At 42.3% G+C, this 144,179-nt stretch overlaps 2 protein-coding genes, 1 long non-coding RNA gene, 1 other non-coding gene and 2 pseudogenes across 6 annotated transcripts; 3 read left to right on the plus strand and 3 right to left on the minus strand.

The window, feature by feature from the left end:
• Positions 1-1,702: 1,702 nt before the first annotated feature.
• On the minus strand, positions 1,703-1,776 carry Trnan-guu (transfer RNA asparagine (anticodon GUU)). Its single transcript has one exon. It is a non-coding gene; the product is annotated as a tRNA-Asn (tRNA).
• Positions 1,777-5,243: 3,467 nt separating this feature from the next.
• On the minus strand, positions 5,244-5,865 carry LOC110564803 (ADP-ribosylation factor 1-like; annotated as a pseudogene).
• A 13,955-nt stretch (positions 5,866-19,820) lies between these two features.
• On the plus strand, positions 19,821-58,411 carry Cd84 (CD84 molecule). 3 transcript variants are annotated; one of them, XR_002477345.2, is made up of 8 exons: positions 19,821-19,930; positions 40,433-40,774; positions 48,362-48,613; positions 48,953-49,069; positions 53,510-53,601; positions 53,695-53,817; positions 54,510-54,572; positions 55,088-55,139. XR_002477345.2 is itself a non-coding variant. In XM_021662314.2 (7 exons), the coding sequence occupies exons 1-7, from the start codon at positions 19,885-19,887 to the stop codon at positions 55,148-55,150; spliced, it is 975 nt and encodes a 324-aa protein (XP_021517989.1). In that variant the 5' UTR covers positions 19,821-19,884; the 3' UTR covers positions 55,151-58,411. The 3 variants fall into 3 exon arrangements, 2 of the variants coding, with proteins under 2 accessions (XP_021517989.1, XP_021517991.1); XM_021662314.2 differs by lacking the exon at positions 53,695-53,817 and having other exon boundaries at positions 55,088-58,411; XM_021662316.2 differs by lacking the exons at positions 48,953-49,069; positions 53,695-53,817 and having other exon boundaries at positions 55,088-58,411.
• On the minus strand, positions 35,661-55,616 carry LOC132646400 (uncharacterized). Its single transcript, XR_009584646.1, has 3 exons — positions 55,571-55,616; positions 42,666-42,799; positions 35,661-36,510 (listed from the first exon to the last, which is right to left on the minus strand). It is a non-coding gene; the product is annotated as an uncharacterized LOC132646400 (long non-coding RNA).
• A 22,039-nt stretch (positions 58,412-80,450) lies between the features above and the next one.
• Slamf6 (SLAM family member 6) lies at positions 80,451-103,294 on the plus strand. The gene is made up of 8 exons (XM_060364690.1): positions 80,451-80,766; positions 95,644-95,994; positions 97,736-97,999; positions 98,506-98,613; positions 98,928-98,957; positions 99,855-99,928; positions 101,994-102,065; positions 102,963-103,294. The coding sequence occupies exons 1-8, from the start codon at positions 80,682-80,684 to the stop codon at positions 103,002-103,004; spliced, it is 1,026 nt and encodes a 341-aa protein (XP_060220673.1). The 5' UTR covers positions 80,451-80,681; the 3' UTR covers positions 103,005-103,294.
• A 32,824-nt stretch (positions 103,295-136,118) lies between these two features.
• LOC110564801 (large ribosomal subunit protein bL35m-like) lies at positions 136,119-136,749 on the plus strand (annotated as a pseudogene).
• The last annotated feature ends 7,430 nt before the right edge of the window (positions 136,750-144,179 follow it).

The raw sequence follows: 144,179 nt of genomic DNA on the forward strand, positions 1-144,179 counted from the left end.
GTGTTACACCCACTTCATGAGCCCCCAAAAGACCAACAGGAATTAACTCCATTGAAAACACACGAGAGTCTTTTATTACAAGCTCAAGCTGGATGGCCGCCCTTTACAAAGACAAAGAGGCAACTGACACCCCCCTCACCCCCCACCCCAGGAGAACAAGGTTTATAAAGGGACAAAACACAAGCGGAGATGGCGTTACAAGATTGGGTAAGAGGGTCTCTAGGGAATCTGACCTTTAAAATGATTGGTCTGTTTTTAGGTGCCAAGACCACAAATGGTCAGGCCTGGCTATCTGGAGGACATCTGACCTCTGGTACTGCCCTGTTACATGTAGGTTAGGCTGTAGAGGAAGCGGGGGAGGATCGCACATCCTCTGGGCTTTCTTAGGGGCTATGTGACTCCAGTCACACTCTGAGGTTTATCTGGGTGGCATACTGCTGCAGGCCCTCTGCTCTGAAAGGAATGTGATTTGGTGATTTTTTTTCTGAGCCCCAAGGATTAACTTTAAGTTTTTGAACTTCTCAATAGCTTTGCTAAATTATAAATAAATAAACAAATAAGGAGAGCAATGGAGACATCCTCAGATCAATATTCTTCTGGAAAAAGAAAGCAAGGGGAAACTTACATGTGTTCACATAGAAAAGATGCGCTGTCACATGTAGAGAGGTGTTTGGCCTTCTGAGAATACTCAGTGTGAGGTTAGAGAGCAAAGGATTTTGTTTTAAATGGGAGACACAAATGTCTCTGGCCATAGTACTCAGTGCTATATAATAACATGTAAAGTTTATGGGAGTGATTTTGTTACAAGCATGGATAAGTTACTTATTAGTCTATGCAGTAATAAGTAATAATCTATGAAGGCAGTAGTTGTTCCTTGTGGTCAGCGCTGTATCTCTGGATGGTGGTCAGCTGCTTTCTAGTCAGTCTGCCTCAGCTCAGGGAAAACTGCTGTCAGGGCAGAGCATGCAGGCTGCCTTCCACAGAGAAAAAGGGAACTGGTGAGTGTAGAGCAGGTCACAGAGCTAGGCTCGCTTCTGGGGCTACAACACCCCAACAGTATCCTGGTCACTTTGGAAATGCATAAGCCGATGAGAGAAATGAGCCAGGAAGCATGGATGGAAAACTGCTTCTATGTGGATGTATAATCACGTCGCAAAATCCTAATCTTCTTCTTCTTCTTCTTCTTCTTCTTCTTCTTCTTCTTCTTCTTTTCTTCTTCTTCTTCTTCTTCTTTTCTTCTTCTTCTTCTTCTTCTTCTTCTTCTTCTTCTTCTTCTTTTTCTTCTTCTTCTTTTTTTTTTTTTTTTTACGTTTTTCAAGACAGGATTTCTCTCTGTAGCCTTGTTGCTTTGTAGACCAGGCTGGCTTCAAACAGAGATCCACCAGCCTCTGCCTCTGCCTCTGCCTCTCTGCCTCTGCCTCTGCCTCCCCAAGCTCTGGGACTACAGGTGTGCACCACCAAGCCCCGGCTTTTTGTTTTGCTTGGTTTTATTTTGTTTTTGGGGGGCATGGTATTCACCTAATTAAAGTGCTCTGTGTTGGAGGAGGGGAACCAGTAACTCTTCTGAGATTAGGGGGGTGGGGTTGGGACTGCATGCTAGTGCTGCTCTTGAACAATTCCCAGTAGTCCATCTTTAAATTCTTTGGAAAAAAAGAAAAGTTGTTTTAGAAGAAAACCACTTTTTATTGTAAAAGCTGAGTACCGTCCCTGGGTAGGCTTGAACCACCAACCTTTCGGTTAACAGCCAAACGCACTAACCGATTGTGCCACAGAGACACTTTCTTTGAACATTTAAAAACATTATTCCTATTCTCAACATTTCTTTAATCATCATATTTTTGTTTATGATTAACAAATTCCTCCTCTTGGGATAAGAGGGTGCCGTAACTGCTTCACAGAGAGGTCAGGAGGGGGCAACGTGATTTTAAAATTCTAGGGGTTTTTTTGGTCTGCTCTTCTACCTCTGAGTGGAAACTTTTGACAACCTGCTTGAGAATTTCACTTACCGTGGCTTCTAAGGCTTTCTGGGTGTACTCTGCTGGCTGGCTTAAGAGCAGAACAACTCTTTATTGCCAACCTTGGAAGAGGAAAAAAACTACCTCAGGAATAAGCTGGTCTTGGAAAGAGTTAATTTTAGCCTAGATGAAGTTTACCTCAGCTGGGGTGAGGGTATCAAGACAGTCTTAATAGTTGGGTGTGTTGGCACATACCTTTAATCCTAGTACTGGATGCAGAGGCAGGCAGGTTTCTGTGAGTTTGAGGCCAGCTTGGTCTAATTAAGGAACAACAAGACGCACGGGGTTAAACAGTGAGACCCTGTCTGAGACAAAAAAAAAAAAAAAGAAGAAGAAGAAGAAGAAAGGTATTAACAAAGTGTTGAAGTAGGTAGAGAGGAATAAAGTACAAATGTGGGGGAGGGGCGGAGAGGAGGAGACAGAGACACAGGGAGAGAATATTATAGTCCACACTCGCCTTGAACTCAGTCTCCCTCCCTCAGGCTCCTGAGTGTGAAAGTATAAGCATGTACCACTATACCTGGCTTGAAAATATCTTAAGAAATACAGGTTCTGGAGAGTTCACTCAGTTTGCTTGCTGCATGAACATGAGGATCAGAGTTTTGACCCCTAGAGAATTCACGTGAACAGCTGGGTGGGCTTCCCTGTAATCCCAACACTGGGGAGAGAGACAGAATCCAGAATCCTCAGGGAAAGCCAAACAAATAGCTAAAGAAGGTCTGGTCTCAGTTAAAAAAAAAAAAAAAGTGATCACCAATCAAGGAAGAGACCAGATGTCAACTTCCGGCTTCTACACACTCAGCGTACATGCTTTTACACACACATACCCCCACACGCCTGCTTCACACACACACACAAGGACAGATAGCCTCAGGCACTCCAATAAGCAGTGGAAGCCTTAGCACAACCCTGACTTTACACAGGCATCTTTTACAATGTAGCCATGTCCTCTGTAGCGACTTCACTGGCTTCTCTCCCACTCTGCCCCTCACTTACTTCAAGCCAAGGGAAGAACCGCAGAGCATGTTTGGGAAGACAACTGGGCAAGCTCCACTCAGTCCTTCTGTGCTGTCTGCCTTAGAGCCACCTGTGTAGACTCTTGTCTACTTAGACTACTTACAAAGACTGGTTGTACCCTTATGTACCTTTCCTCTCCTAATTCTCCTCTCCATACTTCATCTTCTTTACTGCAATGATAATGATAGTCCATATTTACCTAGAGCGCTGTTCCTCAGCCTTCCTAATGCCGCCACTCTTTAATACAACTCATGTTGTGGTGACCCCAACCATAAAATTATTTTGTCGCTACCTCATACCCATAACATTGCTACTGTTATGACTTGTAATGTAAATATCTGATATGCAGGATATCTGATAAGCTGACGCCCGGAAAGAGTCATTCAACACTTAAAGGTGTCATGAGCCACAGGATGAGAAACACTGAGCTAGAGGCTTCTAAATGCCAGGCAACCACATAGCCCTTCAGCTAAAGTCTTATTTGTGTTGGGGTTTGGTCTGGTGCTATGTATTCTAATGTTAATTATTTTGCTCCTGAGATCTGTTTGCTGTCTTTTACAAGCAGATAACTCACATACCCAAAATGACGTTTGTAATTCTTGCCTCTCAAATTATCCATGATTGAATAACAAAATTGCTGACACAGGGCTGCGCAGGGAGAAGGAGGCAGGGCCAAGGTGGGTAGTTTGGGGGTGAGGGAGTCCAAAGAGAAAAGTCACAAGGAGAGAGATGTAGGAGGGAAGGAGAAATGACAGGTTCCAGAGAAGATAATAACTGCAAGTATTGGAGACTTTGAATGGGTGGAAGGTAAATTAATAGTACAGTAGTCAATTAGATTTTACTCTCAGCTCTGTAGTTAGCTTTTGAATAAATCATAGTCTTCATGTATGGCTATTTGGGAAAGCTGCTGATTAAGAAGCAATTAAGCTTTATTACTAATATGAATGACTATTAAAATTCATCAACATTTATTTTATTTAGTTATTTATTTACTTTACATCCTCACTCCAGCTTCCCCTCCCTCCTTTCCTCCTGGTCCCTTTCTCTCACCTTACCTCTCCTTCATCCTTCCTCCTCTTCTTCTCCTCAGAAAACGGGAGGCCTCCCATGGATATCAGTCTTGGCATATCAAGTTGCAGTAAGACTAGGCACACCTTCTTCTATTGTGGCTAGACAAGGCTGCCCAGTTGGAGGAAAGCGATCCAAAGGCAGGCAATGTAGTCGGAGACAGCCCATGCTCCTGCGTTAGGAGACCCACTGAAGAGCTACACAACTGTTACACATGTGCAGAGGGCCTAGGTCTGTCCCATCATGCTCTCTGGTTGACAGTTCAGACTCCATGATCCCCTATAGACCTAGGTTGATTGATTCTGTAGGTTTTCTTGCAGTGCTCTGGTTCCTTCCACTTCTTTCTTCCCTTCTTCCACAGGATTCCCCAAGTTCCACTTCATGTTTGGCAGCAGTCATTGCTAAACAAATGAACACGAATAAAGAGAAGCCTGGATCTCTGCACTAGACAGGATCCCCCTCATTGAAAGCTCCATAGTGGAAGAGTGAAAGCACATGGAGATGGGGGTGCCCCAGGATGTGGGTCTATAAGGGACCGTCCCTCCCAGCTTGCACACGCTCCTGCTGGTGGGATGTGGGCCTCCTATCAGCGCATCTAAGTGGGCCCAAGAGTAAGCTGGGTATGCAGGCTGCCATCTGGCTCGGCCACACACCAAGTACAAGCCGGGCCCTGCATCCCACAGTGGCCCCCAGCCCACCCGTAGGTGACCAAGTGAGCACAAGTACTGTAAATGCCGGTGAGCCGAACACAGGCAAGTCACGGGCGCCCTGCTGTGCCGGATGGTGGTTTGGTCGTCACTTTCTCTCCTGTTCCCACAGGGAAACAGGTGATCCGATGGACTAGCATTCAGGCCATAACTGCAAAACCTACCCTAGGCCTAGTCTCCGACACCAGTCTACAGCCCAATGGCTTCCGGAAGCCAGGTGCCCCTAACACCCAAATCCCTTCATAGTACTGACAGTGAGTTGATTCTCTTTTTACAATTAAAAAAAGCTAAGTAATATAGCAGAGGAGTGCCAGAAACTGCCTCCGCGGAAACACAAACTTTTTACACTAAATAAAAACCTGGATGCAGGCTTTTTGGTTATTGCATACTGTGACCAGCCCATGCAGACAGCTTCTAGCATTCAGGACCACAGAGTCGCACGTTTGCCACTTGAGAGGAAAGCGGAGGACGGAGAAGAGGAAGTGAGGGGGAGGGAGGGGTCTGGTTCACTTCTGGTTCCGGAACTGACTGGACAGCCAGTCTGGTCCTTCATAGAGCCCCTCCCCGCGGGTAGCACAGGTGGCCTAAATGTACCAGTTCCTGTGGCGTAGAGCGCAGCCCCAGCTCTTCTGTGATTTCAGCCACGTTCGTGGCATTGGGGAGGTCCTGCTTGTTGGCAAACACCAAGAGAACGGCATCCCGGAGCTCATCTTCAGCTAGCATCCTCATGAGCTCTTCTTCACTGGCCTCGTTCACAAGCTCTCTGTCATTGCTGTCCACTGCGAAGATCAAGCCTTGGGTGTTCTGGCAGTAGTGGCGCCACAGTGGCCGGATCTTGACCTGGCCGCCCACATCCCACACGACGAAGCTGATATTCTTGTATCCAACAGTCTCCACTCCACGTTGAAACCAGTGGTGGGAATGGTGGTCACGACTTCGCCCGGCTTCAGTTTGTGTAGAATTCTTGTCTTCCCTGCAGCACCCGTGCCCACCATGAGAATGCGCGTTTCTTTTCTGCCAAAAAGGCCCTTGAAGAGGTTTGCAAAGATACTCCCCATGCTTGTGGACAGGTGGAACTGATACTGGCCAGAGGCCTCCGCGGCAGCTACTCCCAGCCAGCCTTTGGTTTCACTCCCGCAAGATGGTAGCGCTGACCACATATACACGCACACGGGTTTTCTACTCTCCTATTGGAATAGTCTTAGTAGGCTATTTAATGCACTGTCTTTCACTAATCATGAGCCGAATTTGATTTAGGTATCTATTTTTACATTCTTATTTATGCTTTTGTAGATTTTTAGAAATGTTTTTTCCTCACCGCCAAGATGGTTGATGTATTCTTTTACATTGTCATCTGACCTCTGTCTTTCTTATTGAGGAAAAGTGCTGTGAGTTGATTCTAGGGTCTCAGGCATGTGAGACAGACGCTCTACCACTCACGTGCTCTCCAAGCCCTTGCTTTATCTCTTCATCCTCTTAATTACCAATAACATTTAAAATTTTTCATTACCGTATATTAATCCTACATGCTAAATGGGTTTCATTATGACATTTTGCCTGTGCACCTAATGTATTTTTATCATGTTTATTCCTCGTTACTTGTTCACGTCTCACTTGCTCTTCCCGACTGAATATCACTTCCACTGTCATGCCTTTTGTGTGTGTGGTCCTAAGAGTTTAATTAAGGTGTACGGGAGCATGTGTGGGAATTTGTTTCCAGTCCTATATGCACCGTACCAATGGTTACACCACTAAAGAAAATGTCTCTCCCTTCACCCTCAGCCATTAACTGCATAAAGGTCTTCAGAGAGAGTTGGAGCCCCAGGAACCCTTCCTACTTCTGTGACAGCATACTGGCAGGTATTGAAGTGGAAAATGGAATGCAAATAAGCATTGAGAGCATTCGCCATCTCCCTCCCTTCGTGTCTCCCATCAGAGACACGAAGACAAGAATTCTACACCACATACTTGATCGGCTAAAAATAAAACAAATCTCATGCAGGCAATCACGGTTGCTGGGAGTTCAAATATGTAACAGCCCTGACATTCTTCTCCCCTTACTCCTTCCAGTTCTCAGGGTCTTTCCACCCCTTCTTCTGCGATGTTTCATGAGCCTTGGAGGGAGTGATAAAGATACTTCATCTTAATGCTTAAGTCTCAGATTCTAAGAGGAATGACGACACTGATGGGAAATCAGTGTTTCATTTTCCTCATACAAATGAAAAAAAAAAAAAGGCGAATTTGTAGCTGACCAAGCATGCAACAGTCACTCTAAGCATAATCAGTCATATTTTGTCTGCATCGTATTTTTAAATTGAATGCATTATCTAGAGAGGAAGCCAGGACTTCCAGTTGTTCTATGTTCTAGCACACAACCTGCTTCCTTTTTTTTCCTTAGGAAGATGTGGTAAGAGGCTGATCACTTCCATGTACTTATGGATTCAGCTTCGTCAGGTTGGGTTTCAATTTAAGTAAAACTCAATAAACTTTTTTTTTTTTTTTTTTTTTTTTTTACCCAGTTCCTTAGGTGTGGCCCTCCTGAGCCCTTGATTAAGATGCCGGCAAACATCTGTTTTCTCCGATCTTAGATATATGGCAGAACTAGCTCTTCCTTTTCAGTTTCCCCATCTCATCACTTCAATCTGGTATTTCACACAACCTAGCAAATCAGTTAAGGGAGAGATAACCATGGAAGAGTCCCTCAGAACTACAGGACTGAGCAGTGACTTTACAATATAATACCGTTGATTGGGATTAATTTCCCAAACCAAGGCACAGACAGACCAAACTAGAAGTTAGAAATGGAGCCACTTATACCAAACTCACTAACAGACTAATTTTTTACCTGGTTTGAGAAATCAGAAGAGTGATAACAGCAACATTTTCAAAACAGGCCGGTTTTTGTTGTTTTGTATGGTAGCTCTTATTCTGAACTATTTGGTTTGGTGATGGTAGGGGCCAGACTCACTCATGCCAAGCAATCTCAGCCATTGAGCTATGGCCCAAGCCCTGACAAGCTAGGTTCAGCTGGCATGGTAATAAATATGTTTTCTTTAATACGTAGCAAAAAGGAAAAATAATAATGTGAAGTAACGTGATGCACAGCAGTTATTTTGCCGTGCCTCTGCTCCTGGTCCTAGCTTTCAGGGAAAGCAGCTTTGGAATCAAATCTGAGGAATAAATCTACTCCTGTTCTTTGCTTCTGTTTCCCTCAGGTGATGCTCTGTCCATAAAACCAGCTGTTTCTGCTCAGCCCATTGGAACACTTATTTCTATTTTCTGGAATAAAAGGTTACCAGAACCACAAATAAAGCCAATTAACACCTTTAAAAACTCACTTTGTCATAATTTGGCCTCAGTCTAGCCTCCTAGCCTCCCAGCTATTCCCATCCTGTGGAGAAAATTCAGTGTGTGTCAGAGGCTATTTTGTATTTCCAGCTTTCTCTCTATGCTTTACCACTTCAATTATTCTTTTATACCTCTCCCTTCTCAGCCTATGCATACACTCAGTCTTTGCTCTCCATGCCCAACAAAGTGGGGAAGTGGCTGGTAGTTGTTGGCTCGTGGAATTATAGATCATGATGTTCTGTTGTTTCCATCACTCTTGGGTGACTTTGAAAAAACAGAGCTCTAGCCCAGGTGCAGTGGCACACACCTGTAATCCCAGCACTCAGGGAGGCAAAGGAAGGTGGATCTCTGAGTTTGAGGCCAGCCTGGTCTACAAATTGAGTCCAGAACAGCCAAGGCTGCACAGAGAAATCCTGTCTGGAAACAACACCCCTCTCCCCCATACCTTAAAAAAAAAAATCACAGCTACAAATTTGCCTCTTTTTTTTCTTTGTTTGTATGAGAAAAATGAAACACTGATCTCCCATCAAGTGTTGTCCTTCCTCTCAGAATCTGAGACTGAAGCTATTCTGTATCTTTTGATATCTGTGAGCTATTCTGTATATTCTGATATCTGTGAAGAATTTATAAGGCAAAATCTTATATTCTCTAGCGATTAAATTAATGAAGCTTTCAATTTTGTGGCATTTAAGTTTGCCACGATTACCTAAAAATGATAATTAAGTAAAATTTATTTGATAAATGTTTCATCATGAAAATACCTGTAAAAGAAATGTATTTTAAGTGGAAGGATTAATATAGAATCCGAACTTATGGTTCACATGTTTTATACAGATTTGTAGAGTTCAGAAAGTTATGATCTGAATATTTGTGCTTCCTTAAAGTTGACATGTTGAACTTCTGACCTCCAAGATGATGGTATTGTGTAAGGCCTTTGGAAGGTCTTGAGAGGGAAGCAAATTAACAGTCTTTTGGGGTGGGGAGTTAAAAATAGTGTTTCTTTGTGTAGCCCTAGCTGTCTTGGAATTTCCTCTGTAGATCAGGCTGGCTTTGAACTCAGAGATCTACCTACCTCCCAAGTGGTTGGGTTAAAGTGGTAGGCCGTCACTGCCCAGTGCAAATTACCACTCTTAATTGAGACTTGTGCCCTTTTTAATAGACAGCCTGGAGGGGCTGGAGAGATGGTTAAGTGGTTAACTGGCTGGTACTTTTCCAGAGGACTCAGGTTCCATTCCCAGCAAGCAACCTTTTGTAACTCTACTGTCCATGGCTCCGACACCATTTTTTGGTGTCCATTGACACCAGACAGAAATGTGGTACACAGCCATACATTCAGACAAAACACCCATACACAAAAATAAATTAAAATGTGTGTGTCCAGGAGAGTTGTCTCTGCACTTCGGCCATGACTATTGCACAGTGATAGAGACCTATGAGGAAGAGACCTATGAGGCTCTCACCAGATCCCGAATAAACCAGAATCTTGTTCTTCGATTTTTCTGGTCTTGAAAAGTGTGACAGATATTGTTACTCTTTGGAAGTCACTCAGTTTATGATATTTCATTATAGGAGTACACTTTAGGAGAAACCAGAATAAGACACAAAGTATCTTCCATTTGTGGACTTTTGGTTCTTTAGTACCTTAGTCCTTACAAAGAGATTACTGTCTCAGAGAAAAATATCAAGATGACTCATTTAATTTTCCCAATGATTTTAAATACCATAAAATATGAACTTGAAAAAGTTATAGGAAATAAGTTTACAAGAGAATTAACTAAAATAAGATAAAATTATTTATTATTTAGATTAAATTTCAATGACTGGGTCCTAGAAATGACAGAAGTAAAACTCTGTGACTATGGACCAGAAGTTATTATTTTTGGCATCCAATAACCAACTGTCTAAATATAGTATAATATATTAATAGATGGACAGTAGTAAATAGAATTTTTATCTTGTTTTACCTAAGTAAAAACAGATATTGAGCTTGGGAGAGAGATCAGTAAAACATATGCCTTGCAAACATGAGGACCTGAGTTTGGATCCCCAGAAACACATGGAAAGCTGGGAGAAATGGCACCCACCTTTGATGGCAACAATGATGAAACAGAAGGCAGAGACAGAGGGTCACTGGAAGCTGATGGGCCAGGTGCTCTGGGCGACACAGTGAAGTTCCAGGTCAACTAGAATGTCTGTCTCAAGAGGTGAAGGCTCCTGAGGACCAACACTCAAACTTGTCTTCTGCCTTCTACATGTTAGAGGTCCAAAATTTGAAATTAAATTCCTGGGGCAACATGACTGTGGTCCTGGGTACAAGTTCAGACAAAGAAGTGGACAAGTTAAGACAGACCAGCTTGCCCAGCCTTGAGGGCCTTGAAAGATATCATTGCTTAGCAAACAGACCAGATGGCCATCAGTCTCCCACCCAGACAGTCCTGCCTAATGAGCATGTAACAGGACACTCCAGGTACTGCTTATGATCAGCTATCCGCCAGATGGCTGGGGCCAGACCACTGCGGCCTTGGCACCTAAAGCAGAACTATTATTTTAAAGGTCAACTTCCCTAAAGACCCTCTTACCCAATCCGGTAATGGCAAGGCCTTGGACTTTCCCACCTGCAATTTTTCTCTTTAAAAACCTTGTTCCCCTAGACTGCAAAGCGATATCCCTCTTCTGCTTCCACAGGAAGTTTGCGACCCATATTCAAACACATATACAATAAACCCTCATGCATTTGCTGTGGAGTCAATTCCTGGTGGTCTGTGGGGGTCTCATGAACTGGTCATAACACATGCCCATTGTACATGTACAAAGCCACACCCATACTTGCATACAAACAAGTTTATGCCTGCATACACATCACAAAGACAGATATATTGTAGGTTTGGTTTTAAGAGGTCTTAATTCCAGCCCACCCACCATCAGGCCAGTCTGACTACATGACAGACTTTAGTCTTAACTTTACCTGACTAGACTTGTATTTCAGTTTTGGTTTTGGTTTCTAAAACAACAAATACATACACACAGGGAAAGGGCAGCCAATCACTTTTAGCCCAATGTCCAGCGAGGTCAGACATAGTTACATCATAGCTACTTGGGATAGTTCCTAAGCTCCTGGCCAATCAGCAGCTCCTGGCCCCATACTCCTTGGCTGGCTGCCCACCAATCAAGGTAAAGGTCACCTACTCATCCCTGGAATTCCCCTAATGGACCATCTGCCCCACCATGCTGGAGTTGTGCAGAAAATAAACACTCTCTGCTGTTTGCATACCACGCGAGTCTGGGGCCATAACAGGTTTAGAAATAATTTTTAAAGATTTATTTTATTTGTGATTATGTGCATATAAACAGTTTGATGTTCAAGTTTGTGCACATAAAGATATTATCCACAGAAGCCTGAAGAGGGTGTCAGATGCCCTGAATCTGGAATTATAGTGATTGTAAGCTGTCTGACTTGGCTGTTGCACTGAAATCGAGTCCTCTGCAAGAGCAAACACACTCTTAATTGCTGAACCATCTCTCTAGTTCCTAGAGATAATTTTTTAATATATTTAATAAAACTAATTTGTCAGTTTGTCATTATAACAAAACTTGGCTTTTTGCCCAATATATCATCATTTCTAAACATCAAATATCGATAAACTTAGTGTCCCCTTTAATCACAACATCTCCTAGTGTTTTATTTCTCTAAATAAAATGTCTTAATCACTGTTCTTCTGCTGTGAAGAGATACCATGACCAACGCAAGTCTTAGAAAAGGAAGCATTTAATTGGAGTCTTCTTGCTTATAGTTTCAGAGGTTAAGTCCAGAAAACATGGGAAAAGCATGCCAGGCATGGTGTTGGAGAACTCTTTGAGAGCTGTATCTTGGTAACAGGCAGAGAGACAAACAGAGGGACTGTCATGGGTTTTTTTTTAAACCTTAATGCCCATCTCCAACTGACACACTTCCTCCAACAGGGCCACACCTTCTAATCCCTCTAATCCTATTAAAGAGTTCCACTCTCTGGTGATTTAAGCATTCAAATATAGAACCCTTCTTATTCAAGGCACCAAAATGGAGAGCTGACCAACAGAGCTCATAACATAGGGGTAAAGACTCTGAAGACTCAGGACCCTTACTGAAGAAGAATGAAATCAGAAAGTAAGGGAGCCAGGTATAGTGCTACTCCTGTGAACCCAGCACTGGGGAGACAGAGGCAGAAAGATTACATATTCTGGACCAGCCTGAGCTGTATAACAAGCTCATATCTCAAAAAGAGGGAGGAGACATAAATATAATGGACAATGTGCTAATTTTTCAATGCTTTCATTGTTCTTCTTTAAGATGGGTTTTTACTCTATAGCCCAGGTTGGCCTACAACTTCCTCTTGTAGCCTAAGCTGGCCTTAAGTTAATAGTATTTGATTTTAACAAAAGCAAAGACTATAAGATAGTATTTAGTGGTGCATGGAGGGTCAGGAGATAATATTTTCAGAATTTAGGTTGTAAAGTATAGATATGTGCTTGTGTTGTTACCTGATAATGAAGCAGAAGTTGGTGATGAAGTATAGGGAGGAAGGAACAAAGTCCAAAGAACAAAGGGAAGACTGACTTCTCATTCAGACCCATTTGTCCTTTGGGGCATGTATTTGCTTTATTCTGCTCAATTCCCGTGTTATTTTTCTTATTTGTTTGCGCTATTTCTCTTTTCTTTGATACATTGTGTGTGTCATTCTCTGTCTCGCTGTGTGTATGTACATGCGTGCATGCACCTTGTGTGTCTGTACACACATGCCTGTATGTGCAAGGACTCATCCTCCTGATTCTATCTCCAATTTATCCTTAGGAGAGAAGGTCATCCTTGATGGATGTTTCATACTTTTTAGTCAACAGTTGAAAATACAAGATTGAAAAAATAATTTCTTTTTTCTTGTTTATCAAGACGGAGTTTCTCTGTGTAGCCTTGGTTGTCCTGGACTCACTTTGTAGAGTAGGCTGGCCTTGAACTCACAGAAATCCACTTGCCTCTGCCTCCCCAAATGCTGGAATGAATGCCGACGAAGCACCCACCAGGCCTACATCTCACTGGATCTACCTTCCTCCAGACCTGTGTTGGCTTTGAGCCGACCAGACACGGGCTTTTGCCCTCACCTTTCATTAGCCATGCATCAGTTGATGGACATCTAGGCTGATTCCATTTCCCTGCTATTATAAACAGAGCATCAGTAAACATGGGTTACAAGTATCTCTACAGCAGAGCACTGAATTCTTTGCGTGTGTGTACAAGAGTGGTGTGCCAAGTGTACAGGTGTGCACCACTACACCTGACTAAAAAGAGCTTTTTAAATGTTTGTTTCTCATGACACTAAAATGGGTTTCTATGAACTGATATAAACAGTGACTAGTTCCTTCAGTTCAGTTTGCAAGCTAACATCAAAATTGTTCCAGGATTCCCCCTCCACTTATATTTATTATATAATTATATATATTATATATATCTCTCCTACTGTCCCCACAATTCTTGGTTTTCTGCTTTCCCTGCTGAATCCATTCCCCATAGATGCTCCCCTTTTGTATCCCATGTGTTCTGCTGTCCTCACAGCTCTTCGCTGAAAGTTATTCTTTCTCAACTCACAGGCACTAGTCTCTTGCCTTCTCTTCACCCTCCCACTTAAATACACAGATCTAACCTTTAGAAGTTAGATTAAGAAAGAGCATGTTATGTTTGTCTTTCTGAGCCTGTTACCTCATATAATGTTTTCTAGTTCTGTCCATGTCCTCACATTTTTTTAACCACTGAATAAATTCCACTGTGTACATACATTCCACTTTCATTAGCCATGCATCAGTTGATGGACATCTAGGCCAATTCCATTTCCCTGCTGTTGTAAATAGAGCATCAGTAAACATGGGTTACAAGTATCTCTGCAGCAGAGCACTGAATTCTTTGGGTGTGTGTGCAAGAGTGGTGTGCCAAGTCATCTGCTAGTTCTATGTAGACCTTTGTCTGGTGGTAGCCTGGGACACAGTTGTCAGCTTCTAGACAAAGAACAGAGGAAACCCGAAATCAAAGGTTCCATCTTGGGGTGGCTAGAGTGCTTTATGAAGAGGCCCATGTGCTAGGAAAGGCTCCCAGTCTCACCGTGGGAGGTGGAAATGAGTTTTCCACCAGGAGTTACAGTTAGTTCTCTTAAATGAGATTGCTGGTATCAGACGGCAGTGTATATTCAGGAGTTCCAGGAGGCTGTGATGATACTTAAGAGTTATAGCCCTTTGGCTAAGCCACCTTATTAACAGCAGAGGTGAGGGCAAATGCCTGTGCCTGGTCAGCTCAAAGCCAACACAGGTCTGGAGGAAGGTAGATCTGGTGAGATATAGACCTGGTGGGTGCTTCATCGGCATTCATCCCAGCACTTGGGGAGGCAGAGGCAAGTGGATTTCTGGGAGTTCAGTGGCAAATTTCCAGGGAGGAGATCTCCCTTTCCCAGAATAAATGATGAATCTCAGGCAGCCATGGTAGAGAAGTGGAGTGAAAGAGATTTACTTCATGAATCAAGGACTTAAAAGCCTTGGGCAGTGGGAGGAGTTCCAAGGTGAATGCATTGATTTGATGGGAATAGAGGTACTAAAGATACTTGATTTACATATAGTGGTATAGTATCTCATTTACATGCAGTAGCAGGGTCCTATCACAAAAAGAAGAATTCAGTACTTAATTATCCCATGGGAGGGGGAGAATCTCCAGGTACAGTCAGAGGCCATTGGTTGAAAGCCAAGCCAAGCCATGTTATTAGCATAGAGTGGCTAGCTCCAGGAATCCTCAAGTGTCTGCTGAGCAGGTTTCTTATCAGGAAAGGATTGGGCCGGTAATCTTCCCTGAAGGCTATATGATGCTCCTTATAGGATCTGGAGTTCCTATAAGGGTAAGAGAGAACCCCCCCTGAAAAGGGGAGTCCATCATGCTATACCAAGCTCAGAAGCTCTCTGGCAACACCAACACCAGTCTTAGACCTTACAAGCAGAGTCCCACAATCCTGTTTATCGATTTTTGAGAAATGCTCACACAAATTTTCTTAACGGTTGTGCCACTTACAGGCTCACCAGCAGTCAATAAGCATTCCTCCTGCCTCACATGCTCAACAGCACTTTTTAATCGTTGGTTTTCCAGTGATAGCAGATGACAGCCTTCTGACTGGAGTGAGACAGATGCTCAAGTGTGGTGTGTTCTTTAAGTTACTTTATTGGGTTCTTATATCTACCACCCTTCCAAACCTATTCCACCCTAGTCCCTTCCAACCCTGCAACACTAGGTAGGAGAGAAACAAAGTTATATGGGAAAGGAGACATAGACCTCTTTAGACTTTTTCCTGCTGATTAGGAGCATTGAGTTCCTCAGAGCAAGCTCAATCTTGGTAGTCGGGATATCTCCAACTTCTTGTCTCTTTGTTCACAACCACTTGACAAACTTCAACAACAACAATAACAACCAAGAGCAGCAGCCTCCACGGCCCTCTGAGGGCTCTCCCATTTATCCCAGAATTATCTCAAGAGTTCCCAGAATTAAACTATCTGCAGGTGGCAAAAAAACATGCCAAAGCACAAGACAAACACAGTTACCTGCTGTGGACATTATGAAGCAGCCCCATACCTGACACCTGTGTTGAAAACAAAACCATGTTCCGGTAATATGACTGTGATTTTAAAGAACCAAAATTCTCACTGCACTCCAGGTAATTCTAATTTCCATTTCTCTAATGGCTAAGGATATTGAACACTCCTTGAAACATTTATTGGCCATTTATACTTCTTTTGAGAACTGTCCAATTCATTTGCCCATTTATCAGGAGGCAAGGAATTGGTTTCATTGTTTAATTTTTAAAGTTCTTTTATACAGTCTGGATACCCATCCTTTGCATGAAGTGTAGCAAGCAAAGGTTCCCCCCGCCCCCAATCTGTAGGGTACTCACACTGTTGGTATTCCTGTTGCTGTGCAGAAGCTCTTTGATTTGATGCAATCGTACTGTCAATTAATTCTTAGGGCTAATTTCTGTGCTTCTGAGGTTCTACTCAGATTTTATCATGTGCCTATATCCCATAGCATTTTCCCTCAACAGGGAAATTCAGCATTTCCGGATTTAATTTCAGGTCTTCAATCATCAGAAACTGATTTTTGTGCAGGATGTGTGCAGTAATTTCCTTGGAATTGAAACATTCCCTCCTTGAGAGGGAAGCTCATGAAACTCCCGGAGTAAACAGCTTGCAAATCTCAAGGAGTTCTTAACCCTTATTAAAGATCCACAAGACCTTTCCTCGGACTTAAGGAAGTCATAAATGTCTGAAGAGGCAGACTCTGACCTGTAGAACTACATACAAATTAGGTAGGGAACTCCAGGAATGCAGCGTTCACATCATCACACAGGCTAGGGTGAGATTGCTGTAATCCAGCTGCCGCTCAGTCAGTCATCCATGCTCCTATAAGGAGCTCCTCACCCACTAAAAGGAAAGAGAGCACAAATCATATTTGTGATAAAGAGACCATCCTGGTACCCTTGGAACGTGTGGAAGGAGTCAGACGGTGGAGAGGATACACTGAGGTAAGTGATAAGAAGAACAAAACTACCGTGGTAGCAGTGGTGCATGCTGCTCAGTGTAGGACTGTTCACCAGAGCACTGAGAGGGGTGGTTCCCAGAGCCCATGGCACTAGAGTGGCACTTAGTAGCCTTGATGAGCTGCCATGTGGAACATGGATTTTATCAGCCAGGAAAGGTTTTGCTGGACTAAATGACTTAGACTGTCATATAAGTTAGGTAAAGTGCTAATCAACAGTGACTATAGAAGAAAAAAAGAAAAGAAAAGAAAAACCAACAGAGAAAGGGGTCTTTCCATGTCACCTGAAGACAAATGGGGAAGGTTTCTGTTGAACCCGAGTTCCTGCAGGGGAAAAAAAAATGATGTAAAAAGTTGTTCCAGGAGAAGGCATAAGAGTTAAAGCAATACAAAGGACTAAACTTGTAAGGGGACAGCTGGCCCCCTGAGTACATTAAATTGTGTATGTCTCTGTTCTGTAGCAAAAAAAGTATGCTGTGGATAGAAATTGTTTTCCCAGCCTAGAACTTTCCCAGAGGCCAGATGTGGCTGATAGAGAGAGGAAATGGGTGTGCCCGCAGCTACAGTTATGGCCAAACGCCTATCAGACCCACTCAGGCACAGCTGTGACAGGCGAACCCAACTGTCCTCCCTTAGCCCTGACCTAAACTGCTTGAACTGGCCCCACCAAGTCCATTAGTGTGGGGAAATGCATGGAAACCTGCATAGAGATTCTCCAGGATAAGGAAACCAGACAATTGAGGAAGAGATGACTCTTCATTCTGTATTGGAGCTTGATAATATTGTACCTTAGCTGCTAACTCATGATATCAATTGGTGATTCAGATGAACTGCTGTGGTGTTTTGGAAAACTTGTTCGCCCTTTGTTAAAAGGTATTTTTGCATGAGTGTGTTTGTTTTTTAATGCTAACCTCTGAGTGTCTGAAAAATTAGAGAAATAGCTATAAAAAAAAGTCATTCAAAACAATAGTTATTTTGTTCATTTAAAAGGTTTCCTATATTGTTTGGAAAGGTTTTTAAGTGAAAAGCCCATTTTCAATGCTGGGTTACCTCACCATGAGTGATTGGCCGGGTAGGCCTTAGAGACCTCTAAAGTGATAAATACTATTGCCACTGTGTCATAGTTAGGGCTCCTATTGTTGTGTTGAAACACCATAACTAAAAGCAAGTTTGGAAGGAAAGGGTTTATTTGGCTTAAACTTCCATAGCACTGTTCACCATCCAAGGAACTCAGGACAGAAACTCTATCAGGTTGGAACCTGGAGGCAGGAGGAACACGGAGAGGCCATGGAGGAGTGCTGCTTACTGGGTTGCTCACCATGGCTTGCTCAGCCTGCCCACAATGGGCTAGACCCTCTCCAATCAATCACTAATTTTTAAAAATGCCTTTCAGCCAGATCTTATAGAGGCATTTTTTAAACTAAGGTTCCCTCCTTTTAGATAATTCTAGCTTATGTCAAGTCGACATAAAACTAGCCAGTAAGAAAGGCAAATGGGACGGACGAAGAGGGAGAAAACGGGAGCCTATCACAGAGGGCCTCTGAAAGATTCAACCCAGCAGGGTATCAAAGCAGATGCTGAGACTCATAGCCAAATTTTGGGCAGAGTGCAGGGAACCTGATGAAAGAAGGGAGAGATAGAAAGACCTGGAGGGGACAGGAGCTCCATAAGGAGAGCGACAAAACCATATTTTCATTACCCATTCATAAGTCGATGGGCATCAAGGCTGATTCCGTTTTCTTGCAATTGTGAGTAGAGCAGCAATAAACAAGGATGAGTGAGATATCTGGTGAGATATAGAGTCCTTTGGATATATGTCTAAGAGTGGTAAAACTAGATTTCATAGAGATATCTGGTGAGATATAGAGTCCTTTGGATATATGTCTAAGAGTGGTAAAACTAGATTTCATAGTAGGTGTATCTATGGCTTTTAGAGGACTCTCCACAATGATTTTCATAGTGGCTCCACCAGTTTACACTCCCACCAACCATGAATAAGGATTCATTTCTCCATTTCCTAGCCAGCATTTGCTCTCATTTGAATTCTTAATTAGAGCCATTCTTATGTAATGTAAGGCATTCTAATTTGCATTTCCCTGATGGCTAAGAATGTTGAATACCTTTTTAAAACATTTATTGGGTTGTAAAGTGAATGAATAAATTAATAAAAAAAAGAGATTTTTTTTTTCCTTTACTGTTATCTTATAGGTATGATAGTTTTGCATGTAGAGCACTTTCAGTCTATGCAGTGCCTGGAGACTAAAAGACAGCGTTTGATCCCCTGAAATAGGAGTTACAGTTGGTTGTAGGTTCTGGGAATCAAAACCAGGTCCTCTGGCAGAGCAGGCAGGTGCTAACCACTGATCCATCTCTCCAGCATAAGACAAGTTATCTTAATTTTTCATGTTATTTTTGATTTTGCTCTGGAGCTTGCAGTTCAGGTGTCAGACTTAATTTGGCTTAGGTCACCTTTCTTGTTTCAGTGAGTGTTTGCAATGCTCCAGGGGGACTAAGCTGTGGTAAAATTGAAGTAATATTTCCCTCTGTGCTCAGGGTACTCAGCTCTGCCACTCTAATTCTACTCTGAGAGTAACAGTCACTAGCAGGAATAGACTCATTTGTTGCTGGATAATATCTGGCATCCCTCATGTTCTTTTCTTGGTTCCTAAAAACCTGTCTTGCTTCTTGGAATTCCTCTGTGGCTGACCATATCTTCCTGTTCTCTTTCAAGGTTAGCACCTTCCTGGACCAGCCCTGGGCTTGAATCTGGTTTACTCTCTGTCTGGGTCTCCTGCTCTGGGTCTTGTCTGGCTCTGACTTCAGATCCAGCTTTGGCTCTAAGTTTGGATATAAACCCCACAAAAGGAAGACAGTTGATTACTTTATTGCTGTTGGTATTATTAACATACATAATGTGACCGGCATATAGTAGGCACTTAATAAATGTTTGTGGGATCATTACTTAATTAATAATCAGCAGGCACTGCAGTCATATAATGGAAAACACTGCTAAGTAGGATAAGAAGTAACACTGCTTACTCAGCTCGCACTTCCTCTCTCAGGCTTCCGGAAGCACCAAAATTGAAACAGAGTCGGCTAGAACAGTTAGCGCTCCCCTGGGAGAAGGATCTGACTTGAGATGGCTCAGCACCACCTGTGGATCTGCTTCCTTTGCCTGCAAACCTGTGAGTTCGAACCTTGTTAGAATTCAACTCCTGCTTTCCAAAAAAAAAAAAAAATTTAGAAATTTTTTAGAAATTACACTTGGGGAGGCATTGACATGTCCCTTTGATCTATTTTCAGCAGAACTTCCTGGGCTTCTGTTTATATCGTTCTCAAAATATTGAACTAGAGGAAAAACTTAAGACCCAAACTACCCACTTTATTTCATTAAACCAATCATCTTTCACTGAAAATTCCAGTTCCTAACTATGCCTTCAATTCTTGTTCCAGTCTCCTCCCCAGGATCTATTTTGTTGGTGAGGCTTTCCACAGAACTTAATTATTTGACTTATTTGACTTAAGTCTTTAATTTTCAGCAACATTTCAATTTGTATTTCCATCTGTTTAATTCTCTCAGCTTAACTGGTCTTGTATCCATAATATGTCTGGGACATCGTAGGCACCAAATAAATGTTTGTTGGATAGTTAATTAATTTATTTATTAATTAATGCTAGTCACTAAAGTCATATAATGGAAAACACTAGCAAGTATAATAAAAACCAATGCTTCTTTTTACTTTCTTTTTTTTTTTTTGTTCATTTCATGAAAATAGAAACTTTTTTTCATACTACATGTCCTAATTACAATTTCCCTCCCTCAGTTCCTCCCATTTCCTCTCTACCTCCTCTACCCCCTGAATCTACTCCCTTTTCTGTCTCTCATTAGAAAGAAACAGGCTTCTAAAGATAAGAAACAAACATGACAAAATAAAATATAATACGATGAAACAAAAAACATCACACTGAGGCTGGACAACACAATCCAGCAGAAGGAAGAGTCCAAGAGAAGACGCAAGAATCAGACCCACTCCTTCACACTTAAAAATACTAAGCTGGAAGCTGTTATATGTATGCAAAAGACCTGGTGCAGACCCATGTAGACCTTGTGCTTGCTGCTTCAGCCTCTGTGAGCTCATAGTTGCCTCAGAGGGCCTGTTCTCTTGGTGTCCTCCATCACTCTGGCTCTTACACTCTTTCTGCCTCCTTCTTTGTAGGATTCCCTGAGCTCTGATGGAGACATCAGAGATGGTGGGATTTGATGGAGACATCCCATTTATAACTGTGTGTTTCAAAGACTCTCTCTCTCTCCATATAATCTCTGGTTGTGATCTCTGCATCTGTTCCCATCTGCTGCAGGAGGAAGCTTCTATGGTGATGACTGAGAAAGACCCTGATCTATGAGCATAGGAGACTGTCATTAGGAGTCATTTTATTGATACTTCTTTAGACCAGTATTGTCTGGTTTTACCCCAGGTCTCTGGGCTAACTAGTCTCTGGGTCACCCAAGCAGTGTCAGGCAGGGGTTCCATCTGATGGAACAGGCCTGAGTCCAATCAGACATTGGTTGGTTACTCTCACAAGTTCTATGTCACTGTAGCATAACTTGCATGTGAGGCAGATTGTAGATCAAAGGTTTTGTGTCTGGGTTGATGTTAACTTTCTTTTGGTAATATATAGTATAATATATTTCATATTGTATGTAATACTATATATTTACAGAGTATAATAAGTACTACAGAGTACTCTTCCACACCAGAGACACTAGAACAAAAGGGTAAAGGCTTCATGAAGGCACCAGCTCAACTACTCTATGTTTAATGAGTTGTGTGGGTGTTGTCCTTGGCAATGGGGTCCCACTGTCAGTTTGTGGAGAGCAACCCACTATCTTAGCAATAGCATAGGGCATTTGGGGATTTCCAATAGGGCATTTGGAGACTCCCTTGACCAACAACTCAATTAAGTGCAACACAGTCCCGCTACGGGAAGCCTCCGTTGGTGACAAGAGATGGTCAGTTGGGATTCTGTCTCCCCAGTTATTCGGAGACCTCATTAGGATTATCTTCATATAATTTAGGAAGTTTTCTCTGCACTAGGTTTCCGAATCATTCCACAAATGCCCCTCAATTCCAGGTGTTTCTCTCTACATTTCCTCACTCAACCCTATTTCTTATTCCCTTCCCCACCAGTACTCCCCTCCCATTTCTATCCCAACTGCCCCCAGTCCACCCATAAAATCTATTCTGTTTCTCTCTCCCAGGGAGATTCATGTACCTCCCTATGTGCTGGGATTACAGGCATGTGTCACCACACAGGGCTAATTGTGTTGGATTTTAAAGGGGCTTTTATTGACTTTGTAGAATGCTTTTGAGAGGATGGTAATTTTTTTTTTACTGTTAATCCTACTAATACATAAGCAAGGGAGAGCTTGCCATCTTTTGATATTTTCTTCTATTTCTTTCTTGAAAGACTTAAAGTATTTATCATACAAGTCTTTTACTTGCTTGGTTAGAGTTACCACAGATATTTTATATAATTTTAGCCTATTGTGAAAAGTGGAAAAAAAAAACCTGGATTTCTTCCTTAGTTTGTTTGTACAGTGCATATAGAGAGCTAATGATTTTTGTGAGTTAATTATGTACCCAGCTACATTGCTGAAAGTGTTTGTCAGTTGTTGTATTTTTCAGGTGGAACTTTTAGGATCAGTTATGCATACTATCATATCATCTGCAAATAAAGATACTTTGACTTCTTCCTTACCAATTTGGATCCCTTTGATCCCCTTCAGTTGTCTTGTTGCTCAGGTATGGGAAAAGTGAAGTTCTCTAGTTCCTGATTTTAGTGGAATTGGTTTGAGTTTCTCTACACTTAATTTGATGTTGGCTATGGGCTCGCTGTAAAATTGCTTTTATTATGTTGAGGTATGTCCCTTGTATTTTTAATCTCTCCAGGACTTTTATCATGAAGAGATGTTGGAGTTTGTCAAGGGTTCTTTATGTATCTAATGAGATGATCATGTGTGGGTTTTTTTGCATTCTTTTTGTTTATATGATAAATTACATGTATTGATTTTATATATATATTGAACTGTCTCTGCACTTCTAGGGTGAAGCCTACTTGTGGGGGGGGCATATATGTTAACAATTGCAATGTCCTCTTGATGGACTTTTTCCTTTGGTGAGTTTTATAGTGTATTTCCCTATCTCTTTTGATTAGCTTTGGTTTGAAGTCTGTTTTGTTAGATATTAAAATGGTTACCTCAGCTTGCTTCTTAGGTTCATTTGCTTGACTTTAACACTTTACTCTGAAGTAATGTCTATCTTTGATGCTGAGATATGTTTCTCAGATGCAGCAGAAGGATGGATCCTGTTTTCACATTCATCTGGTTAGTCTATGTCTTTTTGTTGGAGAACTGAGACCATTGATATTGAGATATATCAGTGACCAATAATTGTTGATTCCTGTTAACTTTGTTTATATTGTTGGTGTTATTATTGTTGGTGGTGGTAGTGGTGGTGTATCTGTGTGTATGTGAAAAAGTATTGCCACGTGTGGTGGTATGCACCTTTAATCCTAGCACTTAGGAGACAGAGGCAGGGGAATTCCAGATCATACTGGTCTACATAGTGATCCAGACCAGCCCTTCATACAGAGTGAAACACTGTCTTACAAATATATTAGCTCATCTTATTGCTGTTTTCACACTTGTATTTCATGCTTTATTAGGAATGGTCTTGGCTATGTTGTACAATTATCCTGGGAAGGACTTTGTTGTTTGTGTGATGATCCAAGTAAGCTAAACAGGCAGAAAAAAAATGGTAGCAGTTTGAACTTGAATACAGGCTATTGGGGTTCTAAAAAGGAAACTAGGGATGAGATATTCACTTTGTCAGGATCCTCAAAATGGGATGTGGGGCCTTGTTTTTAAAGAAGTCAGAAGGACCAGTCACTTAAGAGTACTTATGTTTCCCCTCCTAGAAGTTATTGCAGATATTTCCTAATGGTATGATATGATCTAGACTCTCCTGCTACTATTTCTGGTGGAGTGATCCCTTCTACTCAGTGCTAGGCATGGAGATCAACTGCTTTTCTGCCCCTCCCCAGCATTCAGAGCAGTGGAAGAGTCAACTAAGGAGAACTGCATGTAGAAATTTCTATTTTTCCCTGAAATCACTGATACCAGAGAAGTTGGATACAGTGAACTCATGACTTCTTTGTCCTGGAAAAGCTGTCTCAAAACCAAGACTTATAGTCTTATGCTCTGAGTCAGCTTTCTTGTGGTTTTGTGAACCCTGTGACTGGTTGTCCATGTGTCCTACAGCTAGATAGACTCCAGGGACAAAAGACAGATGAATCCACTATCTTGCTTCTTGCTCATTCTCTCTACAAGTCTTTTTTTATGTTCTTTTGATTATTTTCTTTTATACCCCTTTTTTGAATCTATTCAGCCTTCCCCTTTGATCTTTTTTCTTACCTTCCATCAATAAAAGCAAAAATTAACCATGCATGAAACAATCGCTATATGTCTGACATAATTCTAAGCCTTCCACTTTGTTCAATCCCATGATACTTTATAAGATGGATAGTATTAAAACACACATTTTCAGATGAAAAATGATACCTAGAGATCAAAGGAGGAGTTTTGTTTTATTCAAAGTTTAAGTATATGCTAATAGAAAAAACACTAGTAAAGCATGTCCTCACCTTTGAGATTTTGTGTTTGATTTAGGTTTTTAAAATATTGATTCAGAGTAACCTAAGTCTTAATGAAGATAACACAAAGTAAAAATATCTGGGGAAAAAGACGGTATACTGTTGTAGATGGCTGCAAGTTTCTAAAAACAAAGCAAAACAACTGTGATCCAGGAATTTCTATAATTATGGAGAATGACAGGATTTCTGCTACCCAGCCTTTTCCTTCCTCTTTGCTATCAAAATCTCTTGACTTGTTTTGACTAATTATAACTCTTCTTTCAGTATTGTGTATTCAAGTTAGCTCTACTCATCTTCCCAAGTTTAAATATGGAGGGAGCTTCTAGCCACATTCTTTTTTTTCAAATTATAAGTTTTTTTTTAATTTTTGTTTTTTTAATATTAATTACAGTTTGTTAACTTTGTATCCCTGCTGTATCCCCCTCCCTATTTCCCTCCCAATCCCACCCTCCCTCCCTCATCTCCTCCTTGCCTCTCTAGCCACACTCTTTAACTCTGAGAAAAAGAAAACAAAACAGTTTAGCCACTCACCATCAACCACAAAAAGAACAAGAACAAGAAATGCTTATTTAAAGAGTCATGAAGAAACAAATGGTAGCAGTGGGTAACAGTGGGTATTAAGCAACGCTTCCCTAGTTCCTCTCTCACTGTTACAACCCTCCCACCTCGCCCCAATGTCCCAATGCTTTTTTTTTCTTCAGAGTAATCTAAGGTATTATTTTTTAAGATGTGTGTATATATGTATGTATGAGTTCTCTATCTACATGTACACCTATATGCTAGAAGAGGGCATCAGATCACATTATAGGATGGTTGTGAGCCACCAAATGGTTGCCAGGAATTGAACTGAGAATCTCTGGAAGAGCAGATGCTCTTAACTGCTGAGCCATCTCTCCATCTCTAAGGTACTATTTTAGTCCCTTCAACAATAGTTGTTTGTTTGGGGATATTTATGATTGTGTGTTGTGGTGTGTGTGTGTGTTATATGGTTGTGTGTGCACCTCTATTAGGAGGTCAGAGGTCAACTTACAATGTGTTCCTTGATTGCTCTCTACCTTATTTTTTTAGACAGATTCTCCAATTGAACCTAAAGTTTACTGATTCAGCTAAGTTGGCTGGCCAGTGAGCTGTCAGGGATCTGCCCATCTTTTCCCAACTCAGCCCTCCCTTGTTGCTGGAGTTACAGATGTGTGCTAAAGATCTGAATTCAGGTCATCATGCTTACAAAGCAATTACTTTACAGACTGAGTCATCCCTCCAGCCTCTTATTTGTTTTCTATTTAAGAAACAGTATAGTGGTCAGGATATGCCACTCCACAGATATTAGCTTATTTATCTCTTACAACACTTTTATGAGGTCAGTGTTGTTTATCAGTGTTATTGTAAAGCTGAGGAGACTGAGGCACGAAGAGGTTGCCAGCTTTTCCTAGGACTGATAGCTAGTATCCCATTAAGCCAGGAGTCACATCCAGGAAGTCATGCTCTTAATCAGCAGGTCATGGTGACTTACAAAGAGACAGACCAAGGATGCTCCTCAAGGCAAGACTTTTTGAGGTTTTCTAAGTTCCTTTCCATTTAGTACACATCATCTAGTCCTCACAGTCCCTCGAAATGACAGGTCTGTTTGTTTAGTTTCATTCACCAGCTAGGACCGTGAGACTTGGCTGGTTCAAGACATTCTTGGATGTTTACCTAGTCAGCTTTACATCCCAATCATAGCTCCCTCCCTCCTCTCCTCCTGGTGCCACCCTCTCTTCCTCGCTCTTCCCCCATCTTCCCTCCTCTGTTCCTTAGAGAAGGGGAGCTCCTCTCTCTTACCAATCCACCCCAGCTTGTCATCAAGTCCTATCATGACTGACCATGTGTCCTCTTCCCCTATGGCCTGGCAAGGTACCTCCAACAGAAGAAAGTGATCAAAAAGCAGACAACAGAGTCCATGTCAGAATCATCTCCAATTCCTCCTACTAAAGGACCCATATGAATCTGGAACTGCCCATCAGCTACCTCTGGGTCCAGTCTATGCATAGTCCTTGGTTGCTGCTTCAGTCTCCTCAAGGCCCCTCTGGGCCCTGGTTAGTTAGTTCTGTTGGTCTTCTTGTGGAGCTCCTGGGACCTTCACATCCTTCTATTCTTAACCCTTCTTTTTCACAAGACTCCCTACACTTGGCTCAATGTTTGGCTTCATCATCTGTTTCAATCCGCCGCTGGGTGGATCCTCTCTGGAGTATGTTTCTTGATCTGCAGTTTGTGGCACTGTTGATATTTTGTGGGTCCTCATTCTACAGGTCTAAATGGATTTCTTTTTTGAACAGAGGAGGAAGAATGAAACTACAATTTGCTGATTGTCCCCTCATATTAATCATTTTAAAATCTGAGCAAGGCCCAGAGACCAGTAAAGAGTTTTCCATGGCTCCTTACCCTTGGATTTCCTACTTGTTTGCTTTATTTTATTATTCTGTTGCTCAATAGAGAATGAGTGTACCCATAGTAAGAAAAGGTATTTGTGTATGTTCTCCCCACCCCGACCTAGAATACTTAAAAACCATCCACTGGTTATAGGAGAAACATTAGTGACAGAAACAAAGACACTGCATTAAAGTAGGTTGTGTTCAGGGAAGGAGGGGCCATGATACATTAATTCACATATTTGAGACTTTAGTAGTGGTATCTGGCACAAAAAAAGAAGACACAATGAGCGGGTTACATCAGGTGTCAGGATGCGGTCCATGAATGAAGCTGTGTGAGAAATCTTAGTGCTTATGAGAGAACTCCAAGAAAACAGGACAGGAGTCTTGTGAGCTCAGCCCCCCAAAGCACAGGACCATCCTTGGAATGTGCATTCGTGCCCCTCACAGGAATAATAAAAGTAGGTTTGCTTCAGATTGCCCATTATGTTCCCCATTGTTACTCAACCCTGTTGACCTTGTCCTTGTGATCATATATAGACTGAACTCGTGTGAACTTAGCTTATATGAGGACCTTTCTTAACCCTCAGGACATAGATTATCTGAGTTTCTGAATAAAGTTGGCTATTATATGAGACTTTAGGCTCTGTTCTCCCAGGTCCCACTGCCTCTAGGGGCACTCAGGAAAGCCCTTTCAGATGGGAAGATGTTGGTGACAAGGCCTACATAAGGTAAAGGACTGTGGATAATCTGGTAAGAAGAGAGAAGAGAGCATACAAACGCTTGAAGGTGAAACACTCCTGACCTATATGGCTATCAGGGGGAGGGAAACGATAGGAAGTGAGTGACCAAGGTCTAACTGGCAGGACCTAGATGGTGGTGAAGTGTGTGAAAGGAGACTAAATAGCTTCAAAAGACCCAAGGAGACGTGTATGTTCTTCATAAATCTAGGAAGATCCACAAGAAATTTTTATCTATTCAGTTAATGCCATCTTAGCCCAGCAAATTTTCAAATTCAGGAGACTTTCTGACTCTTTTTGTTTGTTTATTCTTTTCAAATATCTTTTCTCACCACCTCTATTGTTTGTTTCCAGTAGCAGCTTTGGCAGCCACTTCTCTGAGGGATGTGCATTTGTAAAGTCTGCCTATATATACAGAATATATTTTCCAGTGAAATACATGTCACCATCTCATACATGGAATTATCTGATGCTCTGGAAGTTTTCCAGGCTAAAGAAAGAGAGGAAGGCTGCCTCTTACAAAGAGTCTGCCTACAGTGCTCAGTTCATGCTGGTGTCATCTTGCGATCTCTGTTTTAGATGCCCTTTTCCTCAGATCTACCTAAAGGATCGTTTCAACCAGACTTTTACTGAGTGTTGTAGTCAGAATAGGAAGTATCTTCCCCAGCCCCCAGTTCTTATATGATAAAGGCTTAGTTCTAATCTTATGAGCTTTGGGAAGTGAACTATTATTACAAGGGTTCTAACATCACCAGTGGGTTAATCCTTTGCTATATTTAAAATCTGATGACAGTATTGGGAAGTGATGGAAATTAGGAGATGGGATCTAATTAGGAGATATTGACTACTGAAAGTTTTGGCCTAGAAAGGCAGACCCTGTCTCCAGACTCTGGGTACCATGAGGAGAAAAGCTAGCCTCTGTTACCATTGTATTCCATCTTGCCTCAAGCTTACAGCAATGGAGCCAAGTGACCATGAACTAAAACCTGTGAACAAAATAAATATGTCCTCCTCTGGTTTATGTCATAGCTTCTGTCACAGCAATGGAGCCTGAACACATGTCATTCAAACCTGCATCAATGGTAGCCTTTTCTGACCATTGTTTCTCCTTTGCAAGCATGACCTGTCTTTCACTTTTCCATCTGTAGTCTGCTATACGGAAGTTGGGAAATATGACTGGTCAGCTGATGTTGTAACTGTGGGACACTTCTTCTTTACTTGGATCCCAAGATTCTGCAACTGTTTGGTCTGCATCATCCATCTCGTGTTGCCTTATAAGCCCATGCCTTTCTTTATTTACATCAAAATAATTAAAATTACCATTTATATGTACCATCCACACATTGTACTGAGTGCTATTTTGTCATACATTATTTGTTATTCGCAGTTAAAAATGAAGAGTTAAGGATCATTGGACTTCAGTATTCTTTTCAAGGTTATGCTGATAGGCTCAAATACACCTGAATTCAAAATATGTAGCCATCATTGTCATACTTCCTATGGAGTTTCATCCTGGTCATCTTATTCTCAGAGGCTGCCCTTGTCTTCCACATGACTGAAGAAGTGAAGGCCATCAGGAATGACTGTCTTTCACTTTATGCTTTTCTACACTAACTGCTCACTTTGTTTTAAGCACCTTCTTCACACTGTAATAAGAGTTCCGTGAAACAGATGTTTTTACAGTCCATACTGCAGCTGGCTTAAAGAAAGGGCTCATCAAATGAACACAGACCCACCTGACTCAAACCCATGTTTCTTTCATGGCCCCAAGCAGAATATTCTGGCTTCCTGATCGATTATCTCATAGGATCTCCAATCTCAAAGATCATCAATACCCCCCAAAATATAAATATAAATATAAATACATACATATATATCATTGTATCCCAGACAATCCCTTCTTGAGACTATAGTAGGTTCCTATTGATGATGCTTTTGTCACTTTGGTCTACTTGTTTGCTTTGTATGTTGTTTTGATAATTCTTCTATAACTGTGGACACTGCTCACAGGCTCAGCTCTGGACCTAAGCTTTACAGTTGCTGACTTCTATCACCCTCAATACTTGATTTTCTTGTTATGATTCCTAACATTTCTCAGGGGTCCAGCTACCACGGCAAAATAAAATGTAAAGAGAAAGAGATGGATACAGGAATTTTTTTTCTCTTCTAAAAGACATTGGAGGCATATATGGTACCTTTACTTATAATTCTGTCGGCCTGAACTTAGTGGCATTATGACACTTCACTAGCAGAAAGTAGGATAATGTAGTCTGTTCTGGTGGTCATCTGCCCTTTTAACCATCAATGGTTCTGTCACTATGATAAAGGTGAGAACAAATACTAGAAAATAGCTAGCAGGTTGTTGCCACTCTCTTTCATCTGACAATACTGCTAGACCATACTTTCTCCTATCATTCCTCTGACACTAATCTTGTCTTTTTCCTTTGACATCTTTCTTGCATATTTGTTTTCTACTATTCATTTTTTCACTGGTACAAAGCAGAAGCTAAAAACAAATAGCAAAACAAGTGAATTCTCAGTAGACTCCTGTCATACGTTCAATGCACATCCCATCTGTCTTTCTAAATGAGGATTGATCATCTTACTCCATGTCCACTCAATTGATTATCTTTTTTAGGTGTATAGATTTCATTATGTTTATCATATCTTATAGATCTATATAAGTGAGTATATCCCATGTTTGTCTTTCTCCTTCTGGGATATTTCACTCAGAATGATCTTTTCTAGATCCCACCATTTGCCTGCAAATTTCATGATTTCCTCCTTTTTGATTGCTGAGTAGTATTCCATTGTATAAAAATACCACAATTTCTGTACCCATTCCAGCGTTGATGGACATCTGGGTTGTTTCCAGGTTCTGGCTATTACAAATAGAGCTGCTATAAACATGATTGAGCAAGTGTCCTTTTTGTGTACTTGAACAAACTTTGGGTATATACCTAGCAGTGGTATAGCTGGGTCTGGAGGAAGCACTATTCCTATTTGTCTACTGAGCGCATCTGAAAGACTCTAACTAGCAGTGTTTTCAAAGCAAAGACTCATGACCAAACCTTTGGCAGAGTACAGGGAATCATAAGAAAGAAGGGGAGTTAGTCTGATGGGGAAAGGATAGGAGCTCCACAAGGACCAAATATATCTGGGCACAGGGTCTTTTCTGAGACTGACATTCAACCAAGGACCATGTATGGATATAACCTAGAACCTCCACTCAGATGTAGCCTGTGGTAGCTCAGTAACCAATTGGTTTCCCAAAGTGAGGGGAACAGGGACTATTTCTAACAGGAACTCAATGACTGGCTCTTTGGTCTCCCCACCCCCAAAGGGAGGAGCAGTCCTGTTAGGCCACAGAGGAGGGCTTTGCAGCCAGTCCTGAAGATATCTGATAAAACAGGATCAGATGAATGGGGAGGAGGTCCCCCCTATCAGTGGACTTGGAAAGGGGCACGATGGAGATGAGGGAGGGAGGGAGGGACTGGGAGGGAATGAGGGATCGGGACATGGCTGGGATACAGAGTTAATAAAATGTAACTGATAAAAATAAATAAATAAATTAAAAAAAAAAAAAACAAGTGAATTCTCTTAGGTTTCTATTTCTTCATTGCCCTTCCTTGCACTATCTCTCAAAATCAGCCTTTCTTTTTCATTCCTATTATATCTCCCTTGCTTCATACCCTGATGGCTACATTAGCCTCTTAAAGTTCACTTTAGTTTTCTTTACAACATATCTGTTTTCTCTACTACCAAAGAAAGAATATTTCTATATATAATTGTTACATTATTTTCATCTTAATCCAAAAACTTCAGTAGACCCGTCTACCTATAGGATAAACTCAAATTTAAGACTGCTCCAAATCCAAACCTAATTTATGTTCTCTCTCTCTTCCTCCCTCCTTCCCTCCTTTTGCACCTCCTCCATCATGAAAATCTAGACTCAATTAACATCAAAACTTGTGAACTTCTCCAGCTATACCACTCCCAGGCATGTATCCAAAAGATACTCAAGTACACAACAAAGACACTTGCTCAACTGTATTTGTGGCAGCTTTATTTGTAGCCAGAGCCTGGAAACAACCCAGATGTCCCTCAGTTGAGGAATGGATACAGAAATTGTGGTACTTTTATACAATGTAATACTACTCAGCAATTAAAATCGAGGAAATCATGAAATTTGCAGGGAAATGGTGGGACCTAGAAATGATCATCCTGAGTGAGGTATCCCAAAAGCAGAAAGACAGACATGGTATATACTCACTTATATAGACCTATAAGATAGGATAAATATATTGAAATCTATACACCTAAAGAAGATAAACAAGGAAGAGGACTCAAGGTAAGATGATCAATCCTCACTTAGAAAGACAAATGGGATGGACATTGGAAGTAGGAGAAAACAAGTAACAGGCTAGGAGCCTACCACAGAGGGCCTCTGAAAGATCTACCTAGCATGTATCAAAGCAGATACTGAGACTCATAACCAAACCTTCGGGAGAGTGCGGGGAATCATATGAAAGAAGGCGGAGTTAGTATGACCTGGAGAGGACAGGAGCTCCACAAGGACCAAATATATCTGGGTTTAGGGGTCTTTTATTAGACTGTATCTCCAACCAAGGACCATGTATGGATATAACCTAGAACCCTGTTCAGATGTAGCCCATGGTAGCTCAGTATCCAAGTGAGTTTCCCTAGTAAGGGGAACAGGGACTATTTTTGACAAGAACTCCATGGCTGGCTCTTTGATCTCTGCCCCACCCCCACCCCCAAGGGAGGCACAGCCTTGCTAGGCCACAGAGGAGGACATTGCAGCCAGTCCTGAAGATACCTGATAAGCTAGGATCAGATGGAAGAGGAGGAGGACCTCCCCTATCAGTGGACTTGGAAAGGGGCAGGAAGGAGATGAGGGAGGGAGGGTACAGTTGGGAGGGAATGAGGGAGGAGGCTACGGCTGGAATACAAAATAAATAACCTGTGATTAATATAAAAAAACTTGTGAACTTCAATTCAAAACCTAAGAATCTGAGATACCTTTCCTTCTCTTACATCTAGAGAATTCTCCGTTCTCCAGTAAGTTTTTTTTTAAACAGGCACAGTTCAAAGTACTCTTTCTCTTCTTTGAGTTTTACCTGAAATTACAATTGATGAATATCATTCATTTGCCTGAATTTGTCATTTCCCACTTCATATTGCAAATGAAAGTTATATACATGTGTCTTATTTTCCCAATTTGATATTACTTCCCCTGAGGCTAAAACTTGGGGCCTCATGCACGACATGCAAATCTCAGCTCCCTTTCAAGACATTTTTTTGTGCCACAAGCTCTCTACGAAATTGGATTTTGCCGAAGTTCCCTCCAGTGATAATATAGTATTTGAGTCTCTGCAGCATAGAGAGAAAAAAAATATTGGACTTGACTGACAGAGAGATTTTTTCAAAACCAATGCGTTTTCAAAAGTGGACTGAAATCCACTAAGCAGGGTACTTAAAAAGCACCCAGCTGATCTTTATTTGAATTATTCCATGAACTGTAAGTGGGGCCCAAGGTGGCCTCAGCATCATGCACCATGGGGAAGAGCCATACAATCTTTAAAATGCACGTTCCAATTGGTCATGATCAACACCAGAAATAATTCACATTAATTTTACTTTGAAGGTTAACAGAGCATCCCTGCTCATGTTACATTGTTTGCTGCTCACTGAGTCGGTGGGACCAATGTTATAACTACTATAGGCTGAGAAAGGTTTTGTAACTTTATTGAGTTTATCTAGTTTGTAAGTAGACGTCCAGTCGGGAGCCTGTCTCGTGTGTTTTGCAGCCACATGCTGTAGTCTCACAGGTATCCCCAAGAGCAGCTGTGAGCCTTTAAAAGCCACAGAAAATTCAGTTCACACCTATTCAAGCTCTGCTTGTTCTCAAGGAGTTCAGGGTTCTTTTTTTTTTTTCAACAATATCAGCAGTCACCCACTCATCACCCAGCTAGATTGCTCTTTGATAGTCCAGCATCATTTCCTGAATGACTTTGCCGTGGGGAGAGGCACATAGCTGTGACGCTGATAACACATCCAACAGCTTGTGGTTGCATGACTCTAATACCAAGAAGCTCTCAGCCTTAGCAAATGACCTCCACATTTGAGAAGTTAGTGACAGAGTATAGCCAGAGCTAGATGTTATGTGTCTGATTCATCTCATATTAGCTTAAATCCAAAGAGTAGAATAACAGTTGTGCTCTAGGACCTGAATTCAAAAAGCCTTGAGACATGTAGGAGATCTAAGACAGGGATTGGGAGTGAAACTTGAAGGACCCAGTGCAAAGTGAAAATTTGGAGGTCTCTGTTCAAAATCCATTAAGTATTTGAAAGCCACACAGCACCAGAAAAACCAAGTTCAGGATCCTCTGAGCTAAGCGTCTGTGTATGCTATAGCTGAGACACAGGTAGTACATTCCAAGTGCCCTCCATCAGCCCAGTAGGGCCATGCATATGGCAACAGTTGGTATTTGGGATTTCTGCAAAGTGTGGCTGCCAGAGGCAACATTAGTATAGCTTCTCTGTGTGTTTTCTTCCTGTTGTCCTTTCTGTTTGACACTCATTATGTTAGCTTTTGTACTTCATGCGCTCCTTGGGGCTATAGTGGTACCCTATTATCCCTGTGGTCCTAACATAGTATCTGACATGTAGTTAGCACTTAATAAATGCTATTGGTAGGTAAGTGTCCCTGCTATTCCCCTATATCCCACCTTTCCATGCTGTAGTGCCCTGAAACATGTTGACTTGGCTTTCCCATTCCAACTAAATCACCAGTATATTCCTGGTAAGCGCAAGCTTTCTGCTGACCTGAAAGAAAAGAGGTTCTTCTTAGCAGTCCTGGGATCCTGCTACTGAGCTGAAGGGTAAAGTGAGAGCACCGCTGGGTTAATAAATCCTTTCAATTTAGTGACTTTCAATTTCAAAAGACCCTCTGCATTAACTTTAGAGTTAGCCTGAACCCATTTAGGTTGAAAACATGGCTTGGCCTTTGGGGATTGCATATAGCTAGTTCACATCCAAACAGCCAACTAGTTGTTGGTGATTAACACCCTCTCTGACTGGTCAGTTCCCGTGTTATATTCATTATTGAATACTTCGTGTATCATCCATTCCAATCACAAACGCTATCCATCATTAAAGAATCTCAGTGACAGGGGGGAGGGGGCTACAGTGAGGATACAAAGTGAATAAATTGTAATGATTAATTAATTAATTAAAAAAGAATCTCATTGAGAGATATGATGTATCAAAACATGTTTGTCTAGATGCATAAATCCTGAAGTCTGGAAGGCATACATAGAATAGACAGGTCATAAACCTTCATTAGGTCCAAGATAGTGAATGTGTCCCTTTTCTTATCCTTCTGTCCAGTAGTGGAAGAGCTTGGGTTATGTTTCTGGAGTATGTGGGCTGACAAACTATTGGATCACTACTGTTTTGGTTTTGCTTTGGTTTTACTTTGATTTTATGGTCTACAAAAAGACATGTTACTTTTTTTTTTTCTTTTATCCTCACAAGATAAAGTCAAAGAGTTCTTCCAAGCTCTGGTGAAATTATCACCTGAATTGATGGGTTTGGGGGAATCTCTTCCGTTCACCTCTATCTTCCCAGCCTGCATAGAGTATCTGATACACAATGGGTTTTAACCATACATTGAGTGAGTTAAGTCTTGGCATTCACTCTGAGTTGTGTAGACTCTCTTGAAGCAGCTTACAAAATAGGCTAAGCACACGTCTTCATTCACTCATTTATGAAGGAATACATGTATGTATTCAGGGACAGTTTTGTTTCAGACCACATGGCAGGTGTTCAACCAAATTTTGGTTGTCATAGCACAGGAAACATAACCTAGAGTAAGCCAGGTGGTGGTGGCGCATGTTGGGATTGTGTAGAGAAGTTACACAGAGGATTCACAAATCATGCCATGTGACTGGTTCCATGTGGGAGGTTTATTAAAGGAAGGGGGGGTCACAGAGACCATCTCTGGGCAGGGTAGGAGAGAGAGAGAGAGAGAGAGAGAGAGAGAGAGAGAGAGAGAGAGAAAAGGGAGGTGGTGTGAGTTTTCTTGTAAGGTGACCCAGAGCATGTACAGGTGGTTTCAGGTGGTCCATAGCTGGCCTCACAGATGCCTGATATCTGGTTTGTCAGGTCCCTTGGGGCTGGCCATAGAGATGTCTGCTTACAGATCCCAATATTCCTCCCTTTTTGTTTTATTAAAAAGTGAGGAGCCAGGAAGGTGGTGATGGTAGGGAGGGCATAGGAGCAACCTTTGCTCTTCAGGCTACTTCCTGCTGATTAGGGGTGTTCTCATTCTTGGGGGATAGCTGGTCCCCACCATCAGGGTTGATTGGAAGGCCATTGTCATCTGGTTCTGTGAGCAGAGTTGGTAATCCTGTAAGAGTAACTGATTAATGGTTAGGTTGGAGAATTTTTGCATTTGTTGTTGGAGGAATGTAGAAAAGAATTTAATAAAGCAGGGTGCAAAAATCAAAAACAGAAAGTTGAGCAGAAAAGGAGTGAGGAAGGGCAGAATCTGTTTCCCTGTGGAGTTCTCAAAGGCCCAAGAGCTGTTCCCTTCACTTTTGTAGATTTGTCTAGAGTTGTTGGATTTTCTCTTTTGCTATACTGGATTGGTTGACATGAAAACAGCATTCCTCCTGGAGGAAGAGGCAAAGGCCACCTTCTTCAGCTGTGAGGAGATCCATCCTCCTGGAGGAAGATGCAAAGGCCACCTTCTTTAGCTGTGAGGAGATCCAATCCATATTGGTTTTGAAGTACTACTGCTGCCAGCGAGTCCATCTGTCCTTGGAGGGTTAGTATTGTCTGAGCTACTTGCTGGAGGTCCTGGATGAACTGGGAAGAAAGCTGATAATACAAAGTTAATGAAGTGGTTAGTCCTGCTGTCCCAGTCCTGACAGCTGTCATGATTCCTGCAATAGCCAAGAGGGGCAAGATCTGAATTGCCTTCCTATCCTGCTGGGTAGCTAATGAGTCCATGACTGGGATTGGTAGGGTCTTCTTTTTATTTATCACCCCCAGCCAGGGGAAGAGGAGCACTAGAGTACAAACTCCTGAGCAACCAGCAGGCAGACAATGGTAGACCTGAGTACCACAAAGAATCAAGATACTATTAGCAGTAGGGCATTGGGGTTGAGATGAGGTATCAAGGTTTATAGTTTTATTACAGTCTAAGGAACTTAGCATTCCTACAGAGTGTGTCCCAGATGCTTTGAAAGAGCTTGCCACACCAAAGAGGGTGATATGAGAAAGGTAAGGGGTTGTGGCAACAGTTCCTCTAAAGTTTCAATGCAAGAATGAGATGGGGCATAGTCAGAGTTAGGCCAAAGAAGAGGGTTTGAAATATTAAGAGGTGGTCATGGTTGGAAAGTAAGAGTAGGGTCTTCTGTTAGCACCCCCTGTAGGGAAAGAACTCTGGAGGGAGGTAGAGTTTATAAGCCTTAAAAAGTGAGACAGATTATGAGAAGACAGTAATAGGTGATCCAAAAGTTAGGCTTTTTGACTCTCGAATAAGGAGCTCCATAGCTTCACTAAGGCACAAATGCAGGGTGCCCATCCTTGGATTGTCAGGTCTAATTTCTTTCACAGGTGTGCTACAGATACAAAGGAGTGTCCCAGTTGGTGACCCAGGGCTCCAAGAGCATATTCCTCTTTTTTCTGTTACAAAGTGGGAGAAGGGACAGGTTAAGTCTGGGAAATGTAAGGCTGGGACCTAAAGAAGAGCCTGTTGGAGCCTCTGAAAGAGCTTAGTAATGAGCTTAAGAAAGTATTCATGCAAGGGACCTAAGGTTGCCTCATATAAGGGGTGGGCAAGAAGGGAAAAAGAAGGGACCCAGAACCGTAAGAAACTAGCCATTCCCAGAAACAATAAAATTTCTTCTTTAGTGGAGGGAAATTCCAGAGACTGTATTAGATCTTTTCTATCTGGGGTGATGCCCTTGTGGGTTGGGGTTATTGTTAGTGCCAGGTAGTGACCTCAGAGGTGGACAATTGGACCTTGGAGGATGAGACCCGATAACCCCTGCTGGATTTAGGGAGAGATAAGGGGAGTAGATCAGAGGCTAGGACTTGGCCAAACAGGTGTGGGCTGTCCTGGAATCCCTAGGGTAGGACAGTCCAGATAAGCTGAGTAGAAACAAGGGTGTCAGGGTCAGTCCAGGTGAAGGCAAAGATATTTTGTGACTGGGCCTCCAGGGGGATAGAGAAAAATGCATCCTTGAGATTCAAAACTGAGAAATGGGAGGTATCTAAAGGGATAGTGGAGAGGTGAGTATAGGGGTTAGCCACAACAAGGTGGAGGGGGACAGCTGCAGAACTGAGAAGCCGGAGGTCTTGAACCAGGTGATAGGTTCCATTGGGCTTTGTAACTGCAAGTATAGGGGTGTTAAAAGGGGAGGAAGTAGGGTGAAGGAGTTTGTTTGTTTGTTTGTTTGTTTGTTTGTTTAAGAAGGTCGGCTGTACTAGGCATAAGTCCCCTGAGGCTTTTAAGTGGAAGTGGGTATTGAGCTGCTGTGATATACCAGGTAGGATCCTGTAGCTGAATGACCACAGGAGAATGGTACCTAGCGACAGAGGGGTTTTAGACATCCCAGACTTGGGGGTCCACTTGAGAGGCTGGTAAAGGAAGCAACGTGTCACAACTGTAAGTAGGGTAGCTAAGAGAAGGAGGAGAGAGGACGCTGGCAAGCTTCGGGTTAGGTGAATGGGTGGAGTAAAGGAGATAGAGGCTCCCACTTTGGCTATAAGGTCCCTTCCCAGTAAGGAAACTGGAGAGTTTGGCATCACTTAAAAAGAATGAGTCAAGGGAACACCCCTGAAAATACAATTGAATGGTGGAGTCTGGCAGGGTTGCCCACTACCCTGATACCTAGGGAACTAGAAGGAGAGGTTGGTCCCCAATACTCTGTCAGGACTGAGTAAGTGGCTTTGGTGTCCACAAGGAAGGAGATGGGCCTCCCCAATACCATGATAATTACCCATGGCTCCCTGCTAGTGATGGCAGTGGTCAGGTCAAGGGAACCCAGCACCTTCAGTTGTCCGTAGCCAGACCGAGGGTATTGGCCGGAAAGCAATCCGGGAGTAATGCCCCCTAATCATGGGAGAAACAGTGGCAGTCAACACCCCAGTGTCCCTCCTGGTGGCATTTTGGACATGGCCCCAGTGCCTTGCAAGAGTTAGGAAGAAGCAGGCCCAGTGAACTTCTTGACCACATTTCAAACAGGGACCCTGTGGTCGTCCTGCCTTAGGAGGCAGGCAAGCCTGGGTAGTTGCTGAGGTTAGTCAGATGGCCTTGGCCAGCATTTGGTATTATTGCCTGCAGACTTTCTCACCTCTCCCATAGTATTTAAAGGCCAGCACCAAGACTCCTGTTTTTGGAGTCAGACGTCCTCTCTCCAAGCATTTAAGCTTAGCCCTTATGTCGGGGTAACTCTGGGAGAAAAAATTGGTCATCAAGGGTTGCCTACCTTTTGTTCTTTTCAGGGTCTAGATTAGTATGTTGTAAGAGGGCCTTTGTAAGGTGCTCTAGGAATTGAGAGGGATTTTCATTCTTGTTCTGCATGACCTCCTGAAGCTGCTCATAATTAACTATCTTGAGGGCAGTCTTGCAGAGACCAGCCAGGAGGCAGGTCATGAACTGATATCTAGATAAAATGCCTTCTGAGGTATTATAATCACATTGTGGATCCTGGTCAGGTAGCACCTCAGCCCCAACCAGGTGTATTGTGTTTGTTTGGTGAACCTCATCTGCATGCGTTCTAGCCTGTTCCCAAACTTGCCTGCTCTCCTCAGGTAATAGGTTATTGGTAAGAATCATACATATATATGTATATATGCATGTATATATGTAAGGTAAGACGAAGCAAAAAGGGTCAACCATGGCCAGTGAAGGCTTTGGTTGGGGTTCCTCTGTCTCAAAAAGTACCAGGAAGTTGCTGGATGCTCAATGGTCAGTCTTCCCGTACCAAGAGAGCCATTTATGCTGAACAATGAGGGGAACTCACCCACGCAGCCAGTGTTGCATGTAGGAGGTAGCGATCTGGTTGCCGGAAAGTGGGTTGCGGTCAGATTTGAAATGAAATAGTTTTCTAGCAGCTCTGGTGGCAGCGCTGGTGCTGAAAGCAACAACCACGCTTCGTGGGCCACTGAAAACGCCTATTCCTGGCCAACGCACCAGTGTTAGGATTGTGCATTAAAGTTACATGGCAGGTCCACAAATAATGTCACATGAGTGGTTCTACATGGGAGGTTTTATTAAGGGAAGGGAGAGGAGGTCACAGAGACTGCTCTGGGCAGGGTAGGGGAGAGAGAGAGAAAAGGCAGGTGGTACGAGTTCTCTTATAAGGTGACCCAGAGCATGCGCAGGTGGTTTCAAGCGGTCCATAGATGGCCTGTAGCTGGCCTCACAGATGCCTAATATCCAGTTTGTCAGGTCCCTTGGGGCTGGCTGTGGAGATGCCTGCTTACGGATCCCAACAGTGCACACTTTAATCCTATCACTTAAGAGGCAAAGGCAGGAGGATCTCCGTGAGTTTGAGGCCAGCCTGCTCTACAGAATGAGTTCCAGGACAGTCAGGCCTACACAAAGAAACCCTGTCTTGAACCCCTCTCTAGGAAAAAAAAAAAAAAAACAGCTAGAATGAAAAAAAGAAATCCCCAAGACACAGGATTAGCAGTGTCTGAGGAAGTTCCTCAGTGAGACTCAAGAAAGAAAAGGACCACAAAGCAGTTCAGCAGTCTGATGGTTACCGTTTTCTATTTATATCCTCAGGGTCTGAAGCGGCAGAAAGAGGAACAGATTCGTCGGTGGTGAATGGGATTCTTGGGGAGTCAGTTATTTTCCCCATAGTTATTAAAGAACCACAGAAAATTAATATCATTGCCTGGACGTGTGAATCATCTGTTGCTTTTGTAAAACCAGGAGTCAAAGGAGCACCACCTGACGTTACTGTGACCCATCTCAGTTATAAAGGACGAATAAAAGTCATAGATCAGAACTATAGTCTGGTCATTGGGGACCTGAGAATGGAAGATGCAGGAATTTACAAAGCAGACATAAATGAAGAGAACTCTGACCACACCATCACCAAGCGTTACCACCTTCAAATCTACCGTAAGTTCTGGGTAGTCAGAGGGCATAGATTTTACTTTGCTTTGGAGATTTGTGATCTAAAGCACGCTCATATTCCTGAAAACAGAGATTCCTAACTCTCTTCATACTTATAATTACGTAAGGACCTCAGTACTTATAAAGGTCTAACTTTGGTTCTGGTCTTGACAGGCTTTAATTGTATTCTGTTTTGTAGCAGAAATTGTCCTTTGATCCTTGTTTTCCTTTCTTATAAAATGTCAACAATCATTACTAATCAATTTGCAAGCATTAGTATGGCAATCTAGTATGATACCATATGCAATATGGTCTTTAAAAAGCTCCTCCTTTCAAAATAATTGCAGACTGCGTAGGAAAGTGCAAAGAACCATGAAAGGAGGAAGCTGTGTGCCCTTCACTTCGCCCCTCCTTCTTTTACTTTAGATCCAAGCCCCAAGTCTCATCCTCAGTGGTATATAGACCCTGGGGTGACCTTTCTTCCTTGCCTCTCCTGATTGCAGGGAGATAAAATAAGAAGATCCTGGTTGAACAGTCTCCTCCTAGTCCTATAAGTGTTAATACTTACAGAAATGCAGCTCAGTTTTCAAGTTCAGAAACAGAAAGTGGATGTTGGAGCAGTTTATAGAGTTTATAGAATGATCCAGCTGTGTCTGCACTTTTTCATGAATGGAATCACTTGTAGCCCTATAGAATGTAACCACATAGGTAGCACTGGATACCATAATCAAGGTAGTTAAGTTTACCATTCCAAAATCTTCTTGTCTCAATTTGGGAGGGTGGACATCTGTCAGCCCTGACTCTGGCTTTCCTTACCCAACAGCTTTGTGCAGATAACATCTCTGTTCTTACTGAGAAATGAAATGAGGTTGCAGTTTTTACCTCTGTGGCTGCACCAACACCCACCCCCAACACCACACACACACACACACACATACAAAGTCTCTCTGAAAATAGATAAATATGCATAGTTTTCACCACTATGGCTGCACCAGTATCTACCCCTAACACATACACAAACAACACACAGACACACACAAACACATAAAGTCTCTCTAAAAATAGGTAAATATGCATAGTTTTCACCACTATGGCCACACCAACACCCACTCCCCAACACACACACACCTCTGAAAATAGGTAAATATGATCCTTATCTTGTACCCCAGCCATTTTGGAATTGTGTGGTAAGGTAGCTAGGCTGCATTGGAAACATGTTGCCCTGGCTGTTATTGACTGTGTTATGCCAGCACCTAGGCATATGGGATTAGATTGATTATAAAGCTAGGTGCTGATTTTTGGGTTTGTCTTTGTTGGCCGGGTGTTTTGTTCCTTGGTTTCTGTTTCCTCTCTGGATTTTCAGAGAGTGTGATGGCTATATGTTATCTGATAGAAAGTTTTCTTTGAACCTGATAGTTGTGGCCACTGAGAGTTCCAGGTAGAAGGAGTTTCTGGATATTGGAAGCTGACACTTAGGACCTGGGATAAGCCAGGGGTCTAAAGGTGTTCATAGGAGAAGGGAGAGGAGTGTTCAACCAGAATCTGTTTATCTCCTTGGAATCAGGGAGACAGTGAAGAGAAGTCATGCCAGGGGATCTGCTGTAGGCACTGGGGTTGAGAGTGGGGTTGAATCTAAAGGAACAGAAGGAAAGGCAAAGATCTACTGACATCTACCTGCCCTCCAGGTGTCTGTGGGAGTGGCTGCTGGAGTTGGGGACCAGGATAAAGCAACAAGTGGGAGAGGAAGGGGAGGTGAGGAAGATCTCTCCATACGATATGTGGGTGGTGGGGTTAAAAGGAAGGCCACAGGAAGTGTTCTGTTGCAAAGCTAAGAACCAGACTGGGACATTGACTTTGGAGAAGAAGAGGGAGTGGTGAAGGTCTTCCATAAGCTTACCCATTTCTCTGGTCCACTCAGCTGATTATATTCCCAGGAAAACATCCAACATCATAAATAAAGAAAATAACATCTTCCATGATAAAGCCAAATGTAAACATAATCTGTATACAAATCCAGCCCTCCGGAAGATGCTATAAAAAAAAAAAAAAAAGGTTAACTACACCAATAAAAACACAAGGAATAAATAAGCTCAGAACAGCAAAATCAAAAGAAGGGAAGCACACGCACACACACACATACACACAGTACCACAACCACTAACAACAACAAAATCACAGAAATCAACAATCATTGGTAATTGACATATCTCAATATAAATGGTCTCAATTCCCCCCAATAAAAAGGCAAAGGATAATAGAATGGATATAAAAACATGATCCATCCTTTTGCTGCATCAAGGAACACACCTCAACATCAAAGATAGACATTACCTCAAAGTAAAGGGCTGGAAAAAGGTATTCCAAGCAAATGGACCTAGGAAACAAGCTGGTGTAGTCACTTTAATATCTAACAAAATAGACTTCAAACCAAAGCTAATCATAAGAGATAAGGAAAGACACTAAAAACTCATCAAAGGAAAAAAATCCACCAAGAGGACATTGCAATTGTTAACATCTATGCCACAAACAAAGGGTACCCAAGTTTGTAAAATAAACACTACTACAGCTAAAATCACATATTGACCTTAAACACAAGGAGACTTCAAATCCACACTGTTACTCAATCGGAGAAATGATAGACCTAAGATACATTATAAACCAAATGGACTTAACAGACATTTATAGAACAGTTCCCCCAAACACAACAGAATACACCTTCTTCTCTGCATCTCATGAAACTTTCTCCAAAACTGACCACATACTCCTACACAAAGCAAGTCTCAATAGATACAAGAAAATTGTAATAACTTCCTGCTTCTGTCAAATCACCACAGATTAAATTAAGCTGGATATCAACAACAACAGAAAGCTTATAAACTCATGGAAATTGAAGAACTCTCAATTGAATAAAAAATGTCAAGACAGAAATAAAGACATTGAAGACTTCCTAGTATTCATTGTATCCCAAACTTATGGGACACAATGAAAGTGGCTCTCAGAGGCAAGTTCATAGCACTAAGTGCCTATTTTAAAAAATTTAAAAATAAAATAGAAAATAAGTGGAGAGATATCATACTAGCAACTTAACAGCATACCTGAAAGAGCTAGCACACAAAGAAAATCACACCCAAGAGGAGTAGTTGGCAATAAATGATCAAACTCAGGGCAGAACTCAAAAAAATAGAAACAGAACAATACAAAAAGTGAAACAGAGTTGATTCTTTAGAAGATCAAAAAGATAGACAGGATTTATCCAAATAGACTAAAATGCACAGAGAGAATATCCAAATTAACAAAATCAGAAATGAAAAGGGGGACATAACAACAGAAACCAAGGAAATTCAGAGAAATATAAGTATATACTTTAAAAAAAAAACTGTACTTCACTAAATTAGAAAATCTAAATTAAATGGGTAATTTTCTTGATGGATAACCAATTACCAAAGTTAAATCAAGATCAGATAAGCAACTTAAACAGATCTATAACTCCCAGTGAAATAGAAGAAGCACTAAAAAAACCTTCCAGCCCAAAAACAAATGATCCAGGGACAGATGATTTTAGCACAGAATTTGACAATAGTTTTAAAGATGAATAAAGGTCAATACTCCTCAAATTATCTCACAGAATAGAAACAGAAGGAACGTTGCCAAATTTATTTTATGAGGCTGCAGTCACCCTGATATCAAACCACACTACAAACTGAATTTCCTCATGAACATAGATGCAAAAATACTAGTGAAACACTCACAAACTGAATCCAAGAACACAACAAAAAGATCATCCACCATGATAAGGTAGGCTCTATCCCAGAGATGCAAGGATAGTTCAACATACAAAAATCAGTCCATATAATCCACCATATAAACAAACTGATAAAAAAAAAAAACCCACACATGATCATCTCATTAGATGTTGAAAAAGCCTTTGACAAAATCTAACACCCCCTCATGATAACAGTCGCAGAGAGATTAGGGATAAAAAGGAGATACCTAAACAGAATAATGGCAGTTTACATCAGGCCTATAGCCAACATAAAATTGAATACAGAAAAACTCAAGGCATTTTAACTAAAATCAGGATTAAGACAAGCATGTTCACTCTCTCCATACCTCAAAATAGTGCTTGGAGTCTTAGCTAGAGCAATAAGGCAACTTAAGGAGATCATGGGATAAAAATTAGAAAGGAAACAGTCAAAGTATCTTTATTTGTAGATTATATAATACATAAGTCACCCTAAAAATTCCACCAGGAAATTCCTACAGCTAATAAACACTTTCAGCAAAGTTACAAAATTAGCTCACAAAAATAAGTACTGTTTCTAGATACAAAGGACAAATGGTCTGAAAAAGAAATCAGGGAAATGAGTTCCCCCTGGAGTGGAAGTTTCTGGTTTCTTTGAAGACTTAGTTGTGTCATGTGATGTTTTGCTGCGAGCTGTCTCATGCAAGAGGTGTGACTTTGGCCAGCATAAAACATCCATGGGTGGACTCTGAGGAGAGGACATTTATATAGAAGCCCACAGGCAGTGAGAGAACACTTTCTGGATCAACATCGCTTCTACTGATCTTCATTCTTCCACACTTCACTTTGCAGAGAGAAAGAACTTCTCAGGGCAATTCAATTGAGTCTTGAAATTTTCTCTGACTCAGTGGAGTCTTGCTGTTTCTGCTGAATTGTGTTGCTATTTGGTGTTGGTGTTTGGGCTGGACTGCTGGTATCCAGACAGCAAAGGGTAGACTCACCCCAAGGAACTATGTCTTAAAAGGTCTACAACCATCTTTTCCTAATAACTTTCTTTCTCCCCTGTCTCTGGTCAATGAGTTGGAAGGGAGGTAGAAGCATTTAAGAACCCTAAGTAACGTAGGTTGTTGGACAATCTAAGCCTACATCCTTTTGTATTTCTTGGCTCCTAGTCACGCCCCTCGCATGAGACTGCTCACAGCAGAACATCACATGCCCTCTCACAAGAAAACTTCTAACAAAGAAACCAGAAACTTCCACTCCAGAAACCTTTCATAAATAGCCTCAAATAATATAAAATGTTTTGGAGTAACTCTAACCAAGCAAGTGAAAGACTTGTATGACAAAAACTTCAAGCCTTTGAAGAAATAAGTAGAAGAAGATATCAGAAGATAAAAAGATCTCCCGTGCTCATTCATGGACCTATAGGATTAATATAGTAAAAATAATAATCCTACTGAAAGCATTCAAAATCAATACAATCCCCATAAAAACCCAACACAATTCTTCACCAATCTTGAAAGAATAATTTTCAGCTTTATGTGTAAAATCAAAAACCCAGGATAGCTGAAACAATTCCTGAACAATAAAAGAACTTCTGGAGGTCTCACCATTCCTGATATCAGCTTGTACTACAAAACAATAATAATAAAATCAGCATGATATTGGCATAAAAAGCAAACATTGATTGGTGAAATCAAAGTGAAGACCAAGACATGAATCCACAAACCTATGGATGCCTGATTTTTTATAAAGAAGCCAGGAATACACACTGGGGAAAAAAAGCACCATCTTCAACAAATATGCTGATCAAAGTCATGTCTGCATGTAGAAGAACGCAGCTAGATCCATACTTGTCACCCTGCATAAAATTTAAGTACAAGTGGATCAAACACCTTAACATAAAATCAGAGGCACTGATAGAATAGAAAATGGGGAATAGCCTTGCACTCACTGGAACAGGAGAAGAGGTCTTGAACAGAACACCAAGAGCACAGGCTCTGAGATCAACAATTAAATGGGAATAAACAATGTCTGGCTGTAAAAGAAAAGTCCAAGAATCCAGAAGTTTCTCAGTCCATAAGGCTAGATGTCTCAGCTGGTCTTCAGAAGACACTGGATCCCAAAGAAATGTGCTCTAATGCCAGTGAAGGAACGGACTTGCTACAAGGTGAGAGAAAGCAGGCAAAGAGCAAAAGCTTCCTTCTTCATGTCATTATATAGGCCTCCAGCAGAAGCTGTGGCCCAGATTAAAGGCATGTCTTTCCTCCTCAAGATCAAGAGTAGAAGTGGATCTTCCTACTTTAAATAAAGCAAAAATCCCCCACTGGTATGCCCTCTGTTTTTGGATTTTAGCTAATTCCTTATGTAGTCAAGTTGACAAACAAGCATAGCCATCACAGGGTGCAATTCTCCTTCTGTCTTAGCAGTGTTCTACGGCTGTGAAGAGATGCCATGACCAAGCCAAGTCTTACAAGAGAAAGCATTTAATCTATAATTTGCTTACAGTTCCAGAGGTCTAGTTCAGGTAATCATGGCAGAGAGCACGGCGTCATGCATCGGGCTGGATCTAGAGCTGAGATCTACATCCTGAACCTCAGGCCAAGAGGCAGAGAAATTCTGGGCTTACTGTGTGTGCCTTTTGAAATCTCAAATCACAGCCCAAGTGACACAATTCCTCCAATAAGACCACACCTCCTAATTCTTCTAATTGTTTCAAACAGTACCACTTCCTGGTGACTAAACATTCAAACATATGAGCCTGTAGGAGCCATTTTTATTCAGGCCACCACACCTTTGATGCTCATGATTTACAGATTAAGTCTTCCTTCGTTTTTGAATGGTGTTAGCAGCTATCCCAGGCTGGCCTCAAATTCATAATCTTTCTGCATCACACTCCCAAATGCGAGGATTATCGGCATTCATTTCCATGCCTAAATGTAAACAACCTCTTTACTGAGACAATTTTTTTTAACAGATACTGGATCAGTATAAGGTTCTGTTTTATAGCCACAACAAATGCCTACAACCATGATACACTTTTCAGTGTCGTCTGTTTTTGGTAACCTTTCTTCCATTGCTTTCTCAAGTTTAGAGCATCAATGAACAAAAGAATAAACCAAGCCCCAAGTTACAACATTTCCAAATTTCTTGGGTTTAACAACTTCTGCCATGGTTAGGTTCCTCTCCCTCTACTCTTCTCAGTTCCTCCTCACCTCACCTCCAGATCCATTCCCTTTCTGTCTTAGGATATATTGTATGAGAAGACAATCTATTTTCAGTAAAAGGAAAAAATGAAAAAATAGATATGTGTATATATGTGTACACATATACATGTAACAATAATTTATAAAAAAATAGGCTACGAATTTGAAAAAGGAGGCATATTTGGAGGAAGGAAAGGAAAGGGATAAATGATGTAATTACAGTATATTATAGTTAATGTATTATGATATGTTCTACTATAATATGTCATAATACAATCTCAACAAAGAAAAAAGCTTTTGTTAAATACTTAATGTTAGTGACAGAAAAATAAACAAATATAGGAAAACCATTTTAAAAAACCCTCAACCTTCTGCTATGGCTAATTTTAAGATCTATAAGGTTGAAAGGCTATTATTCATATGTCATTACAAAGCATGGATGCAATATGTGAAACTCACCACCAGCACATAATCTATAATAAAAATATCTAAAATAATTTAGTACAATTTATTTGTTTTCATAAGTTATACATAAGTAGTGTTTAACGTCGAGCACACAAATTCCTGAAACGTTAACAATTGATTCTCACAAGTTTATGTATTGCTGGTTTCAGCTCACTATTGGTTCATGTTTTCCCCTCATAGGTCGGCTTGAAAAACCAACAATTACACAGAGTTCAATAACATCTGTAAACAATACTTGTAATGTCACCCTGACATGCTCTGTGGGAAAAGAAGAGAAAAACGTGACATACAGTTGGAGTCCCTCTGGAGAGAAAAGCAATGTCCTTCAAATCTTCCAGTCCCCTGAGGACAAAAAACTCATTTACACGTGCATGGCCAAGAACCCTGTCAGCAACAATTCTGACTCCATCACTGTCCAGAAACTCTGTGCAGGTAACCAGCAGCTCCTCCGTCTCTGGGAAGTCTCAGAAGTCACTCTGAAGAGCTCTAAGTCTTAACCTTTGACTGCTCTTCACATGAATCTCCTCCTTTATGCCAAGACAAACCCGGGCAGCCTACTGGGGGAAAGACCAAAGCCTTCTACTAAGTGCCAAGCATTCCCGGGTATTTTGAGGAGCCCCTATTTGACTCTGATTCAGACTGTAAACTGAAGAGCTTTGGCACTCTCTGAAGGCCATCCCATTTAGACAGAGCCCTAAATGTGGGCAAACCTGCACAGAATCTTGGGCCTGTCTCCTGATAGCCAAGGCTCACAACAATTTCTATTTCCAGACACTCCAAGCTTCCAATCTCGCCATGCTGGGTTCTCAAGTGGACTGGTTGCACTCTCTCTGCTTATTCTCATTCCGATTCTGGTGCTTCTGTTCTATTTGTACAAGAGAAATCGAGGTAGGATTGTCCTGGAAGGTAAAGTGTGAGAATGGGGGGTTTTTTGGGGTTTTTTTCCTGCCAAAGAGTAAAGTCATCTATTTCCCAGAATGGAGTGAAGAGTATCACTTTGGGAACCATAGTGCTAAGCCGAAGAATCAGGGGTAAAGGTATTTACCAGTCTAAAACCAATATAAAATATATGTATTTAATAGCCCAGCATGGTGGCACATGCCTGTAATCCCAGCACTCAGTGAGGCAGAGGCAGGTGGATCTCTGTGAATTTGAGGCCAGCCTGGTCTACAACGGGGGAGTCCAGGACAACCAAGGCTATACAGAAAAACCCTTTCTTGAAAAACATGGAGAGAGGGGAGAGAGAGATTTAATAAAGAAAATATACCACAAAATAAAGAGAAATGCCCTAGGCAGTCTCAGAAAAAAAGAGAAAAAGCTCCCATGACAGAATGGAGGTCTTTTCTAATAGTTAACGGAAATTATTTGGTCTTATCTTCCATGACATTTGTCTTGCTAAATAGTAAAACTTAACAGTGTAAGTTATCTTTCTTGGTACTAGGCATTTGATAGTAAGATAGTAAGATATCACAAGCCACTGGGGTCATACCCCAAGTGCTCAGGGTCTCACTGTTAAAGGGTGAGAATTTCTGCATTTGAAGAAGGAAACTTTTGTCTCTACACTTTTATTTAAGTATTTATTTTATTTTTAATAGTGTGTGTGTGTGCACGTGTGCATGTGTATATTCTCTCTCAAGTGTGTGTGTGTGTGTGTGTGTGTGTGTGTGTGCACATATACACACCTACATGCCTGAAATGACCAAAAAGAAGGCATCAGATCCTCTGGAGCTGGAGTTTCAGGCAGTTGTGAGCCATCTAATGTGGGTACTGAGGCCCAGGCTCAAGTCCTGTGAGAGATCAGGAGGGTCTTGAACAGCTGAGCCATCTGTCTAGATCTGTCTCTACCTCTCACCCTGTGAATCAACCAGCTCAAATCATTGACAGGGGAAGGAAGTCTTTTTTTTTTTCTTTCCTATCTCTCCTAAAGCTGCTTCAGAGCTGATGGGATGATAAGGGGCACTTCCTGGCTAAAAGGTCCTCATGGTGGAGAGAGGCCCCAACAGTGACGATAACAGTTGATACTCCTGAGACAATACCTTGTGGAGTTTGATGATGTCTAATCTGAAGGATATCAGTTATCCCAGAAGGCTAAATAAACAAGGGCCAAACAGAATGGGCGGTATGCTGGTGAACTGTCCCTGCGGTTGAATAATTTTGGGAAATTCAGCCCCATGTGCCCTTACAAATGAATCATCCCTCAGAGGCTGGCTCAATCCATCTATCTAATGTATGTATGTATTTATGTATATATATATATATATATATATATATATATATATATATATATATTCTCCTGCTTTTTAAAGACCTGGAGGACTGCGTCTCACAAAGTGAGGAAAGGAGTGTGCAATCTATGGTCTAGTTTTTAAAGATTTTTGTCTAATATCAAAAGAGGCTTGATGTACATATGTATCCAAATGTTGCAAAAGTCCCCATTAGCCACTTTGTGAAGGGGAAGGATCTTCTCTGAAGAGGAGAAGATGGCTTTTCACTGTTGCACGAGTTTCCTATATGAAATCCTTAAGTCAGTCTGAGTGAGAATGCAGATCTGGGTAAGGAAAGTTGGTGGTTAGAGAGCTCTGCATGTAGAGGAAAAGAAGTGAGAGGATTGAAACTTAAAGTGGAGCAAGAAGCAGAGTTGCTAGATGGGCTGGCTGGTGAGCAGGGGCTTGAGTGCAGCAAAAGAGGGGCGATCAAAGCTGTCATCTGTGGTTGAATGGCAGAACATGTCCGAGAATGAAGTAGGTTAAGGAGAATTCTCAGTGCTTGTGAGAAAATTTCAACAAAACAAGACAAGAGTCTTGTGACCTCAGTTTCTTCAAAATGTGGAACTGTTCTTAGAATGTGTTTTTGTACTCCTCTCAGGCATGTCAAATAGGACTGAGTTCCCTTCAGGTTATTCATTACAGCTGGATACTGTTGTTTGTTTACATGTCTCTATGAAAAACAATCAAGTTTTACCACATGCAATTGGTCCTTGTGATTGTACACTTTATTTAGTTGAGTCTTCTTAGCTCTCAGAGTAGAAGTTGTCCGATGCTCTGTGTAAAAAGTTGGCTATTGCATGAGACTTGAGTCTGCCTTATCTTTAGGCTCCATTCTCCCAGGCCCCACACCACCTCTAGAGTGGTAAGCAGGTGAGTTTAGGGAAGATGGACTAGTGCAAAATAATCTAGTAAGACACATACATACCTCTTGTAGCTTGAGGCCCTTGTGATGAGGCCATAAAGGCTTAAAGATAAGAGATTACCTAAGTTAGGTAATGTAAGTTGTTCTTGCCTAAATTATGACAAAACAGATCTAATTGTAAGATCCGGTTTTATAGCTCAGTGTGCCTTGAAGTGATTAATGCCTTGATCCAGGAGTAAATATGAGTCAAGTTGTATTGCAAAGTAAAACTAGGGGTGATTTTCTTTTGATAATCTGGGATTTAAATTTGTCCCACTTCTTCAGAATGTATCCCAGGGCTAAGTAAGTCAGAGGAATAAAGAGCATGAGGGCCCATTATGTAGGTCTTACCAGAGGTGAAGGTTTTACCCAGAATGCACCACTTGGAGGGAGCAATAGAACTTCTGCATCAAAGGCTAAGTTAAGGTGTCGCTTGAGAAGAGAGACTCACAGGCTGGAGAGATAATGGCTCAGCTGTGAAAGAATGGGCCTACAACCAAAAATATAAGAGAATAGAGGCCCACCTAATGCATGGAGGGTAAATTCAATTTCACTCAAGAGCCAAACCTGTGTAGCTGGTGAAGCCGAACCAACACTAAAAGTAAAATCTTATAGTCTCAAACCTGCTGAGGATCGGTCATAAGGGAAAGGAAAAGGCTCATGACAAAACTAAGTAACCAGTGGGTTTCTTAGATCAAAAGTCATGCCAGGAAATTACAGGCAACACCATTGACCACTCACTCTGCTCCCACCTGCTCTGGAGAGCAGCAGCAATGCTTGGGTGGGGAAGAGGAGTGAAAGAGGAGAGGAAAGAAGATATCCTCACAGTATTTGTGGATTTGCCTCAGGCAAGCTACTGCTGCCTTCTGCACTACACCTTGAGAGTGAAGCGGCCTTTTGTTCTCACAAATTATAAGCAGGTCTGTTCTCTTTCTACTTTCCAGGTCCTGCTAAAGTATACCCTTGATGGATTGGTTACTTTTCTCATTACTGTGACAAATTACATGTATAGATGATACTCCATCTTGACTATTATTTGACCAGTTATTTCAGCACTGTAAGATTCCATTTTCTCAGCTATAAGCTATCTGTAATAATAGCGGTTACTGCATATAGTTATTAAGTAGATCACACACATGTAATAGCCAGCCTGGTACACAGTGGTAGGTAAATGTTAGCTCCAGTGTGTATAATTGGCAGGCCTGAATATGTTACTGAGGTGGCATTCTAGGGGAAAGGGTTTGTGACATGTATCATAATTCCAAATGGACTCACAAAAGGGAAATGTTGTAGTCTCTCAGGCGTGACCTCCAAGTTTACTCAAGGAAACATCTGTCTTCCTCTCACAAGCAAACGATTAAGAAGGGGAAACAGAGACAGAGTGATAGAGAGACGAAGACCGAGAGATGGAGACAGACTGTTCTTTGCACTCACAAATAAGATCGAGAGCGCTTTGTCTGGCTCTCTCACCAAATCTGGTGAGAGACTTAGACAAGTGATAATCTTCATTCAGCTCCACTATTTGTAGATATTTTGGTGTCCTATAATAAGAAGGCACTAAATTATGGCTATCTCTTTTCAACTTGACCCTAAAACATTGTGTTGTGAAAAAGAATGTGTTAAGATTAATGCCTCATCTAGCTCACACATTTTTAAAAGTAAATATCTATGTATTCTTCCTTTGTTTTGCTAGGGCCTCCTGTGTAGCCTGGCAGGAGCTTAATAAGTACTTAACTGTTTCATGAGTGTTTGTAGTTATAATCAGATATGCACCAGGATAATAAAGTATAGTTAGAATCAATCAGGTTAAACAACTGACACCCTGACATGGGAAGTCCACTAGCCATGCAACAACGTCATTGCCAGAGCCATCTTTGAATTCCTTACAGGGTCTGGGACAATTCTCTTTAGGCTATGCTGGACCTCAGGAATAAAAAAGTGACCACTGACCTTTAGGTGAGATTTGAACAAGATGTGTCATATCACACACATAATCTGTGGAAAGACCATCTGAGGATTCAAGCATCCATCTTTGTAGGCTGGGGACCATTCAACGTCTGTGTTTTATTTCTTTATCACAGAAAGATAAAATAAGACTAGGCAATCTCTAAAAACACACATACCTTTCACCGACTATGATTCTATATTTATTTGTGGCAGGTACTTTGGGAGAGGAAACAGTATACTCCCCAGTTTCAAAAAATGCTTCTCACAGAGAGTCCAGAATCTATGATGAAATTCCTGAGTCCAAGGTGAGAAGATGCTATTCATGAATACACCCTACCACTACCACCACCAGAATGGGAGCCTTGAGCAACAATTGCCCTCTGTTTGCCACTGCATAGAAAGAAGCTACAGTCAAGAATCTGGAGGGACCAACCAAGAAACACCATGCTAAGGAAATGATGCCATGGATCTCCCCATGAAAGCAAAGCATAGTCCATTGTCTCCTCATGACAGCCTCTATGGTATAAGGCCCTGAGCTTCACATGAGGGCCTAGCTGTGGGTTAGACGTGATTCGTGTCTACGAAGCCCTCCCTAGAGAAACCAAGCAATGGCAGCATCCTTTTTGTGAGATGAGGAGTGCTATGGGATCACCAACAGGGCTAAGTTTGTTCCAAGAATACAGAAGGAAAGACAGACAACCTTGAACTACACTAGCTGGCCCAGCAGCAGCTTGTTTTTCTCAAACTCTTAATCTCTCTGTCCCACACCTTCCTCCTTTGGCTTGCTTTCTCATGGCTCACCTCCACCAACGATCACCCAGATAAGCCTGCTTCCTTAGAATCTGCAAGGTTACTCCAGTTACTCTGATACTGTACTTGGACTGATTAGGATGCTTTTAGGATGCTCTTAGAGATTCACATAACTCACAGAAAATTAAACTCATGACTAAGCAAGACTCAACTCTAAACGACACAGAACCCTCCTCTAGCTCCTAGAGGCCTTTTGCTACAGGACTATGCCCAACTCCACCCATTCATCCTTATTGCTACCTTAATCTGATCCTGAGTTGGAAGGAACAAGAGCTGATGCCAGAAAGGAATCCCACAGTACAGTGGGGTCAGGAATGGGTGGTGGAGAGACTGTAATTAGGAAGAGAGGCTCTTAAGGTTTGTCTTCTGCACTCTCGCTGAGGAGAAACTATCTCTTTTCCAGGTGCTGTCCTGTAGGGAAGAGCCAATAAACACCATTTACTCCTCAGTGCAGGCTTCTGAGAAGGTAAGTCCGGCGTAGCTTCTTAATGTTACTTTCTCCATATGTTCTACACACCTGCTGTATCCCATCCATCAGTATTTACTTGAAAGCCCAAGTCTCCTTGAGGCAATGCAAAGTTGTTCACAGCATCCTAGGTACTAGATCATGGGACATCTAGTACTTAGTGGCTAGACCCCAGCAGTTATGTTAAGGTGAAAATGGAATTGTTGGGGAAGGGAAAGAACTAAGGCTGAATAGGAACAAATAATGCATCCTGGATGCTGCTTGAAGCCTAACAAGCAAAACCAACTTCAAACACCTTCTTCTGGAATAAGAAGTTTCCTGGGGCTCCCAAAGGGAACAGAGATAAAGAACTCACCAAAACAAGTACCCTTTCTACCCACATGTCCCCAAGCACAAAGGAAACCTATGGCATCCCCCTGTGCCGTTTTCTTAACTCTCCTGGTACCTCAGGGGACTCCCGTTCCCCAGAAACACCTTTCAGCTAACATGTTTCCATCTTTCCTTCTCCTACACAGATGAGGAAAAGCAACATGAAGGATGACAGAACTCCCAAGACTTTGGATAATGAAATTGTCTAGTTAAGCAGGCAGTATTATCCCTGTGGAGACTAAGTTACAACCAGTGGGAGGACAGGTGTCTTAGACACCCAGACCTTCCCTGGCTGCCCCCTTACCTGGACATTGCAAATCACCCCACTTCAGCATACAAGCGGAGCAAGAAACTTCCACTAGTTTTTAAACTCTATTTTATTTGGCATATTTAAGCCTCTACCTCCCTTCCATCAACTCTTTAGCCCTAGGTAAGAGGGAGAAGGTGAGTGGGGAGAGGGATCAAAGACCTCTTTAATCTCCCCACTGCTGTTTAAGGCCAACGGGTTCTTTTAGGGCTTTGCCAATCTCTGTCAACAGCAAATGCAGCAAGCAGACTCCTCCAGGCTGCTTCACTGAAACATTTCTCTCCATCGGTCTCCTCCAAGCCACCCTAACACTTCTCTCTACCTGACTCTTCCAAGCCACCACACCATCCATGTCTGGTCTCTCCAACTTGCCACACCTTCTCTTTTTGGGCTCTCGTATTTATATATGCCTCAGCATTCTAGACCACACCCTTCTCCATGCTGCACTAGGCAGGCAGTTACCAGCTGGTGAAGGCCACACCCCACAGGAGGCAGCTATCAGCTGTGGACAGCCCAAACTAAAATCCCACATGTGAGATTAAAACAAAAACACGTTTATATAACATAACTGAGTTTTTAAAGAAACCAAAACTTCCATTATAAAGTGTAGGCTGCATGGCAACCCCCACTCTTTCCTCAGCTCAGGAAGCATCATGCAACTGCCACTGTTAGCCAAATATACTACACACCCATGCTATTTGGAAAGCTGTGGGCTGTGGCCCTTCGGCCAGGTAGATACATCCTCTTAGTGTAGAATTAGAATATGTCCCTTCTGTAGAGACTAGAGCGTTGGAGATCTTCAGTCAGAAGCCTCACGGGATTTCCTTTCTGGTCAAGGTTTCCTTCCCCATGTTATTACTTCACTCAGCCTCAGAGGAAAGATGCCTTGCCCAAGAGCTTCATTCTCCAAAAAGAACTGGCTGGCTACATTTCTGACACTTTGAGGGAAGTGGGTGTAACCAGGCCATCATCACAAGAGATCTTGAAGAAAGCAGTCATTTCCATTCCTAAGAGAGAACTTGAAAGAAAACAGTGCAAATGGTGAAACCGGGTTCATTCCAGTTCCTACGTTTTAGCTCAGAGAAGAACAGGGTTCAAACGGAGGTTGAGTTCCTTCACTCCAGCAGCTCCTCAAACTCAAAAACCTGGTGGCTAGCCGTGAGGAAGAATCCTCTAGCTGGAAAGGACAGCCTGTGATCATTCAAGGACATGTTTGTCTTTTGCGTTAACAGTCCTTACCAGCTAAATCCTAAATGTGCATGGACAATCTCAAGCTGTACAGCAGGAATGAGCAATATTTAGGTATAATGGAGTTGGTGTCTCACCAAGGCATTTGAAGATGTGAGAGATATTGCTAAATTGTTCTCTGAAAAAGTTGAACTGACTTATTTTTACTCACATATCCTTGCTCTATCTGACAGGTAAATTTTTGTTAAATACTTGTAAGTGAAATGCAGCTCGTGCTTAAACATTATTGATGACTGCATTCATTCCATTTTGAAAATCTATTGATACCGGTCAGGTCCCACAGAAACCCTGGACAAATGACTAACTGGAGTGCCTTTTAGCATATCAAAGAGCATTCTGAGCAGGCTCACTCTTCTCAGCCCCACCCCCTATCCTAACCCTTCCAGATAAAGAATTTCCCATCCCTTCTCCCAGCTTCTGATTCCTGTATGACCCAGCCATCTCAGCCATGCTCTCTCTCAGCTCTTCCCTCTCTCTTAGTCTTCTTAGCCCTCTCTCCTCTCTCTTGTTCTTTCTCTTTCTCTCTCTCTCTCTCTCTCTCTCTCTCTCTCTCTGCTCTCATAGCCTGGTTTATTCTCCTGACCATGTTCAATCTACTTTCTCTCTCTGCTCTGGACTCTTCCAGATGCCTCTAGATGAATACTCCCTCCCATCAACACTACAAACCTTCTCCTTGTTTGGTTTCAGGAAGCCCTAGGTCCCTGTCTGCTGCAGGGCATGGCTGGCATACCTGCCCTATAACCTGAATTCCCTGGCCTATAAACTGTATTCCCTAGCCCTGGGGGCGGGGGGCACTTCCCCTCTTCCAGAGGCTTTTCATTATATAATCCAGACATTTTGGTTCCTCTCTCTCTGTCTCTCTTTCTCTCCTGCTCTCTTCTCTCTTTTTCTATCTGTCCTCTCTTCCTTCTCCTCCTTCTCTCTCCTCTCTGTGTGAGCGCTTTTCTCTCTCCTTCCCTCTACATGGTGGCTGCTCCAATAAACCTGCACTTATATACTGCCACTTCATTTTTGAAATTAGCTCGTTCTGCTGTTTCAATCATCTGGTACCTGTGACTCGGAGGAAGTTGACCCTACCTAAGCTGGACACATGGGGCCACTCCCTTCACCTCATCTTTCTCTGCCTGATTTGCCTGGAAACCTGGGAGGAGTTGAGGCCCAGCCCGGTAACCCAGGTCTTCCCTGGCCCTATGGGGACCACTCCTCTCCTCTTATTTCCCTCTCCACTTGATGCAACTTTGGACTCAGTGAGTGACCGATCCTCCAGCTACTGCCAGGAGAGACCAGGTGCCTCTTCTGGGATCCAGGACTCCTCGGACTTGCTCTGCCAAGATGTGGTCATGCCAGGACTAGACTGTCTGGAACCAGGCCTTTGTTCTGGGGTAACCTTGCGTTTTGGAGATGTCTGATTGTAGGTTAACCCCACCAAACTGCCAATCGCAGAGGATTGAATTGGGACGCTACGTCCATACTATTGGGATTCTGGCAAACGCTGCTAAGATAGGTGCCCCTGCGTGTCTTCGGGAATTTTTCCAAACTACATCTGCCCAGGTTTGGGGGAACTATTCTCTTGTCCCTCCCCCTCTTCCACCTCTTGTGGCTGCTTTCTACACACAAGGCTCCTACCCCTTCCCCCTGTATCCCACTACCCTCCCACCCATTCATGGTCTCTGCGGGCGGCAGTGGCAGCAGCACCGGCACTGGTGGTGGTTTTAAATCGACCATGGCCAGCCATTAACAATGTTGACTTTGAGATGAAGAAGATAGAGCTACGGCCCCACCGCCACCTTGACTAAGGGCAGGCACATGACTGGCAGCCATCTTGGTTGTGGGAGAGTTGTTTCACCGCCATCTTTATTGAGGGCTGCCAGGTGCTTTCAGTACCATACAGACAAATAAAACTTCTGTGTTTTAAGCTTTGGCTGTTTGGCCTGTAATTATGCAATATGATAGGATCATCAGGATTGCCAGTCTCTCTATGAACTGTACCTATGATTGAAAGTTTTGCTTTAATATTAGTTTAGAAATAATTTGAAGTCATGCTAAGAACTAATGCAGTTAATTACAAGATTAAGCTTTACTTAGTTTCTTGTTTTACATCTTCAAGGTTATCCCTAGGAAGGGTAACTAAAAACAAGCAGTTTGTTTAGTTCAGCTGTACTTAATAGACTATGGTCCTCAAACCTGTCAGAGAACCTGCAGAACATGATATTTAAATGTTTAATTTAAAAAAAAAAAAAAACCTTACTATGACAGAAACCCCAGCTTCTAACAGTAATCCCAAGGCCTCTGAGAATACCTGGGCACAATGACACAGGGTTCCACCTGGATTGTGATACTGGGCAAGACTGCCCCAATGCCTCACCCTCTGCTAAGGCCCTGCACAAACTGTGGACAAACTGGACATCCAAAAGTTGACTGCCCTATTTTGCCTAGACAAAATAATGTCAGTCCTTCTCTAAGTTCCTCCTCCACAGTATAGTCTCTCAGATTTGCCAGGCCTGGCAACCAGACTGACGCTGCCCTAGGACCTGTGCCTACAACGAAGTCATCAACACCACAGGGAAGGTTGTGTAGATAATGGTTAAGCCTCTGTCGTATTAATCAATAGGGCCGCTTGGATCTGCTTCCTGCAGTGATTTATCTTTCTCAGCTCTCTGATGCATCTGAAGATCAGTTTAACAAGGTTTCCGCTGCCGTCTCAGAAAAGTATAAAGTTTATGTAAGGTCAGCTGTGGGGCTCCCCCTCTCCCAGTGGCTCTTCACTATCTAATCCAGGTAGTTTGGTTATCCCCCTCTCTCTCCTCTCTCTTTCTGTATCTCTCCTCTCTTCCTTCTCCTCCTTCTCTCTCTCTCCTCTCTCTGTATGTACTTTCCTCCCTCTCTTCCTCCCTCTGCATGGTGACCAAGTGCTGTGTCCAATAAGCCTGCCTTTGTATATTATAACTTCATCTTGCCATTAGCTCATTTTGACAGTTCATTCACTCCTCAGCCATACCTAGGAGCAGCCTTGTCCCCATTTTCATTTATTCAGCAGTTTCTCTCAGAACTCAGTTATGCTATATAAGCAGGTTCTTTATTTAATCCCAGGGTGGGATATGGGACCACCTCAGCTAGAACGTAAGCCCCACCCCGTTCATTTACATGTGCCCCAATTTTCTCAAATGGTAGCTCCTCTAAGAAGCTTTTCCCGGCATAAACAGTCAGAATTTTGCACTTTTTCTCTCCCTGTTGGTCCTTTCTTCACTTTAACTCATTTCATTTTGACTTACAAAAGAAGCAATTTTTTGTTTTCCTTTGTGTGACAAGCACAATTTTTTTAAAAAAAAATCTGTTACTTTTATTTATTAGTTTCCATTTGCATTTGCCATCACCGAACATAACACGTGTGAGAGCCTTTGTTAAAGTAATAAATGCTGTTGCATAGAATTCAGAGTGACCTGTCCGCTCAGAAAAAGGCACACATTGAAAGTAAAGATGGATAGAAGCCAATAGACATAGGGAAACAAAATTACAGTAAACATTATTCATAAAGATGCAAACATCAGATACAGCCTTAGTGTAAGAGCATTTGGAAGGAAGAGACTTTCTGACAAACCAACTAAGAAGCTATCAAAAGCCAGGTGTAATGATGAATTGCCTATAATCGCAGCACTGAAGTGGCAAAGGCAAGAGGATTCAAGGCCAGCTGCAGCTACACAGCCAGTTCAAAGCCATCCTCGGCTACATGAGACTCCCATCTTTAAAACAAACAGACAGACAGACAGACATTTTTCTTCTCCTTGGAACATGGCCTGCGCATGAGGTCAGCTGAAGTGATGAAGTGATGAAGAGGCAGTGCCCTGGAGAGGTACCTGTAGAAAGGAATAAGAGATTTGGTCATAAAGGATAGAGCAAAATCAAAGTAACTTCTCAGAATCACTCCTCTTCTGGAAGTTGAATTGAAGAATCCCTCCTGGACAGAACACATTCTCCAACTTGCCATTTCTTCTCCCTGATGAGCTCAATGAAATTTCCAGCATCTCAAAGCTCTGTTGTAAGAAGTGGTCGAAGAGAGAACACAGGATTGGAGCCTACTTTAGAGGGTCCTCTGAAAGGATTCACCCAACAGGCGATCAAAGCAGATGCTGAGACTCAGGGTCAAACTTTGGGCAGAGCACAGGGAGTCTTATGGAGGAAGAAAGGAGTGGGAATAGAACAACATGGAGGGGACAGGAGCCCCATACGGAGACCAAACAAACTAAAATGTATGAGCCCAGGGGGTCCTGCAGTGACTGATGCACCAACGAAGGACAATACATGGAGAGGACATAAACCCCCTGCTCAGATGTGACCAATTGACAGCTCAGTCTCCATGTGGATCTTTGAGTGAGGGGAGCAGGGGCTGCCTCTATCATGAACTCAGTTGTCTGCTCTCTGATCAGTTGCCCCTGATGATGTGGCCTTGCCAGGCCATGGAGAAAGAAGATCCAGGTGGTCCTGATGAGACTTAACAAGCTATGGGCAGATGGCAATAGTGAAGAATTCCTCCTTTCAATGGACTAGGGAAAGAGGATGGGGAAGAGGTAGGGAGGGTGGGACTGGGGGAAGTTGAGGGAGGAGCTTCAATCAGGATATATAGTGAATAACTTGTGAAGAAAAAAATTAAAATTACAAATTAAAAAAAAAAGGCTCTGCTATATAATGCCAAGTGTAAAGGAGTAGATGCACAAGCTGTTTAGACATTCTTCAAGACCAGTTGTCTCTGAAGCATGGGAATTCTTAAGGTGGCATTTAGGCTCAGGACCAGCCTGCATTCTTTCCTAGGAATCCTATGAATTTTTTTATTTTACTTTATCTTATTTTTTATTATTAGTTACATTTTATTAACTCTGTATCTCGTTCCCTCATTCCCTCCCAAGCCCTCCCTCCCTCCCTCATCTCTCTGCCCCTTTCCAAGTCCACTGATTGGGGAGGACCTCCTCCCCTTGGAATCCTATGATTTATGAAGATATAAGCTATTTAGTCCCTTCTTAGGACTCAGGTCTCAGATTCTTCTGGGAAAAGTTAAGAGTGTTATTATTTTTCCCATTTAAATCTGTTAAATGAACTAGATTGTGACCAATAGGTCTATAAAAAAATCAAAGTATACTTTCAATAGAACAGGAGTGGTAGTCTACAATGTTCCTTCCCCAGCAAAACTGAGATGGTCAACATAGTGTCCTCTAGTGGAAGGTGCTGGTAATACAAGACGATCCCTCTTCATAAACACAAAACTTCATCAGGGACTCAACTAAGTAAATGAAAAGGTGCAACTCATTCTCCCAAAAAAAAATTAGGGGAAAAATTGAGCTTATTTAATTAGTTTTTAATCTAAAATTTTTTCCATAAACCAGACAGCCCATAAGAGAAGAGCTTGGCTGGGCCTCCTTGGAAAATGGCTCCACACATAAAGAAGCCCATGTGGTCTGGGCTATGTCAAAAGAAAGTGAGAGACCAAAGAATTAAAAATTAGATTTTTTTTGAGTTATTGGTTTAAAGTTTAAAGCACAAGCCTGAACAAAGGCCAGACAGGTGGAGACATGTCCAGCCACCTTCAGGGAGAAACCAGCCTTACTGCATTCTTTTCATGCCCACTAGAGATACAGTTGCTAGGAAACCGGCCCAGATCACCCCTCTCCCCTAGGAAAGCCAAACAAGGGAAGCTGGACCATTAAGGGTTTGGAGGCCTTCCTAGAGCAAATCAATTCAAAATACAACATCCCCTTTTGGGTTTCAATCAATAAACACTTGCCAGGTAGGAATCCCCCTGCTTTGGGTGCGCTGGGAGGAAGGACTGGGAGCTTTAAATCACCCACCTACCCTAAGCACAAGGCCACTCTCCCAACCTGCTGTGACAGGAGGGATTGCAACCCAAGTATGCTTGTAATAAAAAGATCCTCATGTATTTTGCATCGGACTCGACTTCTGGTGGTCTCTTGGGGGGCGGTGTCACAATCTAGGCATAACATTTGGAGGCCCCAGCGAGATACGGAGATTTCCCAGACCTCCAAGACCTCGATCCGGGGGTCTTGTGCCGGCTGGTAAGTGTCTGTAGTGTCTGTGTCTTGTGTCTACTGTCAGTTCTGTTGAAAAGCCTCCAGGAGTTGGTTTAAGCTCAAGATGTGGCTAGAGCAAATGCGCTGTAGAGCCACAGCTGCAGGGTAAGGGAGACATCTCTGGCCCTGGGGTGGACAAGGACTCCCACCTTCAGTTGCAGAGAATTTCGTTGGATGTGGAATCCCACCTGGTGGATGAAGAATCCCACGATTGGTTACTCTCCTCTCCAGGTTGCTTTCAGATTCAGTGGCAGGAATCTGAGGGTCCAAGCTTCTAGATCTATTTCTGTTTCCAGTCACAGAACGGCTACTTTGTTGGTGTTTGTCTTTCTGTTTTGCTCCTTGTGTTTATGTGTCTTTTTATTGGGCTGTGACAGACGCTATGGGACAGACTTCCTCTAACTCCTCCCCATTTCTCCTGACCCCTCCACCCAAGCGTCATGCCCCCATCCTGAGTCTTCCCGCTACTGCCACCTGTTGCTAGCCCCTTCCCCTCTAGAAATTATGGAGCTCCAGCAGTGGGCATGGGACGGGTAGGATGCTTCAGTGGGGCCAGGGATGTAATTGTCAGGGGGACCGCTCCCAGCCAGCTAGCAGCCGCCACTGAGCACATCTTCATCATGCCTTGGATCCTGCCCCAGTGTTACAGCCCCGCCCCCAGCGGCAGCTCCTGCCAAGTCCCATGCCAAAGGAGCTGCAGTGAGAATCGGATTCAACAGGTTGCAAGATGTTCCTCCCTGGGATGGCTACAGTATGCAGAGCTCCAGGCTTGGCACCTCTGCCACTGCTCTCTTATCTTGGCACCTCTGCCATTTCTCTCTGGTCTCTGGTCTGGACAGGCCGCCGTTTCAAGCTCTGATGTAGTTGGGTGGAGCTTGATTTCAGGGCTGGCCACCCCTAACGGAACAAGACAGAGGACCCATTGAGAGACAGGCCACTGTTCCTTTGGTTTTTCCTTCTTCTTCCTTTCTTTTTGCACGCGTTGTACCAGTACATTGTTTTCTTGTGTTGTTCTTTTATGGGTTTGCTTGTTTGTTTATGATGATCTCAGAAGGCAGGTGACCAAACAGCTGTGCACCGTGATGACTTTGCCTGCCCCATGCTCCCAATGCTACAAGCCGGGGCACCGCTGGTCACTGGTGGGAGCATGACTCAGGGCGGGACAGGTAGAGAACGGCCAAGGGCAGGGCATGCTACACGATCTTGCCCAGGCGGATGGAACAAAGTACTTGAAATTACAGCTGGATAGAGTAAGAAAAGTTTTTTTCTGTCTGTGTAAATGTATATATGACCATTACATGTTTATTTCTGACTGATCTTAAATGGTTTAATATGCTCTGTATGTCTTGGTTATAGATTAACAGTTATTGGATATGTTTAAAGGTTAAATTCAAACTCTTGTTGAGATCACATATATATGTACATAAGTGTTTGTAACATCTATAGAAGCACAGATGTTTTTAAATAGCAACCATGTGGCCTACCATGTGACGTGACTCCGCCATCTTGAAATTGCCACGTGGTATGGGGTAGGGCAGAAAAAAAATTACAGAACCTCTTAGTCGTAATGAATTTTGTTTATCATCCCATTTCCTTTTAGACTAAGAAAACAAGTCTCATTTTAAATTGTTATTGATTTTAGAGATTGAATTGTTTGCACTGGTAAAATCTAGTTTTGACTTTTAAAATTATGGCTATGCTTTGTGATTTAACTCCCAAAAAGGGGTACTTTATTTTGATATTGCAAAAACAGATTTCTTCTAAAAATGTGTTTAAGGCTATGAAACATTTAAAGTTTATCAGGTATTTTATTAAAATGTCTTTATGGATTATATATATGTATACACACACACACATTTATATAAAATTCAGAGTTGTGTTTTTGCAGCATGCTGTGTGATTCAGCCCTGGTTTGTAAAAAAAGATCTATTGAAGAGTTTAAGTTAGCTTGGGTAACTCCATTTTGAAATGTGAAGCCATCTTGACAGGGGGCTGAACTCAGGTACCAGGAAATATCACAGAATGTGCACTTGGCAGAAAACAAAATTAACTCTCCTAGTAACAGCTTCCAGGAAATATCATAGAATAAATACTTGGTAGAAAACAGAGACAATCTCTCTGGAAATGAGAATCAATGAGAATCAGTTGGAAAAAATTCTCTCCATCGCTCCAGATGTAGTTTAAAAGAATGACAATTGTGATTATGTGCCTCACCTAGAGGGTCACTAAGCCCCTATGACTTTTACCCTATCCTGCAACGCCAAGGCATGAACCCCCCTGCTTGCTGTCATGGAAACCCCCTGCTTTCAGTTTTCCCCTTTAAAAACCCTGCTTGCACAGGGCTCAGGTCCCACTTCTCTACTACTGTGTCAGTGAGACTTGGGTCCTGAGTTTGATCGTTCTCATAACAAAGCTCTCTTGCTTTTGCATTGAGTCATCTCCTGGTGGTCTCTGAGGGTCTTGTGATCCTGGCATAACACTATTCAAATTAACAGGCTGATTTTAAGTGTGTGCCTGTCTACCAGTTCCTGAATGAACAAATTAATGCTGTTTCTTTCTGGCTGATAGATTTGGTATGGCCAGAATAGTTCAAGTACAGTTTAAAATTGTTCTATACTGTTCTGTTATGCAGTTGGTTCTAAAACTTATTTGATTATAATGTTAAAACTTTGTTATGGGAAACTAAATGCTCCACATTGCTATACCATGGGAGGTGGCAACACTATCAGCGACACCTAATGGCTATGTTTTAAATTGCTGGCCACAGCCTGTAACAACACGTGGCTAACCACCATTTTGGCTCAGGGTTAAAGAGAGTGGAGCCATGATTTTACCGCCATCTTTGTTGAGGGCTGCCAGCTGTGTTCAGTTCCCTGTTTACTATTAAGTGCAACTTCTGTCCTTTAAGCTTTTTGCTGTTTAGTCTTAATGCAATGTGGTAAGATCAGCAAGATTTGCTAGCCCCACTATGAACTGCATCTGATTGAAAGTTTTGCTGTATTTTTAGTTTAGAAGTATATTTAAAGTTATGCTAATGACTATAGTTGGTTACAAGATTGAGCTTTACCTAGTCTCTTGTTTATGTTTTCAAGGTTAAGCCTAGGATGGGTAACTACAAAGTTCACCTATGTAGAGCTACTTGAAATAGATATGGTCCTAAAACACTTACCTAAGGAATATGCCAGAATTAGAAATTATGGCATTCTGTTTTACAGAATGTAATTGAGAGTGGATAACTAAAGATAGACAAAAAGTGACTCATGTGCTGGACCTCAAGCTTGTCAGGGATCACCTGTGGACTATGGCATTTTAACATGTGTAAGCTTATTATGACAGAGAGTCCCAAAATCCTGGCAGTAGCTCCCGAAGGTCTTCAAGAAGATTTGGGCACAATGATAGATGACTTTAACTCTGGATTGTGGTATGCTAACCACTGGGTGAGGCTGCCCCAACTGGTCCACTGCTAGGGCTCAGAAATAAACTGTGGACAAAGCTGTGGACATCTGGAGAGTCATTGTTTCATGTTGCTGAAGATGAGGTGATGTCAGTCTCTCATGTTTTTTTTTTTCCACAGAAATAGTCTCTCATCTTCTGTGCCTGATGGTCAGACTGCCTCTGTTTTTGATGCCATGAGACCACAGTAGCCAAAGACAACTGCCTAGGTGGTGAACTGACTAGTCTTCTCTGTCATTTTGATTGGTACATAGATTGGTACATTTATTTTGCTTATAATTTATCCTTCTCAGGGCTCTGATCACATTGATGGCTAAGCTAAGCTAATGGTAGCTTTGCAGCTAATGAGCAGACTATTAGATCTACTGTTAGCTCATTGGTCAATTCAATTGGTTAGTTCAATTGGTCAATTAGCTAGTTAGAACTGCTAGGTACTAGGTCTTTTATTTAGAAAGGCAAAGATGTTTGCCTTGCCCAAAGGGTTCATGTTAATTGCCTGTATCTTATGGTGAATAACTGGATAGAAAGTTGTAAAGTTTATGTAAGGTCAGAGGATATGAAAGTTTAGGTTAAGAGGATATAAAAAAATTATTTAAGGGTCTAGGAAAATGTTTCAAAGTTGGTAAATGCAAGGAAGTTTAAAGGGTCTAAATAGGTGTTCTAAGGTATGTGAATATAAGTTGTAATGATATAAGAAAGTAATTTAAGGCATACTGAAAATGGGAGATACTTTAGATTTCTCCGCTCTCTCTGCTATTGTCGTACTTATGTTGTAATAAGATTTCAGAAGTTCAGATTTATGACATTGATCAATAAAGTTGGGATAAGCTGATGGAGCACTGACTGCTTATTATCCAGCTACAAGCTTGAGATTTTAATTTCCTTTTAGTTGTCTTCTGGAGATAGATTTAAAGGTACTTCTTATCATGCTAAAAACGTCTGTCTAATGTGTATATCTGACCCAAATGACATAGCTTTTACTAGTCTTAATGGCATGAGTCTACATTGCTGTCTTGTAAACCCCTATCAACTGCTTTTCTAAAGTATGGATCTCAATATAATGGTGATACTAATATACTTCCTTTTGTAAACTAAACTTCATATGAGTTTCAAGAAGTCAAAAAGTCATAAGACCTGGATCTGGCATAGCTCAAACAGACCCCTAATGAGTTTTTCCTTGGTCTTGGGATTCCTCACTTTCCTCATTTATTAGACAAAATTTTAACTTCTGTCTCTAGTCAAATTTGTCTCATCAGATTTTCACCCAGCTGACAGACTCTATTCAGGGATCAGCTATGGACTGCAAGTTGAAATCTGGACTTGCTGAAAGCTGAAGTAAGTCGGTGCAGCTGATGTGATGGTTCCATGTCTTTTCAACTGGATTACTAATTAGATAGTGCTCCTTGCCTAGCTTTTAACTAGCTTTCCAGCCTTCCTGGGTCCCCAACATAAGTATCTCTTCCCCAAAGTCATCCTGAAGAAATTACAAAAGAGAGAGATTCATTGTCCTACCTAACGGGTAGGAATGCTAAGTCAAAAGGGGACCCCTGACATTAGCTATCTCTGGAACCTATTTAGCTGGAGTAGTAACTGGTATTGCAGCACTAGATGTACAAAGCCAGAATTATAACAGCTTACAGGCAGGTATTGATAAAGATATTCAATGCCTTGAGAACTCAATCACCCATTTAGAAGAGAATGTTGATTCCCTGAAAGAAGTAGCAAAATAGAAGGGGCTTGGAACTGTTGTTTTTACAGCAGGGCTGGCTGTGTGCAGCCCTTAGAAAAAAAATGTTGTTTTTATGTAAACCAGTCAGGAATGATTAGGAAATCCTTAGCAACAATAACAAAGAGCCTGGAGAGATGCTGGAAAGAGAGAAAAGATGTCAGAGGATGGTTAAAATCCTGGTATAATAGCTCTCCTGGCTTACTACCCCTTGGCTTACTACACCCTGATGGTCAGAAGTGTGGGACTCCTATTCATTTTGATTCTTACCTTTGGACCTTATATTTTAAATCGCTTGATGGTTTTCATGAAGGAATGCTTGGGAGCGGTGCAGCTAATGGTCCTCAGATCCCATTATAGAAAGGTAAATCTGGAGAACTCCAGGGGTCATATCTGGAAGACCCAAGATTGGATCTGTGAATGATCATGGGAAAGGAGGAATGAGAGACCAAAGAATTAAAAATTAGTTGTTTTTTTTTTTTTTTTTGAGGTAGTGGTTTAAAGTTTAAAGCATAAGCCTGAACAAAGGCCAGAAAGGTGGAGATTTGTCCAGCCACCTGCAGGGAGGAAGCAGCCTTATGCATTCTTTTCATGCCCACTAGAGATACAGTTGCTAGGAAACCAGCCCAGATTGCCCCTCTTCCCTAGGACAAACAAGAAAAGCCAGACCATTAATGGTTTGGGGGCTTTCCCCAATTCAAAATGGCAACATACCCTTTGGGGTTTCAATCAATAGAAACTTGCCAGGCAGGAATTCCCCTGCTTTGGGCACACTGGAAGGGACTGGGACCTTTAAATCACCCACCTACCCTGAGGACAAGGCCATTCTCCCAACCTGCTGTGTCAGGAGGGCTTGCGACCCATACTACAGTTTGTAATAAAAAGATCCGTATGTGTTTTGCATTGGACTTGACTCCTTGTGGTCTTTTAGAGGGATCTCATGATCTAAGCCTAACAAAAGCAATCTTAGCTAAAACTTGGTGAGGATAAATGATTGCACTAGAGTTTCTTCAAAATTTTATACCCATTCTTCTGTTGGAATTCTTTTTCCTGAATTTCCCTTTATTTGTATAATTTTCTCAAGAATGGCAATTGTCTCTACTGGGTATAAATAAAGCTCAAAAAAAACAAAAACAAACAAAAGAAAATGTGAGTGGTCAGAAGTGTGGGCTCTGACATTGGGGTACCTAAATCTAACACCTGGTTTTCTAGTGACCTTGGAGCAAGTAACCTGAAGCTCCTGTGCCTTGGGTAACCCATCTGTAAAATGGAAATAGTTAATAGAACCTACCTTATAACAGGTTGGTTGTGAGCATTAAATGAGGTCTTACTGTAAGAATATGGCAGAAAACAGTAAAGTCCTGGGTCCTTTTAACTCAGTCCTTTTAACTAAGGCTATTTCGTTACAGGCACCATATATTCCTTTTGCCATCTGCACACACCAGTCTCCTTACCTGCTACTATACTTAACTCCTCAAAGAGACAAAAAGGGAAGGGTATATATCTAAATAATAATTAGATTTTGTAACAGTTCACCGAGGGCTGATTTTTCATGTCAACCACTACTGTACTGTATATTGTTGCCCAAACAACAGCCTTGTATAAGTAGAAAATAATTTTTCTAGTTTGTATTAAGACTAAGAGGATAAATATGTTGGCAAAATCAGGAAGCTAGGAAGACAGGAGTTGAATTCGAGGTTCATGCTTTAGCACCCTGACACACGGCCTCCATTTGCCAGCTGCAGATCCCTAACACCTGACACTTGGCCTCAGACATAGCACACACCTGACATCTAAGCATAACAGATGGATCACCGAACATCTTCTGAATGAATAGGTGCATAGACTATTACTTTAAAGCTACTAGAGGTCAATGTAAATATATTGACACGTTCATCTCATTGGATGGGATTAGCCACGCAACTTTCCTGTCAGCGATGCCCATCAAACTAAAGAAGCTTGTATAGGATTTTCTGGTTGCATCTGGGCAAAGCTGCTTTTGTAGCAAACAAGGGATCATTGCCATATATGTTCATGGCGTGTTTTCACAAAATGAGGGGAACAGTGTGTATTTCCACCATTAACATCATAAGAATAACAAGAATAGAAGAATTTGGAGAATTGCACTGCTTGCTGGGTACGAGCTTTTCAAAACATAATGAAGTGTTCAAACGTTTTGACAAATTAGAGTTAGCACAAGTTTTGATCTCTAACCCAGTGAAGCAAAATAAAGAACAGAGTATTATCCAGAGGTGTTCAGAGCTTGGGAGGTTTGCTTTAGGAAATTCATGATGGAGTGAACTTCCTCTGCTGATGGCCCTGTTCATTCTGACCATCCCTATACAAGTCTCTGGGTGCAGGTGGGTCAACTCTCTGATGTCAATATGGCTATGTCTTTGAAAATGAGAAACTGAGACATTTTTTTCTTGTAAGTCCTGTCAAGACTATTTCTTAGATATGCACCAGTCTCAACCCTTCTCCAACTGTGATCTTCCTGGAGATGTCAAAAGCCATCAGATTGAACTGAGTCTTTCGTAACCCCCCCAACTTGCTCTCCTGCTCCCCCCTGTGCTAGGTAGGCATACAAACTAACATTGATTCAGTGCACGCCTCGTGGCACTCTCTGTGTTCTTCTGCACAGAACCAACTTAAAGCTCTTGAGAAACACCAAAACCCATCTGCTTTCTGAAGTAGACACATCATCCTGTGTCGTGGATTAAGAAGCCAAGAGTCACAGAGAGATCAGTCACCCATTTAACTGAATAGGTAAAATCTCCACCCTTCCTTCTTTCTGCCATCACAATTCCCCTTCATACCAAACCAGTTATTGGATTTTGTCAATCCCAACTCCTCCATGTGGCTGTCCTCAAGCACATCCCCCCAATCTGCATAATTCTCAAGTACATGTCCTCTGCATGCCTGCTGGCCTTGTCATGTGCTACCTGAACTGTCACACGTAAAAAGCTATAACTTAATTTCCTCTTTCTTTACTGGAATTTTCTCCCCCAAAAGATTAGAGTCCCGCTGCTGCCTGGTTCCAGTCACGAAGAATTGTCGAGGATCCATGAACTGCCAAATCATTTTCATACCCAACACACACACACACACACACACACACACACACTTTTGCCCATATCATGTCTGTCTTCACAGTCAAATTGAGTCTGTTCTCTTGTTATCCCTCCCAAATTCTCCAACCAAAGCTAATTATATATCATGCTATTTTTGCTTCTACAGCATTTCATACCTCAGAGCATAGTGACAACACTCACCACATCCTGTTGCAATTATATAACTGTTATATTTTTCTTAACTGTCTAACTCTGACTAGTCAGTAAGTAGATTTTGATCAGGAACCCATTTTTTAGTTCTCCAAGATCAAATGTTAAATCACAGAAATGATTTTTGTTAGATTAGTTTATTATGAACAAAAAGATTATGCCTGATGATGATAAGCCATGTCTCAGAAGTTAGCAACACATGTCTTCTCCCTGTCACCTTTTAGTTCACACATTTGTAAATTTCCTTATCTGTAAATTTTACTTTGTAAGTGTTTAAGACATTGGGCTTCATGTCATCAAATAAACATAATGAATACTGTTTTATAATGCATCTTTTCACTTGTCTGTCTTTTTTTTTTCCCCAAGGAAATAAGAAATGAACTAGCTGAAACAGCAAAAGACAGTTAACATGGTACAAGCCCTGTGCCTTCTGAAACCCCAAAACACTTAGAATCTGAGACTAGGGTACAGGACAGTTGTCACCTATAGTACCAGTTGGAAGAAAGGAACTAAGGCACTGGGATTTTAGACAAAGACAAGAGGCTGTGGTTCTCACAAAACCTTCAGGACCTGTGGGTGTGCTGTGAAACACTAAACAGGACCAGGCTTTGTCCCTTGTCTCTGTTTTTATGTTATTATTGCATTTATTAATTGTATAAAGGAAGGCACACAAATGCCGCAGTGCACTTAAAAATCACGGGGGTCAGTTCTCTCTTCTCACAGTACAGGCCCCCAGGGATCAAACTCAAGTCATCAGGCTTGACAGCAAATGCCCTTCCCTGCTGAACCATCTTGTTAGCACATAGCTTGTGTATTCATTTCCCTTGGCTGATTTTGTTTTACATACTGTAGTGACAATTCTGCAATTTTGGTTTCTTTATAAACACAGAAATACTATTAAGAACATGTTTTTATTTTAACCCTGGGTGTGGGGATATGGGGCTACTTCGCAGCTGCTGACTATGATTTGCCTTGTGCTCTAGCCAAGGAATGGTTTTGCCAGCTGCAGAATTTTTCAGAGGGTACATAAATGCTAGGGCCCCAAGAGGTGAGGTTGGTGGCTGGTGGTCATTCATGAGGGATGGTTGTAGTTTGTTAGTAGTCGTGCTCAAGGATTACTTCCTGGCCAATGATTGCTCAAAGAGGTAATCCACTCCTGGCACTGATATTTTTTTAACCTAACAACTTTGTGTTCCTAAAAGCACTTTTTCCCACCCACACAGGGTGCGCTACGTCAAGCTTTTCTATTTTTACTGTTCTTCCAGATGTTTTTCCCAATCTGTGAGACACACAAAGTTTAGCATTTCATAAGGAAACCCTTTACAGAGGGTGGGCAGGATCTCTGAAGGTCTTCTAAACAAATGCTAATTGGTTTAGCACTCAATCTAAAGGAATATATATATATATATATATATATATATATATATGTTTTGGTTTGGGTTTTTTAAGACAAGGTTTCTCTGTGTAGCCCTGGCTGTCCTGGAACTTACTCTGTAGACCAGTCTGACCTTGAACTCACAGAGATCTGCCTGCCTCTGCCTCCCTGAATGCTGTGATTAAAGGAATACTCCACCATACCCAGCAGGGATATTTTTAAAGTTATCACTACACCATGAAAAATACTCCATTGCTGTGTCAATTATTTTTTTCAAAATGCAATTTGGATACATGGATGGGGGACCACCTTTTTATATCTTTATAATCCATAATAATTATAATCCATATATCATTCAATATCCTCATCCTGGGCAACTACACATCTCCCCTACCCTGATCGGTTCCATGGAGCTGGTTTGCAATGCTCTGCCCAGGGGCAAGGGAAAGCAGGGCACTGTTGTCATGGATCACACCCGCTCTTGAGCCAGCTCCCTGGATCAGACAGGATTCAGATTTCTTCTAGACCATCTCCATCAGTCATCCCTGACTTCTTTTTTTTTTTTCTTTTATTATTATTATCATTTATTACAATTTATTCAATTTGTATCCTGGCTGCGCCCCTTCATCTCCTCTCAATCCCACCTTCCCTCCCTCTTCTCCCCCTATGCCCCTCCCCTAGTCCACTGATAGGGGAGGTCCTCCTCCCCTTCTCTTTGACCCTAGCCTATCAGGTCTCATCAGGACTGGTTGCATTGTCTTCTTCTCATCCCTGACTTCAAAAAGAATTCCATCCTGAACAATCTCTATATGCCTTTGCTACTTTGTGGGTTCTTCTTTTTCCCACCCATATTCCCTCCTACTCACCCCCGGTTTTACCCCTAACACTATATAAGAGAGAAAGAAGTATAGAGAGAAAAAAGAGATTCCTGAATCTAATTTCTTTCCCGGCTGTTCCTCCCTCAGTCCCCCAAAGTTTGCTTTAAACAGTCCCTTCTCCCACTTTTCCCAATACTAGCATCTCCAAGCAATTGCTTTAGCCTGAGGGATTTCTTCTATCATTTCCACCTCATCTTTTCACTCCTCACTATCTGATTTTTCTTATGGGTCAATATTTTGGGGTTCCAGGAAGGGTTCGCTAGCACAGGACTAATGAACTCTCTTTTACTAACTGAGGGAAAGAAAAATAAAGAGCCATCCTCCTTTTTCCTCATTTTCCTGCCAAATCAGAAGATAATATGGAAGACATCATCTGTGTGTCTCTTCTTTTGTGATTTCTCCCTTCCGCTGGCAATGCCTTCTGGGCAGAAATCTTAGCCTCGGATACATCTCTTACGGCATCCAGCAGAGACCAAGGGACTCTTTCCATGACCTGCTTATTATAGTCACGCGCCGTATGTGCCACTTTCAGGAGTTAGAATAGATTCTGTAGTCCATCAGCCACCTTGGGGGCATGCCTGTACTTGAGAAACAGGCCACATTCATAAAAGGGGTATGCCAACCATACCACGTAGAGGAGGACAGCCACCCTGGGTTTCCCCTCAAGATGCTCAGCTTCAGTTTCTTGTCTTACACACAACCGCCACTACAGCAAGAAGGCACACAGTCTCACACCCCCGGGGAAGAGTGATCACCTTAGGGGTGCCACCTGGATGCTCCACCCTTGGCTGGATCAGTGCTTGTGTCTCACCCACAGCTGAGGGTTATGCGAGCCCTTCTCTCATGCTCATCTTTATCTTGTTTCTCCTACTTTGGGCACCAATTGTGACTTTTTCTGGGGAGGTTTGAACAAGTATCTCTAATCACCCCAAATAGGACACTGGCAATATTACAAAGAAACAGCCCTCGCAGGCCTAGATTAGCTCACTGGGGTTACTTATAGGTGCAGGGGTGAGAGGCTATCTGTAGGCGTATCAGTGATTTAAAGGCATTTGCATACCTGAAGCCCACCATACCAGAGACCATCAATGACCCGATAGTCTCCCACTAGAACCCCACTCTCAAAAATCCAACCACCCCTCTGGATCACCACACTGGAGACCAAGACTCCAGCATATGAATCTTCTGAGGTTAGAACCACAGGAGGTCAGAAAAGAAGAAGGAGAAGAAAAAGAACCTGAGCAAAACTACAAATCAATAAGATCTGACAGACGTTACAGAAGATGCCATGGACAAGATAAACATTTTGTTTTTTCAAATACATAAATACGTCATGATAAAAGTCTCCCTGAGTCTTTTCTGAGACTGATACTCTAACCAAGGACCATTCATGGATCTAACCTAGAACCCTTGCTCAGATGTAGCCCACGGCAGCTCAGTACCCAAGTGGGCACCCTAGTAAGGGAAACAGAGACTGTCTCTGACATGAACTCAGTGGCTAGCTCTTTGACCACCTCCCTTGGATGGGGAAGCAGCCTTGCCAGGTCACAGAAGAGGACAATGCAACCAGTTCGGATGAGACCGGATAAGCTAGGGTCAGATGGAATGGAAAGAGGACCTCCCCTATCCATGGACTTGGAGATGGGCATAGGAGCAGATGAGGGAGGGAGGATGAGATTGGGAGGGGAAGAGGGGGGGTTACAGCTGAGATAAAAAATGAATAAAGAGTAATTAATATAAAAAATAAAAATTAAAAGAAAAAACTAGACAGCAAACCCTAGTCTGCAGGCCAATTCCAGCTCCTAGCTGCTTCTTTTAATAAAGAATTAATAACAGAAAAGTCTCCCTAAAATTTTTTTAAGTTACAATTATACAAGGTTATATATATATATATATATATATATATATATACACATATATAGATATTATACAAAGTATTTTCTTCAAGAAACAAAAGGGGGAGCATCCTGACCGCAGTTCCCTCCTTCCTCACCTCCAGCCCCTCCCCCAACACACACAAACCTCCACTCCTTTTCCATTTCCTTCAGAGAAGGGCAGGTCCCTCAGGGCCATCAACCAAACATATCAAGTTGCAATAAAACTAGGCACCTCCCCTAAAGTTAGGGCTGAACTAGACAGCCCAGTAGGAGAAAAAGGGTCCCAAAAACAAGCAAAAGAGTCAGAGACAGCTCCTGCTCCCACTGTCAGGAGTTTCACAGAAAAGACCAAGCTACACAACTATAACACACATGCACAGGGCCTAGGTCAGACCCACGCAGGCCCCCTGACTGTGGCTTCAGTCTCTGAGCTATGAGCTCGGATTAGTTGATTCTGTGGGGGAAGGTTGTTAGGAAATATACAAAATGTAGAGGTTCCACGCGGGAGGTTTATTAGGGAAGGGGTTTATAGAGAGGGAGATAGATACATAGAGAGAGAGAGACAGACAGACAGACAGACAGACAGAGAGACAGAGCCAGAGATAGGAAGAGGAAAGAAGAGAGAGAGAGTGAAAGGGGAGAGCCCCCGTTCTCTTATAGGGTGACCCAGGGACATGTGCAGGTAACTTTAGGTGTCTTCACAACTGCCTGATAACTGGTCTATCAGGCCCCTTGAAGCTGGCCATAGAAGTGCCTGCTTACTGATCCCAACATTCCCCCCTTTTTCTATAATTAAAAATAGGGAGCTTGGGCTGCCTTTTATAAGGTAAGTTAAAGTATATAAATTTAGGCTCATTGGAAGCAGCTCTTGGTTGTCATGCAAGAGGTTGAGAGAGAGGGGAATTATAGCAACAAATGGTCAGGTTGTAAGGTTAAGAATAAGAGTAGTCTCTGCCCTGGAAAATTTAGGGCAGAGGGTTTAGGGTAGAGGGCTGTCAACAGAGAGAGTTGCCAGCCATGCAAGGCAGCAGGTAGGGACTGGGGAACACTGGGAGAACCTGAAGCCGCTTGTCCTGGTCCTAAAGCACACCACTTCAGCCTTTTGTTAACAACAAGTGGATAACGGGCGTAGATTCTCTTCTGGCTACTTCCTGCTGACACTGGGGGCAATGTAGGGAGGTCAAAAGGCTGAAGTGTTGACCAAGTCCAGGAAGAATAGGCTGCTTTGATGCTTTTCCAGGTCTGTGAGAACACCCATGGCTGGGAGGAAAGGTGCAGATCCAGCTTGTTGGAAGTCTGTAAGGTCAGAGCCGAACACCTGTATCTTGTTGGAAGTCCGTGAGGTCAGAGCTGACCGAACACCTGTAGCTGCTTTGGCGCTGTTGTGGCTGTAGGAGACATCTGTGTCTGGCAGGACACTGAAACACAGAGAAAATCCTGTAGGTAGGCATTGAAAGGTTTGGATCGATGAGGTTTGTACATGGGAACCTCTGTCTACCTGGACGGGACTTTATTTACCCAATCACTGGCAATAGTAAAGAAGGCTTTGTTTTTGATATGTCACTGAGGTGAGGTTTAGTTATAGGAGCGTGTAAACTTAGAGGCTCTGGTGCCAGCTGGCACTAGGTGTAGAAACCTGAAATTCTCCAGCCTGTCTGGAGGGACAGGCATCTGGGCGCCTCCCATTGGGGTCAGAGAAGTCCCTATGTAGGGATGTGGTTATGGGTGTTATCCATTGGGAGCCAAAAGAGACGGAGGCCTTGTAATGGCGTCCCAGAAGAAAGCGAGTCTCTGTAGAGAGCGATCCGGTCTGGTCGATATCTCGTCAGATATTGGCCAGCGATCGAGGGCCAGCTGCCCCGTGGCATGGCCGAAAAGACGTGTTTTATTTGCCTAGCTAGGACTTGGTGCACAAGCACGTACAGAAGAAACATGTGTAGAAGGCTCCCAAGGGAAAATGAGAAGAGCCGTATGGGAGAGAGGGGACCTTTCCATGAGCCAGCGTGTGCATGAGCGAGCGGGAGGGGGGGGACCGTAGAGGGGGTGTACCACCCAAGGGAGAGTGTGGCCCTAAAGTGAAAGTCAGCATAGAGGGTTAAACCTAGACAATTAAGGCTATGGCTGAGGGGGGGGGAGTCCCCCGTCTCAAAAGATAGTAGGAAGTTGCCAGAGCTCTGTGGTCAAGCTTCCCCTAAAAAGAGAGGCATGCATGCTGAGAAAATGGAGTGAACTCACCAATCCAGCCAGTGGTTGTATGTAGTAAATGGCAGTCTGGTAGCCAGGAAAGGAAATCCCAAACCAGGAATTACTTTTAAGTTTTAAGAAAGAGATAAAACCTTAAACATGTTAGTATCACAATTGTATTGTGTATTGAGAAAAAGACAGTAGGCATATATATGTGTTAACGGCGCAAGTACTTTTTAAGGTGAACTCTGAAAAGGCAAAAGCCTTTTATGAAATAAGAGGGAAACTTACTTGATTTTAACCTTTAGTATAAGCATAGACAATATGGAGGCTTATAATCTTGAGCTTAGGACTATAATAGTACGTGGTATAGTGGAATATTTTTGTATCAGAGTTAAATTAATAAATAGAGCCCTATAGATAAAGGTCAAAATGCTGGACAGTCAATACAACAATAGCATAACAACAGGAGGAAACATTAAGCCTTTTTACCTACTCTGGATAGTCAATGCAACAGTAGCATAGCAACAGGAGGAAATATTAAGCCTTTTTTTTTTACCTATTTAAGATACCTTAAATCACCTTAGACCTTGTAGCCTTTATAACTTGCATTTACCAACCTTAAAACATTTTTTAGACACTCAAACATTTATAAGTTGCATTACCAACCTTAAGACACATTTTTAGACTCTCAAACATGTATAACTTATATTTATCAACCTTATGACACTTTTTAAGACTCTCAAATATGTATAACTTAATATACATAATTTATTAACCTTAAGACATCTCTCAAATATGATTTTTGAGAGGGACATTTGTATTTAGTTATTTACCATGAGGCATAGTTGAAACTGCTATGAACATTTATTGTCCTTTAGCTAAAGGGATGGTAAAATGTTTCATTTAGGCCTGTTTCTTGAGTCTGTACTGTGTCTAGGCCTGAAAACAGCAGGTCTAGGACTTAGGCTTAAGGCCTGGTCTCCTGCATATAAAGAGAACTGGGAAGGCACCTGAAGTCTCCCAACACAGAAGTTGGCAATGGGTTCTCATTTTGAGGTAAAAAACAGACCTGTGTGAGAGCTGTGGAGGTTGCTAAGTCGAGGAGCCACCTGTCCTCCGCCAGGCCAACGAGCTAGAAGGCTGGAAGTGTCTGTACTCTTGTGTTGGTTGAACCTCCATGGCTGGGCACAGAGGGCAAGCCTTTTTGGGAGCATTTTGACTTCCAGAGGCCAGTTTGCCAGCAGCCAGCTTTGGCATGTTGCAGCAGCAGGATTAGCATCCACTTTGGCTGCATTTCAAAATGTCACCTGGCAGAATGGACTTTTTGGCTATGCAAACCTCTTGCGGGAACGCAGCTAGGTCTTAGAGCCTTCAGGATGACTCACTTTTTACCAACTCCTATATGGTGACTCAATGACCATCCTCAGCTGTTTATTAAAAATTGCAGTGAGACCATGTTCATCAGATCTCTGACAAGCTTGAGGGCCAGCATATCTGAGTTACTTTGTCTATCTTTATCATCTACTCCAAACTGTGTCCTATAAAACAGAATGCTATCTAGAACCATATTTTAAGTAGATCTATAAAGGCAACTCAACATCTTAACCAACTGTAGTTGTTAGCATAACTTTAAATCTGCTCTTTTTAAACTAAAATCAAAGTAAACCTTTTAATCAGATATAATTTATAGAGAGGCTAGCAAATCTTGCTGTTCCTACCACTTACATTAAAATTGAACAGTAAAAAGCTTTGCATTTAGTATTAATCAGATGACTGAACATAACATTTTAAAAACTGCAATTTTTTTTAAACCCGTTTTTGTACAGAAACACTACACTTACGGCCGGCATAAAAACCTTTGGGTCAGGTTCCTGGAGTCCTGGGGACCCGGGATGAGCCCCCAAAATGTTGTGCCCAGTTTACGAACCCCAAAAGACCAGGAACAGAAACCCAATGAGAAAAGTATGAGGGTGTTTAAATAGAAGCGGCTTGGGAAAGGGGCTAGGTGATGGCGTGGGAGAGGGAGGCACATGGGAGGTGGGGCCTCCTTGCCCGAACTAAAGATGGCGCCGGCCACGTGGAAGCCTCTGATGTAACCAAGGTCCCGCCCATTTTTCCAAAGCCAAGATGGCTGTGCCCAGGCATTTAGGGGGAATTTTAAAGTTTGGAAAACTCCCTACCAAGTTTTGAAAAGTCAGTTACGGTGCTGTGTGCCCAGGCGGGGGGGACGGCGGGGACATCAGCGGTGGGGACGGCAGTTTAGTAGGAGTTTTAGAGCGAAGGGGAAAGAAAGTTGGGGTAGATTTGGAAAGGAATTGGAGGCAGGAGAATGGGGATCTCGGGCGGATCTGGAATAGGTCCCCAGAAGCTCCGGTGCGCTCGGTAAACTTAAGGGGGGTACCTAATCCGGCCCAATGCACCAATGTTAGGAAATATACAAAATGTAGAGGTTACACGCCAGTTCACAGATCACACACAGATTGGTTCCACGCGGGAGGTTTATTAGGGAAGGGGGTTACAGAGAGGGAGATAGATAGAGGGAGAGAGACAGACAGACAGACAGACAGAGCCAAAGAGAGGAAGAGGAAGGAAGAGAGAGTGAAAGGGGAGGGCCCCCCTTCTCTTATAGGGTGACCCAGGGACATGTGCAGGTAGCTTTTTTTCACAACTGCCTGATAACTGGTCTATCAGGCTCCTTGAAGCTGGCCATAGAAGTGTCTGCTTACTGATCCCAACAAGGGTGAAGTTGTTGTTTTGTGGGGTTTTGTTTGCTTGTTTTTGAGTTGTCCTTGACCCCTCTGGCTCCTACAATTCTTCCTCCCCCTCTTCCACAGGGTTCCCCGAGCTCCACCTACTGTTTAGCCTGTCTAAGAATATAGAATATCATTAGGGATCATTTCATTGACCTTTTTGTTTTGTTTTGTTTTGTTTTGTTTTGCTTTGTTTTGTTTTGTTTTGGGGGTGTGTCTCTGGACTGTCCAACCCCTAGTTCCCGACTCTCCAGGCAGGGTCAGGAGTGCACTGCCTCTTGTTCCATGAGTCTCAGGATGTACCATGCGTTGTTTGGCCACTCCCACAATTTCTGCACCGCCTTTACCCTAGTACATCATGCAGGCAGGACAAATTGTAGGTGAAAGGTTTTGTGGCTGGGTTAGTGTCCCAATCCCTCCACTGGAACGGGAGATGGCGGGTTCAGGGTCCCTATCCCCCGTCGCTAGCAGTCTTAACTTACACAAAGTGTGAAGTTGAAGATAGATAACCAAAGGTTTGCCAGAGGAAGCGCTCTCATCACTAGAAGAAAAGGAAGTCTCAGCGACAAGCTTATGAAAGAATGGCTGTCACAAGGGCTCCAGCACCTGACTCGGCCTCTCAGACGGTGGTCTGGCTGTTCCCTCTTGTCTTCTGCCTTGGCTCAGGTAAACATCTGTGGAAACTGTTGTTGCTGAGCGAGTTTCTTCTTTGGGAAGGCTTGCTCAGTCTAAGTTATCTAGGTCGGGCTAACTGCCCGGTTCTCTGCTCAGAGCCTGAGGAAGTTCACCAGGGTTCCTAGCAAACTGCTTCCTTCAGCCTGCCGGGATGGATTGAGGACAAACATTTCAGCTGGGGACGCCTAGAAGGGAAGTGTTTTCTGGGGCACAGAAAATGAGTTTGTAAGTCAGGACTGTTTGTGACCAGTGTGCTGTGGTTTAAAAATAAGTTTAAGGAGGAAAAAAAAAAAAGTCTTGTAACTTTGGGGAAATTCATTATCTTTTCTGAGCCTCACTGTACATACAAGTCTGAAAACCCAGCAACGCTTTACACTTCAGTTAGGAAGGGATTGGCTGAGCCTGCTTCTGCTTCTGCTTCTGCTGTTACCCAGAGAGCAAGAAGGCTCACATCATGCTGAAGTGTAGTGTCCTAGAGAGGGCAATGGCTGCTAACTCAGACCTAGCCCCAAGGGGTTCATTGAAAAAATAATAATAGCAAGCATTCATTTTATTCCAGAAAATGAACTAGATATTAAGCATGCATTATGTTTAGAAGTCTCATAGCATGTATGTGAATTTATTCTGTTAACAGTTGTATGTTGACACAAGGAACTGAGACTAACAATTTAAATAACTTGCCAAATGTTTATTAGCCATCAAAAGGCTGAAAACAAAACAAGCAAAAAAAAAAAAAAAAACAAACCAGTTGGCTAAACCTCTCAGTAACACATACATACACACACACACACACACACATATCAAGACATACTGCATATATAGAACTAACTAGATTAATTGACAACAGAAATAAGAGGAAAGGAAGATCCATTAAGTCATTTGATAAGCATTCATCAAATGACAATGACCACTGAATGCCTGACACTGCAGTAGCTTCAGGAACTACATCAGGACCTAAGTCGGCAAAATTTCTATTCTTGTAGAATTAATGTCTTGGCAGACAAGCTACAGACAAGTAAAATGTGCACTAGATAACGACAAATAATTTTGAAGAAATAAGAAATAAAAAAAGCATGTGTGCAAGAGAGAAATATAATGTCACATTGCAGACAGGACATTCAAAGATAGGGACAGAGTTAGGATGGAGGAACAGCCACAAGAAGGAAGGTCAGTTCCTTTTTGGATCTATCTATTTTATGATTATCAATGTAAGAGCCAAGAGGAGATTTCATGAAAGCAGCTGGAAACTGGCAGAAGGCTCAGACTGAGAATAGTCTCCTCAGTCAAACTAAGCAGAAAAGAGGAATGAGGACAGAACCTTGGGAAATACATATAAGATGAAGAAAAAGACAAGAGTTATTTTATTTGCATCTGTACAAGTTGCCACTTCCTGGCCTGGGACCTACCAGGAACTTGAGTTTTTAACCTCACTTTTACCACTACAAAACTGAATAATTTTTGAGTGTCCTCATATTAACATCCCTTCTCCATATCGTTGAGAATTCTTCTTGTAACAAGCCTGTGAAATATCGGGCTCAGTGCTCCATCTGCGGATGCAGAAAGAAGGCAACAGAGCCTAAGTAACAGTTTACTGCCACGCAGCTGTGGAGGAGGGGCCGTAAAGGAAGGAACACAGTTGACTGTGTCTACAGGAGATAGGTGCAGGTGGCCAGAAGTCCCTCAGTGGAGCGGAACCATGGTTACCAGGGTGGAAAGTGAAGAGTCTGGTTCTAGGGTAAAACTAAGCAGAGCACCAAAAATAGGGGAACTGCTCTGGACGGGGTGATGTAGAACTTTCTGGACTAGGTGAAAATGGTGTGAGAAGGGAAGGAACCAGATAAAGAAGCATGGGAGGGAGAGGGAAACCCAGCAGGGAAGCATCTAGGGTGATCGAAGAAAGACAAGACCACCAGGGCAAGTATGTAGGGCAAAGAGATACTCTCCGAGGCGACAGCGAAAATGACCCGTTCACTACAAGCTTTCAGATAAGTGTGGTACATCCTGATTGCATTTAAGAAACTCAGCTCAAAGATAAACCACGTTGAGAAACTAATATTATTTCCTTTTTGTGTGCATTCCTGGGTGGTTTACGTGTTCCTGCGTGCTTACAAATGTGTGGGGGCGAAAGATGGACACCATTGAGTATCTTCCATGACCGCCTCTCTACCTTTATTTATTTGAGACTGGGCTCTTGATGAACCTGAATCTTGTTCGTTTGGCTGAGCAGCCTGGCTTAGGGTAAGCCCCAGGGATCCTCCTGCCTCCCCAGTGCTGAGGTTATAGCACTGGGTCAGTTCACTTGGCTTTTGACTTGGGTGAACAAGATGTGAACACAGACGGCCCTGCTTGCATGGCCAGCACTTTTCCAGTTCATAATCACCCTAGCCCTCTGCTATTCCTTTTAACTCATTTCCGTGGGGGCAAAACTAACCTACCATGTGACAAGTCAGATGTACTCTTCAACGCACGGCAGCTGTGACTGACTCCACAAGACATGCACAAGATTAAAGCCAACAACATCCTGCCATGCAGATAAAGAAACCAAACAGGCCCACCCTTTCCTCAGGACTTATAAGTAAGCAACCTTAAGAGACTTACTGGCTCCTCAGAGAAAAGAAAAGAAAAGAAAAGAAAAGAAAAGAAAAGAAAAGAAAAGAAAAGAAAAGAAAAGAAAAGAAGAGAAGAGAAGAAAACAAAGAAAGAGAGAGAAGAAAGAAAGAAAGAGAGAGAGAGAGAGAGAGAAAGAAAGAGAGAAAGAGAAAATATATAAAATGGATTAATTCACTAAGTGCAGTGCAGCAGGCCTGTAATCCCAGTACTTGGGAAGGCAGAGGCCAGTGGATCTCTGTGAGTTTGAGGTCAGCCTGGTCTACAAAGTCCAGGACAGCCAAGGCCACACAGAGAAACCCTTTCTTGGTTTGGGAGATCAGCAGGAGTCAAGAGAGGTTAATGTGGGTAATTATGACCAAAATATATAGATGTATGAAAATGTAATGAAACCTCTTAGTGCAAATAATTAGTAGATCCTAACAAAAAAAAAAAAACATTTTTTAAAGCTAGCCTGACATCCAGGTGTGATGGCGTATGTTGTTAACTGCAGCTTAGGATGCTGAGACAAACTAGGTGACACAGTAAACCAAAATCCAAAAAGCCTAACATAGCAGAGCAATGGTTACAAATGAAATCAAGCACCTTGGTGAATCTCAGCTATCTCTCTATTTCTTCTTTCTACATAGGAATTTGTCAAACTTTAATGTATACATGGCTTGAGGATTTTATTAGAATGACTCTCTAAGAGGAAGCTATGACTCTGCGTCTTTAACAAACTCCCAGGTGAAATCACTGTTGCCTGTCCATGGACCACACCTTGAGTAGCAAGGTTCTGAAATGTAGGCACACTGAAATTGGTGCCAGAGAAAAACTGGGAACTAATTCTTTGGGTGAGTGTGAAGGAAACAGATACAGGTGCTCTGAGGCCCGGGTCATGGATATACAGGTAAAGGAAAAACATGTGGGCTGGCTCTGAAATCTCCCTCCCTTCTGCGCTCTCTCCCTCCCTTCTTCCCTTCTTTCATTTATTTTGTAGCTAAGGGTCCAAACTAGAGCCTCAAGCATGCCACTGACCTACTTCTGCAGCCCTTATTTTGAAATTTTCTGAGTCAAAAGTATAAGTGGTTCTACTGCTAACAGATTGTGGGCTAATAGTTCCCCTCCCCCAAGTACCATTATCTTCTTTATAACAACCATCTGCATATTTCAACGGTTATTCTACTTCATCAAAGACAAAGCGATGTTTTACATGTCGTTATTATGCTCAAGACACATGACTTTCCACCGCTCAGACTCTCTGTGATCTCTAGCCTTCCGTGTCTCACACCTCCCAGGTCTGGGTTCCTCGGTCCAGAGCTAGCTCAGCTTGTTTCTTTTACTCACCCTAAGACCTTTCTTTCTTTCTCTCTCTCTTTCTTCCTTTCTTTCTTTCTTTCTTTCTTTCTTTCTTTCTTTCTTTCTTTCTTTTCTTTTTCAGATGAAATTCACATTGTGTGTATTCTGCAGCCATCACTTCAATTGTTCTAAAATAACCAACACTCAAAAAGAAAATCCTAGACTGGGGATGTAGCTCAGTGGTAGAGTTCATGCTCCAGGTCCTTGGGATCAAACCCAACAGAGAGAAAGAAAGAAGCTGTTATTCACCTTCTGTTTTCCATTTCTTTCTGTCCCCGCCTCCTAGCCAACCCCAGTCTGCTTTCTGTGTCCATGGAGCAACTAAACGAAAGTGCACAATGGCTGACCTGTGTCTCATCTAACAGAATGTGAAGGCTCTGCTCTTAAGACGTGGCCTAACATCCTTCAATATACAACTTTTTAAATTTTGATGTGATAGAATTTACCTATTTTTTTTCTTTCATTGCTTTTGCTTTAGTATCATATCTAAGAATTCATTGTCAAGTTCAAGATCATTAACATTGACCTCTGCCGTTGCTTGTTTGCAGTTCAAATCCAGAGCTCTGTGCATGGTAAACAAGGACGCCACCACTGAGCTCTATCCCCAGCCCAGGCCTAAGGTTTTATAGATTTAACTCTTACGTATGCTTGACATAGTTTGAAGGGTTCTTTTGTTCTGTTCTGGACTGTTCTGCTCTGTTCTGTTGAGACAGAGACTCACTTGTAGTCTTGGCTAGCCTGGACTCCCTATGTAGACCAGAGGTCATCATGCCCCTGCCCATCCTTGATGCTGGGATCAAAGGCAGGTGCCACCACACCCAACTCTAGCTTAAGTTGGTGTGAGAGGTGGGAGCTTACTGTCATTGCTTTGTATCTGGATACCCATCTGTCCCAGCATCTTTTTTTCCCTTTTTTTTTTTTAATTTTAGTATAAGGATGGCAACTAATTCTTTAATTTTTCACATTTGAAAATACTGAGCTGCCTGGGGTTTATTGTTTCATAACTGAAAATTTTGGTTTGGTAAATGAACTTGAACAAGTACTTGACATCAACTTTTTTCAGCTTAAACAAAAAAATTAAAAAAATAAATAAAGTTTGAAGCTAGGATCTTGCATATGAGAGAAAACATGAGGCATTTGTCCTCCTAGGTCTTGGTTATTTCACTCAGAAAATTTCAGTTCCACACATTTTCCTTAAATTTTTTTATACTTTTTTTCTTTTCAGCTGGATAAAAATTCCATCCTGTATATGTATGACATTTGTGTTATTCATTCATCCATAAATGGTCACATAGGGTGAAGCCATTTCATAGCTATTGTGAACAGAGCATCAGTGAGCACAGCTGTGTAGGTTCTCTGTGGTAGGTTGTGGAATCCTTTGGGCATGTGCCCAGGGATGGTATTGCTGGATCTTAGGACACTCCTGGTTTTAGTGTTTGAGAAACCTTTCTCAACATCTATAGCAGCATTTGCAGTCATTTGTATTCTTCATGCTGGCCATTCTGATTGACCTGAGCTGAAATCTCAAAATAGTTCTGATTTTCATTGCTCTCATGGGGGAGGATATTGAACACTTTTTTTTTAAGATATTGATTAGTATTCTCTATTTCTTCTTTTGAAAAATTTTTGTTCACTTCCACAGCCCATTTTTTATTAGGTTGTTTGGTTTTGATGCTTGGGGTTTTTTTTGTTTGTTTGTTTGTTTGTTTAGTTCCTTGCATATTCTAGATATTAATCCTCTATTAGGATATGTAGCTGGGAAAGAGTTTTTTCTCTTATGAAAGCTGTCTTGACATTTAATTAATAGACTCACTTGTTATAAAGAAACTTTATTTTCTTTCAAAGTTTCATGCATTAATACAATGAACGTTAATCACATGCGTTCACACTTCCTCTCTCCGATCCTCCCTTAGCACCTCCCTCTCAGCTTCATGTCATCCTTTTTTCTCTTCAGGTATTTAGGCTGCAAGCAATGACCCCTCTGAGTCCAAACAGTGCTGCCCATATGCCTATCAGTGAGTGACTCTCTCTCCCTCAGCAGCCATCAGCTGCCACTAGCCCCTCTGATATGTGTGAAATTTGGACTGGCTTCTCTTATGCAGGTAACCATGGTTGCCATGAGCTGATGTAATCAACACCTCTCTCATGTCTAGAAGTCAGTGTTTCACAGCTCTCCTTCTCGCCTGCCAGCTCTAGCCTTCTTTTCTCTGCCCCACCCCCACCCTCTTCTTTGAATTTCCCTGGACCTTGGATGGGTGAGAGGCTGATAGAAGTAACTCACTCACAACTGAGCATGCAGCGTTATTTATACCCGGTACTTTGGCCAGTTATGAATCCCTGCATTAACTTCCTGTTGCAGAAAAACCAAAGCTCAAAGCAGCACAAATCTGTGAGTATAAACGCCAATGTTCAGAAAACAGTTTGAATTGTGTGAGCAATCAGCAAAACATCAGTAGTAGGTTCCTTCTTCCTTACCCAGAGCCTCTGATTCCCCCTGTCAAAGGCTTTTTACAAAGTTTACAGCACCAGATGCAAAACCCTTCCTGTGGAGCAGGCCTCAGATCAAATCAAAAAGTAGTATTGTTACCTTCCCTCCCTTAACCTTTCATATCACTATTGACCCAGGAAGCATATCTGGCCTGCATGTTAGTGTTGTAGCATACAGAGTCCAGCACTGGAAGGGACCACTGATAACTTTTCTCCCAAAGAAGCTTGCATAGTACCTTCTGGAACTATGTAAGTTATCCAGCAGGAAGACAGTGTCCTGGTAAGCCAGAGGTTGATTGCTCTATATCCTGTATCCAAAATGAGTGGTACCTTCAGCAACAGGGTCTGACGGTGTTGTTATGATGGGCAAACAGGAGCAATTGCAATAGCCTGTGTGTGTGAGACTGCTCAGGGCCTCCCTGACCAATAACTCATATGGGTGTCCGTGCCTGGTCCTGAGCTGTTTTGTGGGGTACTGTTGTGTTTGTAACCCACTGAGCCCAATTAGTGCTGTCTGCTGGAATGCTGACTGATTTTATTGGCTTGATCTTCTGCAAATAACCATGGCTTCGGTGAGTTCGTGAGTGAAACTGTAATGTCATGTCTAGAAAATGGTATTTCATAGCACCCCTTACCCATTCTCTGTCTCTTCTATTCTTTCCACGTCATCTTCCCTGACACTTCCCAAGCCTTGTGGGGTTGAAATTGATGCCCTGTTCAGGGATAAGCACTCAAGAGTCACTTATTCTCACCATTTGACTATGAGTCATTTCGTAACTGCTGCCCACAACAGATGGCTTCTCTGAGCAAGGTTGACTAATCTGTGTACCCACAGCTCTGTTATTCTTTTGGACACTATTGTAAGTGGAATTTGTTTGTATCATTTCTTTTTCTAGATTGTCCTTCATAGACCAATATCAACTAGTTTTTGTAAAGTGTGTTTGTTTGTTTGTTTGTTGATACAGGTTCTCTCTCCCTAGCCCTGGATGACCTGAACTATGTAGACCAGGATAGCCTTGAACTCACAGAGCTTCATTGGCTTTTGCCTCTCAAGTGCTCGTACTAAAAGCATGAGCTACCACACCCACCAGGCTAGTTTTGTGGATGTAATCTTGTGACCTGCAACTTTGCTGAATTTACATAGTAGCTCTGGGTGCTTTGGTAGATTCTTTAGGAATTTCTGTTTGTATGACCATAGTATCTCTGAGCAGAAACTGTTTTGTTTCTTTACAATGGATATGCTTTTTCCTTCTTTTTCTTACCTATTTTCTCTAACTGTAACTTCTAGAAGAACACTAAGTAGAACTAGTTGCATCCCCTGTGTTTTATCATGCTGCGTTTTAGACAATGAAGTCTAATTTCCACATTACTTGTGCATTTTTTAAAATTTTTCTTTATGTTCTTGATTTCTGGTTTTATTCCACTATAGTCGAAGAAGAGTTTTTCTTTTATTTAAGACTTGTAGAATTTTTGAAAACTTGCCTTGTGCTTTTACATATAGTCTTTCTTGGAGAATGATCCAAGAATATCTTCCTTTAGGACTTATCAGATCAGTTGTCTATAATAACTTTAAGATCAAGCCATATGACATGTCTACATCTCTCCCTTCACCTATAAATCTCTTAAGTTCTTGCTTACTTTGAGGGCTAAAGAGATCCATCTCCATTCAAAACTGATACCTCACTTCTGCTCCTGAGGCCATTTTGGCTTCCTCCTCAGAAACAGCTCTGTGTTTTAAACATTCTTTTTCTACCACATCTTTATAGTCCTTCTCCATATAAACTTAAAGTTCTCTCTTTAAATTCACCAAGGGCTCTTACCATTCTACTGACCATGTTTCCTTCATCCCCCCTCCAACTAGAAGGTCTGCCCTATGTTTCTCTTTCTTTCTCTGTCAAATCACTTGATAAATCGGTCCCCAACTTCTTTCATTCTGAACTAATTGCCTGGGAAGTAAAACAGCCCACTTATCTTCTTTAGTTTTGAACATACCTAAGCCAGCCCTCTAAGTTAGAAACACCATGCTTTCTTATGACTTTTCATTCTTTTTCAGAGCCATCTTATGCTACCTGTGCCTTATCCTTCCTAAAACACTGTTTTCCATATACTTTTCTACTTCTCCAAAGTATTCTATACTAACTAACACCTTACAAAGTATATTCCTGCAGCTCAAGGAACCAGTTAAGACTCAACATTCTAATCTCAGCCTGCAGAGCTCTCATTGAGTACTCTGAAGCAACTTCTTCAGAAATAAAAACCTAAGCCAGACATTCATGCTCCCAGAAACATGTCATCCATCGGATGGAACGTGAAAAGCATGAGTACGATGTTCCTCGGTTTGACATCACCAAAGAATATCGGCATCTTCTCCATAGTCCATGTGATTCTGCAGTGGTTTATAGAGCCGAAAAGGATGCTTTCTACATATCTGCCCCCAGGCCAAGTAGCCTGCCACAGCCAGAGCCACCATAGAGCATCTTTCCAACTCCTACTCTTTATTCTGGCTCTACTCTTCCACACATACAGCCAGCACTGCAAATGGCTGCCCCAGACCGGCAGTATCCATGCAGAAGGTGCTGGCCCACAGTAATTAAAAGCATCAGTGCCCAGTCCAGAAAAAAAAAAATCTGTGTCTCCTCTGGGCCAAACCATGTCACCCTGTGGTCTTTTGAACATGCTCAGTAACTTCTGATCTTCATGCACCATAAGCATGTTGGTTCAAATCTCATTTTGTCATTATTTCATTTTAGACCTGCAGGGAACTATACCCATGCACCTCTCTGTCCTCAACACAAGCTCCTTTCTCCTTTCCCTGTACCAGTGAAAACTTCCACATATGTAAGCAGAGGCAAAGAGGTATTTCAGCAATCCTTCAAAGATCCATAACAGCTTACGATGTAAAAATGAGGAGGGGGATCATTTCATCCAGAAGTGACAGCAATGCAAAGAAAGCAAATCATGAAGGAAATTCACAAATCACTGAACACTGGAAAAGTCCCTGTTGTTATTCAAAACATTCCTATAGCATCATATCTTGTGACTTGATCCTTGGTAACTGTCCTTGATCCATCGTTCTCTATTTGTGCTTCCATACAGCACATATATACCTCCCTCATTATTTATTGACTTGAAACTGCTAAGCAATAAGAATACGTAGGAGACAAGCATAATTCCCCGCTCTCATTTAGTTAAAAAAAAAGGAGGAAACAATATCATAATTATAATAAAGAAATATAGCATGCAAAGTAGACGGCGTAGTAATGGCGCTTGGACAATGCAAAGACAAACCTATTCTGGAGCCAGTACCCTAGCCACAACACCATAGCCGCTCACTCACCTGTCAGGCTTCTCTATTAGACAGTGTGCCAGTGCATCAGGATGATCTTGTTCATTCATACATACAACATATGTATTCCCCAGATCCACACCAGAAGCAGGCATATGGAGGGGAAGCAAAAATATGGTCTGGATGCCATGATTTCTAAATCTTTACCTATTAAAGTTATCACAAAGCGAAGTAAACAGTAAGCTTTTTTAATAAGCTAGTCCCAGGCATAGTGACATACACCTGTAATTCTAGGCCTCTAAGGTAGAAGATTGCCAGTTTGAGACTAGCCTGGGCTATATAGAAGACCTTGTCTCCAAACCATAACCACAAAAAAAAAAAAACCCTAATAATTTGTATCTATAAAATCAAGAGAATCGAAAGGAATGTGCTAGGCAGCGGGAGGAAGGGTTGCTGGTGAGTCCTGTAGCCACTGAGAAAGTAAGCCCAGGCTCCTTGTTCAGAGAAAGTGAACTTTAATGTCCTGGATAGAAACCTTCCAAGAGGAGGACGAGAGATGTTCGCTTCCGCACGCGCTCATCTGAAGCTCAGTGTGTAGCAGGCACCGCTCAAGAAGGATCACAGTAGTGATAAGCAGATAAAAAGCCTTTCCTGTGCAATGCTCACACTTCTAACAGAGAGGACAAAACAGAGCAAAACAACAACAAAACCCCACAAATGCATAAAGTCTACTAGATGGTGATTGCCGTGAAGAAAAATAAATCCAGTGGAGAGTGGATTATAGGAGTGGGTAGAAGTTGGTATCGAGGAAAGACTGGTCTCAGAAGACATCTCTGAAAGAAACATTTGCACTGAAGGCATTATGCAGGCAAAGGCATAACCACAGGTATGCCTGGAAGAGGTATATTCCAGGCACAACCAGCCAAAGGAATCCCCAAGATGGGGCAAATTGAACAGGGAGGCAGTCATGGGAATTGTACCAGAAGAGGAAACTGGCCAAATCGTCTTAGTCTTTTATAGGCCATTATACTGATTTTTTAGGTTTGATTTTGCTGTTTATTGCTATGGCTATCTTTACTAAATGTAAAGAGGAACTGTACAAATTCTGAGTTATTAGCTCAGTGAACAAATAAAGACATAGAACACCGTTATCTACATCCTAAATTCCCCTCTTATGGGGCCTCCTGCTCACTGCCCCTCCTTCCTTCCCAAAGGTAGCCATTCTCCTGACTTCTGACTGTACAGAGTTGTCTTGGTTGGTTTTAATTTTAAATACCTGGAATACAACTTGGGGGAGCCTTTTGAACTCAAGATTTTGCTTGTTATGTTTTACTCATGTGATGCTGAGAGGGAAGAGATGTGGAGATGACAAACAGCTGTGTGTCAAAAGGCTGATGAGAAGCATGCAGCACTGAAGGGGGCGTGTGACGGCAATGCTGATGTGCCTGGTAACCAGATGGTGATTCAGCAAAGAAAGCAGAAGCGCAAACTCATGTAGGAGCTGGGTAAATGTCAGGAGTCTTGAGGCATCCTCTCTGGGACACCCCAAAAATGCACACACATATGCAACTCTTCCTTGGAAAATAAGAGACCCCAAGAAAATTGAAGTCACCATCATGGTTACTGGTTGACTGGCAGACAAACATTTCCACGGATCATACCCTGTGTCGGACACTGTACAGAGCGCTAAGTAGTGAGTCTGGCACAGGAGAATAATCACAGCATGTCAGTCAGACAGGTAAGCAGACTCCTAGAAAACAGAGGAATGCATGCTAAGAATTTAGCACTGACACTAAAGGGGCATCTCCATTAAGAGCTGTAACATTGGGGCTGGAGAGATAGCTCAGCAGCTAAGAGCACAAGCTGCTCTCTCGGAGGACTCAGGTTTGATTCCAGCACCAACTTGGAAACCTACAACTATCTGTAACTCCCTTTCCAGGCGACCCAACTTCCTTTTCTGGCCTACATAGGCACCAGGTGTACATGCAAGCAAAACACCTATTCACATTTTTTAAGGCCTGAGTTTGAATGCTGGCTCTGCTGGTTTTTAGATGTACACCAAGGAAAGGCAGTTAACCTCTCTATATCTCAGTCTCTTTATCCAGAAACAAACTTTTTATCTTCCTCAAAGGCTGTTATCAACATCAAATGAAATAATGTGTGCAAGGAATTGTATATGCAGCAGATCCCTGTTTTTTGGGGGTTTTTTGTTTTTGTTTGTTTGTTTGTTTGTTTTTGTTTTTTGTTTTGTTTTGTTTTGTTTTGGCTCTTTGGATTGCCTAAGCATGGTACACAGACAGACATTAAGTGAATTGTAAATGACTGGCTGTGACCATACTGCCATCAGCAAAACCCTGCAATTGTTGGAGTTTGTGCCAAGGGGTTAATATAGCTCCTTGTCTCTCACAGATTGGTGCCAAAAGATTTCAAAGGCTGAGGTCACCAAAGTATGACCAGCCAGGGGAGAAGGAGACTACAAGTCAGGAGCATCTAACTAGATCAACTGCCCATTAGCCAAGACTGCCAGATATTTTACTGGAGGTGGTGACACTGGGAGTGTAATTGTCTACTGCAACACTTCTCCCCCTTCCGATCCCACCCTCCCTCCCCCTTCTCCACGCATGCCCCTCCCCAAGTTCACTGATAGGGGAGCTCCTCCTCTCCTTCCTTTTGATCTTAGTCTATCAGATCTCATCAGGTGTGGCTGCATTGTCATCTTCTGTGGCCTGGTAAGGCTGCTCCCCACTCAGGGGGAGGTGATCAAAGAGCAGGCCAATCAGATTATGTCAGAGGCATTCCCTCTTCCCATTACTATGGAACCCACTTAGGCACTAAACTGCCATGGGCTACATCTGTGCAGGGGTTCTAGATTATCTCCATGCATGGTACTTGGTTGGAGTATGAGTCTCTGGGAAGACCCCTGTGTTCAAATTTCTAGTTCTGTTGCTCTCCTTGTGGAGTTCCTGTCCTCTCCAGATCTTACTATTTCCCACTTCTTACATAAGATTCCATGCAATCTGTACAACAATTGACCATAAGTCTCAGCATCTGCTTTGATAGTCTGCAGGGCAGAGCCTTTCAGAGGCCCTCTGTGGTGGGTTTCTAGCTTGTTTCCTGTTTTCTTCTTCTGATGTCCTTCCTCTTTGCCTTTCAGGATGGGGATTGAGCATTTTAGTCAGAGTCCTCTCTCTTGATTAGTTTCTTTAGATGTACAGATTTTAGTAGGTTTATCCTATATTACATGTCTATATGAATGAGTATGTACCGTGTGTGTCTTTCTGCTTCTGGGACAGCTCACTCAGGATGACCCTTTCCAGGTCCCACCATTTACCTACAAATTTCATGATTTCCTTATTTTTCATTGCTGAGTAATATTCCATTGTGTAGTTATACCACAATTTCTGCATCTACTCTTCAGTTGAGGGGCATCTGGGCTGTTTCCAGCTTCTGGCTATTACAAATAAAGCTGCTACAAACATGGTTGAGCAAATGTCCTTATTGTGTACTTGAGCCTCTTTTGGATATATGCCTAGGAGTGGATATATATATAGCTGGATCATGAGGAAGCGCTATTCCTAGTTGTCTGTGAAAGCACCAGATTGATTTCCAGAGTGGTTGTACAAGTTTACATTCCTGCCAGCAGTGGAGGAGGGTTCCTCTTTCTCCACAGCCTCTCCAGCCTCACTCGAGTTTTTCATCTTGGCCATTCTAATGGTGTAAGGTGAAATCTCAGTCATGGTCGTTTGATTTGCATTTCCCTAATGGCTAATGACATTGAGCAATTCTTTAAGTGTTTCTCTGCCATTCTATATTCCTCTACAGAGAATTCTCTGTTTAGCTCTGTTCCCCATTTTTTAAGTCGATTACTTGGTTTGCTGCTTTTCAGCTTCTTTAGTTCTTTATATATCCTGGATATTAACCCTCTGTCAGATAAAGGGTTGATGAAGATTCTTTCCCAATCTGTAGGCAGTCGTTTTGTTTTGATGACAGTGTCCTTTGCTTTACAGAAACTTTTCAGTTTCATGAGGTCCCATTTATTGATTGTTGCTCTTAGAGCCTGTGCTGTTGGTGTTCTGTTCAGGAAGTTGTCTCCTGTACCAATGAGTTCTAGGGTATTCCCCACTTTTTCTTCTAACCGATTTAATGTGTCTGGTTTTATGTTGAGGTCTTTGATCCACTTGGACTTTAGTTTTGTGCAGGGTGATAAGTATGGACCTATTTGCATTTTTCTACATGTAGACATCCAGTTAGACCAGCACTATTTGTTGAAGATGCTATCTTTTTTCCATTGTATGGTTTTGGCATCTTTGTCAAAAATCAGGTGTCCATAAGTTTGTGGGTTTATTTCTGGGTCTTCTGTTCAGTTCCATTGATCCACCATTCTGTTTCTATGCCAGTACCATGCAGTTTTTATTACTGTTGCTCTATAGTACAGCTTAAGATCAGGGATGGAGATACCTCCAGAAGATCTTTTATTGTATAGGATTGTTTTAGGAATTCTGGGTTTCTTGTTATTCCATATGAAGCTGAAATTTTTTCTTTCCAGGTCTGTAAAGAATTGTGTTGGTAATTTGATGGGAATTGCATTGAATCTGTAGATTGCTTTTGGTAAGATGGCCATTTTTACTAGGTTAATCCTGCCAAGCCATGAGCATGGGAGATCTTTCCATCTTCTGATATCTTCTTCTAATTCTTTCTTCAGAGACTTGAAATTTTTTTCATACAAGTCTTTGACTTGCTTGATTAGGGTTACACCAAGGTACTTTATGTCATTTGTGGTTATTGTGAAGGATGTTGTTTCCCTAATTTCTTTCTCAGCCCTTTTGTCTTTTGTATACAGGAGGGCTACTGATTTTTTTTTTTTTTTTTGAGTTAATTTTGTATCCGGCCACTTTGCTGAAGGTGTTTATCAGTTGTAGGAGTTCCCTGGTAGAATTTTTGAGGTCACTCAGGTATACCATCCTATCATCTGCAAATAGTGATATTTTGACTCCTTCCTTTCCAATTTGAATCCCCTTGATCTTCAACTGTCTTATTCTCAGGCCTTCTTCTAAAGAGCTTCCACAGACTGTCAGAATTAAGAGAAAGGATCCAGAACGGGAGGGGGTTGTGTGAGAAAGATCTCTAGCCCTCTCCTTCTGCGTTTACAGGGAATGAAGTTTCCCAAAGCGGCCCAGCCCCGCTGCCCGTGAATGGCGTTCTAGGGGAGTCTGCTACTCTTCCTCTGACACTTCCTGCGGGAAAGATGACCAGTCTGATCATCTGGAATTATGGGAGAGAGGCGTCACCGGTCACTACAGTCCTCATCATCAAGCTAAATAAGTCTGCAAGACCAGAGATCATACCAGCTGATCCGCAGAGAAGGGAGCGGCTGAACGCCACAGAGTCCTACTCCTTGAAGCTCAGCAACCTCACAACGGCAGACACGGGAATGTACAGTGCACAGATAACCACAGAGGGCTCTGAACTGGTCGTCTCCACTTACACCCTGAGAGTCTTCGGTGAGTCCAAATACAGTATTTGATCATGTATAAACTAAAAAAAAAAAAAAAAAACAAGCAAAAAAAAAAAATCCAAATCACATATTTCAATCCTATGCTTACAAGAGTGCACTGTAGCCTAGTGATAAAGGGGATGGCATTTGGCATCGCAGTGAGGTCCAGAAGTAAAGCAGTTATAGAACACTGCGCAGCAGAGCTGAGCTAAAAACTGTCTTGTGGCTACACCAATCACCTCACTTTCCCGTTACACCAGAAACGTGCAGTTAATGGAAGCAAAACACTTAAGGATACATGCGCAGTGGATCTCTATCACACGCTCCTTACAAAGGCTCTACGAGGTGTGCGCAACACTGTGCTCAAAGCACAGCCTTGGTCACGGTCTCAGGGATGATAAGTGGTAGCACTTCCACGTGACTGACCCATCTCACTTGACCCAAAGGACAAGCGAACCCAGAAAAGTTGTCTCCTCAGAAAGCGCTCTGCACGGGTGAGCCAGCTAACAGAAAAACTAATAGGAAAAGTTATAGAAAAGCTATTCTACCGAGGTTATTTAATTTCTAACAGTGATTTTCTCCAGATGCCTTATATTGATCATTACTCAAAAAAAAAAAAAAAGAAAGAAACAAAAAACCTGCCTTACTAAACTGGAGTGATGATGCCCATCTGTGAACCCAACATGGGGAAGTTGAGGCAGGAAGATCAGGAGCTTAAGGCCAGACTGTCTCAAATAAATAAATTGACCTCCCTAATATTAAAGAATGAAAGTGTTTTCAACATAAAATTATAGAAACAATCATGAGATTACGTTATTAATCTAGACTAATAGCCTAATGAAATATCTAGCTGCCATAGAATATTTTACAGGAGATCAAACACTAAATTGGCTACCCAAGGGCAAGGAGATGGCTCAGTAGGTAGGTAAAAGTGCTTGCTACCAAGTCTGATAACTTGAATTTGATTTCCAGGGCCAAAGCGAAAGGAGAGAACCAACTCTTACAAGTTGTCCTCTGACGTCCAAATGCATACCATGGCACTCATGCACACACACACACACACACACACACACACCACAGAGAGAGAGAAAAAAAACACAAATGGTGATGACGCACACCTTTAATTCCAGCACTCTGGAGGCAGACGCAGGTGGATCTCTGAAAGTTCAAGGCCAGCCTGATCTACACTGTGAGTTCCAGGACAGTCAGGACTTTGTATAGAGACCCTGTCTCAAAAAACAAATAAATAAATAAACTTACAGTATGTAATCAGTGCTAAGGATAAAAGGAGTGGAGGATCGGGGTATAAGGGAACAAGGCAGGGCATGGGACTACAGCCTAAAACTAGGTTCCTGAGCAAGTTAGAAAGTGCTCTATCACTGAATATACACCAGGCCCAAGGAATCATTTTAGAGGAAGCACCTAGCACTAGGCTAGAAGACACAGAAAAAAATCCTAGAACTTGCTGGACCAAGTAAGCTCCAAGTTCAGTGAGAGACCTTGTCCCCCCAAAATAAGGTAGAGCAATAGAGAGAAACCCCCAGCACCAACCTCTGACCTCCACTTGCTTGTGATCATGCACCATACACACATGCACACATACTACCACATACGCACGCACACACACACACACACACACACACACACACTCTCACAGCAAAAGAAAAGAGCGGAAGGTGAAAGATGTTCTTCACAGGTTGATGAGCAAAGCCATGTGTCCTTAACTAAGGTCTTTTCTCTTTATATAGAACGACTGAGTAACTTAGAAGTCACCAACCACACTCGCCTGTTTGAGAATGGGACCTGCCAGGTGCACCTGGCCTGTATTGTGGAGAACCCAAATTATACTGTGTCAGTCAGGTGGCAGGTCTCAGGAAACATCTCTTTAGGGGAACCAAACCTCACTATCTCTTGGGACCCGAAGAATTCCAGTGACCAGAGCTACACCTGCAGAGCTGAGAATGCTGTCAGCAATTTGTCAGTCTCTGTCTCCGCCCAGAGTCTTTGCAAAGGTACCAGCCACCTTGGGTCTTTCTGGAAGCTTCAGGGAGCTGTGCCTGTTATGGATTCACAGACTATTTAACTGCCTGGACAGTGGTAGTGGGAACAGCCAAACTGCTGTGGAGAGGGACAGGCAGGCTCTGAAACACCATGCCCCTGTGAGTCTCCTTCCTCTTTCCCTCCCCAAGTCCTATCGCAAGAGCAAGACCTGAGGAGTCAAGATGGCTTTCTCCCTCCCGCAGCCAAGCCCAACCTGTCCTGCTTCCACAAGGCCCCTTAGAAGGCATGACAGAGCCCCAGAATGGAAATATTAATGACCACACCTGCCTCTGGAGGCATCCCAGAAGAGGCTCAAGCGATGGTCTGAAATAAAGTCAACGGAGCCTTCATTTTATGTATCTGAAGTTCTTCCTCCTCCTCCTCCTCCTCCTCCTCCTCCTCCTCCTCCTCCTCCTCCTCCTCCTCCTCCTCCTCCTTCTTTTCTTCTTCTTCTTATTCTTCTTCTTTTTCTTTTCAGGTATTCTAACTGATCTACACAGGAATAAAGAATGGATTATAATTATTTCTGTAATTATACTCTGCTTTGTGTTCGTGGGTATAATATATGCTTGGAAGAAAAAAAGAGGTAAGTCTTCCTTCTACCTTCTTCTGTCTCCTCTAAGTCTGCAACTGTTTAGTCTGTAGCCTCAAATTGTCAAGGGAGGGTAGGCACAACTCTTCTGGCTAAATTCGTACATTGGGATGACTCCTGGGGTGTGGCCAGGCATCTGCTAATATTTCAAGGAAGGTGTCCTACTGAGAAAAGCAGAGCCCAGGCTCAGGATCCACTTGCTCACCTGCCCTTCTCTTGGGACCTGTTGCCTTTGACCTCTGGAAAGACACCAGTTGGGAAAGGAGGGAGGAAGTCACACATTTCAGCTTCTTGCTTTCATTTTTCAGGTTCTTTTCCTTTGGCTAGCCAACATCAAGGTGAGCATTTGGGCTCTCAACTACAAAACTTAAGGCAGACAGGAAGAGATACATGAAAGAGAAGAGAGACTGGCTTGTGGCCATGAGACCTGTAGAGTTCCTCCCAGGCATGTGAGAAACATCTCAGTTTTCTACAGCAAAATCAAGACCATTTACTTCCTTTCTGATGCAGAAAATAAGTCCCAGTGAAAAGATCCATGGTCTGCCCATCCACTGCCACCCAATGTGCTTGGGGCAAAAATAAGAGTTGAGCATTAAACACTCAAAACCAGGTTTTGCACCATTGATATTCAACCAAGGTTTCAACGGTGGGTAGACACTGCAGAAAAAGAAGGTGTGATAAATAGATGTGAATGCAGGCACGTTTCCTGAGCATCATCCCATGGGTGACAGTTTCAAGATACCATTGTTGAAGAGATGGCACAAGGTTTAGGGTCAGAAGATTTGCATTCCAGCCTCTAGCTCACTGCTTCCTAAGTGACTGTACACTTCTACTAAACTCTCCTGAGCCTGCAATTCCTAAAAATAGTCTCTAAAATAGTCAAATCTATCACATGGGGCTGTGAAAGCAGTGTCTCAAGACAGCCCATGAACTGTGGTATTTAGTCCTTCAAGTGTTGACATGAGGGAGTCACTGAGACTCTGAGTCATAACAACAACACCCCCACCTCTACCCTAGAAATGAGGTTAAAAATAGCCCGTCTGAAAGTTCTTGTTTCGCCTAGAGCTCCAAAGATTGAGAGGCAGGGAGAGAGTCCTCGAGGAAGGGCAAGCTTGGAACAACTGCTTTGGGGATAAAAGAAAAAGTGCTCTGGAGACTAGCAAGAGCCAAGATCCTGTGAGGAGCAACCCCAGAGGCCCGCCACTGACAGTTGTACCTTTCTGTGTTTACCATAGGCTCCTCCCGGGACACAGATACTCCGCGCTCTCCAGGGAACACTGTGTACGCACAAGTCATTCACCCAATGCAGGCGAGTCCTTTCAGCTCTGTTCTCCATCCCTGTTTTTACTGTGATGACACACAAACTTGTCGTCATAATTGTCAGCTTTATCACTGGAGAAGGCAGCCACGGGGCTAACCATCCCAATGTCTGCCGTGATCACCCCTAAAGGAATATTTACTCTCACTTGTTCTCTAATCGCTTAATGCACCAGCAGGTCTTGTCCCTTTAGGGTAACTAGAACCTGCTTGAAAGGACAGATTAGATCTCCCATTCCTTGCTAGGCTTGAGATCAGAGGAGATTATCTTCTAGGGGGAGCTGTAGAGCGTTGCTAGGAGTGCTTAGAGAAGTGTCTCAAGAGAGGAGGTGGACACAGCACAATGCCACAATAAAGGAAACTGCAGTGTCGTTGAAGGCTAATGTTTCATATTGATTTACCTTTTTGTTAAACAGTGGTTATTCCTCAACCAGCTGTATACCCAAATCACCACACAAAGACTAGAATTTACTTAATTAACCTAGAGCACATGCTGGGCAGTAGTTACTCCATCCTAAACCTCCAAGCCCACATAGTTTCCTCCCATTCAGAGTTCCCACATTATACTTGCTTTTAGTCATATTGTAGGTCCAGTTCATCTCTCCTCATGGTTCCAAATCCTCTCCTGCCTGATCTCTGTTCTCTGACTCCCCGCCCCCATTTGTTTCTTTCTCCTCCCCTCTGGACCAGGATGTCCCACCCTATTCTCTCCATTGCTCAGCATTGGCTGGTTGTTTTATTGAAATTACAGAGAACAAATGGTGGCATGTTTACACAAACTTGAGACAGATGATGCTTAGAATAAACATCACAATGCAATGTCAGATAGTGGAGTAGAGAAAACAGCATTTTAATGAACAAGGGTAAATTGAACATTATACAAACACTAAAGCAAGAGAACTCCCACATAATAGGATGGCCTCAGCCAGGCACCAAAAAATCCTCTGTCCTCACTACCCATGAGTGACCCAGTTGTAGAGATACTTTTCTAAATAACTAGGTAGACTGGGAAGCCAGTTCTCAAGTCTGATGAAAAAAAATAAGCCAAAAGAACTTGGTATTCTAAATAATGGAAGCAATTGCCCAAGCAAACACCTCTGGCCCAGCCCTTCACAGGCTTTTGGAGTAAGCTCCTAAAAGGGAGGACAAAAGCATTCACAGCACTTACTCATTTACTATTCCCAGCTCATGCTCAGAGCAAGTGCACCAAAAAACCCAATAAAGGAATCACTAGCCCATTTCTCAGTTTCTTTTAAAAAGGGGGGGGGTCATTACCCTTGGAGAGTTTCTGGGGTCTCAATTAGTCTCCAAACAGTCCTTCATTAATTTAAAGTATCAAAATGTCTGAACATTTTTATACTGGGGATTTTTTATTTTTGTTGTTACTGTATCAAGAAAGCCATTCTTTTCTTTCTTTCTTTTTTTTTGGTTTTTTTTTTTTTTGGTTGTTTTTGAGACAGGGTTTCTTCATGTAGCTTGGTAGTCCTGGACTCACTTTGTGGACCAGCCTGGCCTTGAACTCACAATGATGATCCTGCCTCTGCCTACCTGGGTGCTGGGATTAAAGATGTGTGCCACCATGCCCAGCTTGAGAGAACCATTCTTAAAACTGGAAATTCCTATGCTTCTGAGTCCCCATGATGACATGGTGACTAGGCCGTTAGAATAACAGGAGCAGGCAACATGGGTGGCTCCAGGTATACCTAGTAAAGACTAAGACAAAAGATATGATGCAATAACTCTCTGTCATCTAAGTTCTTAAAGCAGGAGGAATGAGCATAGAATCAGGTGCAAGAGAAGACTGTTTCTGTCCTTCACAGGACGCCACCTTTCTGTTGCTCTCTAGTTGGGGCCTTTACATTGCTGGGATGTTTTCCTACTTGTCATGAAATGTTGCTAAAACTTCACAGGGTTAAACTGGTGGAGCCTGGTCCCCAGCCCCTCTTGGCACGCCACCTCTTCAGTCATACTGCCTTTCCATGAAATACATGTGTGCGTATATGGTCGTCTTTGTCTCCATGTGAACCAAATGCATGTAACCCTTTTTTTGTTTATAGGAAATGGAAATCCCAAAACCCATAAAAAATGATTCCATAACAATATACTCCATAGTTAATCACTCCAGAGAGGTAAATACGTGATTGCTTTGTCTTCTTTTATTTTCTATGTATGTGTGTGGATTGTGCCCATGTGTGTGTGGATGGCAAGCCCATCAAGAGCCCTGTTCTGTCATTCTCTTACTCTCACACAACAGTGTCTCTCACTGAATCTGAAGCTAATCCTATGGCTAGAAATCTCAAACAGTCCTCCTGCCCCTGGCCCCTAAAGTGCTAGCATTACAAGTATATGCAAGCTTGTTACGTGGGGACTGGAGATTTGAACTTAGATCCTCATGCTTGCTCAGCAGGCACTTTTATCCACTGAACTAACTTGCCAGACCATATGTTCTTGTATTTTTACTCTTCTCCCACGCCTATGATTTTGCAAATAGAATAAAAGGTCCGTTTTACAGATATCCAAATACTACTGGAAAAAAAAGGAAGTCTTGAACATTACCAAAATACAAAAGAAGTTTATCTTGGGGCTGGGGTGGTGACTTTTAGTGGGTAAAAGACAGTTTTCACCAGGCCTGATGACCTGAGTTCAATCCCTAGAACCCGCAGTATAAGAGAGAACCAGTTCCCACAAGTCACAAGACATTCTCTGTGGCAGAAGCACATATGTACACACGTGCATTTGCACACACACACACATACCCACTAAATAGTAGGTAGGTAGGTGGATAGATAGATAGATAGATAGATAGATAGACAGACAGACAGACAGACAGACAGAGTGATGAAACTTTGAGTTATCTCATATCAGGATCACCTATTATAGTTATCCTGTTTGGTTTTTAATGTAGTCCTGCCTCGTGCCCCAATAGCCCTACTTTCTAACCGTCAGGGCTTTCTTTGCATCCATGGTGGGTAGGCTATGGCTCTGATCGCTATTAATCTACTTCTTTTCTCTCCTCATTAAAAAAGCCCACTTTTCCCAGGCTGAATACCGTTAAGGACATCATGTAAACAATTCAAGCAGAACACAACATCTACTGCTCCCCTGGAAGAGAACAGAGAAGAAGCCTGGTTTCCCAGAGCACTCTGCCTAAACTGGGCTTCCTAACTAGTCCATTAAGCCTTCCACATTGTTTACAACGTGTCATTGAATATTTATTTTTATTTTTAATACTGTTTCCCTCATTAGAGCCTAAGTTTGTGGGAACAGTGACAACAATTATTTTATTACTGTAACCATTAACTCCTAGAACATTGTAAGTGTTCAGGCAATACTTTTAATAAATAAATGCATATGTAAAGGGTTTGTGTGGTAAATAAATAAGACAATACAGTTGGCTCTCAACTGTGGGTCTACTTCTCTGTATCCTATCAATTGCAAACTGAAATGTTTGAGAAAGAATTGTATCTATACTAACTATTTAGATATGTTCTCATTTTTTTCTTAAGGTAGACATAGGTTCTCTACTGTCCCTTATTTTATTTGAGGAACTGGCATCTAGGAATAGCCTAGACATCTCCCAGGAACAAAGAGATGACTGTAAACCTGAAACCCTTAGCACAGTTCCTAATGCATTAAAAAGCTCAAGAAACATCAGGTCTAGCTGCTAGTTTTGCCTGGGAATTGGAGTCAGGAGTAATCAGCACTATCTTCAGTTATATAGAAAGTCCCTGGCCAGTCTGGGCTACATGAAACCTTGTCTCAAAAAAAAAAAAAAATCTTATCACTGATATTATCATCGTCATTAAATTTTATTTTTCTGAAGTCACAGAAACTGCTGCTTGAAAGCCTTTAGCATCTAAGGTAGAAAAATCCTAAGTTCAAGGCCAGCCTGGGCTACATAGGAAGTTCCATGACAGTCTAAGCTACACAGCAGGACTCTGTCACAAAAAGTAAAATGAAATAAACGAGGAGAGAGAAAGCATACTACTTGAATATAGTCATGTCGTTTCTTGCCTTTGCTCAAGTTTCAAATTCTGTTATTTTAGCCCATGTGAAAAACAATGCTGCTCTGTCCTTCAGAAGCATTTTTGGAGGGAGAAGGGTTTTCAATATGTCTTTTAGTAATTTTATTTCTCTCAAAAAAATAACACGTGCTTATTATGAATAATTGACACATTGCGAAGCAAAACTCCTCTACGACAGCCAAAGTAACTACCATTAATAAATCCTATATTAAAATACTACTATTTTTACCAAAGTAAAATATTTTCATAATTTTCTCTTGGCTTTCCGTTTATTTTCATTTGTTTTGACTTGTTTTGCTTTTTCTTAACCATATCCCTTAAGTAACTCTCTGAAGTCAGAATATATAATCCTACCAACATTCATATTTGTCCTTTATTTCCATTTGGTCTACTAGTAGTTGAAAGTCAAGCAATAACTTGAAATGCATATAAGAACGAGGTAAAAGACTTTGTTTTATATTAACTACTCACATACTTTACATTCACACACAAAACACTATCTGTTGACTTCCTACTATTTGTTGAGATACTTTCCCTGCCTTGTCTTTCTAATATAAATAAATGTCAACTTTGAATAAATACAAATTCAATAATTTTATCATAATGGCCATATTTAAAAAATTGTAGTTACTGATATAATAAGTGAGCATAATAATATTTCCTTTCTCACACAACTTTTTGTTTTTCTTAAAGGTAATAGTTGCCTTATTTTTCATTGCTTGGTTTTCATTAGACTTCCGTCTTTCTATATCCTCCATTAACTATATAAAAATGATTCTCAATGTGACTCTCCACCTAGTTAAGGGTATTAACTAAGCTGTAGGTTTATATTTTCCTAGGACACTATCCAGGAACATATGGCCTTCTACTCCATTCTAAGCTGTTTACTTTCTATGACTGTGGTATAACAACTGTCTTGAGACTTTTTTTTGCATCATCTCAGACAATCCATTAAGACCTTTTGACTCTGAAGTATCCTCATTTTTTTATTTCTTCTACATATACATAAAGCACTTAAATTATTACAATACAATCTGTTATTCTGTTGGTCTTTAAGACCAAATTCTCATTTTTAAATCAATGTTTTATTTTTGAAAAAATTAGTTTGAAATTGAAATACAATTCTATCATTTCACCCTCCCTCTCCTCCTTGAAGACCTCCCAGCTACCCTCCTTCAAACCCTTTACATGGCTCCCAGGTCTCTTTTCTTTCTCTCCTTTTTTGGGAGTGGGGTGGAGGGGAAGGGTTGTTTGTTCGTTTTTTGAGTCGAGGTTTCTTTGTGTAGCCCTGGCTATCCTAGAACTTTCTTTGTAGATCAAGCTGGCCTGGAACTCATGTAGATCTGCTTGCCCTTGCCACCACAGCAGTGTGACTAAAGGCATGTGCCACCATGCCCAGCTGCCCCCAGCTCTCGGGTTGATAGCCTCCTTTTCTTTGATTATATTTGTTACATACATGCATGTGTATATGCATGTGAATACTACATATACGTTCATGAATGCACAAATAAATATAATTTTTAATTAGGTATAAAGTTTTAAATATCCCAGTGCTGCCGGAGGCAGCCCACGTAAGGAACAGATCTCAAGATGCCAAAGATGGTGGATCACAGTAGAAAAAAACTAAAATAATGACTGCCAGCAATAGAAGAAGAAAACAAAATTCATCAAAGTTAGATCTGTTTTATTTGGTGTTTAGATTTTTTGAGATGACGTCTCCTGTATCCCAGATTAGCCTTGAGCTCACTGTGTGAAGTCCTGATCTTCCTGCCTCCACCTCCCCAGTGCTAACATTACAAATGTATCTTAAATGCTGGCTACTAATGACATTGTCAGCTAAGAAAAATAGAAAAAGACAGAGAAAAGTTCATCAGGAACAAAGGGGAACAGAGGATTCAAAGAAGAGAAAAAGAAGGTCACCTGTAAGTGCTTACAAGGTGTCCTCAAGCGTAAGACTCACTGAACAGATATGAAGTGCCCTCCTTTTTATGTTTATATTCGTGTGTGTGTGCATGTGTATTTACAGGGTTTATGGGGGTCAGAGGATGTCCGAGTTAGAATTACTATTTCTGTGATGAAATATCATCACCAAAAAGCAAGTTAGGGAGGAAAGGGTTTGTTTGGCTTATAGTTCCATATCATGTTCATTACCAAAGGAAGTCAGACAAGAATTCAGAAAGGGCAGGAACATGGTGGCAGGGGCTGATGCAGAGGCCAAGGAGGGGTGGTGATTATGAGTTTCCTCCTCATGGCTTGCTCAGTCTGCTTTTCCAAAGAACCCAGAACCACCAGCCCAAGGATGGAACTACCCACAATAGGCTGGGCCCTCCTCCACCAATCACTATTTAAGAAAATGCCTTACAGGCATGCCTATAACCCTATCTTATGGAGGCATTTTCTTAACTAAGATTCCCCCACTCAGATGACTTCAGCTTGTGTCAAGTTGACATAAAACTAGCCAACGCAGAGGACAACTTGAGGGAGTTGGTTCTCTCCTCCCATCATGTGGATGCCAGGGACTCAGCTCAGGTTGCCAGGTTTGGCTTGCAAGTGCCTCAACCTGCTAGCCTTCCCACCAGCCGCTGAAGTGTGTTCATTTACCAACTGATCAATCAATAAGACATCCAGTGACCCTCACAAAGAGAGATGAAATCTATAATGTTGGGGAAAGTAGAAAAACACATTCCACTGTTACAGTATCCAAACCAGCAAGTGCCCAAGCCAGCAACAGACTTAGGCCTGTGTCTTGGAAAGGACCATCTAGCCATCTGGAACAGGAAATCTACCAGATGCTACCCTGAAGTCTAGACTGCACTGGCAAGGAGCAAAACTGAGACAAAAAGCAGGAACATGTCTACAGCTATCTAAAAGGCGTGAAAACTGAGAAAAACTGAGTTTATGTTTCACAATGGACTGAGTAATAAAATGAGACTTCCTGATCCAGCATTTCCTTCTTTCTTACAAACCTTCTCTCACTTGCCAATGCCACAATCTCTCCTATTGGCCTCTATGATGCAGCATTCCTTTGGCTTGCCTCCTTCCTTTCTAGCTGCTTCTCAGTCTCCTCACTGAGCTGCCTCTTCTACTGCAGGACCCACAAAGAAAATTTGGATTAGGTCTGAGACTCAAGAGGCTCCCTTTGCCTCCATCTCCTATCCTTCTCTGATGGGATCATTCCCCGTTGTTTTAACAGCACCTTATATGTTAGTGGATCACAAAGTAAGGTCTTAATCCCTGGCCTCCCAGCTTCTATCGACTGCCTTCTTGACATCTCCACTTACGTAGCTAGAAAAGTGTATCAAAGTGTTTCTGAATCAAAACCCTCACTTTTTTCCCTCCAATTCTTTCCTTCTGTTCATCTTCATATCAGTCAGTAATACCTGATTAGCCAGTAATACCTGATTAGATCACCTGCCTAGGCCTGAAGATCACATAGAATTCAGAATATATCCATCATTTTCTTTTCTTATAGGAAACAAGTGGCTTTGACCAAACTTTAACTAACCCATTATCCTGCAAGTAAATAACTTAAGACCCAGGTAGCATGCATTGCAAACAGGAAAGAAAATTTCACTAGTCACAAGCTCCTATGAAAAACAATTTTAGCCCTTCCTGAGCAGCTATTGGCAGTTAAGGTCACAGGGGAGGGGAAATCCTACTCCTCAGTGGTGTAGGCACAGGCACATTCACAGGTATTCTCAACATGTGCTCATGCAGATAAGCCTAATGAAATGCAGTGAATTTCTCTCTCTCTCTCTCTCTCTCTCACACACACACACACACACACATAGCATACATTACTTGCCACCTCCTGTCCCCACAATATACACATCCTGCTTTCTCCCCCTTCAGTCCTCATTCATCATTGTTTTCTCTTCTCCCCTTATCCCCTGGCTCTGAGAGAAGTAGGCAGATGAGTGATGCTATATAAATGTAAGTGAGGAAAGAGGTGAATATGTTCTCTGTAGTTCAGGGTCCCAAATCCACAAATACACCATCAATCTTCTTTTAAGGCAGTAAGGGACAAACACCATCTCGACGAGAAGATTAATTTACTCTTAAATTACCCTCATCTACTCTGTATGCAAAAGCGAATGTTCTCTCCCCACCCCCCTCCTTAGCAAGAGCGCTATAGTAACTTGAGGGAATTACACAATACTGCCATCTCAGCTCTGGTTCAGATTAATGAAATCAGTGTGTCTCTGGAGATTGGATGCTGTCGTTTGCATTTTCAAACACTTCCTACGTGGCTTTGAGATGCCAGTGGGCTAAGAGCCATTATAATAGGGAGCTTTGATTAGGAATATGTAAGGCAAGTCTGGAATAGGGAAAGTATCCTTGAAAGGGACAATGAACCAAAAAGAAGGGGGATAGATTTGTGTCATGCTGTGTAGGTCTGTGATTTCTTTAGGATAGGGGTTGAGGGGGCCTCTAAGTCAACACAGAACACACCCAGATACCAAACTCTCAACACACAGGAGATTTATTACACCTGAAGAAGAAGCAGATTGGCTTGGAGGGGGAGGGGAGAAGGCTACCTCTATATGGAACAAAGACAGCAGCAGGTGTTTTTTTTGTAGGAGTGGTTTTTAAAGAGAAAAGGGGAAGTCTGTGCTAGGATGGGTTGCTAAGTCTTAATTGGACGTGCTAGTCAATGTAGCCAAGTAATGACTTTTGATTTGCTGGACCTTGATGTTATGTTAACTGGATCTTGGAATTTTAATCAGGCATAAGGAAGTGGCCAAATAAGGAATGGACCATGGGGGCTAGTTTTAGGAATGCAATCTGATGGTTTAGCAAGAGGGAGGAAAGAGAGGAGGATAAGACCTACTGGCAACATGTTTGCAGTGTCTGAGCTTGTTAGAGAGCCCTTCAGAGGTAGGGAGTGGTTTGGATTGGATATTGATCCAGTAAGTGACAGGCTAAAGGAGAGGGTACATAATGTGTTAATAATGGCTTTGCTTATCAGTGAACAAGAAATTAAAATGGCCAGATAGAGACTAAGGGTTATACCCAAGGGTGCAGAGAAAATGGAAGGAAGAAGAAAATGTATAGTTTCAAATTTGAGATTTCAGCAGCATATAGGTTATGGTAAGAAAAAAGCCTGGGGTTTGTCATCCTGATGTTTAGCTCAATATTATGCCCAGTTTGTGAGACCCCCAAAAAACACCAGGAATCAACTCCACTACAAAACACATGAGGATCTTTTATTACAAGCTGGAGCCTGGGTTGCAGGATTCTCCCTGGTTAGAGGGGAGGAGTGCGGCCCCGCCATCTAGGGGAACAAGGCTTTTAAAGGGGAAAAAAAAAAAACGCAAGCAAGGAATTACATGCCTTGCCATTACATGATTGGGTAAGGGAAACTGACTTTTGAAATGATTGGTTTACTTTAGGCACCAAGACCACAAACAGTTCTGGCCTGGCCATTGGGCCAGTTTCCTAGCAACTGTACCTCTAGTGGACAGGAAAAGAATGCGGTAAAGCTAGTTTCTTTCCCCAGGTGGCCGGACATGTCTACATGTCTTCATCCAGGCCTGTGCTCCAAATCCCAAACTAATACCCAAAAAAAACAATTTTCAATTCTTTGATCTCTCACTCCCCAGTTGTTCTGTTATTCACCAGGAGATTCTGAGTTGCTATTTCTGTCATGCTGGAACCATGTTTTTAGAGAGCATCAATTACCTGAAAAGTATTGGTCTTATTCTAAATGGGATTCTGTCTCTCCATCTCACCCATGAGCTTCCACTCATGTCTGATCTACATGGTGAGCGTCTATCTTAAGCAGTGAATCTTTGCCTCAACTCATACTGGTCAAAAGAGTACACTAGCTACTCTCAAATAGCAGTGTCTAAAGTGTCTAATCTCTTTGTCCACTCTCCATTCCACTGCCAAATCAACATCTGGACCAGTGGTTCTCAACTTTAGTAATGCTGCAACCCATTAGTACAGTTCCTCATGTTGTAATGACCCCCAACCATAAAATTATTTTTATATTACTTCATAACTGTAATTTTGCTACTATTATGAATTGTAGATATCTGTTTTCCAATAGTCTCAGACAGTCCCTGTGAAAGGGTCACAACCCACAGAGCCACTGATCTAGACCATATATAGCTATAGGACTCCTACCTGAAGCTTTTGGTAAAGAACTGTTTACTTCTTTTGGGGGTCCAATGTAAAAGCTGATAAAATGAAGATGGCCACAGATGGATGCAGGAAATCCTGCTCCATGGCCACGGGACAGGCATTTCATCTTGGGTTTCAAGGTAATGAGAAGAATGGGCTGAAAGGTGATTTCTCAAATCTAAATGAAACAAGTGTGACCCCTGCTCTTCCTCTTCCCTGAGACTAGCCAAAGACACTCTCTGTGGAAAAGGAGGACATGTGACATCTATGAAATGAGTGACAATGGTCAAGGTTTCTTTCTTCTTTACTCCCAGCCTGCCAATCCCTTTAAAGTTGAACTCCAAATACACATGGCCTTTTCTTCTCATTCGCTTAACATGACAAAACGCTGCCATCTTAACTTTTCCTCCTGGGTCTCATTAAATCACATCTTCACACACACACCCAATTTCTCCCTATCTTTCCTGAGCTAATCTTCCTTTACAATTCCTGACTCAATAGTAAACTTGTTTCCCTGGGTATTTCTGATGGGTTACTTCCTGGATAGCCCAGTGTCATCCTAAATTCCATTTTTCTTTCGCCCTGTAGTCATTTCTATGCACAAATATGAATGAATTTTTCTTTTCTTTTCTTTTCTCTTCTTTTCTTTTTTGAGACAGGGTCTCACTATAGCTCTGGCTTTCCTGGAACTCAGTATGTAGACCAGGTTGGCCTCAAACTCACAGAGATATATCTGTCTCTGCCTCCTGTGTGCTGGGACTAAAGGCATGCACTGCAAGACCCGGCTCATGAATAGGACTCTGAATAGATCACTTGAAGATGAATGTCTGTGTCAAAACTAATCTCAGGATCTTACAGCAATCCAAACCACAGGGAGATGTCAGACAGACAGGAAAATAATTGGAACACCTAACTTCTCAAGATAGAGATTTTCATGGGAGAAAGGACATAAGAAAGGATCCTGCCCATAGTATAGAGCAAAATGTATAGTTTGATAGGGCATAGACAATAGCATTGTGTTTTATTATGAAATTGTTAGTGCATATCAGTTGATTTCACTGTGACATTCCCATGTATGTATGAGCAATCAGGCACTTCCACCGGCCTGCCCTCAGGGACAGTTTACATCATCACCAGCTGCCGGATGTGACAAGCGCAACAGGTATGCTACATAAAAGAATCCCTGAACACCCTAGATCTTTCTCTCTGAATCCCTATCTGTCTTGATCTCTCTTTTCAGTTCCCTCTTTATCTCGTTTATTTTTTCTCATTCCCTGTCTTGTTCTTTCTCTGTCTGCCTGTCTATCTCTATCTCTCCCTCATGTCCCCACTATGAGATTGCCTTTCATTCTCCCCCTTCCCTCCAATACACCTCTTACACTAGATCTGTTGCATGGCATGATTTCTTAGTGGCACACCTTAGCAAGGGCCACCAAAGGTACCCCCACCTTTGTATCATTATTCTATCAGTTTCTATATATCATGCTATTGTCATATTCAACTATAACCTTTCCCTAGTCTTTTCCTTACCTTTTCCTAATCTTTCCCTTACCCTTCCCTAAATTGTCCTTCTATCATTTGAAGAAGTATTACTTGTTATCTTTATAAAATATAAATTACCTGGGTATAAGAGCACATATACCTGCAATCCTAAAACTTGAGAGACAGAGTAGAGAAGATCAGAAGTTCACAATCAGGCTTTGTTATGTAACAAGTCCGAGTCTAGCCCAGATTACAGAAGATCCTCACTCAAGAAAGCCAATTGAAAGGGAAAGAGGCAAAGAAAATACTAATCCCCATGGAGCTGGAGACATAGTGTTATGCCCAAGTCTCCCGCACCCCAAAGACCACTAAGGGACTGATTCCGATGCAAATGCAACAGTGTTTTATTACAAGCTCGAGCTCAGGCCCCCATCATCATCAATGATGTGTAGAGCCCTAAGGTCAGGGGGAGAAGGGTTTTTATTAGGTTATAGTGATGTTTGGGAAATTCTAGTTAGGCAGTCCCATGATTGGTTGTTTGTCCAGAGGGCCAAACCATAGTTTTACTCAACTTATTGTAAAGAACATCTGGGTAAGTTCCAGGTATTCACTGCTTAGCTATTGCTAAGGGTGATGGTTAAATATTACTGGGTTTTCTCCAGGCTATTTCTTGGGTAGAGGACTCCATTGTCTTCTTCCTTGATTGGAGACCTATGGCCTAGTTCCTGGAACTAGTGACTTTTGGAGTGGGGGGTCAGGTCTGGTTCTCTCAATGGTTCTATGGTTGAGAGCTCTTACTGCTTTTACAGAAAACCTTGGTTAGATGCCCAGAAGCCATCTGGCAATTCACAACTCTCTGAAACTCCAACCCCAGGGGACCTGATGCCCTTTTCTAATCTCCACAAGCACCAGGCATGCATATAGCTGTAGGAGGCACAGCTTTAAAAAAAGGTAGAGGAACCAGACTTGTTAAACATGTGAGCCTATCTCTTCAAAATAAAAGGAAGGAAGAAAAACAAAACAAAAAAAAAAGGGCTGGTGCCTGATCACCCAGAAGGCTGGAATGAATGTTGTCTGACAACCTGGTGATCACTTTGCTATTTTATGGAGCCAGCCTTCTTAAATCCCCCAATATCCTGAGCATTGTTTAGGGCATTATCCTGAGTAGACTGCATCCTCCATCAGTAGAATCCTATCCTTATGCTTATTACAAATCCTTCCTCCTTAGGCCCTTGCCTTAAGCAAAGGGCTCCTTCTTATCACAAGCATCACAGGTGCTTTGCTATTTGGCTAGGAAGTTGCTATGTAGCCATGCCTAAGGCTTTGCTGTGATAATTGTCACTTTTCCCAAAGTTTTACCATGTTCAAACGTGTAGGAGAAGTAAACCCTGAGGTCAGAGTCTGGAAATTTTGATCCAGCACCTGCAGATGTGGTGCTGATTCTTAACTCATGGGAATCATTTCCCTGCCAAGTATGATAACTGTAGGGTCCCTGACATGTAACATACAAGCATACATGACTCATACATAAAATAAGAGAAAAACTCATAAAATAAAGAAAAATTCATTTTAAAAAATCTAATCCTACCAATATTTTATTTAATAAGTATTTGTCATATAATTATTTATACACTTAGTTAACAGTTAACTGCCACTATGGTTCAGCAGGTACTGATGTGACATTGACTGTGATGGACATGGCCCCAGTCATCAGGAATCATACAATAAACAAACATGCAAACCAGGCATTGTTGGGATCCGTAAGCAGGCATCTCTATTGCCATCCCCGAGAGACCTGACAAACAGGACATCAGGCATCTGTGAGGCCACCTACAGACCACCCATGGACCACTTGAAACCACCTGTGCATGCTCTGGGTCACCTCATAAGAGAACTCACACCACCCCCACCCCCTCTCTCTTGTCCTACCCAGAGACAGTCTCTGTGACCCCTTCCCCCTTCCCTTAATAAACATCCCATGTGGAACCAGTTGAGTGGCGTGATTTGTGAAGCCACCATGTAACATTGCTGCAAAGTCCCAACATTGGTGCGTTTGGCCAGGAATAGGCACTTCCAGTGGCCGAGGCATATGGTGGTTGCTTTCAGCACCATCACCCCACTGGAGCTGCTGGAAACCTATTTCATTTCAAATCCTCCCAAGACCCACTTTCTGGCAACCAGATCGCTATCTCCTACATGCAACACCAGCTGGATGGGTGAGTTCCCCTCGTTGGCCTCTCTTGTTAGAGGAAGACTGTCTGGCAACTTCCTACTACCTTTGAGGATGGAGGAACACCCAACCATGGTCTTCACGAGCCACAGTTGATCCTTTTTGCTGACCTCCATTTAGGGATTCCTGTTCCCCTTGGGTGAGATTTTTTTTTTCCCTTCTACTTGCACGGATTCCCCCCTACGAAAATTCTAGCCCTAGGTAAATCATGTCTGCTACGGGAAGCTGTGCCCTTGGTCTCTGGCCAATGCTGATGAGCTCTTGGATCAGGTAGTGACATACTACTCTACTGAGCCAAACCTTGCCTTTGGGACACCTCTGGCAGGTCACTGACTCCTACCTTCCCAATGGGAACTGCCCATTTGTCCATTCCTCCAGCATCCCCACTGGGACGTCTTTTGGAGAATTTTAAAACCCTACTCATGGAGCCTGAGTTAAAGGCCTCTAAGCTCATACACCTCTGTAATAAAACTTGGCCTACATATTCCTTAGATAATGGTTCAAATTGGCTGATTAACGGCACATTAAAATCCCAGTATTTTACGGGATCGTTTTAATTACTGTCAGCAATCTGGTAAATTAAAGGAGGTATTTTATGTTCAAGCTCGCCATTCTCAACCTCTGGCTTCTTCTACAACTTCCATCTTCTCCCTCTTCTGCTTCCTTCTCTCCCTCTTTGGCTTCTCCAGCATCCTCACCCACCTCTCCAGCCTCCTCTCCAGGAATAGACCATCCTAGTCGTCCTACTTTGGCACCTACTTTCACCCCACCAGCAGCTATTAGCCACCCTGCTACCTGCTCTTACTCTATAGCTAAACCCCCTTCTACTCAACATAAACCAGCCTCAATTCTTCCCTTGTGGGAGGTAGCCAGCATGAATGGCTTAGTTAGGATGCAGGTTCCCTTCTCATTAACTGAACTTTCTCAAGTAGAAAAAAGACTAGGATCCTATACCTGTAATTCTTCTACTTTCATTAAAGAATTTCAATATCTCATTTAATCTTATAGTCTTACCTTCCTTGATATATATATGATTCTTACCAACAACCTACTACCTGAGGAGCACAAGTGAGTTTGGCAACAGGCTAGAACACATGCAGATGAGGTTCACCAAACAAACGCAGCACACCTGATTAGGGCTGAGGCGGTGCCTGACCAGGATCCACAATGGGATTATAATACCCTGGAAGGCATTTTAGCTATAGGTCAGTTCACGACCTGCCTCCTGGCTGGTTTCCGAAAGGCTGCCCTTAAGCCAGTTAATTATGAGAAGGGGGGTCACACAGGACAAGAATGAAAACCCGTCTCAATTCCTAGAGCACCTTACAAAGGCCCTCTTACAACATACTGATCTAGACCCTGAAAGTACAGAAGGTAGGCAATCCCTGATGACCTATTTTTCTCCCAGAGCTACCCCAGACATCAGGGCTAAGCTTAAATGCTTGGAGAGAGGACCTCTGACTCCACAGGTCCAAGTCTTAGTGCTGGTCTTTAAGGTGTACCATGGGAGAAATTAAAAAGCTCAAAAGCAAAAATACCAAATGCTGGCCAAGGCCATCTGACAGGCCTCAGCAACTACCCAGGCTCCCTTGCCTCCTAAGGCAGGACGACCACAGGGTCCCCGTTTGAAATGTGGTCAAGAATGTCACTGGGCTCCATTTTGTCCTAACCCCCACAAGGCACCAGGGCTATGTCCAAAATGCCACCAAGAGGGACATTGGGGTGTTGACTGCCACCTTTTCTCCCATGATTAGGGGCATCACTCCCAGATCGCCCTCTGGCTGATATCCTAGGCCTGGCTACGGATGACTGAAGGTGCCTGGGGTTCCCTTGACCTGACCACTGCCATCACTAGCAGGGAGCCACAGGTAATTATCACGGTATCAGAGTGGCCCATCTCCTTCCTTGTGGACACCAAAGCCGCTTGCTCAGTTCTGACAGAGTATTGGGGACCTACCTCTCCTAGTTCCCTTATTGTCAGGATAGGGGGACAGCCTTGCCAGCCTTGCCAGACTCCACCACTTAATTGTATTTCCAGGGGTGTTCCCTTGACCCATTCCTTTTTAGTGATGCCAACCTGTCCAGTTTCCTTACTGGGAAGGGACTTGATAGCCAAAGTGGGAGTCTCTATCTTTACTCCACCCATTCACCTGATCCCAAGCTCGCCAAAATCATCTCTCCTCCTTCTCTTAGCTACCGTACCAACCAGTTGTGACACGTCACTTCCTTTACCAGCCTCTCAAGTGGACCCCCAAGTCTGGGACATCCAAAACCCCTCTGTTGCTAGGCACCATTCCCCTGTGGTCTTTAAGCTACAGGATCCCACCTGGTATATTACCCAATCCCTGGGGATGGGAGAAGTAGAGAAAGTAATTAAACATTCCTCTAAGATAATTGTCTCTCTGACATCCCTCCTCCTAAATAACACAAACTTGTCAGTTTGTCTCCTACTTCAGACTCTGACCTCAGCCTTCAAGCTCCTTAATGCGACCCAACCAGACCACTTAAAGCTTGCTGGCTGGGTGTCCCACATGGGACCAATTCAGAACTACTACTGACAGCTTCTCTGGTGACTCTATCAAGTAACCTTACTTCACCATTCACTAACTGCCCTGGCTCTGATGTTGCCACAACCCCCTACTTTTTTCACTTTACCCTCTTTGGCATGGCAAGATGTTTCAAGGCATTCAGGACACACTTTGTAGGAATGCTAAGTTCTTTAGACTATAATAAAACTATAATCCTTGATACCTCATCTCAACCCCAATGCCCTACTGCTAATAATACCTTGGTTCTTTGTGGTACTCAGGTCTGCCATTGTCTGACTGCTGGTTGCTCAGGAGTTTGCACGCTGGTGCTCCTCCCAATCCTAGCCGTGGACTCAATAGCTGCCCAACAGGATAGGAAGGCAATTCAAGTCTTGTCCCTCTTGGCTGTTGCAGGAATCATGGCAGCTGTTGGGACTGGGACAGCAGGACTAGCCACGTCATTAACTTTGTATTATCAACTTTCTTCCCAGTTCATCCAGGACCTCCAGCAAGTAGCTCATACAATACTAACTCTCCAAGGACAGATGGACTCGCTGGCAGCAGTAGTACTTCAAAACCAATATGGATTAGATCTCCTCACAGCTAAATAAGGTGGCCTTTGCATCTTCCTCCAGGAGGAATGCTGTTTTCATGTCAACCAGTCGGGTATAGTAAAAGACAAAATCCAACAACTCCAGACAAATCTACAAAAGTGAAGGGAACAGCTCAAGGCCTCTAGCTCTTAGGCCTTCGAACCCCCTACGGAAATAGATTCTGCCCTTCCTCACACCTCTTCTACTCATCTTTCTGCTTTTGATTTTTGCACCCTGCTTTATAACTTCCTCTCTATAGTCTTCCAACAACAAATGCAAAAATTCTCTAAACAAACCATTAATCAGTTACTCTTACAGGATTATCAGCCTCTGATCACAGAACCAGATGACAATGACCTTCCAATCAACCCTGATCGTGGAGACCAGCTATACCCTGAGAATGACAATGCCCCTAATCAGCAGAAAGTAGCTTGAAGAGAAAAGGGTGCCCCTATACCCTCTCCACCATCACCCCCTTCCTAGCCCCTCACTTTCTAATAAAACAAAAAGGGAGAAATGTTAGATCCATAAGCAGACATCTATACGGCCATCCCTGAGGGACCTGACAAATGGGACATCAGGCATCTGTGAGGCCACCTATGGACCACCCGAGGACCACCTGAAACTACCCACATATGCTCTAGGTCACCTTATAAGAGAACTCACACCATCCCTTCTCTCTCTCCTAACCCATAGACGGTCTCTGTGACCCCTTCCCCCTTCTCTTAATAAACCTCCCATGTAGAACCAGTCATGTGGCGTGATTTGTGAACCTGCCATGTAACTTTACTGCACAATCCTAATAGGCATGGCGGCTTATGCCTGTAATCCCAGTACTGCTAAAGCAAGAGGATTGCCATGAGTTTGAGGACACCCTGGGTTACACAGAGAATTCCAGGACAAACTAAACTAGTATGTAATAGCTCTAAATAGGTAAACAAAAATAACAGATAATTACCCCTATGATAAGTCCAGTGAATACTTCAGCAATGCTGATGACATCTTTGCACATGACAAGGTTGTACTACCATGGGGGCTGCATGCTTGCTGCTTATTTTATAGCTAGCTTTCTTTCATTGTTCACATACTAAAAATCCGTCCTCATAAAAAAGGCTTTCCTCCCAGAAGCAAAAAGACACGGTACATACTCATTCATATAGACATAACACAGTATACACCTACTAGAAACTGTACATCTGGGGAAACTAGGCAAGAGAGAGGACCCTGACTAAAATGCTCAATCCCCATCCTGAAAGGCAAAGAGGCTGGACATCAGAAGATGAAGAAAACAGAAAACAACCTAGCAACCTGCCACAGAGGGCCTCTGAAAGCCTCTACCCTACAGACAATCAAAGCAGATGCTGAGACTTATAGCCAACTGTTGGGCAGAGTGCATGGAATCTTATGTAAGAAGTGGGAAATCTTATGTAAGAAGCTGGAGAGGACGGGAACCACACAAGGAGAGTAACAGAACCAGAAAACTTGAACACAGGGAACTTCCCAGAGACTCATACTCCAACCAAGGACTATCCATGGAGATAACCTAGAACCCCTGCACAGAAGTAGCACATGATAGTTCAGTGTCCCAGTGGGTTACATAGTAAAGGGAAGAGGGACTGCCTCTGACATAATCTGATTGGCCTGCTCTTTGATCACCTCCCCCTGAGAGGAAAGCAGCCTTACCAGGCCACAGAAGATGACAATGCAGCCACTCTGAGGTGATCTGATAGACTAAGATCAGAAGGAAGAAGAGGAGGACCTCCCTTATCAGTGGACTTGGGGAGGGGCATGCATGAGGAAGGGGGAAGGAGGGTGGGATCAGGAGGAGAGGAGGAAGGGGCTTATGAGGGAATACAAAATGAATAAAGTGTAATTAATAGTAAAAAAAATTTTTAAAAAAGGCTTCCCATGATATTTCAACTTAAGTGATTCCTTAGCTCCCCACCCCATTCATTCTTGACCTTTGTTTTTTCACAGCACTGACCACTACTGGAAAAATATATTTTTTCCTATTTTTCTCTCCAAGGATATGAATTTTGTTTATGCAGTTTTCACAGTTTATAGGATGCAGCTTAGGGCTTCCATCATGAGGGGCAAGCCCTGTACCACTGAACTATATCTGCAGTCATGCTGTTCGTTTTTGTAGAGTTTCTTACCAGTCCCACCCCACTGTGATGGTTAATCTTGACTGTCAACTTGATGGGATCTAAAATCACCGTGGAAACAAATCTCTGGAGATGTTTGTGTACCTTAATCTAGGGGTTATCTAGATTAAGGTCATTGAGGTAGGAAGACTAACCCAAAACAGGTATGGTCTCATTGTATGGGCAGGGGATTCCAGGCTGATGAAGAGGAGAAAGTAAACCTGAGCAAAATCCCAGGCTCCTATTCCTGCTGTGATGCTTTCCTATCATGACAGAATGCATCCTCTCAAATTGTAAGCCAAAATAAACTGTTCTTTCCTTACATTGCTTCTTGATAGGTTTTGTTACCGTAACAAGGTAAGGAACTGATTCACCCACTTTCTTCCAAGCTCAAGAAAAGCATGCATTTTTGTCACTCCTACATTCCTAGAACACAGAATTTATTGTTTAACACAGATATTGTTAAATTCATTGTTTAACACAGATATCTCAATATCTGTAGATTAATAGAGGCACAATTAATACTACAAAGAAGCCTATGGGAATAGAGTTGGTTAGGGAATGCTTCTCTGAGATGGTGAGTTTATTGTTTGCATTTTTATTTACAATGATAAACTACAACTAAAACTTTTTATCTCCTTTGGATTCAGAAAGTGATTTTCAAACTATAATATGCCCTCTTTTAGGGAGCCACATATCTGAATCATAGATTATAGTGGATCAATATTCAACATCTGTCTAATATTCTATGTACCTGACTTTATCTTTTTTTAGTTTTATGAGGGTCTTGTTATAAAGCTCAAGCTAGCCTCGACTCAACACCTTCCTGGATCAGCCTCCCAAGAGTGTCACCATGCCCAATTTCATTGTGATGCAGGAATTAACACAGAATAAACTGTATTTCCTAGCTTTCCATGAAGCTAGATAAACACTTGTCTGTCTTTTTTGACTTAACAGAGGAAAGGGTTTAAATTCAATGACTGTTGGCATTTCAGAAATAGAATTTACATTTCTCCAATGGAATCCACAAAGCTGAGGAAATTGCTTAGTGGGTAAAACACTTACTGCACAAGCATAAAGCCCTGACTCTAAATCCTCAGAGCCCAAGGCAAAGCCAGGAGCAGGAATGCATATCTGCCATCCCGGCATCCTATAGAAGTTTGTGGGCCAGCTAGCCTGATGTATGAAATGGTGATGTATTTCATAAATAGTGAAATAGTCATATCCTATGTAGGTTTCTTTACTTGTGTGTGGGTGTGTGTATGTACATATGTATGGAAGTGCCTATGGAGGCCATAAGAGGACACAAAGTTTCTTAGCTCTGGAGTTATAGGTGGTTGTGAGTTGCCTGATGTGGGGACCAAACTTGGATCTTTTGGAAGAGTAACAAGTACTCCTAATCACTGGGTCATCTGACCACCCTCCCCAAAACAAGGTGGAAGACAAGGACATCCACACACAAAGAAGAAAACAGAACCCATAGCAATTAGTGGCTGAGTGTCAATGGGAGAAGAGGAAGAAGAATAGACTATAAATCAAAAACATCTTTGTGATCAAATAAAATTTAAAAACAAAGAGGGGAAAAACATAACTGAGACCCAATAACTGAGATGCCAGGAGGCTTCATTAGGCTATGCATGGAGTACTCATAAATACAGCATGGCAACAAAGGAGCTCGGTTGAAGCTAGAGATAAAGATGTGAGGGTCATCCAGAAAGTGTGCAGACAATAAGAAGAGAAAAGCTGTAGGGAACACTGGCTAACCCCACTGGGTACAAAAGTTCCCAAGATGAAAAAAAAAAAGTGGAATTACCCCCAAGAGATAGGAAAATGAACAGATCCCAAGACTGTAACATCTCAAGAAAATATAAATAATTGAAGATGAAAGTGCTATCCAGAATTAGGCTCACACGAGTACAACCTACAATTCCAGCACTCACTGAGGTAGGAAGAACTGTTAAGTTCAAGGCCAGTCTGGGCTACACAGCAAGACCTTATTTTTTTAAATTTTTTCCCATAAGAAATTAAAGAGAAGAAATGGTGAAAGCAAAGAATAGAAGAAAGAGAATGAAAAAAGAAAAAAGGAGAAGTGATGATGAATTCTGAAAAAAAAAAAAACTGCAGATAAAATTTTAGTAAGAAGGAAATCATGCATGGCCAGAAAGTTTAGATGGTCCCACCCTACTCTTCCTGTGGTAGTCACTGCACCCCATTGATTGAAATATTTAGCCACCAGCTGGCTCTCAGTGTTCTTTATCATACCTTTCTAATGGCTGTGTCTTCTATTGTCTTCTATTTCTTTAGCCTTCCACACTTTCACTTCCCTCCTCCATAGTCTTCATCTTGAGCATCCCACTGTCTCTAATCAACAGCTTCTCATTCATTTCCACTCTGTGTTACACCCCAGCTCCAATAGTCCTTTAACCTCCTCAGGAATCCACAGGTTTTTTTTTTAATCCAGTCATTTCTACTCTCCTTATGCCCCTCGTGTCATCATTTTCCTCCTACACTCTTCTTAAACCAGCTGCCTCAAGACTTCTACACTTGAATTCCTTTAATGTATTAATCAGTCCAAGAAGACCTTCCTAATCTTCCCACAACTTGTCTTGGCCACAGTGCTTCCCAGCTCAGGAAACTGCAACTCCATCTTTCCTGCTGCTTAGATCAAAACTCCGGAGTCCTCCTTTCCCTCATACTCTTCCCGCCCAGTCTGTGGTCACCTTCTCCCTTTAAAACGATCTGTAATCAGCTGCTTCCCTGCTGCTCCTCCTGTCCAGAACACCAACACCAATGGCTGTACCAGTTTCCAACTGGGTCACTCTAATTCTTGTCTTATTCTTTACGAGTTGCTCTCAACAGAACGTGCTCTACTCCATCTCTCCAGGTGCTTTTTCATCTCACTAGAAGAGTCTTTAAAATGGTCCTTCAGATCCATATGACTTGACCCCTCATGATTGCATCTCTGTCCTCATCTGCTATTAATTTCCTCCCAAACTTTCAGGTCTATCCTCACTGACTTCCTTGTCATTCTTTGTATATAAGCACTTCAACCTCTGAACTCTCCATTTCTACTCCCTAGATAAGTCTCCCAAATACACACGTGATTTACTTCCCCTCATCTCTTTTAGGGATGAACAAAATCATGGTTGGAGAGTTCGTTTGAGTGGAAGCTGGTGCCAGGGTACTGCTGAGACTATGCCAGTAGTCTGTGGTGTGGGGAGAGATGGTAGCATACAGAGCCCTGCCTGGGTAAGATCACTAGTGACAGGAATTCCAACAGGAGGGGAAGGGGAAATTGGTAGAATTGGGGAACCAGAATATCCTGGCTTCACAAAATTCAAGGAAAGGGAGAGTTGCAAGAAATAGGAAATGTGTCAGAAAATTCTCCAGAAAACTTGAGCAATATTTGAGTCTGGTGGGGAGGAAGTCAGCAGGGAGCTTCCACAACACTGAAGCTGGAAAGCAAGGACTGGAGAAATGACAGGAGGAAATGGAGGTAGAAACTGAAACTGGACATTGTTTTCTCAGAAACTGAGCTCTGCAGAGAATACAGGCCTGCCTCTAGGGAAGAGCAGATGTAAAGGAGCAAGGAGGTGGATGTAAATACCCGCGAAGAAGGGGGTTATTGGGGGCATTCCTGTCATTTATGTTTCGGGTTCAAAATGCTAATGTGAGGGTCTTGAGAGACAGTTTGGTGGACACAAGTACAATTCCAGCACCTTGGGCAGTTCAAACCCACCTGCAACTCCAGCTCCGAAGGATCCAACACCTCCTTCTGGCCTCTGCAGGTACTCATAGCCATACCATACAGTCTCTCTCTCTCTCTCTCTCTCTCTCTCTCTCTCTCTCTCTCTTCCTCTGTCTTCCCTCCCTCCCCTCTCCTCTCTCTCCCACATACATGTGCAAATAAAAATAAATCTTAAGGTACAAATTTGAAGGTGGGCAAGATAGCTCAGCAGGTAAAGGTGTTTGTCACCAAGCCTGAGCTTGCTTTCCAGAACCTCTCGCAGTGGAAAGTGAGAACCAACTTCTTCAAGTTGTCCTTTGACCTTCACATACATGCTGTGGTTAGCATACACATACATACATACATACATACATACATACATACATACATACAAATAAACAACATTTTGAAAATAGATGTTTGAGAGCCTACGGAAGGCTTGTAAGTGAAGGGAAAAGATATAATCCAAGTTGCTAACTTGGGTTTTTATATTTCTACTTTTTCCCTTTGCGTGTCTCTAACAAGGAGACAGTAAAAATCAAAATATTACACCCCCAGCTTCTCTGCAGCTGGAAGATGCCTTTCGATGAACTTCTGGCCAATAAGATATACCATACGTTTGAAAATTGCCATGACCTGTACATCTCTGGATCTGACCTGACTCTGGTGATGAGAGAATGAAGAAAGAACAGAAACACATATAGAAAAGCTGGGTTGCGTGGGCCATTCACTCTCTGATGGAGATACACCAGCCACAACCTGGAAACTCAACACATTTATTATGTATGAATGAAACAAGGATGTGGGTTTATTACACAGCTGATGAGGAGGTGGGTGAGGAGATTGGAGATACATCCCAATTATATACAGCTGATGAGGAGATGGATCGGCCCATCACCCACTGTAAAGGGATGACTGTCTCGGGCTGTCGTTATCTGGGAGGAGGAAGCTGTGGTTGATGCTTTCTACAGGCTCTCTCAACATACATACCCAGACCAGGAGAAGGCTTTGCCATTTCAATGGGTCTGGGCCACTGGGGTTCTTGATACAGCTGAGCCTGTGTCAACAATACACATTCACTCAGGATTTCGTTCATTTCCCACACCTCCCCTTTCCTTTTCTTCAGTGTTCCTGATCCATCTTGACTTCTAGTCCTGAAAACCTCTACATTGTCTCTGGAGTCCAACTGAGAAGAGATGGGGCCTCAGGCCTGAGCTATTTGGCTCATCCTGCTCCAAAAAACTAGAAAAACTTAAAAAGTGGTAAGTTCTTCCTCCTGCATCAAGACTTTTCTGGGCTGCCTATAAGACCTGGGCTACAAAGTCTGGTACAATTTGTCTAGACCTTGGCAAATCTCCATCACAAGGTTTTTATTCTCCTTTGGATGGCAATTCTCTCCATGTCTTTAATTTGTTGTAAGCTTGCCAGCCCCAAATAGTTGAATAGAACCCACTGAAGCTTCAGGTAGTTAAAAAAAAATTGGTCTCTAAAATGGAGGGAGTCATGTTTATAAACAGGTATGGAAGGATGTAACCAACCCACTGAACAAAAAAATATATATATATTTTTTTTCTCCCCTGACTGAACTTACCTGAAATGATATAATTATCAGACACACTGGAAATATAGTTTCCAGGTTATTTCCCAAAACTAGGTCTCATGCTCTCTCCTTTGCCATTTGCATCAGCTTCATTATCTGACCCCCATGTTGGTGGTGGCATCTTCCTTGTAGTTTGTGCAAGAGGTATCCTCCTCTGGGGCCCCATTAGCTTCAAAGGTCACCCTTTCAGTCTCTCTATGGACTCTGGTCTCAGCCAGAGTCCTTCATCCCTGGAACCAGGCTCTTTATTGAATCCATAGATCTTTATCTGTTTTGAAAGTATCCAAAATAGCGGTCCCACATCTTCAGGGAATACACACGCACCTGTTAACCCCCACATTAGCATGAGGGATGGGCCAAACCATTTTCTGTCATGGTATGATTTCACAACATCTTATGTGTTATCCCCCTGTCCTTTGGCAACCAGTGCTGTGCCACAGTTCCTTCAGAGTACTAACATACACCTACCTATCTGTAGATTCTGCCTGGCCCATGTTTTGCACTCGCTGCTTAGAAATGCCCTCCTGCTTACCTTTATTTGAGAGTGCCTCACTGGAGTGTTCCCTCACTGGACCAATGTGCCTTCCCAGTAGTCAAGGTCCTTGCTCAGGTGCCACCTGTAGCAACCTGCACAGCTGTACCTGACTGGTATGATGGGGAACTGAAGAAAGGACAAAGACACATGTTCCAGAAAATATGGGGTCAGGTAAGCCATGCATTCTGATGGACTGATGGCAACCCGGAAAACTCAGAGAGCTTATTATATAGCACTGAACAAGGAGGCAGGTTTATTATATACAAGTGAATGAGGAGGGCAGGTTAGCTCATCTCCAGAGGGAGTCTCTTCAGGGGGGCATTCTCAGGCTGTGATTGACATTTTCTACAAGTTCTCTCAACCAGGAGAAGGCCTTGCCAGTCCCCAGGGTCTGAGGCATTAGGGGCATGGACATGGCTTTGGCCATATCAACCTTACACGTTCATTTAGGACTTCATCCACTCCCCACAGAAAGAGCCGTCTCTTCTACTTCCTTCTATCTTCCCCCTAGAACACAGCCAGGATGCCAGCTAAGCAACATCCACGTGGCAACCCAGACTCAAGGATAAAAAGGACAAAGTTAGCACAATAAGGATGGCAAAGCGCAGACGTGAAACCACCTGGGCTCCTACGGCATGCCAGTGTTGCTGCACCGGTCCTTCACACCCCTACCTCAGGCTTCTTCTTGTTTGGGTTAAATAACCATTTACGTAAGGCCACCTTTTAAAATCATTTCCTGATGATGCAACCATTGCATTTGTCACTGAAAGAATTCCAAGCTAGGTAGGCTGGTCATAACAGTGTCAGAAAAAAAAAAAATTAAAGGTGTGTTAAGAAACGTTATAGTTTAGATGTGAAATGTTCCTCTATAGGCTCGTGTCTTTGGGTACTTTGAACACTCCAGCTTATCTGGTTTGAAAGCTCGTGGAACCTTAAAAGGTAGCGCTTCACTGGAGAAAGTAGGTCCTGGGGGCAGGCCTTGAGGTTCGTAGTCCCGTCCCACTTCTTGTTCACTTTCTGTCCCAGCTTTCTGACTGCTGAGGCAATGGGACCAGTCACCTGGTGTAGCTGCAGCTGAACCTTCCCTGCCGCAATGGACTGAGTTCCATTAAACTGTAAGCCAAAACACACCCTTCTTCCGTTAAGTTGCTTCTGGTATCTGGTCATAGTAACAATACGGTAACTACTACAACAGTGTGATAAAAAGGTGGTAGGGGGGAGGTTATTGGCTTATACAGCTGGAAAAATCTAATATAGAAGTGGCTTCCAGCCCAGCGGGATTCACAATTCAAATAATATAATAAGAACCTTGTCCCACTTCATCTCTCAGTTCTGCTTGTCTCGGCTTGACTGCAGTCTCCAAATCTCTCCAGTTATGACAAAGCACCTCCAGCAATTCTATTCTTGCCTGTTCCTTCGAGCTCATGGGCCTTGGGCTGACTCGGTAGCTTCCTCTCGCAGTGTAAACCTCTAACACTTGCTTGACCAGTCTGGATCAGGAGCCCACACCCAGGTCTTGAGATTTAATCTACATTTGCAAAAAGCAAATGAGGTTTTGAAACCTTTCAAAGTCCAGAGATGAAACAGAAAACCATCCAATAAAGTCAGCACATCCTGGGCTTGATCTGGAAGATTAAAGGGGAAAGCGGGGCCACCTGAATTTGGAGATGGCTCTGCAGCTTGTCTGAGAACCTGAGATTTCAAAAACCAGAAATCTCTGTCTTCTATTAGGTTTAGGGTTCAAATGTATACCACTAGACCCTGGAGGCCAAAGTTGGCCTTATGCCTTTATTATTCCATCACATATGCTCCCCAAGCTTAGAAGAGAGAGTCCCTAAACTGAGACCACCAGAGCATCTCACAAAAAACAAAACAAGGCAAAACCAAAGCACACAAGCAAAATGTCAATGAGTAAAAGCGTACTAACAAAAAGAAAACTAAAGCCTTCAAGCACTTAAAGTAATAGGTTATCAACTATCTTCATTTCACTTATTTATATTTCACTTGAATATAAAACATTTTAAAATATTTAAGAAGTGAAATATTTATACTTCATTGAAATATTAAATACTTATGTTAAAATTGTTTTAAATATGCTGGGTATGGTGGTACACATCTATAATCCCAGCACTTAGAAAGCTGAGGCGATCTGAATCCCTTTCCCCTAGCCTCACTACCTGTCAGTCCTCAGTAGGAGAGAATGTGCTTAGTCCTGTTGTGACTTGAGGTGCCAGGGTGAGTTGGTGCCCCTTGGGGGCCTCCCCTTCTCTGAGAAGAAGAAGGGGGAATGGGGAAGGGGGTATATGAGGACAGGACTGGGAGTAGAGGAGGGAAGAGGCTGGGATCAGGCTGTAAAGTGATTGAATGAATAAATAAAAATATTCAAATACATTAAAACCTATCTAAATGCAAAAACAAAAAACAAACAAACAAACAAAAACCTGAGGCAAGAGGATCATGAGTTCAAAGCCAGCCTTGGGTACATGGAAAGGCCTTATGTAAAAGAAAGAAAAAAGGAAGGAAGGGAGGGAGGAAGAAAGGTGGTTAAAGAAACTCCATCTTATACTAGACATCCATCTTGGCCCCCACTAGCCATTTGTCTCTAACTCCAGTCCCTGTAACCCTGACTCAGTGACCCCATCCCCCTCCAAAAATATACAGCTATGACCATCTGCTTTGTTGTGATATGACAAACTGGCTTGTTGTTGTTGTTTGTTTGTTTGGGCTTTTGTAACCTGCTTATGCAGACATTCAAGGATGATTTTGAAGTTGCCTTGACTACCCATTCTTGGCAGAGCAGAACAGCTCTTGGCTTGCTTGTGCAGACACTCAAGGTCTTCTTGTGGTTTTAGCCTTTAAAATCTTTCCCTCATTCCCCTTCACGCAGCAATCTCAACTTTGGTTCAGAGTGTCGTCCTGCTGGCAGCTGTAATAAGTTTAACTAATTATAATCCAGACTGAGTCTGTGATCTTTTCCCAGGTTGTCTCAAACTCTGTAACACAGAAAGATGGCTCAGTGGGCTAAGATTAATATCCTGGACTCAGTTCCCAGAACCTAGGAGAGATTCCTGCAAACCTGACCTCTATGTACACACTATGGCTCACACACACCCACACACATACGTGCAAAACTAAGCATAATTTTAAAAACAATAAAAATAAAGCAAAGAGCAATACTGTACAAATTTACATCCATCGATGAACACGTAGCCGCTGAAATTAGAAAGTCAGTGTATATTCGGCCCTAATAAAAGGAATTCTTTCACATGCTACAATACAGGTGATATTTTGAGTTGAGTGGACCAACACAGGCACAGAAGATGAATAGCTGGCTTTGCTCCTGTATGCCATGATTCCAGCATTTAGGAGACTAAAGCAGGAGGGTCGTGAGTTTGAAGTCAGCTGGGCTTTGTGAGTTCCAAGCCAGCTGAGGCTACATTAGTGATACATTGCTTAAAAAATTAAAAAAATAAATAAAAAAAAAGCTCTTAACGATTAATCTAGGGCATCTCACCTGAGAACTGTGAGATGAAAACAGAGGCTCAAAGTTATGAACAGGAAGCAGACTTCTGAGAAATTATGTTTTGGTTGTAAATAAACCGAGAATGAGATAAGAGCAGAGCATTAAACAGAAAAGTGTAGCTCGAGATGCAACACCGACATGCTGCTTTAGTTTACATAAAATATAATATAAACAAATCTGGAAAGCTAGGAGAGTGGTTACAGGAGTGGTTTGGAACTCAGATGTAAAAGTGAATAGACCTGCCTCTACACAGTGCCCTCAAGGAGCAACGTGACTGATTCTTGTGCTGCCTTTCAGAACTTCTTCAAGGAACCTCTTTTTGAAGTAAACATTTCATGAAAACTTTCACTAAACTACCCTTTCACCACTTCCTGGTGAATCATGTTTGCCTCTGTGGCTATTAATTGCTATTATATAAGGCCTGCCCTATGGAGAGAATACTAATTACTTGTTTTATTAGAGCCTGTCATAACCCCAGTGCCTTCTAACCCTGTTTCATTGTTGCTGTGTTCTAAGAACTCAATTACCACTGATGCTCCTTGAACAAGGTGCCAAGAGACGTTGGCTTCCAGATAAACACTGTGGTAGCTTTTTTCATAGTTACACTCTTCTTAACATTTCTCAAAGTCTGAAGATGTCTATGTAATTTTACTGCCATGGCTTTCCGGCAATACTTTCCATACACATGCCATGCCATCCCTACAGTCCAGAATCAGAATGAAAAAGTGGCACGTGCGAACAGACACACCCAAATTAGCACAATTCTTCATCGATCTAATAATGACAGAATGGGTAAGGTGGTTCAACAGGTAAAGGCACCTTCCACCAAGTTGACTGGCCTGAGTTCAATCTCTAGGACCCACATGATGGAAGAAGAGAACCAACTCCAAATACCCAAAGACAATAATGACCCAAATCTTTTTGTGTCACACTTGATTGACTAAATAGCAGAATGAACTAATGGGGAGATGAAGCTATTTTATATAAGTGCAGATTTAGTAGGAGCATTGCAGGAGGAGGAGAAGGGAAAGGGAAAGAGAGAGAGGAAAAGTGAGTGCAGAGAGAAAGAGGGAAGAGACACAGAAAAAAGACAGAAAGAAGAGCAGAGAAAAGACAGAGGGAAGCGGGGGAAGAGGAAGGACAGAGAGAAAGGGAAGGGCAAGGGCAAAAAAGGGGAGAAGGAACCAAAACGCCTGGATTATATAGTGAAGGGCCTCTGGAAGAGCCAAAGCCCCACCCCTCGGTAGAGAGCAAGGTATGCCAGCCATGCCCTGTCTCAGGTAGGCACCTAACAATCCTTGTTTATTTAAGCCAAGTTAATATATTTCTGAAATTCATAAACCCAATGCTTCCATGGCTTTTGCCTTTTGAGGTCATCCTTTCACCTAACATCTCCATAAAATATGTCCACCAGGCCTTTGAGTATTCCATTGAGAACCTGCATCTCCAAAGCTTCCAAGCTTGGGCAGAGGTGGAGTTTATGTTCACCTTGTGTCCTCTCCAAGTTCTGTGGACTTTCCGATCCCTGCTGCCATCTGACCTTCTGCAAGTCTTCTCTCCATGCTATTCCATCTCAAACGTGGGCCCCTCCCAGGACCACTAATACAAGTCTGTGTATCTGTCTCGCTTGACTTGAATATTTCAGGACAAGGGTGGGAATCTAAAGCACCATCCAGGAGAGGAAGCACCGGCTGGAGACACTGCTCAGTTGGTAAAATGCCTGTCAAGCAAACACGAGAACTTGAGCTCAGAGCCCCAGCATCTAAGGCATGACATAGCATGTGTGCATCTGTAAGCCTAGTGCTTGGGACAGAGGAGAGACAGATACCCAGAGCTTGTTGGCTAGCCAGTCTAGTCAACTAATGAGCCCCAGACTCAGGGAGAAACCCCATCTCACAATAAATAAATAGATAGATAGATAGATAGATAGATAGATAGATAGATAGATAAGGTAAGTGGTAAAGGAAGACACTCAACATCAACTTCTGGCCTCCATACGCATATAAAAAATTAATAATTTTTTTAATAATAGGAAACATTAAAGTTTGAGGGCTCTGAGTCGCTGTCCTCAGGGTTCCTTGCTCATTCCTGCCCAGGGCTAGTATATACTATATACCAGTGGATATCTCTTCCCAGGAACTTGGTATGAAGGCTTACATAAAAATTAGCAACTGTTATGAACCAAAGTTTTTATCTTTTTTTTTTTTACTAGCCCAACACTCCTCCACCTTACCCACCTTAAGAAACTGAACACACTCCTTACTCTGTAAGTCAGATCAATTTCAATGCTTTATTAAACACTTGTTCCCATTCCAGAACAGGCGTTGGTGCCCGCATCTGAAGAAAAGCAGCCCACTGAGACTTTCCTAAGACCAAGAGCCTTCTCACTCTCCAAGCTTAGCAAGTCTGATTAGTTTCTAAATGGTCTGTAAACAGATTTCTGGCTAGCCCACCGTTTTCATCCATAGCAATAAACACCAAATATAACGTTTAGAACGAAGATGGCTCATGAGGACTCAGAATGAAAGACAAGGTCAGGAAGAGTGTGGTGTTTGGAAAAGGTGATGTTGTTCCCTCACAGGGGGACTTGGGAGGTTTCAACTTGTTGAGGGAAAACTCTGAAAGCAAAGCTAATGGAAACTCTTTCCTCCGTGAGGGGGGTTAATAAAAGTGAGAGAGCAACCCCTTCCCTCCTCAGTGAGTCATTTCCTTCTCAGCGCTTCCTGTTTGTCCTTGGTTGTTCCTCAACCGGTTGTTAAGCCCACCTTCCACACTTACCTGCTCTCCCTGTCACGGTTTTCACAGCTCAAGTGTTGAGTGAGTCTACTAAGGTCTCTAAAGCCTTTGATGTTAAAAAGCTGTTAGGAAGCCAGAAATGACTTCTGAATTTGCAAACTTTCCAGTCACTGTGAGCCTGTCTTGATTAAACAGGTAGACACAAGCTCCAAACCCAGCCCTGCTCCTGTGTGGGCGCTCTCCCCTCCCGCCCACCTCTTCTCTCTCTCCGCTTCCCTCCCTCCAGCTCTCCTCCCCTCTTCATGATCTTTTTTTCCTCTCCCCTCTTTCTTACTTTTCTTGAGTGTTGTTTTCTTGGATTTAAGGGCTCTTAGATGAGAGATGCTATCTCAAAGTCAGGAAATAAAGTTTTTTTGTGTGTTTTGTTTTAAGACAAGTTCTCTGTATAAGCCCTGACTGTCCAAGAAGAACTACTTCTGTCCACCAGGCTGGCCTTGAACTCAGAGATCCACCTGCTTCTACCTGCCAAGTGCTGAGATTAAAGGTGTGTGCCACCCCATCTGGCAAGAAGTAAAGTTTTGAATACAAGATTTGTAAGCTTCTAATTGAACTCTACGTTAGTTTACTAGATGCATAAAGAATAAAAGGTTTTTTCCAAGGAGAAAAAGCAGAGGTCTTTTGAAAGGGTAACAATAAGGGGATGGAGCAATCAGCTCAACAACTAAGAGCACTGACCACTCTTCCACAGGACTCAGGTCTAATCCCAATACTCTTACGTTGGCTCACAAGCAACTCTAATTCCTGTTCTAGAGGAGCCAATGCCCTCTTCTGACTTCCAAGGGCACCGTGCATACACATGGTACATAGACATACATTTAGGCAAAACACTTAAACATGTAGAGTAAAATAAATAAATCTGAAAGAAAGAAAGAAGAAAGAGAGAGAAGAAGGAAGGAAGGAAGGAAGGAAGGAAGGAAAGAAAGAAAGAAAGAAAGAAAGAAAGAAAGAAAGAAAGAAAGAAAGAAAGAAGAAAGAGCAACCATAGAGCTGGAACTTCTTAGCCTTGTTTCTCCTTGTCCAAGTGGTATCAGTATAGCTGCCTCTGACAGCAATAGTTAGCCTTTGTGGGGCTATTTTTTTCTAAAGTGTTGAAGTAATCAGCAAGAGGACAGACTCAGCTGTGGGATGGCTCTAAGAATAAATGCTGGCCTTCCCACTGACCAGCCTTGAGTAAGGCACTTGGCCTATCCCAGCAATCCTCACCAGCACAGCACTACTGTTAGGACCCTCAGTGGCTAGTGCCATCCTAATTGGCCCATGATTATGCTTTACCAACTGCGTTTATTATTAACTCTGAGTAAGTTAAGTATTATATGTAAATGGCCTATCACAGAGCCAACTGTAGATCCTCAATAAATGTTAGTTCTTCTAATATTTTTTCCTACCCACCCACTCACAACTCATCATCAATGCAGTTTTGTTGGGAAACAGATTTTTTTTTTAACAAAAAGTATTATTCTAATGTTCCACAGCTTACAAAAAGGAAAACTTAAGACACAGAGGTGAACGGGCTGAAAACACAATACTGAGTCAGAAGCTCCAGTATAAGACTGTTTGTACCAATTCAGATAATGAACCAAAGATTTCCAGGTCCAGGACTCCATAGGAATCAGTTCACGGTTATGAAAGATGGCCAGCAGGGAAGAAGCTTCCAACTCAGTTTCGATTGATTTCTCTATGTCCTACAACCAAGTGTGTGGTATCTTAGCAACAGAAAAGCAACAGCTCTTAGCAACATGACCATCGAGTTCGTATTGGGAACTAAGTTACTGATGGTATTGCTGGGGGTAGTGAGAAATGGAGCCTAGTCAGAGGAAGCCATAGTGAAATGTCCTTGAAGGGTATCTTGATCCTCCTCTGTAGCCAAAACAACACACACACACACACACACACACATGCACAAACAGACACCAGGGCTGCTGGGCAGCTATTGGGAGGTAAGCACTTCTGCTCTGTCTAAACTTCACCAACAAGAAGTTCCACCTTGTCTCAGGACCACAGTGATGAAGCCAACTACCCTTTGGTACTGAGGCCTCTAAAATCATCACCTGAAAAAAAAAAAAAACTTTCCTCTTTTAAGTTGTCTTTCTGAACTATTTGTCACAATTATGAAAAAGTGACTAATACAGCGGGGGTTTTTTCCCCAATATCTGCTTTTTAGTCCTTGTTAGACAGCTTCCATTCTAACCCCTATGGTATTCCAATGTCTTCTTCCAGGACGGGTTCATGGTCACTCCATCTCTAAATTCCTTCTTCTGATTAATTACTTTAGCTTACAAAACATTAATAACTCACTTTTGTTTGCCTCTCTAACTACCTTACACTAGGCCTTCTACCTTAAACCTTGTATCTCCCAATGTTTTTTATTGTCTTCAGTTTTCTATTTCTTCCTAAGACTAAAACCAGATTTCTTCCTTTTCTTATGCAGAAAAAAATCCAACCACTTCTATTTTTTATTTCAGGGGTAGAGAGATGACTCGGAAGTTAAAACAGTGGCGGCTCTTCCAGAGACCCTGAGTTTGATTCCCAGCACCCACATGGCAGCACACAACTGTGTAAATGCAGTTCCAGGGGACCTGACGCCCCCTTCTGGTCTCTACAGGCAGTACACACATGTGGTGCACAGACTTACATGCAGGCAAAACACCCAGGCACAAAATAAATGTTAGAAAATAAATTTTCTTCCTAACAATGTGGTTCCTAAAATCTCTGTCTTCATCTTTCATCATGAGTGTTTTGTTGGGATATTTTCTTAAAGACAGTTCAACACAAGAAAAAATGTCTTAGGTGTGGTAGTTCACACTTAAAATCATAGCACATGTGAGGTAGAAACAGCAGGTTTAGGGATTCAAGATCTGTACATGGAGCCTCTACAGAGGGTGCATGGCAAATAAGAGGACAGTCTGGCCTCTTGAGCTCTTTTTTAAAAGAAGGACAAGATGGAGCAGTGGTAGCTCACACCTATAATCCCAGTACTCAAGAGGCAGAGGAAGGGGCATCTCTGAGTCCAAGGCCAGCCTGGTCTACACAGCAAGTTCGAAGCCAGCCAGGGCTACACTTAGAAACCATGTCTCAAAAAAGAAGGAGGAGGAGGAGAGGGAAAGCTATAATATAGCTCAGTGATAGAAGGCTTACTCGGGTTGCTTATTTTAGGCTCAGTTATCAACACTTTAGATAGGGAAATGGGGGTATTTGAGACATTTGTTATTACTTCAAGAAATAATTTAAACCAGGGAGCCTTGCCCTAATAAATTCCTGAATAATTGATCAGGTAAATTAATTGTCTTCATCCGTAGACTTATGTAGAAGAGCTAATCTGCTTCCATAAGCTTAAAGAAACCAATTTTGGATTTCCTAACTTAAGAAAGAAGCTGGTAGTGATAAAAAAAAAATTGAGATTCTAAATTTTTGTGGAGATTCTTAGGTTTCCCTGAAACAAACCAAAAAACAACAAACTTTATGGCTTGACTATTGCCAAAATATAGGTTGTTTTAGGCTTAAAATTCAGCTCAAAAGGGACCCCTGTCCTGCAGGGGGATAGAAATGGTAGAATAATTATTATAAAGATAGAGCTGAGAAATAGGGGTGGCATCAAGGTTTAAACAGGGATGGGAATGGAGAAATGAGGGAGAAGATCAGGTGCAGGAGGAGAGTAAACCAAAACTACCATTGTAGGAAGGAGGCATGTTGGAATGTGCTACTTTATACATTGTTGTAGTAAATTAAAAAAAAAAGTGTTGGATTAAAAAATGTTTATTATAGGCCCTAATATTATCATGGTATTATTTAACCCACTATCACAAATATAAGACACAGTCACCTGTTAGAGTGATAATTGCCTTGTTTACTACTTACTCTGTCTCAATATCCTTATCATCCATCTCCCAGCCCCCATCCAATGCCATCCACCTTAATCCTCCTCAATTAGACTACCTTTCATCCATCACCCCACGGTACTTGCTTGCATTCTTTATCTGGGCCTTTTCTCACCATTATTGGAGTCCTTCTTCAGCCCACACAGTGTTTTCTCCAGGCTAACCAATCCTGGCATCCTCCCCCTTCCTCTCTTCCCCTTCTTCTGTCCTTCCCGAGATTTCTCTTGGAATTCTCCAAAGCCTGGGAACCCTAGCCACGCCTGCCTCATTCTGCCTTGCCACCCAGTTATAGGCTGTTTAATTAGTCAATCAAGTATAATGACTTAGGCAGTAATTACCATCAGACCAACCTCCAACAATACATTAATTTTAAAACAAAGTGCTTTAAAAAAAAAAAAAGGTTTTGAGTAGAAATAGCATGGTTGGTAGATAACGCCAATCCCAGAAACCATGTATTATTAAACTAAAATCTTAATGCTGAGTGTAGGACACCTCTGTAGGAGTTGCATTCCAGGAAGACTTGAGAGGCACCCAAAACTATCCAGGTTATGGCTGTTGATCTTGGCTCCCCACCGAATTACTTGGTAAGATCCTCTTGCTGAAGACCCCATACAGAATACAGAGAAGAAATCATACTGGAACTGAGCAGGAAGCTGCCTCTGCTGGCTAACCTTCGTAATACCAGAAGTTGCTAGGAAGGTTGTTGAGAAAGAAAAGCTGTCAATCGTCTTCCTTAGGTTTGGACTTTGAAAGCTATAATACCAACTTTCCAGGTAAGAAGTGCTCATCAACACAATAATGGAACAACTGTTATGGGGTTCATCGACTGATTTGGGGTTATGTCTGAGGCCCATTCCATAGAAGGGAGTTCTTTCCCAATACTGTAATTCTGGCCAAAGGCCCATGACTAGGGAGGTCATAAACAGTAGGTGTAAAACTATTTTTTTTTCCTAATGAACATGTTGTTGCCTCTGCGGCCACCGTAGGCAGCTGGCAAGATGGTGGCCTTCGTCTTCACCAATGCTGTGAGCATGCTTCAGGAACATTACGTCCCCTGAATGTTTTGGCATCTTCAACCTTTTGGAACTGCCCCAAGAATACCTGTCTTAAGTGGTACTGTGGGCCACTCATTTTAGACATATTCAGGCTTCAGTTACTTCCTCTGCCCCGAGACTTGTCACATCTGTCAGACACTTGACATATGGGTATACTGCAGCAGTCCTTAATAGAGAGGCCGCATTGGTTCCCAATGTCCTGAAACCACTGGTCAGACCTCGAACATACTACAGTGCACAGAAAGGCAAGAGAAAGACCATAAAAGCTGCTGTGCATCAGTTCCTTCCGCTTCATTCTGGCCTTTGGCTAAGGAGAAAGGCTGGCTGTAAGAAAAAAATATGAAAAAAGCCAACTGCCAAAAAGAAGCGCTTGAGGGAATTTGTGTTCTGCAACAAGACCCAGAGTAAACTCCTAGATAAAATGGCAACGTCTTTCTGGAAGAGGCGCAGCTGGTACGCCGGTGATCCGTACCAGGTGTACCATGATCAAACAAACGTGCAAGTGCAGTTCAGAGCTTTCAAAAGTTCCCAGCTAGGGAATGTGGATCTTTGTGTAAAAGTGAGTATGTGCTAACCTGTAAACTGTACCAACTGATAGGCAAGCACAGAATACCACCATTGTGCTCTAAAACTCGATGCATTAAACAATGAGTTGGTCATGGAACTAAAAGTTAAATTTTTGTGCATTACTTTTAAAAAAATGGTAACAGCTTTCCTCATTCCCATTAGTTTCAAGGAATCTCAAGTGAGGAAAAATATGAAAAGACACTGAAAACAGTGGGCCTTTTTTGCGGGATTGAGATTGTATCCTGGGCCTTGCCCATGCTAAACAGGCAACCTATAATATGTCTCTTCCCTATATGACCCATGATGTGTTTCAAGAGTAAGTACCTTGGAAGTCAGGAACCACTTCACAGTTTGATCTCCTACCTGAAACCCCCCCGCCCCCAGCTTTAGGAAGGGCAGATTGGGTGGAGCAGGAGATGGCGGGACCTCCTGCCCTGGCTCTACCATGTATGTGAGACTCTACACCCATCACTGTCTTCAAGCTTGGCTTTTGCTTGTGTAAAGTTTATGCTCCCTCAGACTGACTTCAGCTTAAACCTTTGAGGTTCTCTTTATCATTACAGCCATCAGCTCTTTGATATCTCTTCTCTCTTAATTGACAAGGAGCTCTAAGTGGGCCAGTTTACCTTTCCGTCGTAAATCTTAATCCATGCCACTGAGCAGCGGAGAGCTTGCCCGTTCTTAGGCCAAGATCCCACACAGGCTCGCTTAGTCGTATCAGCCGGCTTGTGTGAACTAAAAAAGTAGTCATGAGCTATTTTGCTTAGAGGTAACGCAGGGTAGCAATGCACTTTCATCATGTTTCCTGGGTTCTTCATGTTCATGACTGTCATCATTCATTTTGTTGTAACAAAGTGCTTTTCAGAAAAGTAAGTCATCTTTCCACAAAAAAAAAAAAAAAAAAACATGTTGTTGAAATGCCTCCTAAATATGTTTATATTCCTGGACTAGTGCAGTCCTCAGCCTTCATAAGAAGCTTCTCTTTGCAATGAAAAGCAGTTAATGCAGAGACCAGTGGCTGATCAAAGTGCTATCGGAGAGTGACTGTTGAGTGCCCAGTCTTAAATAGGACAACTACATCACTCCATCCAAGCTTCTAGGAATGCTGTAGAAAAGGGAGCCCAGGGCTGTGAGACAGTGTCTTATGTGCATGACATAGGCACAGCATCGACTCACAACAGTTGTATTTGTTCACAAAGGGCCCAACCAAGACTGAGCCATAAACATGCATTCATTGTTGGGAGAGGGGCTCACGGTACCCAAACCCCACCCAGAGGAGCTAACGGCAATCTAGGGCTACTGAGGGAGGAGAAAGTTATTGTCCTCAATGAGGAAGCAACAGACCAACTACCCTTATTCCAATGGGTAACTTCACACCTGTGACCCTTTGAGTAGCCCAGGTTAAATGCAATGAGTCACAAAACACACCCCAAAACAAAACAAAAGGATGTGGGAAGAACCAGCAAGGCGGCTCAGCAGCTAAATATGCTCCCTGCAAAGCCTGCTGACCTGGATTTGGTCCCAGAATACACACAGGCCAGAAGAATTAACTCCTGAAAATTGCTGTCTGACCTCTACATGCACAGTTGCTACACACACCTCTCCCAACATACATGCAAAATTAACTAATTCATTAACTAGCTAATGAAAAAAGAAGCAAAACAGAAAGACATGAAAGTGAGATGGGGACTTGACAAACATGGGGAAATGGTGAGAAAGCAAGATAAGAGAGAGGGACGAGATGAGTGTGACCAGAAGGGGTGTATGAGTGAAATTGTCAAAAAATAAATTAATTTTAGAAGGTAATTAATTAAAAGGACCTTGGCTCTTTAGTCCCTCATCCTTAAAATGCCAAAAAAAAAAAAAAATTTGATCACCATTCTTCAAACACCAATCTGGAAACCCTTCTTCTGATTATAAATAAAAACTAAAATAATGACAATAGTAAGTAGGTTAATTCGGGTCCTCCAGGAAGCAGATGCCAAAGATGCGTTGAGAAGATGCGTGTGAAAGAAAAAGTAACAAGAGCTGGAGAAAGCAGGTAGCCAGTGGTGTAGATCTGACCCCTGGAAGAGGAGAGCAAAGGATTAGATTAGCTGGGTCTCACGCTGTTGTGCCAGCCAGGCCACTGGGGAGCCATCCAGTCAAAGTCACCCGTCAAAGGAGTATGCATCTTGCAGGCAAAGGCCTGCATTAATATTCATACCACAGTCCATCACCGGCTAGGAAAGCCCATTAAAAATGCAAACCCAATGGTGAATTCAGAGAACAGCTGCTAAGTCATCCATCACTTAGACTTTCTCAAAACAAAAGGTTTGAGTAGTGTTCTTTCTGGCTGCCTCAATAAAAAGATTTTAAAAGCAGAAGTCACTTTTGTGTGTGTGTGTGTGTGTGTGTGTGTGTGTTCTACATCTCTCCTCATTGTGATCATATGGAAACAAACTAAGCTGTACTGGAAAATACAGTATCTGAAATAAGATTCACTAGCGAGGGTTAACTAGTACAGAAGATGAACAATAAAGTTGATGGCAATCAATTCAGACCATCTAAATTATGAATAAAGAAAAAAACTATTAATGAAGTGAGGCACTGTTAAGCAATATGCTATAAATGGAATCAGAGGGAGGCGCAAAAAAAATTTGGAAGTATTAATAGCTTAAAATATTCCAAGTTTGATAAAACTCCAAACACAAAGATCTAAGGTTCTCAGTGAACTTCAGACAAGAGAAACATAATGCAAACTGCGCCAAGTAATAAGACCATGTTGAAAAGGAATGGCTCTAAGGGGCTTGTTGCAAAATTCTAGTAAAGAACAATGGCAACCCAGCAAACAAACGGCATCTTTAGTATTGAAAAAAAAAAAAAACAGTAAAACTGAAAACACTAAATCTAAAATTCTTTTCAAAGAAAACATGTCATGAAAGCAGGTAAAACTCTGGCATAGAAATCAAAAGAATTCATGGCGGCAATTCATGACATACATTATATAAAATGTTAAAAGAAGTTCTTTTTTGTTTGTTTGTTTTGTTTTGTTTTATGAGACAGGTTTTCTCTATGTAGCCTTGGCTATCCTGGACTCACTTTGTAGACCAGGCTGGCCTTGAACTCTCAGAGATCTCTTGCCTCTGCCTCCTGAGTGTTGGGATTAAAGGCACCACCATGCCCCAATTTAAAGGAAGTTCTTAAGGCCAAATGTAAAGGATTCTAGATATCAGTACAGATATATACTAAAGAATTAAAAGCTCTTAGTCTAATCTCACCCAACACAACTTAAAAGCACACAAACTTCAATATGGTAAACAATTTCCTTGTAAATTTATTGTACACACAACACTCAAAATTATTAAGAGGAGTGTAAAAGTTCAAATCTAAAATTTGATATTGTCACAATATCTGACACTTAATAAAGAATTATCAAATATGTGGGGCTGGAGAGGTGGCTTCGTAATTAGGAGCACATACTGCTCTCCCATAGGGGTCTAGGTCTTTCCCCAGCACCCACATTAGGCAGCTCAGAACTACCTGTAACTCCAGCCCCAGGAGATCCAATGCCCTCTTCTGGACTCCACAGATACCTACCTGCAGCACTCAGAAAGAATATACCCTCTCCCTATCCTCTCCACACACACACACCCGCACACACATATACATTTGATTAAAAATGAAATAAATCCTTTTTTTTTATTTCTTAAAACCAGTGCTATAAAGAAAAAATGTTTAGTGACCAGAGGAAAAAAAGCACAGGAAGAACAGAAGAAGGAAAACAAGAGAGACAGCCGGCTTCTCAGAGGAAACTGGTCAAAGCAGGAGACTGTGAAGCAATCAGCAACAGCTATCAATCTAGATCAACCTAGAAGTCTAGACTTTGAAGATGACTTTCAGAAACAACTTTTTCATACACACCAGACCAGAAAGAACTCATCATTAGCATATCAACACTACCAGGAATGTTACAGGAAACACTTCAGAAAGAATGGAAATGATAATGGGTGCTTTAATCAGGAGGTGGCCCAGATTCCTCTCAGGCTTTTCTTTACCTTTTCCCAAAGGGCGCCAGGGAGGGACTCTTGGGATCCTTAAGGGATCTTCAGAACCATGTCCATATGGTTCCATGTCCCCCACAGGCTCATGTATTTGAATGTTTGGTCGCCAGTTGGTGGCGCTGTTTGGGGAGCTTTAGGAGATGCAGTCTTGTTGGAGGAAGGGTGTCACTGGAGATGGACCTTGAGAATTTAAAGACTAGTTGCTGCCTCTGCTTCGTGTTTCAAGTTGGAAGCGCTCAGCTTCCTGCTGCAGCTACCATGCCTACCATCCATGATGAATCCCTATGCCTTGGGAGCCATAAGCATAAAAGACCTTCTGTAAGTTGCATATGGTCATAGCTTTTTATCAAATAAATAGAACAGTAGCTAGGAGGATAACAAGTTACGGTTTTATCATGCAAATATTAACAATAATTTAGTGAGATGATAATACAAAACTATTTTTTCTAGTACGTGTGGTATGGAGCAAGTATTGTTAAATATCATTAGTAATTTAGGGATGTGGTGAGGGGAGCAGAAGTGGGAAGAATGTTTGCCAGAACTCAGTCAGAGAAAAAAAAATGATAATGAAAATCTCAGCATAATGAAGTTGACACCTTGGGAAAGAGTGCTAGGGTATTCCCCTTCATAGGCAGTTATGTAAATTTGGGGCTCACTTTTTTTCTTCTGAATCTCAGTTTCTTTATATGTATAGCTAGGATGATGGCTGACTCTGAGAGCCTATAATTCTATGAACCTGATGAAGTTAGACAATGCAGTCCTCTAACCACTTCATACCCTTCTCAGTTTGATGAGGTGACAGCAGAAAAAAAATCCCCACACTCTCAAAATAGCCGTTACTTGTGTAATTCAAACATTAATTCGTATCTTGCATTTGAAAATCTTTTCAAGGCCAAGCACAGTGGTGCATGCCTTTAAAATCCCAGCACTTGGGAACAGAGATAAGAGGATCACTGTGAGTTTGAGGCCAGCTTGTTCTACATTGAAATTTCTGAGACAACCAGGTCTACACAGAGAGACCCTGTTTCAGAAGAAGAAGGAGAAGGAAAAGAAAAAAGAAAGGAAGGAAGGAAGGAAAAGAGAGAGTAGAGACAGACAGAAAGAGTGGGAGAGCTGGAGAGATGGTTTAGAGGTTAAGAACACTAGCTTTTATTCCAAAGGTCATGAGTTTCATTCCCAGCAACCACATGGTGGCTCATATCAATCTATAGTGAGATCTCATGCCCTCTTCTGGTGCACAGACATACATGCAGGTAGAATGCTGTATAAATAATAAATAAATCTTAGAAGAAAGAAGAGGGAGAAGGAAAGAAAGAAAATCTCTTCAAGAGATGTGAAGCCACAGAAACCTTGATTGAGTGTGTGAAGAAGTTCTGAGTGAATGTGTATTGTCAAGGATGCAGTGCCTCAGACTCTCTGGGATGGCAAAGCCTTACCCCAAGTGTGAGTCTCAGAGGTATGGCAGAACCTTCTCCTGGTCGAAGTGTGAATGTTGACAGTGTGTGTAAGTATGAGTATTTACAAATGATTGACCAGTGTGTGCAAAAAGGAGCAACTTGCAGGTTCCTCATGCCAGATGTTTATAGCCTGAAACTGCTGCCTACAGAAACTTCCTCCCCAAAGATGCACCTAAAGAAGCCAAGCAAGGAGGACCCTGGGTAAGTTGATCAGTCCTCACTTAGAAAGACGAACAGGATGGACATCGAGAGAGAGAGAAAACAGGGAACAGGACAGGAGCCTACCACAGAGGGTCTCTGAAAGACTCTACCCAACAGGGTATCAAAGCAGATACTGAGCCTCATAGCCAAACTTTGGGCAGAGCGCAGGGAATCTAATAAAAGAACGGTGAGATAGAAAGACCTGGAGGGGACAGAGCTCCAAAAGGAGAACAATGGAATCAAGAAATCTGAGCCCAGGTGTCTTTTCTGAGACTGATACTCTAACCAAGGACCATGCATGAAGATAACCTAGAACCCCTGCACAGATGTAGCCCATGGCAGCTCAGTATCCAAGTAGGTTCCCTAGTAAGGGAAACAGAGACTGTCTCTGACGTGAACTTAGTGGCTGCCTCTTTGATCACCTCACCCTGATGGGGGAGCAGCCTTGTCAGGCCACAGAGGAAGACAACAGCCAGTTCTGATGAGATCTGATAGGCTAGGGTCAGATGGAAGAGGAGAAGGACCTCCCCTATCAGCAGACTTGGAAAGGGTCATGGGAGGAGATGAGGGAAAGATGGTGAGATTGGGAGGGAATGAGAGAGGGGCTACAGCTGGGATACAAAGTAATTAATAGAAACTGTAATTAATATTTTAAAAAATTGAAAAAAGAAACCTCCTCCCTAGAATAACCTCTCTAACTCCTCTCTCTGTGCTGAAACCAATTACAGATTGATGGACGGGATTGGCACCACTCCATCAGATTGATGGCCAGGGCTGGTACCACTCCATCAGTGTGTACATGCCCCCTGACCCCAGCTTTTCTGTATGCGTGTCTGTCCTTCATTCATTCCCTCAGCACACCCAGTAGGGGTCCAAGCCACACATAACACAGCAGACAGAAAAATGGCTCAGTAGACGAAGACACTTGTTGTGCAAGCCAGACAACCTGAGTTTGATGCCTAGAACACAGTGGAAAAGAAAACCAGCTCTACAAAGATGTGTTCTAACCTCCACACATGTATGTACATGGCACACATGCATGTTCGTTTTCTCTCTCTCTCTCTTTCTCTCTCACACACACAATGATGATAAATAAAAGAAAAAGAGCATGTTTTTGATGTACATATAACACATTGTCCTAGAACATATGATATTATAGTTCAGAGAATGAATTAGGGATGAAAAAAAGGGTTAACTAAAAATTGGTGGCACTGGGAGCTTCTTTTTTTTTTTTAAGGACAAGATCTCACTCAGTGAATAACCTAAGCTGACCTCAAACTCACTATCCTCCTACCCTCACCTCCTGAGTGCTGGGATTCCACGTGTGTAACATCATGCCAGGCCCACGTGGGATCTGTTTGGTGTGGTACAGTTGTTCTGTAGTATCTTGATTGTAAGAGTAGTTTTATGACTGTATTTTTGTGTGTGTGAAAACCCATAAAAATACAAACTGGATTTTAATGTGTTGTGATTTAAAATTAACAGTATTTTTAAACAAATAGAGCAGCAGTGTCAGTGGTGATTCATATATACCTCTTTTAATTTGCATCCTTTTAACACACCCTAGATAACTTTCCAGGTAAATCCCCAGAAGTTTAACTTCTGCTTTAAATATTTAGCCTCTTAAGAGAATCTCAGTTACCTTAAACACAAAAATGTATACTGTGAAATAAACACATTATTTTTTAAAATATGATCGTTATGTTTTTAAGAAGCATTCTGGGTTTGGGAAGATG

The sequence above is a fragment of the Meriones unguiculatus genome, chromosome 11, assembly GCF_030254825.1.
Source record: "Meriones unguiculatus strain TT.TT164.6M chromosome 11, Bangor_MerUng_6.1, whole genome shotgun sequence".
Taxonomy (NCBI): domain Eukaryota; kingdom Metazoa; phylum Chordata; class Mammalia; order Rodentia; family Muridae; genus Meriones; species Meriones unguiculatus.

Bases quoted from the DNA above. Each gene is read 5' to 3' on its own strand.
- Cd84 (XM_021662314.2), top strand. From the start codon at position 19,885: ATGGCTCAGCACCACCTGTGGATCTGCTTCCTTTGCCTGCAAACCT. The intron at 19,931-40,432 runs GTGAGTTCGAAC...TTATATCCTCAG, and splicing joins CTTCCTTTGCCTGCAAACCT to GGTCTGAAGCGGCAGAAAGA. The intron at 49,070-53,509 runs GTAGGATTGTCC...TATTTGTGGCAG, and splicing joins TTTGTACAAGAGAAATCGAG to GTACTTTGGGAGAGGAAACA.
- Slamf6 (XM_060364690.1), top strand. From the start codon at position 80,682: ATGGCTGTCACAAGGGCTCCAGCACCTGACTCGGCCTCTCAGACGGTG. The intron at 98,614-98,927 runs GTAAGTCTTCCT...TTCATTTTTCAG, and splicing joins TGCTTGGAAGAAAAAAAGAG to GTTCTTTTCCTTTGGCTAGC. The intron at 98,958-99,854 runs GTGAGCATTTGG...TGTTTACCATAG, and splicing joins TTTGGCTAGCCAACATCAAG to GCTCCTCCCGGGACACAGAT.